The sequence below is a fragment of the Triticum urartu genome, chromosome 3 (genome assembly GCF_003073215.2).
Source record: "Triticum urartu cultivar G1812 chromosome 3, Tu2.1, whole genome shotgun sequence".
In the NCBI taxonomy this organism is placed as follows: domain Eukaryota; kingdom Viridiplantae; phylum Streptophyta; class Magnoliopsida; order Poales; family Poaceae; genus Triticum; species Triticum urartu.
The window spans coordinates 733,553,186-733,697,364 of record NC_053024.1 but is presented as its reverse complement, the minus strand read 5'-3'; the positions used below and the strand labels follow the sequence as shown (position 1 = coordinate 733,697,364).

The following is a 144,179-nucleotide window of genomic DNA, read 5'->3' as shown; positions in this document are numbered from 1 at the left end:
TGGCGCATCACCACCAGGTGCGCCATTAGTATGCCAAAGGATACTAATGGCGCATCAACAGAGAATGCGCCATTAGTATGACAAAGCCATGCTTACGTATGGCCCCCCGGGAGGCACACTAATGCCGCATGCTGTTACATACTAATGGCGCACTAGTTGGTGCGCCATTAGTATACCAGATACTAATGGCGCACCTGTGGTGCACCATTAGTAAGATATACTAGTGGCGTGCTACTAATGGCGCACTGGTAATGCGCCATTAGTAGGAAAAACCAGTGCGTCATTAGTAGGCCTTTTCCTAGTAGTGCATTACTGTGTAATCTAGATTATTGACTCTAGTGCAAGTGGGAGACTGAAGGAAATCTGCCCTAGAGGCAATAATAATGTTATTATTTTATTTCCTTATATCATAATAAATGTTTATTATTCATGCTAGAATTGTATTATTCGGAAACATAATACTTGTGTGAATACATAGACAAACCAAACGTCACTAGTATGCCTCTACTTGACTAGCTCATTAATCAAAGATGGTTATGTTTTCTAACCATAGACATGTGTTGTCATTTGATTAACGGGATCACATTATTAGGAGAATGATGTGATTGACATGACCCATTACATTAGCTTAGCACCTGATCGTTTAGTATGTTGCTATTGCTTTCTTCATGACTTATACATGTTCTTATGACTATGAGATTATGCAACTCCCGTTTGCGGGAGTAACACTTTGTGTGCTACCAAACGTCACAACGTAACTGGGTGATTATAAAGGAGCTCTACAGGTGTCTCCAAAGGTGAATGTTGGGTTGGCGTATTTCGAGATTAGGATTTGTCACTCCGATTGTCAGAGAGGTATCTCTAGGCCCTCTCGGTAATGCACATCACATAAGCCTTGCAAGCATTGCAAGTAATGAGTTAGTTGCGAGATGATGTATTACGAAACGAGTAACGAGACTTGCCGGTAACGAGATTGAACTAGGTATTGAGATACCGACGATCGAATCTCGGGCAAGTAACATACCGATGACAAAGGTTACAACGTATGTTGTTATGCGGTCTGACCGATAAATATCTTCGTAGAATATGTAGGAGCCAATATGAGCATCCAGGTTCTGCTATTGGTTATTGACCGGAGACATGTCTCGGTCATGTCTACATTGTTCTCGAACCCATAGGGTCCGCACGCTTAAGGTTTCGATGACAGTTATATTATGAGTTTATGAGTTTTGATGTATTGAAGTCAGTTCGGAGTCCCAGATGTGATCACGGACATAACGAGGAGTCTCGAAATGGTCAATACATAAAGATTGATATATTGGACGACTATATTCGGACACCGGAAGTGTTCCGGGTGATTTCGGAGAAAATCGGAGTACCGAAGGGTTACCGGAACCCCCCCGGGAGAAGTAATCGGCCATATGGGCCTTAGTGGAGAAAGACAAGGGCAGCCAGGGTGGGCCGCGCGCCTCCTCCCCCCTGGTCCGAATTGGACTAGGAGAGGGGGGGCGGCGCCCCCTTTCCTTCTCCTTCCCCACTTCCTTCCCCCTCCTAGTAGGAGTCCTACTCCTACTAGGAGGAGGACTCCTCCTTGGCGCGCCTATAGGGCCGGCCGGCCTCCTCCCCTTGCTCCTTTATATACGGGGGCAGGGGGCACCCCTAGACACACAAGTTGATCCACATGATCATTTTCTTAGCCGTGTGCGGTGCCCCCTTCCACCATAATCCTCGATAATATTGTAGCGGTGCTTAGGCGAAGCCCTGCGACGGTAGAACATCAAGATCGTCACCATGCCGTCATGCTGACGGAACTCTTCCCCGACGCTTTGCTGGATCGGAGTCTGAGGATCGTCATCGAGCTGAACGTGTGCTAAAACACGGAGGTGTCGTAGTTTCGGTGCTTGATCGGTCGGGCCGTGAAGACGTACGACTACATCAACCGCGTTGTGCTAACGCTTCCGCTGTCGGTCTACAAGGGTATGTAGATCACACTCTCCCCTCTCGTTGCAATGCATCACCATGATCTTGCGTGTGCGTAGGATTTTTTTTTGAAATTACTACGTTCCCCAACATTAGCTGCAGTCCAGTACTCGCCTAAGTATTTGAAAATCCTACCGAGTGGTGAGCGACCGTCCCACTCGGGGGCTTAGCTGCAGTCCAGTACTCGCCTAAGTATTTGAAAATCCTACCGAATGGTGAGCGACCCTCCCACTCAGGGGCTTAGCTGCAGTCCAGTACTCGCCTAAGTATTTGAAAATCCTACCAAGTGGTGAGCGACCCTCCCACTCGGGGGCTTAGCTGCAGTCCGGTACTCGCCTAAGTTTGAAAAATCCTACCGAGTGGAGAGCGACCCTCCCACTCGGGGGCTTAGCTGCAGTCTAGTACTCGCCTAAGTATTTGAAAATCCTATCGAGTGGTGAGCCAGCCTCCCACTCGGGGGCTTAGCTACAGTCCGGTACTCGCCTAAGTTTGAAAAATCCTACCGAGTGGAGAGCGACCCTCCCACTCGGGGCTTAGCTGCAGTCCAGTACTCGCCTAAGTATTTGAAAATCCTACCGAGTGGTGAGCCAGCCTCCCACTCGGGGGCTTAGCTGCGGTCCAGTACTCGCCTAAGTTTGAAAAATCCTACCGAGTGGAGAGCGACCCTCCCACTCGGGGGCTTAGCTGCAGTCCAGTACTCGCCTAAGTATTTGAAAATCCTACCGAGTGGTGAGCCAGCCTCCCACTCGGGGGCTTAGCTGCGGTCCAGTACTCCCCTAAGTTTGAAAAATCCTACCGAGTGGAGAGCGACCCTCCCACTCGGGGGCTTAGCTGCAGTCCAGTACTCGCCTAAGTATGAAACACATCCCAATCCGCAAGGACGACAAGGTGCAGGTCGAGTGCCACCTTCTCCTTGGGAGCTTCGCCACAAATACAACGTGCGCTCCATCTCAATCCGCAAGGACGACGAGGTGCAGGTCGATTGCCACCTTCTCCTTGGGAGCTTCGCCACAAATACAACGTGCGCTCCATCTCAATCCGCAAGGACGACGAGGTGCAGGTCAACTGCCACCTTCTCCTTGGGAGCTTCGCCACAAATATAACATGCGCTCCATCCCACTCCGCAAGGACGACGAGGTGCAGGTCGACTGCCACCTTCTTCTTCGGAGCTCCGCCACAAACACAACGTGCGCTCCATCACCGACCCGCAAGGACGACGAGGTGCAGGTCGACTGCTACCTTCTCCTTCGGAGCTGCGCCACAAATACAAAAGTTGTCTCGAGTGAAGAACGAGTTCCACTCGACGGAGGATTCATGAAGATATTCAACGATAAACCAAGTTCAGATAAATCCTAAAGGTTCCAGACCACAGATCGAAGTGCTCGGGCATTCAGCCCGAAAGAGTTTAACGGTTACAAAAACCACTCGGCATTCCGAGGCAAATTTAAGGTGGGGCATAAGAGTTTGTTCACTCCGCAGGAGAAGGACTAGCAGGCTCGACGAACTCGTCCAGGTCGACGCCGTCGGTGATCCGAGTGGCTGCAGCAATAAAAGTCTCCATAAAAGATCGGAAGTCATGCCTCTGGGTGTTGGCGACCTTGATTGCTGCCAGCTTATCTTGTCGCACCTCCTTGCAGTGGACACGAACCAAAGACAGAGCCACATCAGCACCACACCGGGCAGAAGATTTCTTCCACTCCTGCACTCGATCAGGGATCTCGTTAAGTCGAGTCATCAGGGACTCAAGATCATTCTGGAACGTGGCCTCTGGCCAAAGTGCCGTGTCGATCCGTGACGTGGCGACCTTCAGTCGAGCCAAGTAGTCCACAACACCGTCGATGCGGGATTCCAGTCGGAGCAGATTCATGACAGTTTCATCTTTCACGGGAGAATTGATTGGGTCCAAACCTGGCTCAATCCGCCCAGTCTCCTCCTCGAAGTTCTGGCAAAACTCTGCATTCACGATCCAAGGATAAGTCAATTTTCATATGCTGAGTCGACAAAAAAACATCAGCCGGAACAAAATGTGTACCTTCAAGCTTGATGAACAACTTCTTGGCAAGGCTCCTCAGATAGCTCTCTAGATCGTCCCTCCTGCGAGCGATGCCTTCCATCTTCTCATACAGGTTGAGATTGTCCTTCTTCAAGCACGTGCACTCCTTGTTGGTTTCGTTCAGAGCAGATTTCATCTTGGTGTTCTCTTCTTCCAATTGGCCGACTGAAGCCAATTTCTGTTCAGCCAGAGCGGTTCTGTCGTCAGCTTCCTTTTGAGCAGCAGCCAAATCCTGATCCTTCTTCGCCAGAGCTTCTCTCAGTTTTTATGCAAAGAAATGGTGCTTGATTCAGAAAGAGCAGAAGGGTACTCAAGCCTAAGACAAACCAGTCGACAAGCTCGTCTTACCATTGGCGTCGTCCTTGGCCTTTTGTAGCTCTGTCTTGGCCAATTCCAAGTCAAGGTTTAGTTGGATCTGCTGTTTCTCCAAGTCAGCAAAGCGAGCTCCAAGATCACAAGATTTCTGCAATCAGGAAGGAGAAGTTATTTTACAGCGAAAAACGACAAAGACAATAAATACTAAGACTACGGTCGACTACCCGCAGTCCATCATAGTCTCGGGGACTACACCCAGTGGGTGCACTTTGCGTGCCCCCACCGGTTCTGATCCCACTCGACCGGCCGCCGGAGTCGAGTGCAGGGAGTAAAAAAAGAGAGAGAGAAAGAAGAACTCAGAGCATAGAACTCAGACCACAGTCGACTGCCAGCAGTCGACCGCGGTCTCGGGGACTACACCTAATGGGTGCACTTGGCATGCCCCCACCGGTTCTGATCCCACTCGCCCAGACCGAGTAGAAGAGACAAACTACCGGTTCGGTTTACACTCGACGCGGCCAGACCAGATCGAGCGAAAGAATCAAAATACAAAGACTACAGTCGACTGCCAGCAGTCCACCGTAGTCTCGGGGACTACACCCAGTGGGTGCACTCAGCGTGCCCCCACTAGTTCAAAAATTCAATCGACGCACCCACTAGGTGTACAGATGCAAAGATTTTCGGAAAGAGAGTCTTCAGATAGCATATCCTAACAGAACAAGCGGTGACCAACTAACCTGAACGTTGCTTTGGAGAGCCGAGCTGGTGTCATAGGCGGCCTGACTGGCGTCCCGCACCGTCTTCATCTTCTCCATCATAATGCCCGCCTGGCGTATGGCTTCCTTGGCAGCATTCACTTCATCCTCTGGGACATGATGGGTCGCAAAAACTGAAGGTGGGTCGGCAGGGGCCTGAGCAGTCGACGAAGAAGGCAAGGCACTCGACAATGGTACGGCGAAGGTAACAGAACCCCGATTGGCATCACCAGCGTCCTGAACGACTGGTTCCGCCCTCAGTGTCGACTGTGGCACCTTGCTTGCAGGAGCTTGCCTATTTTTCCTCGTCAAAGGCATCTCAGGCTCTTCATCATCATCATCGGGGAGGTCAATAATGTTAGGAGCTGTTCAAAGATCAATCGCCAAAATCACATCACCCAATGGTACACATTGAAGTTGAGTCGACCAAATAAAGACAGAATGTCAGAAATCATACCCAGATTGGAAGTGACTGCATCCTCCATTACCTCATCCTCGTCCCGATAAGCTGAGGTCCCGGAAGTAGCAGCGCTGCCAGTTCCAAAGTTCATCTGGTTAAATCAACAAAAAACAAACAGCACGGGGCTTCGAGTGAATAAAAAGGGAGACACTCACGCAGAAGCGACTGGGATGTCAATCTTAATCTTCGGCAACGCCTTCCGAGGCTTCGGCTCTGCAAATTTGGGATGCTTTGATGCTTTTTCAGTAGAGGTTGTTGAAGAGGTCCGAGGACACTTGGAAGACTGACCAGCCTGAGCGATCGCCTTTTCACGGGCGCTCGGTCGTTCTTGGTCAAGCTTGGATCGCCTCTCCCTACGAGGAGGCGACTCGACTTCTTCTTCATCACTTGGGTCGTCGCTTTCTTCGTCCCCTTCACCGTCAGAATACCATTCGCCACTGTCGCCGCCGCTCGCCTCTCCTTCCAGGTCTTGCTCTTGCTCTCCGTTGGGCATTGAATACATTTTGATAAGGGCCTAAAAGAAAGCATGAAGAATAAAGTCAGTCGACGCAGTATAGACAGCTGCGCGAGTGAATTCAGATTACAATCAAAAGCTCAGAATCGGACCTTTTCTAGTTCATGGGACCGGTCGAATGGAGGAACTCTCCTGGCTCCCCTGGGGTTGTCCTTGTTTCCGGTGATGCCCGACAGCCACTTCTCCAGTATGTCGTCATCGCCCTCCTCCGGGTGAATCCGAGTGGTGTCGTCAAGACCCGAATACATCCACATCGGATGGTCTCGGGCTTGAAGAGGCTGGATGCGCCGCCGAAGGAAAACCTCCAAGAGATCCATACCGGTGACCCCGTCACGGATAAGCTGGACCACTCGTTCGACCAGCACCCTAACCTGCGCCTTCTCCTCCGGGAGCACCTTCAAAGAGGAGGGTTTCCTCACTCGGTCCATGGTAAAAGGAGGGAGGCCAGTCGACTGCCCTGGCGTCGGCTGGTCTTTGCAGTAAAACCAGGTCGACTGCCATCCGCAAACCGAGTCGGGAAGAATCATGGCTGGAAAGGAACTTTTCCCTCTCATCTGAACACCAAGACCCCCGCACATCTGAATCACTTGTGTTCTCTCGTCACTCGGATTGGCCTTTTTCACCGTCTGAGAACGACAGGTGAAAATGTGCTTGGAAAGACCCCAGTGAGGCCGACAACCCAAGAAATTCTCGCACAGAGACACGAAAGCAGCGAGATACACGATTGTGTTGGGAGTGAAGTGGTGGAGTTGTGCCCCAAAGAAATTTAGAAATCCCCGAAAGAAAGGGTGAGGAGGCAAGGAAAATCCACGGTCAACGTGGGTGGCAAGGAGAACGCGCTCACCCTCCCGAGGTTGCGGCTCGGATTCCTTCCCCGGAAGCCGCGCCGATCCATGGGGGATCAGCCCTCCGTCGGCTAGGTTGTCGAGGTCTTCTTGGCGGATCGCCGAGCGGATCCAGTCGCCCTGGATCCAACCCTTCGGCAGGCCGGCTCGCGAGGAAGATCCACCCCGACTGGTCGCCTTCCCCTTCGCCTTTGCCGTCGCCTTCTTCGCCCGCTCCAGAGCCGCCGTCTTCTCCTTCCCCATCGTCGCCGGCGAGACGCGTACGGAGCGGCGGCGCTGGGACGAGAGCAAGCGCGACGAAGAAGCCTGAAGAAGAGAAGAGGAAATGAGAATGCACTGTTCAAGAAACCCCGGTCCGACGCCTTATATGAGGTCGCTTCCGAGTGGCTGACTGGTAGGCCCGGACGGTCCTGTCAAATCCCGTAACAATCGCGCGCGCGATACGTGGCGAAAAGGTGACGTAGAGATCGAGGCGGCTCCGCCCTATCCCATCCGATTATTGCGGCCTCCCCCGTCCCGCGCGCTTCCCAAAATTCGAATCCCGCAAAATCTGCGGGCAGCAGAACAACTTGTCAGATGGAAGATCTCCTCCACACCTTCACTCGGAGCTTTTCAAGTAAAGAAACTCACTTGACAAAAAACTAAGAATGGATCAAGGCGGCTGAAAAGGAAGTTGGTGTCATCACTCAGGTTCATTGATCCGAAACAAGATATGCTCATGGCATGAAAAATGAGTCGGAGAAGTTCTCAACTCCTTCCCCACTCAAACCTCGATCCATTCGGGGGCTAATGATGAAGCTATGTACCTAGGGTAGGGTCATGGACCTGTCCCAACTGCCCTACCCAAGGACATCTCTAGAAGAAATCACCTTTCAATCGACTTGGAGGTGTTCGACTCGACAGACTCGAAGACACTCGACCAAGAAGCAATCGCTCGACCAAGATCCAACCACTCGACGGCCAGGAGACCTAAGGTCACTCCGCACGCTAACTGTCGGTCATTAAGTAGCTTTTATGGTCATCATAGCACTTTATTAGGGGCGTTACCAGTAACGCCCGACCTTAATGTATTTAAAACCCTGCATAACTGAGGGCCGGAGGGGTCCGGCGAACTCTATATAAGCCACCCCCCTCCTCAGTGTAAAGGGTTCGCACCCCTGTAATTCGTACACACATAATCCAGTCGACCGCCTCCGGGCTTCGAGACGTAGGGCTATTACTTCCTCCGAGAAGGGCCTGAACTCGTAAACCTCGTGTGCTTACAACTACTCCATAGCTAAGATCTTGTCTCTCCATACCTACCTCCCTACATTACTGTCAAACCTAGAACCACGACAGGTGGCCTCTCTGGGAGGCAAGCAACCCTCTCGCCTGGCAGCTGCACAGAACGCCACTGGACAGATCCTGGTGCTGCCCGAGGTTGTATGGGGTGAGACCGAACAACTTCATGTGAGGTATGGCTCTGAACGTCATGAAAGCATAGAGATCGTGCTCAAGATTGCGCCGATGGTTGGCCCTCCCGCATGAACAGCACCTAGCCCTCGTCCTCTCTGAGTAGTCCATCGCCTGTACGCCGTGCGCGCAGGTGCATGCACCATGCTTTCGCTCGGCAACTCGACGAAGCAAAACTCCGGCCGGTCGCCGAACAGGTCGACAGAGGTGGCGCCCAAGGTCAGGTTGACCTACCACAACCGGCCGCTGAAATCAATTGTTTGTTTGTGCAAGCACGTGCGTGAGGTGATGTTCGTCCAAGGAGGGCTCCCTTGTCCTTGATGAAGTGCCCGTGAGATCGGGATCAGTGTATTTATTGGAAGGTTTTAGGGAAGGCGTGGAAGGTGAAGAGGAAGGAGACCGTGTCTGCTGCGGCAGCGGATCGACCTCCTGTGTTTTTTTATGGAGGTGGGCCTGCTTATAATAGAGAGGAAGTAGGATCGATGAAAGAAGAGGAGGGAGACCGAGTCTCGTCTCTCGTGAGGCAACTCGCATCATGCTCCTGTTTCTTTTAGGGAAAGAAGGCCCGACCCAATTAAGTACAAGAACGTACAAAAGGCTAAAAATATGATAGATTAGTACAACTTTGGATTTTGGAAAAATTATGCATGTGTTGAAAAAAATAAAAGCGTAAATTTACGAAAAGAAACGCATTGTGACGGTGAACCCATTGTGTTGAAAAAAATAAAAGAGGAAAAAGAAGAGCAGCAGCTTGATCAAAACGCTGCAAGTTTCAAGCGGCACAAACTCTCTCGCGTTTGCGTGCGTGCGTGTGACCCTCGCCGGAATTCGGAGCTCGCTGGAGCTGCCGAACTACTGGCATCAGAGTGGGTTCCTCCAGGGACCATGGCCGGTCCACTGGACTCCGTCCCGCGCCCATGGCGGACGTGCGGATGACCGCTCCCTCACTCCTCCAGCGTCGTGGAGCGGCAGGAGTCTGACGCGGTGCAGCAGGCGCAAGATCATCGTGCATGAGCGGGTCATCCAAGAGCGTTTCGTGCGCAAGCCCGACAGCACAGGGCCAGCTCCCATGCTTAAAACCATTAGTTATGGACAGTCGGTGCCGGTCATGCAGGCGCAGATGCTGGCAGCGACGCTCTAGGACGTCGTCGAGGGGAAGGACACGGTCACCTTGCGTGATGATAATTAAGTACACCATGGCAGTGATCCTCATGGGCTTGCCGCCGGACATGATTGACGCGATCATCGTCAAGAAGACGGCGAAGGAAGCCCGAGAGCTCATCCGCACCATGCGGGTGGGCGCAGCATGCGCGAGTCCACGGCTCAGAGGCTCCGGAAAGGGTTCGAGGACCTCTCTTTCAAAGACGGTGGGTCCATCGACGCGTTTGGCATGTGTTTCACCGGACTCGTCAACAACTTGCGTACCCTTGGCGACACAATCGACGACAAGAGGATTGACAAGAAAGTCTTGCGCCTTGTCCCAAAGAGGTACTCTGAGGTGGCCATCGACATAGAAACCCTCCTCGAACTCAACACTTTTTCTCTCGAGGAGCTCACCTGCCATCTTCTCATCGTCCAGGATCGTCTCGTTGAACTTGAAAACGCTGGTGGCACATGGTTCCTCCTCACCGAGGAGTAGTGGTGTTCCCACCAGAAACAATGGCAGCACGTCGAGGGTTCAACCATTCAAGCTTCGGCACTCTCCAGCAACCCCGTAAACCCCAGGGAAAACGATGATGGAGGAATCGATGGTTGTGGCGGCGCAGGTGCCAGAAGGGCAGGGCGGCGGTGCACCCTGCAAAGGCGTGTTCGCTGCTTCTTGTAACGACAAGTGGCATTACTGCTATAAGAACGGGCACTGGGCACGGGACTGCCGTATGAGGATTCACGATGAGGCAAACATGGTGTGCATGGATGAGGAGGAGTAACCGGGCCTCCTGATGGCACACATTGTCTCTTCTAGTGTTGATCATAGCCACGAGAAGGTGATGCCCAAAGCGCGCGGCGCGATGACCCGTGGTACATTGACACATGTGCGTCAAACCACATGACCGACGACCATGAGGCCTTCTCTAAGCTGTACCCAGGGAGCATGAGCCATGTATGGTTCGGCGATGGCTCCACCGTCTGGATCCAAGGGCGCCACACCGTGCTCTTTGTCGCTCGGGAGGGGCATTACCGCATCCTCACATTCGTCTACTTCATCCCGAGGCTGCGGATGAACTCATCTCTGTAGGTCAGCTAGACGAGGTTGGGTGCGAGCTTTCGATCCATGGTGGCCTCCTTCGTGTACGGGACAAACGCATCAAGCTCATCGCGCATGTGGCTCGGAGTGGAAACCAGCTGTACAAGCTGCGGGTGAAGCTCGCCAAGATGGTATGCATGCCCTTGTGACAAAGGTTATGAAAAAGCCCACTTTGAATACGTTTTGACAGATTTGTAAAACTTTATCAAGCTTAAATACTAAAACTTGAAGGAACAAATATTAAATTCAGCAAGTTCCAAGAACTAAAACTTAAACCCTAAACCCTAAGCCCCTAAATCCTATGCCCTGACCTCAAAGCCCTAAGCCCTAAACCATGAACCCTAAAAGTAAAGAGATGAGACATTTTAATATTTGAATTTACAACTATCACGTTTTAATATTTGAATTTTGGTAAAATTTTAAGAAATTGTCAAAATGTATTCAAAATTGGCCTTTTATTTGAGATTACACGCTGCGACAAACATGAATAGGCAAAAGAAACATAATTTAGAATTTGGGTTCAAAAGATACAAAATTTGAAGATGAAATAGGCGTGAGAGGTGGGAGGATGATACATGCAACTTTGCCAAAAGCTGACATGCATGGACCCGAGTACATTAATTAAAGGCTAATGGCATAAACGAATGCACAAATCTTGAAGTAACTTGGTGGCCACATGCGTGGGCGCCCCCCGCCCGTGCATGCCCCAAAAAAATTTAAAAGCCTCTCATAATGAACAACAATTTGCATGTTAGTGTCACCACCTAGACATCTATTGCAGCCCCGACTCCACAATGATTGGAAAAACAAAAAGACCCATGGTACCAGTGGCATAGCCATGATTTTAAGTCTTGGGTCATCCAAGTAAAAATCATATCCCATAAACATAGCATGCCACTAAAAAAGTATTACATTAAAATTCAGTGGTATGATATGTCGTGAAGTACGAGGCGCCTGCGACAACTTCATCAATCATAAGATTTGCCGGTTCAGCCTCTCGAAAGTGCTTATAGGGATAGATGTGCATGCGTATATTCGTAAGGGTGAGTATGCATGCGTGTATATGAACATTTGCATTTGTACTATGTTTCAATAAAATATAAACAGTCAAGTCTGGAAATTTTGCATACAAAACAGCGCCCTTTATTTCTCTGGATAATGCCTTCTCATGACCGCGGAAGTATCAATTATGGATCCCGCTACAAATCAAACGTCGGATTTCTTTAGCGTGGCAAAACCAACGTCCAAGATAGCAAAGCATGTTGTCGTGAGGTTGACAATATCAGTTAACAAGTATGGCAATTCCTGGTCAAAAGTCTGGCATCCTCAGGACAACATAATTTTCCACAAAAAAAATTCGATTTGCCATGCTCCCCATCAATTATATTTTCTGTCGCAGGCCCTGAGCATAGGGAAAGGAGATGAAAAATGGCACATCAACTTTCTTTCATTCATCTTTTAGAAAAGGAGATGCAAAATGACCGATCTTCTAACCTCTCCACGTTACAACAATCGTAGAATAAAAAAAAATCAGTTCTCAGTTGGGCGAGCCCACAATAAAAGATCAGCATGACTACCACTTACAAGCATTGGGAAAATGGAACTAACTTACCGCGGCTTTGATTGACGGAGCCTGCCGCATGTCTCTACCTCCATGGTTCTGGTTCCTTAAAAAAGACTGGGCACGCCTGTTGCATGTTGCAATCCGCCCGTGTCATTCAGTTGATGAGCTCTTGTTTGATCACTCGGGAATGGCAAAAGGATCCCACGAGGAAGGCCGATCGACCGCTGTGTGGTAATCGGGAACGATTGCTAGTGACCACTTCGATCGGTCAAAGGATAGGGAACGACTTGGGATGGGGTCATAAGGCTGACCCGTGGGTTTACCTGGAGCAGTTTGAACCTCAAATGGACATCGACTACAACATCGTTTGGAAATTTGAAGCGGATTGAGGGTACTCGTCGTCCTCAGCTTATAAGGTTCAATTCTTAGGTCCCACATCGACCACCATGAATAAGACCATCTGAAAGGTTTGGACACCATCCAAAGTCAAATTCTTCTCTTAGCTTGCAATACGAAACAAGATGTGGAGACGACGGGTAAGCTGCACTCAATTGATATGTAGGTTGTGGGCTGCAAAATCCCAGGGTGGTCCAACGACGATGCTGGTTAATACATGCCGGCAAAAGCAACTATCGAAACTCTTTTGTTGTGACCCTAATGAACTCAGCACCATACTTGCCCCCAAACAAGTTGCCATGCAAAATAAAAAAATTGATCCAATGCCACTATGGCATCACCACCACGGACCCTAACTGTTGAGCCAGCTCCAAGAAAATGCATTCAAGGAGGTTTAACTATGAGAGAAGATCTCTCAGGACGTAATTCTAGTAAAATTTGTTTCGAATCAATCGTGAACACGAAATAAATGATGAAAGTATATCATAACTAGAGCGACTGTTTGAGCTGTAAAATATTTGTCTATGAGATTTCGATATGCAATAAATATATAATTCACGTGATTACGCACACAATAATGTATAATAATAGCTCTAATTAACGAACTAACTAAATATCATCATCTACAAAAAAAACCTAAACAGCATCCATCACGCCGTCGGGCCGCTCGTCGAGGCAGCCGGACCGCCAGCAGCAGCAGCAGAAGCGGAGCGCGAGGCAGGCCCAGATGGCGAACCCGATGACCAGGAACGACCCAAGCTCCACGGCGACAACCCATGGGAACCCTTCACACCGACAGCTATTATGCCGCTGGTGGGTGCAGCAGGCGAGCAGCGCGCCCCCGACGGCGACAACCACAGACGTGGCGCCGGTGAAGGCCATTAGCCAGCCCACGCTGCGGCTGAATGTATTGCCGCGGTCTGGCTCCGTCGCCACGCCGCGGCCGTCCTCCAGCTCCATGCTTGATCGATAGCAGGGCGGTGATGACGTGCTTGCGTTACGTAGCTTTACCCCTACCTAATAAGCTAGTGCTTCACGGCCTATCTATTCAACTTACAACGGAAAATCTGTAATTACAACTTAATTTTGAAGTGATTCCGTGGGTCGTATCTAACCTGACCTCCTATCACCTTGCATCATGTAGTAATTTATGAAACCAACTAGTTAATGAGCGCTCCTTCGGGAGCCTCGCAACGATCAGCGCCACTTGTCGCGCTCTCAGCCGTTTGCCACGTGTCGCGCTCTGGGTGCTTCCTTCGGATTTTGTTTTTTTTATTTTTCCACACGCGTTTTCGGCCTTGTATTTTCCTGTTTTTTTTGACGTTTTGGTTTTCCACCGGTCTTCCTTAGCTTTTCGATAAAAAAATTTTAAAAAAAATTTGCGTGAAAAAATGTGTTTTTTTTCCTTTCGCGAGAGTCACGGTTTTGCTTCCGCGAGAGGCATGATTGTGCTTTAGCGAGAGTCACGGCCGTGCCTCTCGGAAATGAAAAAACGTGTTTTTTTTGCGAGTCACGGTTTTGCTTTGGCGAGAGGCACGGTTGTGCTTTCGTGAGAGTCATGGCCGTACCTTTCGAAAAGGGAAAAATATGCGTTTTCGGTTTTTTTTCTTTCGCGAGAGTCACGGTTTTGCTCCCGCAACAGGCACGGTTGTGCTTTTACAAGAGTCACGACCGTGCCTCCTTGGAAACAGAAAAAAATGCATTTTTTTCCTTCCGCGAGAGTTACGATTTTGCTTCCACGAGAGGCACGGTTGAGATTTCATGAGAGGCACGGGCGTGCCTCTTTCGAAAAGGGAAAAAACCCGTGCTCCTGGTGCAGTTTTTCCGTCCGGTTTTTTACATGAAAAAAAGTTCGTCAAAACCTATCAACGTGGATCTAGTTTTGAAGATCTCGAAGCGAGGAATCCAATGGTGAAAGCAGTTCGAGATTTGGACGCACGGTTTGAGAGATAAAATGTTTTGAATAACGGATCTAGGAAAAAAGGGAAAACTCTCAGGTTACGACAAGGGGCGCGCTGCATGTGCGCCACTTGTCGCAACCAGGAAAGTTGGAGTGATCTTTACGACGAGTACTCTTCAACTAGTGGTTTTGGTAATTTAGATAGGATCTTGCTATGTACTAGCATACATGTTCAACCAATCCTCCTATCCAGCGACTTAAGCGAAGGGTTGTCGTTTATCCATAAACATATGAAAGGCCTTATATGGGCCAGCCACTAGCACCGTCCAATAAACTTTTTTTTTTATCTTTTACAGAACTTACGAAATACTTTTTATCTTTTCTTAACACAGTACAGACGCAAATGCTCATACACATGCACATACACTTAACCGTATAAACTATCATAATGATTTATTTTTTTGGAAAGTTGTTTGATTCAGTAGATTGCTGTACCTCCTTGGGGCCCACACGCCGCTTTTTCTTCCCTACCGTTATCCTCTCACCGCAAAATATCTCGATTGAAGTTGTTTTCTCAGTTAATCTTTCCTTATGCTCTCATGTCTCTTACACATTGTCCGTCCTTGGACATAAATCTTTCGCGAGCCTCCTCATGTTCTCTGGCTTCTCTTCAATCATAGGTCCTCAAAGCTCGCCACCCCACTGCTGCGAGGATGAAGGTGGCTCATGCAAGTCAGCCAGCGTTGTAGGCCGGCCTGCCATGCCATCCATGTGTTGTTCCTTGCCGCATACCTCGCCGAAACTGCTACGTGTTGTGTGCTCCTTTCTCTTTGCTGCTATCAATTGCTCGGTGCTGCTACCAGTTGCTCGGTGCTGCAAGGCTGGGTGGGCTATTGAGAATGGTGTGTGACGTTGCTGTATCACCGCTGGAACCAATGTTTTGGTTTGGACAAATTTTATATTTTTGCTATCACTGTTTTTAGGTTTGTTGTAACCAACATAAATTTTTGCTATCACCGCCGTTTGGGTTTTGCTGGAACCAATGCCATTTTTTTTGCAATTTTGCTACCACCAGCGATTTGGTTTGCTGGAACCAGCTGCATTTTATGCTACAACGGGCATTTTTGTTTTTGCCTTACTAACGCCCAATTTTTGTAGTTTATGCTACCAATGACGTTTTTGTTTGCTGGAACAAAATTCAATTTTTGCTACCACCGCTGTTTTCAGTTTGCTGGAATATCGCCGAATTTTACAATTTTGCTTCCATCGTTTTTGGTTTTGCTGGAACCAAAGCAGAATTTTGTTACCATGGTTGTTGGCTTCGAACCAATTATCGTCTCCATTATCTCTGAAGGGGCAAGGGAGGGAGGGAGGGTAGCACCGGCGAGGGGCGAGTGTCGGCTGTGACGGTCGACAGCGAGGATGCGCGCTGTCCAACATGGACGAGGGGCAGCCCCCATGTCTCCAGAGTTTTCTTCTCAGATTTTTACGCAGGGGGCGAGAGAGATGATGCGGAAGAAAGCCCATCTGACGGCTATGTGGGGACCAATCTGAGGGCTAGCGCGCGACTGGGCGAAAGATATGGCCGGCCGGCGCCTAGTACTGGCCTAATATTTAATGGTAAGAGAAAAGTGAGATTTAGTATTGAATCAATCGTCAACACGAAGGCAATTGTGAGAACATATCATACCTAGAGTAACGGTTTGAACTGCAAAATATTCCCAACAAGAAATTGAAGTGCGATAGAATTATACAGGTCACGTGATCACATACACAATGATGTAACTAACGAATACGTGCATGGATGCGACACAAGCTAGCTCTAATGAATGGACCAACTAAGCATGGACTGGAGCACACCGTCATGGCGCCTCTCGAGGCAGCCGGACCGCCATCAACCGCAGCACAAGCGGAGGGCGAGGATGGCCCAGATCCAGGGCCGGTCCTGGGGCATGGGCAGAGGGGCGACGGCCCAGGGCCCAGGCCGAAGGGGGGCCCATGATGTAGTACACATATAGTATCGTTTTCCCCTCAAATCTTGTCTGATGGACCGATTTCCCCCCAAAGTTTAAAACCGGATCAATCAGCCCCTAAACTCTCCAAAACCGGATCAATTCTCCCCCATGGTGGTTTTGCACCAGATTTAGGTGGTTTTGACTAGTCTCCTTGCTGACTGGACAGTGCTGACTTGGCAGATACAACTTTCCCCAATTTTTAATTGCAATCCGCTCCCTCACCGTGAAGCACTCTGTCGCCGTCCCCTTTGTCGCCACCTCGCCGCCCCATCGCCGTCCCCTCGCCGCCCCATCGCCGTCCCCTCGCCGTCCCCTCGCCGTCCCCATCGCCGTCCCCTCGCCGTCCCCTCGCGGCCCCCTCGCCGCCCCAACGCCATCCCCTCGCCGTCCCCTCGCTCGCCGCAGTCCATGGCGTCTGCTAGCTCGTCAAGCAGTCATCGGTCGCCGCGGTCCATGGCCTTCTCAGGGCAGTCGCCGGTGCCATATCGGGAGCCACCGATGGCGTACTCGCCTGAGAAGGTGTGCCACTGCAAAGTCAAGGCTCCGAGGTGGATTTCGTGGAGCATTGCCAACCCCGGTCGTCGATACTACAACTGCAGCCAATCTCTGGTAACTAGATCTGTGCCCGCCATTTCTGTTTATTGTTTCGTTGAGCAGCAAAGTTATAGTCTTTGCGTGATTCTTTTGACAAAATTGCACAATTTTTTGAATAGGGATATGACTGTGGGTACTTCAAGTGGCATGATGATCCCCTGGATAAGTTTGTCAGTACGCTACTAGGTGACCTGCGAGATGTTGTGAATCGGCTGAAGACAGAGGTTAGGAAGCTCAAGACCGAGAAATCACAGCTGGAGCATGCTCTCATGGATGCCAAGTGCAGCATTGGTGATGCTGATGTTTATGTGCTGGATTTGAAAGCGCAGCATGCTCAACAAATGGATGTTCTTGCCAAGGAATTTCAGAGAAGCAAAAAGATGTACAAATTTGCCACCTTTTTCTGCATTGTGTCTGCTGTTATCATGGCTTTGAAGATGTGATGTAGTATCTTAGTGAACCACCTATGTAAGCTCGAGTGAACAAATGTATTTGAGTTTAAAATTTCAAAAGTCTGAACTTGTGTCTGAAGTTAACTGAACTTTTGGTTGTCTGAATTTTTCTGAAGCGTTGTCTGAAGTTAACTGAACTAGACAGCCACCCATTTAAGGCCAGCGCTCGCCCAGACAGCACTAGCCCACCCACTCTCATCCACTCGCCGTTCCCCATTCTCATCCACTCCCTTCGCCTCTCGCCCACCCACTCCCATCGCTTCTCGACGCCGGCGATGGCGCCCAAGAAGAAGACTGCAAGAGATGTTCGCCGTGCTCAAGATCGGTGGGAGGAAACTGTGAGCAGGTTCTGCAAGGGGGATTCAGAGAAAAGGGCCGATGTGGAGGAGATCTGCAACAGATTTCCGAGCTTGCAGATGTGCGTGGACCACGCTAGGGGCCTCATCGTTGTGGCAACTGATGATGAGAAGAAGACAATGTTCCCCGACGGCCGTCCCATTCCAGCTATCTCTATTTTCCTTTGGGCTATGAATGAGGCGGAGAAGTCACCAGATCCGCGTCAGCGTGCCAGGTGGTACGAGTACCGCTCCCGCCGTCGCCCCCCTCCACCTCCAGTTGAAGGTCTCGTCGGCGTCGTGGTCGCTGTACCAGCTGCAGTGAAGCAGGTTATTGTGCACTCTGACAGTGACCGAGAGTGCAGTGAAGATGTGCTGGAGGACAGCGAGCAGGAGCAGGATGTGGAGGACAGCGAGCAGGAGCAGGTGGTGGTGGATGTGGAGGACGGCAGCGAGGGGGAGGTGGCGCCTGCCGACGACGACGTGTACGTGGTGGCGCCGGTGATCCCACAGCTCGGCGACAGGAGCATGCCAATCGAGGCGGAGACTTACATCCGCGTCGGCATCCGCCACTCCGACCGCATCAAGAAGATGAAGGACATGCAGAAGTGAAGACAGAGAAGTTAAGTTTCTAGTTCAGTGTCTAGTTCATTATGCACTGAGAAATGCAGTTAAGTTTGTAGTCAGGACTGGAGAAATGCAGTTAAGTTTGTAGTCAGGACTGGAGAAATGCAGTTAAGTTTCTATGTTAAGTTTGTATGTTAGGTACTGGACAAATGCAGTTATGTATGCACTGTCAGAGTTTCTAGTTAAGTACTGAACAAATGCAGTGATCAAATGTACTGAAGATGTTCAAGCATAAATGTTTTCAACTCTGTTGTCCTCTTTGTTTTAATTCAAAAAATTATAGTAGCAGAAATTGTGCCTCAAATTAACAGAAGCAGAAATTTAGGACAAGTGTGGCACAAATTTAGCACAGTATCACAAATTTTGTAATCAAATGGATGGCCCTTTCTTAGCATTTAGTGCCTCCTTGTATGCAGCAAGGTTGAATACACAATGTTGTGGAACTCTAGGTTGAGAGCTTGGTTGTGAGCTCTGTTGAGAGCTTGGCTGTGAGCTTTGTTGAGATGTAGGTTCATTGATCCACAACAGCCCAAGCAATAGGATACATCTGGTTATTTGCATCTCTTCCTATAGCACACAACATCTGTCCATAGCAAGCACCTTTGAAAAAACAACCATCAAGGCCAATAACTTTTCTACAACCTGCCAAGAAACCTTTCTTCAAGGCATCAAAACATATGTAAAACCTTTGAAATACATATGACCCATCCTTTTCATTATGGTCCAACTTCACTGCAACTGTGCTTCCAGGATTAGTTCTCAGCAGCTCTAACTCATAATTAAATAATTTTGAGTACTCTCCTTCAGTGGAATGCAATAGTTTCTGCATGACCATTCTCTTTGCCTTCTTGCACTGTGCAACTGTCACATCAGCAAATAAGTCCTCAAGTACAGTTTTCCTCAAATCTTCTAACTTCCAATTTGGATTTGCTCTTATAAGCCTGCCATATTTTGTAGCAATAACAGTTGATGTGACCAGTTTGTTATCTCTTCTTGGAATGCAATGGTGATCATCTACAAAGGTAGACACCTGTAGCCACTTATTTCTAGTAGTTTTAGAAGCATAGATCATCCAGTTGCAGCCAGGCCAAGTACACTTTGCACCTACTTTATGATTTTCATCCTTTGTGAAAGCAATATGCACATGTTTCTTAATGCCATATTTTATTAGAGCTTTCTTCATCTGATGTCTTCCTCTAAAAACCATTCCTATCTCAAATGTAGGAATTTCTGATTTGCTGTCATATTTTCTCCATTCACTTTTCCTTCTCACTAGCTGTGTGGCCCCCTCACCATCACTTTCCTCATCAAAAGAGCAGTCATCATCTGATGACACAACATCATCTTCTACGCCATCCAGCTTCTCATCACCAGACAATCCTTCAATCACATTATTATCTTTGATGACAGGCCCCACAACATCCCCTAATTTCTTTGCTCTCTTCTGCCTCATAATTTCCCTTGCTAATTTCCTTAATTTCTCTGCCTCTGATTCTTCAGCAGAACTGTGCTCTGACAAAGGCTGGTAGTCAATGTCACTTTCATCATCACCTTCTTCTCCTTCTTTTACATTTTCATGTAATACTTCATTAGCACTTGTTCCATTTTCAACATGATCTGTAGATGTATACTCAAATTCAGAAGTAGCTGCTGGGTTCTGTCCTTGAGTAAATTGTGGCATTGTTCCTCTTTGTGGTGTACCTGCTACTGCTTTGGTCTTTGCAGATTTTGCTTTATTTCCTACTGGAGCTGAAGAAGATGCACCTGGACATGAAGAAGATGCACCTGGACATGAAGAAGATGCACCTTGGGCTGCACCTGGAGTTGGAGGAGGAGCACATGCACCTTGAGCTGCACCTGAAGATGTAGTTGCTGAAACTGGAGCTGCAAGAGGTACTTTTCTTCTTTTAGCTGCAACTCTACTTGCTCTACTTTTCTTAATCTTCACTGGACTCTCAAATGTAGTAAGAAAGTCATTAGCCTCACTTATTATCCTCAAGTTTTCTTCGTCAGCAGCTGTCCTTTTCGCACCTACAACAACTTCTGGCTCTGCTCTTTGTTCTGCTAAAGCTGCTACATTTGATAAAAACATCTCATCGACCATGTTTGTCTCCACAGCATCCACATTTACCAATGCAAATCTGCTACCTTTATGCTTGGAATATGTTTCTGAAACTACCACAGGCACATCATCTACTCTGTTTTGCAACTGCTTTACTGCTTCTTCACACAACTGCACTTCCTCCACATAGATCTCTGCACATGACCCAATAGGTGTTGCATTCCCCATCTTCTCCACACTTGAATCATCAAAAATAAATTGCAAACCCTCACTCAGTTTTTTCCCTGGAACAAGCCAGTGCATCTTGTAACTATAATCCCCCCTACAATGTCCTCTTTGTACATGATACATGTCCTGAGCATAAGACAACAAAAGCTCAAACTTTAGGCTTTTCCTATCGAACGGAAAAGTAATCATCAGACCTCCGTTGTATACAAGCAATCCATCAACTGTCTCAAATTTGCCAAAATAATGTAGTGACACATAACTTATTTCTTCTTCATCTGCTGCCTCATCGACAAGACCTGCCCAAAAAAACAATCTTTACCTCATTACATAGCTCAGGACCTACCCATAAAAACAATCTTCCTATGATCTACCCTACACCTCCACCATCTGCCTGCCATGGCAGCAAAATTGGGTGCAGTAGATGACTTCTAAGCGCAGTTCTGATTTCTCCTAAACTAAGATCATGCAGTAGATGACTTCGACGGGAAAGAAAGGGGGGCGGTTGACTCACCATCGGGCGGCATGGAGGCCGGCGGCAGGGCGGACGCCATGGCGGCGTCGGCGGACGCCGCCGGCGTGCTTGACGCCGTCGCGGCAAGGTTGGGCGTCGTCGTCCAGGCACAGGGAGGTTGGTCGATGCACATGGACCGAAATCACCTGAATTGGGGGCTGATTGGTCGACCGACTCCCCCAATCGATGAAAACACCTGAAATCTGCCAAGTCAGCACTGTCCAGTCAGCAAGGAGACTAGTCAAAACCACCTAAATCTGGTGCAAAACCACCATGGGGGAGAATTGATCCGGTTTTGGAGAGTTTAGGGGCTGATTGATCCGGTTTTAGACTTTGGGGGGAAATCGGTCCATCAGACAGGATTTGAGGGGGAAAACGATACTTTCCTCAAAAATTATGAGAGGAAGAAAACAAGATGGGCTCGGCCCATCGGATCGCCTGGTAATGCATAGCAAGGCGTCGCACACGCAAGTCACAGCCGCTCGATGCACGCGTACGTGTGAAACAAATCAATCAGAATGTCTGGCTTTCCCTTTCTTCTCAAAAATAAAAAAATCTGACTTTTCCCATTGGTCGCTCGTCGGTTCTTCTTCGTCGTCTCATCTGCCCGTCGCTCTGTCGTTCCTCGCTCGGTGCCTCAGCCGCTCGTTGTCTCCACTGCACGCAGCAATCCGAGAACTCGGCCTTCCAGCAATACGGCAATACATATGTATGCGAACGCAGGTCCGTACCCAATATCCATGTTCGGATGTTCCTGATCCATTCGTCCATCCCTAATTTTAGTAGTTTCTTTAGTACGTATATTAAACTATTCATCCCATGAAGTATCTATTTTTTGATGTATAATTTTCTAATTCAATCTTTCATAGTATGTATTCAACCATCCTATTTTTTTGTCATTCTGTGTACATGTCTAGGGTTCTGATCATCCGATCTATAAATTTTAATTCGTTGTCTACTCTTTGCTTCGTAATATTAGGACATTAGCATGCCATGTTGCCTAAGAAGCATTTGTCTGGTGCTGAAAAAAGAAAAAAAAAATAAAGAAATACATCTGAAAATTCAACCACTAAAGGGTTCTTTGACAAAGTATTTTACATCTTCAAGTATTGTTGATGTCAGTAAAGAACATAGGCAAGGAACTAATCCCGAGCATGAAAATTGAGATGTTAAGGTCAATGAAGATTGTGAAAGTACACAGAGAAGCAAATAAATTTGTTTCCTATTTGAGGCAATCATGTCATGTTTGTTTTATTTTGCATTGTCCAACAACTATTGTAGTCAAATTTTAAACTAAAGATGTGTGGTCGAAAGTTCACTTTTAGTATTATGCAAATGAAGTTATATATATGTATCACACAAACACATACGTATAAATATGGTCTTAGGATTTAAAGGGCCCATGTCGTTGAGTTCGCCTAGGGCCTTCTGAAACACAGGGCCGGCCCTGCCCAGATGCCGCACCTGGTGGCCACGACCGCGCCCAACACTACGAGGACGAACCACGGGACCCCTTGGCACCAGCAGCTACTGCTGCAGCAGAAAGCCAGCCCATACATCACGCCCATGACCACACAGACGGCGCCAGTGAAGGCGGCCAGCCAGACAACGCCGCGGCTGATGGTACCGCCGTGGTCTGGCTCCCTCGCCACGTCGCTGCCGTCCTCCATCTCCATGCGCGCTGCGTCCGTGTGTAATCTCTACCCAGGATAGGAGATGAACTCAGGCAGGCACACACACAGCACACAAGAACACACAAAGCTTGCATGCCTGCAGGTCGACTCTAGAGGATCCCCGGGTACCGAGCTCGAATTCGCCCTATAGTGAGTCGTATTACAACTCCTTTTAAAGGGGAGCAAACGTACCGACCAAGCCACACACCGGCTTGCTCCGATTTCTACTCACCACTACCCACACGCACACACGTTGAGTCACTGCCACGAAGGAGCTAGTCCACAACGGCACCGCGATCCGCTTCTCTAGCTCCACGTCCATCTGATCACGACTTGGCTACTGGGACTCCATACTACACGGGTGCATGCAGCTTCACACTAACAGAACGACCACTAAGCTAGTTCTTGACTAAATCTAACTAGTACTTGCATGTACTCACAACTCCTGGTTCACTTGACTGACGATTAGGTCTCACCTCTGCTAATCCATCAGTCCACTTCACCATGATGGCATGCATCGCTATACTAGACTCAGACTCAACAAACTCAAACAGAAATAAAACATAATAAACTCCTAAACAACAAGATTAACACCAACAATCACCCCCTTAATCTTGTTGTCTTTTATTGGGAACTCCCATGCCGTAGCATCACAGCAGCCCCGGCTCGTCGTCGGCCGTCGCGGCAGCAAGAAGCGCCCGCTGCTTCCTTGGCTCGGTGCAGTCCTTGGAGTAATGCCCGTACTCTTGACAGTTGTAGCAACGCACCTTGCGTATGTCGAAGTTGCCCTTCTTCTTGCCGGTGCCGCTGCGGTGGCGAGCAAGCCACTCCTCCTCCGTGAGGAGCAGGCGACTCCCACCACCCTGGTCGTAGTTGCTGGCGCCCTCGTCCAAGTCGCTCCGGTCCTCCGCCGTTTTGAGCCTTCCCACAAGCTCTTCCATGGACATGGTTTTAAGATCAAGAAGCTGTTCAATGGCAATGGCTACCTGGGTATACTTGGACGGCACGATGCGGAGAAGCTTCTTCACGACCTTCACCTCGTCGAGGTTCTCACCGAGCGTGCGCAGCTTGTTGGCGATCCCGTTCATGCGCATGGCGAGCTCATCGAGGGTCTCCCCGCTCCTCATGCGGACGGCATCAAACTCCTTGAGAAGAGTCTGCGCCTTGGCCTCACGGACGCGGGCATCGCCGACCCGCATGATCTTGATGGCATCCCATGCCTCCTTTGCCGTCGCCTTCACGGCAAGCGTGGAGTGCATCTCCTCCGGCACGGCTTGCAGAATTGCCGCAAGCGCTGCCCTGTCCTGGCTGAATGTCCCGCCTCCCTCGATGGCGTCCCACACCCGTTGGGCCTCCATGTTCACCTTCATGATCAGCGACCACTCGAAGTAGTTCGTCGCCGTCAGCGGCTGGTAGACGACGGTGCTGCTGGCCTGGTGGACGACCTCCTGCTGCACCACCACCTCGCGGCAGCCACGCCGCGTTGGGCTCCGGCCTCGGCGCACCACCGGCGAGGCCGAGACACGGCGGTGACCCGGCGACGGAGTGCGCGAACCTTCAGTCACCATGGCTCTGAATACCAAATGTAATCTCTACCCAGGATAGGAGATGAACTCAGGCAGGCACACACACAGCACACAAGAACACACAGAGCTTTTGGTAGCAACGCACTTCTGCCGCTTTTCTTTTGTTCTTTTTTTTTTGCTTAATCAAACAAACTGATTACAACTCCTTTTAAAGGGGAGCAAACGCACTGATCAAGCCACACACCGGCTTGCTCCGATTTCTACTCACCACTACCCACACGCACACACGTTGAGTCACTGCCACGAAGGAGCTAGTCCACAACGGCACCGCGATCCGCTTCTCTAGCTCCACGTCCATCTGATCACGACTTGGCTACTGGGACTCCACACTACACGGGTGCATGCAGCTTCACACTAACAGAACGGCCACTAAGCTAGTTCTTGACTAAATCTAACTAGTACTTGCATGTACTCACAACTCCTGGTTCACTTGACTGACGATCAGGTCTCACCTATGCTAATCCATCAATCCACTTCACCATGATGACATGCATCGCTATACTAGACTCAGACTCAACAAACTCAAACAGAAATAAAACATATTTAACTCCTAGACAACAAGATTAACACCAACACCGTGCTCGATCGGTTGGCCGCGGGGTCGGTGATGAGGTGCTTGCGTAGGTACGTAGCGTATATATTTTTTAATGGCCTATTGTCGGCAAACGTCTCAAAGGGCTCTTTTTTCTCTGTTGCAAGATGTCGTGCCAGTGTTGGAACCAATCGCTCAGTGCTGGGTGGTTGCCGACAGATGGTGTCACATGTTGCAAATGCCCGACTCAGCCGCGCGTGGGGCTGGGCGGATGTCAGCCACGGTGCCAAGCTTGGAGCACGCGTGATGGTGGTCGCTCTGTCCTAGTGCTTGCGCTCGGGTGGCGTAGGTTTGGGCCCTAGGCGGGTAGGTGCGGATGTGCCAGGTAGGTGAGATCGGGCTTGGCCCCGGTGGTGCCCGTGGGCTGAGGTCCCTCTCCTCGCGGGGGCCTGGTCGGGTCTCCGCTATCCTATCGGGCGGATCAATGCCGGTGACCACGGTTGAGGCGTCCCGCGAGCGGGCTCGGTGGCGGCCGTCTATAGTCACGGGGTTGTGTCCCCCCTATCCACCAGGACTAGCTGGGACGCAGGTGTGTATTGCTGCGGTCTGGCTCCGTCGCCACGCCGCGGCCGTCCTCCAGCTCCATGCTTGATCGATAGCAGGGTCGGTGATGACGTGCTTGCATACGTCTCTTACCCCTATACCTAGCTAGTGCTTCACGGCCTATCTATATCTTAGAACGGAGAATCTGTAATAACAACTTAATTTTGAAGTGATTCCATGGGTCGTATCTATCCTGACCTCCTATCACCTTGCATCATGTAGTAATTTAGATAGGATCTTGCTATGTACTAGCATACATGTTCAACCAGTCCTCCTATCCAGCGACTTAAGCGAAGGGTTGTCGTTTGTCCATAAACATATGAAAGGCCTTATATGGGCCGGCCACTGGCACCGTCCAATAAACTTTTTTTTATCTTTTACATAACTTACAAAATATATTTTTTTTCTTTTGTTAACATAGTATAAATGCAAGCGCTCATACATGTGCACATACACTCATCCGTATGAACTGTCGTCATAGTGAAATTTTTTTGGAAAGTTGTTTGATTCAGTAGATTGTTGTGCCCCCTTGGGGCCCACACGCCGCTTTTTCTTCCCTACCGTTATCCTCTCACCTCAAAATATCTTGATTGAAGTTGTTTTCTCTGTTAATCTGTCCTTATGCTCTCATGTCTCTTACAGATTGTCCGTCCTTTGACATACATCTTTCGGGAGCCTCCTCATGTTCTCTCGCTTCTCTCCAATCATAGGTCCACAAAGCTCGCCCCCCCACTGCTGCGAGGATGAAGGTCGCTCATGCAAGTCAGCCAGTGTTGTAGGCCGGCCTGCCATCCATTTGTTGTTCCTTGCCGCATACCTCGTCGACAGTACTACGTGTTGTGTGCTCTTTTCTCTTTGTTGCAAGATGTTGTGCTGGTGCTCCTACCAGTTGCTCGGTGCTGCAAGGCCGGGTGGGCTATTGAGAATGGTGTGAAGGTGCTGTATCACCGCTGGAACCAATGTTTTGGTTTGGCCAAATTATATATTTTTGCTATCACCATTTTTAGGTTTGTTGTAACCAACACAAATTTTTGCTATCACCGCCATTTGGGTTTTGCTGGAACCAATGCCAAATTTTTGCAATTTTGCTACTACCAGCGTTTTGGTTTGCTGGAACCAGCTGCATTTTATGCTACAACGGGCGTTTTGGTTTTTGCCTTACTAACACCCAATTTTTGTAGTTTATGCTACCAATGACGTTTTTGTTTGCTGGAACGAACTTCAATTTTTGCTACCACCGTTGTTTTCAGTTTGCTGGAACATCGCCGAATTTTGCAATTTTGCTTCCATCGTTTTTGGTTTTGCTAGAACCAAAGCAGAATTTTGCTACACCACGGTTGTTGGCTTCGAACCAATTATCGTCTCCATTAACTCTGCAGGGGCAAGGGAGGGAGCGAGGGTAGCACCGGCGAGGGGCGAGCGTCGGCTGCGACGGTTGACAGCAAGGATGCGCGCTGTCCAACATGGACAAGGGGCGGCCCCCATGTTTCCAGAGTTTTCTTCTCAGATTTTTACGAGGGGGGCGAGAGAGATGATGCGGAAGAAAGCCCATCTGATGGCTATGCGGGGACCAATCTGAGGGCTAGCGCGGCCGGACGGTACCTAGTACTGGACTAATATTCAACGGTAAGAGAAAAGTGAGATTTAGTATTGAATCAATCGTCAACACGAAGTCAATTGTGAGAACATATCATACCTAGAGTAACGGTTTGAGCTGCAAAATATTCCCAACAAGAAATTGAAGTGCGATAGATTTATACAGGTCACGTGATCACGTACACAATGGTGTAACTAACGAATACGCGCATGGATGCAACACAAGCTCTAATTAACGAACCAACTAAGCATGGAGTGGAGCACCCCGTCATGGCGCCTCTCGAGGCAGCCCGACCGCCATCAACCGCAGCACAAGCGGAGGGCGAGGATGGCCCAGATGCCGCATCCGGCGGCCACGACCACGCCGCACACCATAATGACGAACCACGGGACCCCTTGGCACCGGCAGCTACTGCTGCAGCAGGCAACCAGCCCATACATCACGCCCATGACCACACACACGGCGCCGGTGAAGGCGGCCAGCCAGACAACGCCGCGGCTGATGGTACCGCCGTGGTCTGGCTCCCTCGCCACGTCGCTGCCGTCCTCCATCTCCATGCGCGCCCGTGCTTGCTCGATCGGCCAGCCGCGGGGTCGGTGATGAGGTGCTTGCGTAGGTAGCTAGATGGAGCGCTTCCCTGCTCTATCTATCTTCCAACGAAAAATCTTGTGATAAACAACAACTCAATTTTGAAGTGATCGACTCGACGGATCCTATCTAAACAGACTTTGTCGTCCGGTTTGATCTTGCTATGATGCTATCTGTAGCATACATGTTCGAACGAGTCCTCCTATCAAGCGCCTTAAGCCAAGGATTGTCGGCAAACGTATGAAAGGGCCCTATATGAGCCCGGCCAATGGCACCGTCCAGTAAACTTCATTTTTTTTACTAGTATGAAAAAATATTTTTTTTATCTTCAAACCATCTACTACCTCTATCCATATATATAGGGCCCTATTTGGAAGTGTGATAAACATTTTCCCTTGGGGCCCCACGCCCTTTTTCTCTCCTAGTCCTAGTCTTATACTCTCACATCGAAATATCTCGACTGAAGTTGCCTTCTCCCTTAATTCATGTCTATGCTCTCGTCTCTCACATTGGCACACTGCCCGTCCTCCAGCAAGCTGCATCATTCGAGAGCCTACTCATATTCTCTCGCTTATCTCCAGTCATTAGTTTGTGCAGCTCGCCGCCCCACTATTGTGCGGATGACGATCGCTGCATACCACCCACCACGGCCCGCGCTGGTGGTACAGGCTCACCGGCCATTCATGTGATGTTCGCCGCCACAGACGTTGACGTTGCAAGGCTGGAGGGAGTCGTCGACGTGCTCTTTTTTCTCTGTTGTAAGATGTCGTGCCAGTGCTGGAACCAGTCGCTCCGTGTTGCAATGTTGGGTGGTTGCCGACTCTTTTCTGTTGCTACAGATGACATGACATGTTGCAAATGCCAATGGACCCACCTTAGGATAGGACAAATAGGGTGGAGGAGCGGGTAGCTGCACGCATGATGGCGGTGACTCTGTCCTAGGGCTCGCGCTCGGGCGGCGTAGGTTCGCGCCCTAGGCGGGTCTGTGCGGTTGCACCGGGTAGGTGAGATCGGGCTTGGCCCCTGTGGTGCCCACGAGCTGAGATCCCTCTCCTCGCGGGTGCGGTGGTCGGGTCTCCGCTATCCTATCGGGCGGATCAGTGCTGGTGACCACGATTGAGGCGTCACGCGAGCGGGGTCAGTGGCGGCCGTCTGTAGTCACGGGGTTGTGTCATCCCCCTATCCACCGGGACTAGATGGGGACACAGGTGTGGAATCAAAGGAGACCCCTTTCTTTCCTCCTTCCGAGGTTGTTACTCCTTGATGTGGATGGATGGTGCTAGCTTGGATGTGGATGCCGGAGCAGCGGCTTCAGATGGCGGTCCGCGTGGTTGGCTATTCGGAGTTGTCGGTGGTGGCGGCTCTCTGTCGGTGTCAAAACCGGCGGATCTCGGGTAGGGGGTCCCGAACTGTGCGTCATGGCCGGATGGTAACAGGAGACAAGGGACACGATGTTTTTACCCAGGTTCGGGCCCTCTCGATGGAGGTATACCCTACTCTTGCTTGATTAATATTGATGATATGGGTAGTACAAGAGTAGATCTACCAGAGATCAAGGAGGACAAACCCTAGAAGCTAGCCTATGGTATGATTGTTGTGTATGGAGTTGATTGCCAACGGACTACAACCCTCTGGTTTATATAGATACCGGATAGGGTTAGGGTTACACAAAGTTGGTTGCAATGGTAGGAGATCTTGAATATCCGCATCGCCAAGCTTGCCTTCCACGCCAAGGAAAGTCCCATCCAGACACGGGACAAAGTCTTCAATCTTGTATCTTCATAGTCCAGGAGTCCGGCTGAAGGTATAGTCCGGCTACCCGAACACCCCCTAATCCAGGACTCCCTCAGTAGCCCCCGAACCAGGCTTCAATGACGACGAGTCCGGTGCGCAAATTGTTCGGCATTGCAAGGCGGGTTCTTCTCCAAATCTTGTGTACCTGTAGGAATAATGTCCGATTCTTGTAATGTAGTGCTCCTCGGCTTCCATGCCCAATAATGGCCGTCTTCCACGTGTAAAACAAATGCGAAAAGCCGGGGCGTTTTACATTTACACCCCTAGTCGTATAAACGAGCCGCCTATTTAACGGGATGGGGATTTAGGTCCAAACCACATCTTCTCCTTTCCGCGAGTTATCATCAGAGCGCTTCCAGCAAAGGTCCATTCCAACATGACCAGCCGTCGCAGCTCTTCCCCTCGCCCCTCCGGTCCTAAACCCGGGGACTGGGAGAGTTGCACCATCCCGCATAGCGAGTTAGCGTCGCTTCAGGCCAAGGGATTTCTCCCTCAGGCATACATGTTCCCGGTCCGAGCCGGTCTCGCCACCTACAATGGTGGAAAACAAGCGGAGAGCACCCCCAGTCCTTCTAAAGGAGAGCGGGTGTGCCTCGTCCCCTATCTAATAAGGGGACTGGGATTTCCAATTCATCCATTTCTCCGCAGGCTTCTGGAGTTCTACGGCCTTCAGCTGCACAATCTCACGCCCGCGTCCGTACTGCATATTGCGGGTTTCGTCGCCCTTTGCGAGCTATTTTTAGGCGTTGAGGCTCATTTCGCGCTGTGGAAGAGGTTATTCTGCCTGGTGCCCCGTTCTCAAGAGGGGTCTATATACCAAGTGGGCGGAGCCGAAGTATGGCGCATCGCCGGGACCGGATACATATCCGGAACCCCAAAGAAGGCGTCCGAGGACTGGCCTTCGGAATGGTTTTACATAGATGACGTCCCGCTGCCGGACCCTATCCGGGTCGGTCTCCCTGAGTTCAACAGCGCTCCATTGAAGAAACGCTTGAGTTGGCGTGCGCGGAGCTCCCGGAGAGAAAGCGACAGAGACGTCCTTTACCTGATGGGCCGGATAAGACTGTTGGCTCATTCCGGACTAACCATGATTGGAGTCATGGCCGCATGCATTATGCGGGGGGTGCAGCCGCTTCAATATAGAGGCCACCCAATGTGGGATTTCAACGGGGAGGATGACGCCGCCCATTACGATCGTAAGGGGCCGGCCTCAGCTGCCACTCTAGAAAAGATCTTATCCTCTTTGTACAAGGGAGAAAAGGAGGAATTCCTCCGCGTCAACCCGCAGGCCGGATTTACTATGTACGATCCTCCAAGTTGGGTAAGTGAACAATTGTGCTTGCCCGTTTGTTTTATATTCCCACGGTTAGATATGTAGTCTAACGACTTCAGTGCAGGAACTGCGACAGGAGGTAAAGGATATAAACAGCCGCCCTCCACAGCCCGAGGACCCAGAACGGTCCCTCGATCCGGACTCCGAAGAGGATCCGGACATATCGGTGGAGCTTATCGACGGGGTGTTCTATCAGCTAAGCAAGGACAATACCTTGGTAGCCATCACGGCTGATTACCCAGGGTTAATCCCGGCCTCCCAGGTGACAGAAACCGGAGTCTCATTCCCTTGAGAGAGATTCCACTCTCACGTATTCCGGTGTTTCTGACGACAACCGTGTTTTGCAGGGGAGATTTCCGAGGCAGGAGGCTGAACCTACGGCGGCTAGCCAACGAGGGGCCGCAGGGCCCCATGGGACAAAACGGAATGCAGTCCGGACTGAGATGCCGGTGCAAAGGTATAGCGCACCCTCTGTTTCCCTGGTGTTATTCTGTCAGGGCATATTAACGTTCGTGCTATCTTCAGAACGAAGAGATCTCGCCGGACTACATCCGGAGAGGTTGCCAATTGCGCCTCCACCAGCCAGGCGCCAACGTCTGGCCAGGAAGCGGAGGCGAGCACAAGGCGCGCACCGGACGCTCCTCCGACAGAGGATGAGGACAGGCTGTCTGCCACAAATTCTGAAGTGCAGAGTGCCATGAACCACAGGCGTCGCCGGACAATTCTACGCGACGCTTGTTTCTCCCAAGAGGCTTTAGATGCCTTTAATTCGGGAGATGCGTACCTCCGTGCCGCTCAAAATGGTTTAGCCAGAGCCACGGAGCAGTATGTGAAAGACATACGGGTAAGAAAATTTTGGTTAAATATATATATATATATGCCAGTAGCCCCCGAGACTTGAAATAGTTAGAGCAACTGATTTAAGGATCGTTTAATATGCAGGTTCTTACAAAGAAGAATACTGTACTGTCCCAGGAGCTGGAAAAGTGCAGGGCCCAACTAGAGGCCGCACTAGCCGCAGCAGGGGAGCCCAAAGAGACCCCCTCAGGTAAGATACACTTCGAAAGATTAGTATTGTGCGGTGTGGGTACAAATTTGACAAATCATATTGCAGATGGCGCCGGACTCGATCCGGACAAGCAACAACTCTTACGCCGGCTAAAGGCCGGTGAGAGTATGTTGACAAAGGTGAGGCGAGAGAGGAATGATCTTTAGGATGCCAACACCAAGCTGGACGTCGAACTTAAAGATGTTCGTGGCCAGCTGTCGGACTCCACGAAGGAGAATCAGCGGCTTCGACGCGGCATTTTTAGTAAGTGCTTGAATGAACTTTTGAAAAAAAGAGTTCGACGAGGAAGTCGACTAACAGAGTAATGTCTGTAGGTATGCTCACAGGTCGTCCTGCAGAGGAGATGCCCGGTTCTACAGGTGACCTTCTTCCCGAACTCATGCAACTGCACGAGCGAATTCGGCAGGCGATGTGAGGTGTTGCCCAAGCCTTATGGCCTGCCCACTCCATGCCCGAGGGCCTTGGAGAGCTTGCGGAGAAGCTGAAGGGAGCTCGGCGGCGCTTCCGGTTGTGGAAGATATCGGCCTGCCGACAAGGCGCTAGGGAAGCCTGGGCCATGGTGAAGACCCGTTTTACGAAGTCTGACCCGAACCACATGGCCGAGGTCGGACCAGTGGGGCCTGACGGGAAGGAGATCCCTGTGAGCTTAGTATACGGCCAAGTAGAGTTGGCCGTGAAGTATTCCCAGCAGGACTGTAAATTAGACAGCCTGTTAGATGGTATAGAAGAGGAATACAATCAGTCAGAATGACTATGTAATTTTGAATTGACATGTGTAATGCCTTCTAGCCGGATTGTAGATCGTTTGTCATTACCGACCTTTTCGCTTCAACCTCGGGACCTGACGGTCCGGAGTGTGTCCGAATACCGTAGCGGTTATATAAGAACCATGGTATGCGTGGAGACCAGGCGTAGGGGTCATTAGTGCTTTATCAGACAAGTGCCCAACTAGTTATGTTATATTACATGGTTAGTAAGAAACATCTTCCAGAGAGAATAGTTCTGTTAGGGGTTCCTTTCGCTGGGAGGCATGCCCTAAAGTGCATGTCCGGACTGGGTAAAAAGACGCAGAAAAAAGCATATGGGGGCGCATAAAATGGGTAAAAAGATCATCTTTTATCTCACCGACCGAATATTCCCTTAAGAACGCTAGCTTTCGGCTTCACCCAGTCTGAGGTACACATCCGGCTGACCCGGCAGTAACAATCGCAGAGGTGCTCCCTTTACCGCCTAGCTGAACAATCGGGAACGTAGGGTTAAGCACAGGAGCTAGGCAACCCAGCTTGGCCAAAACTTAAGTCATATCGATGCATATAATGGTGAAGAAAAAGGTACATGCGAAAGTTTGACGCATGTGTTGGGCATGAAGCCCATATAAATAAGCTTCTGTTAAAGAAGCCCCCAGGTTTAATGAGCGCGAGTGGCGCGTCACTAGATGAGCCTTTAAGGGCTATAAAAGAAAAGAGGGGAAGGAAAGAAATGTAAGACAGAAAAATGCAAAAAATGGACAGAGGAAGGAGACGGACACAGAGTCCAGCGCTAGGCATAGAATCTTCGGAGGCGGGTGGCGTTCCACGGGTTCGGCTCGAGTCGGTTATTCGACGCATCTCGCAGGCGGTACGCCCCGCCAGTCAGGACTTGGTCGATTATGAATGGACCTTCCCATTTGGGCTTGAGTTTGTCCTTTTTCTTATCCGGCAAGCGTAGAACTAGTTCGCCAACATTGTAATTTTTGGCCCGTACTTCTCTGCTTTGATATCTTCGGGCCTGCTGTTGATAAAATGCGGAACGGGCTTTTGCCACGTCACACTCCTCCTCCAGGGCGTCCAAGTTGTCCTGCCGATCGAGCTCGGCTTCTCTTTCTTCGTACATGCGCACTCTAGGTGAGTCATGAATTATGTCGCAGGGCAGAACTGCCTCTGCGCCATACACCATGAAAAATGGTGTGTATCCGGTGGTGCGATTTGGCGTGGTCCGCAGCCCCCATAGCACGGAGTCGAGCTCCTCTACCCAGTGCGTGTTAGATTCCTTGAGGGATCGCACCAGTCTGGGTTTAATGCCGCTCATGATAAGACCATTTGCGCGTTCGACCTGGCCGTTGGTTTGTGGGTGATAGACAGAAGCATAATCGAGCTTGATGCCCATGTTTTTGCACCAGAGTTTTACCTCATCGGCGGTAAAGTTTGTACCGTTATCGGTTATGATGCTGTGGGGGACGCCATAACGGTGTACAACCCTAGATATGAAGTCTATCACAGGTCCGGATTCGGCCTTTTTAACAGGCTTGGCTTCTATCCATTTGGTGAACTTATCCACCATGACCAGTAAGTATTTTTTCCTATCGGTCCCACCTTTAAGGGGTCCGACCATGTCAAGCCCCCAGACCGCAAAAGGCCAGGTGATGGGTATAGTTTGGAGTGTGGTAGGTGGCATATGTCTTTGGTTTGCAAAAAGTTGGCAACCAGCGCATCGTTGGACTAGGTCCTGAGCGTCTGCCCGGGCCGTCGGCCAATAAAAGCCTGTACGGAAAGCCTTGCTAACAAGGGACCGAGCAGCGGCGTGGTGACCACCAAGTCCGGCATGAATTTCAGCCAGAAGGTTCCACCCTTCCTCTTCGGAGATGCACCTTTGAAGGACTCCGGTAGTGCTTTTCTTATAAAGCTCTCCCTCGTGGACTCTATAGGCTTTAGATCGCCGCACTATGCAGCGGGCCTCGTTTTGGTCCTCCGGGAGTTCCTGCCTAGTAAGGTAGGCTAGGAGTGGTTGTGTCCACGGGGCGATAACCGCCATTATTACGTGGGCTGAAGGTGTAATTTCATTGGCAGAGCCTCCAATTGTGTCAGATTGTTCGGCGTCGAGTGGTGCGGCTGGGTCCGGGCTGTTATTTGCTGGTTCCCCCTCCCATGCTACGGATGGCTTGAACAATCTTTCCAAAAAGATGTTGGGGGGGACTGCATCGCGTTTTGCTCCAATGCGTGCCAGGACGTCCGCTGCTTGATTGTTTTCTCGGGCTATATGGTGAAACTCCAGCCCTTCGAACCAAGCTGGCATTTTTAGGACGGCGTTGCGGTTAGCTGCCATTTTTGGGTCCTTGGCGTCAAAGTCTCCATTTATTTGGGATATCGCGAGTTTTGAATCCCCGCGTACCTCTAGGCACTGGATACCCATGGATACTGCTATCCGGAGACCATGTAGGAGGGCCTCATATTCGGCTGCATTGTTGGAATCCGTGTACATGATCAGGAGCACATATTGGACTGTGTCTCCTATGGGGGACGTCAAGACGACGCCAGCCCCCAGTCCGGCCAACATTTTGGAGCCGTCGAAATGCATAATCCAGTTTGAATATGTGCCGTACTTTTTAGGGAGCTCGCCCTCCGTCCATTGTGTGACGAAGTCGGCCAAAACTTGCGATTTAATAGCTCGCCGTGGCTTATAGGTTATATCGAACGGGAGAAGCTCGATGGCCCATTTTGCAATCCGGCCTGTTGCATCGCGGTTGTTGATAATATCGTTGAGTGGTACTTCCGAGGCTACTATTATGGAACACTCTTGAAAGTAGTGTCGTAGCTTCCGGGGTGCCATGAATACCGCGTATGCAATCTTTTGATAATGCGGGTACCGTGATTTTCATGGAGTGAGGACAGTGGACACGTAGTAGACCGGCCTTTGAAGGGGGAATTTGTGTCCATCCATTTCCCGCTCGACAACGAGTACTGCACTGGCAACTTGATGTGTTGCTGCAATGTACAATAACATTGGTTCGCCGGTGTTCGGCGCGGCCAGGACTGGGTTTGCTGCCAATATGGCTTTTATTTCGTCAAGTCCGGCCGTGGCGGCATCCGTCCACTCGAAGTGTTCGGTGCGCCGAAGGAGGCGATAGAGGGGTAGTGCCTTTTCTCCCAAGCGGGAGATGAAGCGTCTTAAAGCCGCCACGCATCCAGTTAATTTTTGTATTTGTTTGAGGTCCTTTGGGACATCCAATTGTGACAAAGCTCAGATCTTGGCTGGGTTTGCTTCGATTCCTCTATCGGATACAATGAAGCCCAAGAGATTTCCGGCTGGAACGCCGAAGACGCATTTTTCTGGGTTGAGCTTGATGTCATATTGCCGGAGGTTATCGAATGTAAGCCTCAGGTCGTTTACTAGGGATTCGACATGTCTTGATTTGACGATCACATCATCCACATACGCCTCCACTGTTTTGCCGATCTGGTTTGCCAGACATGTCTGGATCATGCGCTGATATGTTGCGCCGGCGTTTTTCAGCCCAAAGGGCATTGTGTTGAAGCAGAATGGGCCGTATGGTGTGATGAATGCTGTTGCAGCTTGGTCTGATTCTGCCATTTTGATTTGATGGTAACCGGAGTATGCGTCGAGGAAACACAACGAATCGTGCCCTGCGGTGGCATCAATAATTTGATCGATATGGGGGAGGGGGAAGGGATCCTTTGGGCAAGCCTTGTTAAGGTCTTTAAAATTGACACACATGCGCCAGGATTTGTCCTTCTTTGGTACCATCACCAGGTTTGCTAGCCAGTCCGGATGTTTTATGTCTCTAATGAATCCGGCCTCCAATAGCTTGGCTAGCTCCTCTCCCATAGCCTATCTCTTGGGTTCGGAAAAACGCCGAAGGGCTTTTTTGACAGGTTTGAATCCTTTTAGGATATTTAAGCTGTGTTCGGCCAGCCTGCGTGGGATTCCTGGCATGTCTGAAGGGTGCCAGGCGAAAATATCCCAGTTCTCTCGTAGGAACTCTCACAGTGCGGCGTCTGTATCAGGGTTCAGTCGTGCCCCGATGGAAGCTGTTTTATTGGGGTCCGTTGGATGGACCTGGAATTTGACTATTTCGTCAGCTGGCTTGAAGGATGTGGATTTGGATCTCTTGTCGAGTATCACTCCCTGTTAACCGTGGAGCGCAGCGCAGTCAGTTCCTCGGCCACTAGGGCTTCGGATAGTGCCTCAAGGGCTAATGCGGCCATCTTGTTTTCGGCGCGGAGTGCTATGTCCGGATCACTAGCTAGAGTGATAATTCCGTTCGGCCCGGGCATCTTAAGTTTCATGTACCCGTAATGGGATATTGCTTGGAAGATTGTGAATGCTTCCCGTCCTAGTAAAGCGTGATATCCGCTTTTGAACGGGGCCACCTGAAACGTGACTTCTTCGGACCTGTAATTATTCCTCTAAAGGTTGTGCTGCTTCGCTCGACGCGGTTCCAGTCTATTTCCATTTTTTGAAGGGTTTCCTCATAAATGAGGTTCAGTCCACTGCCTCCATCCATGAGCACCTTGGTGAGTCGAAAGCCGTCCACTATGGGACCGAGGACCAATATGGCTGGTGCTCGGGCTGTTCGGAATCTAGGTTCATCACTTGCGTTGAAGGTAATAGTAGTGTCGCTCCATGGATTTATTGTTGCAACTTGATAGACTTCGGCAAGGCTGCGGAGTGTTCTTTTTCGCACATTGTTTGATGTGAAAGTTTCGACCACTGTTAGAATGGTACTGGTGTCCTTGGGCTGGTTTTCTGCGGCCTCCGGAATTAAAAGGTCCTCGCCGATTTTGGCCACCTGCCGGAGTATCCAACATGCTCTAAGGCTGTCGGTTGGTGTGGCGTCCTCTGTACTATGAATTCTACAGGGCTCATCAAGCCATATTTCCAGTACGGTTCCATGCTCTGTAGAGGGTTTTGGCTTTTTGGTGTTTATCCCGGGTGTCCTGTGATGATGCACCCTCTTAGTTCGGACGGGATTACTATTCAAGGCCGGATTATCCCAAAAATTTATTTCGGTTTTCCAGGCGCTTTCCATCGCACAGTATTTTTGTACTATGGACGCCAAGTCAGCGAAGCGTGTGATATCGCGATGACTTACGGCGTTAAGGATTCCCTTGTCCGTGCAATTACTGCAAAAAATTGAGATTGCGTCTCCCCCGCGGCAATCCTTTATCCTGTTCATAACCAGGAGGAATCTGGCCCAGTAATGATGTACTGTTTCTTCGGGCCTCTGCCTGATTTGGGAGAGATCGCTTATGTTCGGGTGGGCGGGTGTCGTTGAATCTGAAACCTCACCCAATCCGAGATTCAGAGGCCGAAGAGTTTCCGAACTCTGAAGTTCGGATTCTTGGATGTTGTCCAACGAATCTAGCCCGTTGCCTGATCCTAAGATCAGGTCTTGAGTTACATCCTCCTCTCCGTGGGTATCCGGTTTGGAGGGGTTGGGAATTCGGACGTAGCTAGTCCTTAAAATAGATGAAGGGTCGCCGCACTGCGCCTCTACCACGGCAACGTGGTGGGTGACTTGGGGAGAGTTAATTTCTCTTAGATCGGGTTTAGGCCCAACCTGGTCGTAATCCGTAGCGACCCCCAGGGCGGCGATGCGATCCAAGAGCTCGTTTACGGAAGAGAGCTCCATTGGATCTAGCTGCTCGACGAGCTCCGAGCTGACGTGTAAGTTGCTTTTGATGACCCGAGAGGTCACCGTCGGCGCAACTGCCGAACTGGCGGTCATGAGGAAACCACCTAGCCGGAGAGTTTGGCCGACAGCCAAGGCTCCCTTAGCAACGACGCGTCTTTAAAGACGGGAGGAGGCATCCTTCCTGATTGTGACGACACAGAGGAACTCTCAATGAAAGCACCAATGTCGGTGTCAAAACCGGCGGATCTCGGGTAGGGGGTCCCGAACTGTGCGTCAAGGCCGGATGGTAACAGGAGACAAGGGACACGGTGTTTTTACCCAGGTTCGGGCCCTCTCGATGGAGGTAATACCCTACTCCTGCTTGATTAATATTGATGATATGGGTAGTACAAGAGTAGATCTACCACGAGATCAAGGAGGCTAAACCCTAGAAGCTAGCCTATGGTATGATTGTTGTGTATGGAGTTGATTTCCTACGGACTACAACCCTCCGATTTATATAGACACCGGATAGGGTTAGGGTTACACAAAGTCGGTTACAATGGTAGGAGATCTTGAATATCCGCATCGCCAAGCTTGCCTTCCACGCCAAGGAAAGTCCCATCCGGACACGGGACGAAGTCTTCAATATTGTATCTTCATAGTCCAGGAGTCCGGCTGAAGGTATAGTCCGGCTACCCGAACACCCCCTAATCCAGGACTCCCTCACTCTCCCTCTTTTGTTTTTTTGAAAAGGAGGAGAACGCCCCGACTTCTGCATCAAAATGATGCATGCAGCCACCCTCTTGGTCGTGTGGGCGGTAGGAGGGTAGCGGTGGGTGGCTCGGGCATTCTCCCTGTCTTTGGCAGTGGCGTCGCCCCGATCCGGACCTGGGGAGCTAAACTCGTTGTGCATGTCCTGAAGACCTTGCGGGCGATGCTATCTTCCTGAAGACGTCGTTGTGGTGCTCCACTTCGTGCCAGGGTTCCAGGTGAAGACCCTTGTCCCTTCTGGACTCGGCAGCAGCAACGCTTTGCATCGTTTTCCCTCCTGGAGGCATTGTCGTGGAGCTTAGGTGTTTAGGGCATTGTGTGGCGATGTACTTGGTTTTCACAATACTTTCTTATAGCGTAGTTCTACGTGATCAGGTTATCTTGGCATCGACTTTGAATTGAGGGTTACCTCACCATCTTGTGTCGTTCAGCCGTGTACTTGGTCCCGGCCGAAAACCTATTTCGAGAATTAACTAAGAAAAAGTATCACTACGGTCTCCAATGATTAAAGCCATCTCAGGTACACACGCCTACTCTCCCGTTGCTCTTATCATGAGATTTGGGCTTGTGATGTTAAGCCCTAAAGTTTATTCCAACATTCACAACCATCAATGTCACGAAACAAGTAGGCACACAAAAAGAGATCCAAGACCGTTAATGAATCCCCGCCACCGGCCCCAACTGTTGAGCCGGCTCCAAGGCAATGCATCCAGGAAGGTTGTTTAACGGTGTGGGAAAAGATTATCAGAATGTATCCATGTGAGATTAAGTTCTGAATCGATCGTCAACACAAAGTAAATAGTGAAAACATGTCATGACAGAAGTGAAGGCTTGAGCTGCGGTATGAATACGTAGGTCACATGATAGCGTACGCAATAATGTCAAAACAACAACAACTAAATAGTCTCCCATGAAAAATCTAAATAGCATCGAGCACGCCGTCGGGGCGCCCGTCGAGGAAGCCGAAAGGCCAGCAGCAGCAGCAGCAGAAGCGGAGCGCGAGGAAGGCCCAGATGGCGAACCCGACGGCCATGAACGAGCCCAACTCCGCGGCGTCAACCCACCGGACCCCTTCGCACCGGCAGCTATGGCGGGTGCAGCAGGCGAGCAGCGCGCACCCGACGCCGCTGACCACCAAAGCGGCGCCGATACAGATCACGGATCCAATCCGCATCATTGCTACTAACATCTTTCAACACAATTTTCTCCAGGAACATGTCAAAATAAACACAGGGAAGCAACAATGCGAGCTATTGATCTACAACATAATTTGCAAAATACTACCAGGACTAGGTTCATGATAAATGTAAGTTCAATTAATCATATTACTTAAGAACTCCCACTTAGATAGACATCCCTCTAATCATCTAAGTGATCACGTGATCCAAATCAACTAAACCATGTCCGGTCATCACGTGAGATGGAGCAGTTTCATTGGTGAACATCACTATGTTGATCATATCTACTATATGATTCACGCTCGACCTTTCGGTCTCCGTGTTCCGAGGCCATATCTGTATATGCTTGGCTCGTCAAGTATAACCTGAGTATTCCGCGTGTGCAACTGTTTTGCACCCGTTGTATTTGAACATAGAGCCTATCACACCCGATTATCACGTGGTGTCTCAGCACGAAAAACTTTCGTAACGGTGCATACTCAGGGAGAACACTTCTTGATAATTAGTGAGAGATCATCTTAAAATGCTACCGTCAAACTAAGCAAAATAAGATGTATAAAAGATAAACATCATATGCAATCAAAATATGTGACATGATATGGCCATCATCATCTTGCGCCTTTGATTTCCATCTCCAAAGTACTGTCATGATCTCTATCGTCACCGACATGACACCATGATCTCCATCATCTTGATCTATATCAATGTGTCGTCACGTGGTCGTCTCACCAACAATTGCTCTTGCAACTATTGCTATCGCATAGCGATAAAGTAAAGCAATTATTAGACGCTTGCATCTTATGCAATAGAGAGACAACCATAAGGATTTTGCCAGTTGCCGATAACTTCAACAAAACATGATCATCTCCTACAACAACTTATATCTCATCACGTCTTGACCATATCACATCACAACATGCCCTGCAAAACAAGTTAGACGTCTTCTACTTTGTTGTTGCAAGTTTACGTGGCTGCTACAGGCTTAGCAAGAACCGTTCTTACCTACGCATCAAAAACCACAACGATAGTTTGTCAAGTTGGTGTTGTTTTAACCTTTGCAAGGACCGGGCGTAGCCACACTCGGTTCAACTAAAGTTGGAGAAACTGACACCCGCCAGCCACCTGTGTGCAAAGCACGTCGGTAGAACCAGTCTCGCGTAAGCGTGCGCGTAATGTCGGTCCGGGCCGCTTCATCCAACAATACCGCCGAACCAAAGTATGACATGCTGGTAAGTAGTATGACTTATATCGCCCACAACTCACTTGTGTTCTACTCGTGCATATAACATCAACATATAAAACCTAGGCTCGTATGCCACTGTTGGGGAATGTAGTAATTTCAAAAATTTCCTACGCACACGCAAGATCATGGTGATGCATAGCAACAAGAGGGGAGAGTGTTGTCTACGTACCCTCGTAGACCGGAAGCAGAAGCGTTATGACAACGCGGTTGATGTAGTCGTATGTCTTCACGGCCCGACCGATCAAGCACCGAAACTATGGCACCTCCGAGTTCTAGCACATGTTCAGCTTGATGACGATCCCCGGACTCCGATCCAGCAAAGTGTCGGGGAAGAGTTCCGTCAGCACGACGGCGTGGTGACGATCTTGATGTTCTACGGTTGCAGGGCTTCGCCTAAGCACCGCTACAATATTATCGAGGAGTATGGTGGAGGGGGGCACCGCACACGGCTAAGAAAATGATCACGAGGATCAACTTGTGTGTCTATGGGGTGCCCCCTGCCCCCGTATATAAAGGAGTGGAGGAGGGGAGGGCCGGCCCTCTCTATGGTTTTTTTTTTAATGATACGGCGACCACCGAGAGTAGGATTCCCCTTTCCTAGTCGAACTAGGAGTCCTTCCATGTAGTAGGAGTAGGAGACAAGGAAGGGGAAGAGGAAAGAGAAGGAAGGAGGGGGCGCAGCCCCTCCCCCTAGTCCAATTCGGACTAGGCCTTGGGGGGCGCGCGGCCTGCCTCTTCCTCTCCCCTAAAGCCCAATAAGGCCCATATACTTCTTCTCCCGTATTCCCGTAACTCCCCGGTACTCCGAAAAATACCCGAACCACTCGGAACCTTTCCGATGTCCGAATATAGTCGTCCAATATATCGATCTTTACGTCTCGACCATTTCGAGACTCCTCGTCATATCCCTGATCTCATCCGGGACTCCGAACTCCTTCGGTACATCAAAACTCATTAACTCATAATATAACTGTCATCGAAACCTTAAGCGTGCGGACCCTACGGGTTCTAGAACAATGTAGACATGACCGAGACACGTCTCCGGTCAATAACCAATAGCGGAACCTGGATGCTCATATTGGCTCCTACATATTCTACGAAGATCTTTATCGGTCAGACCGCATAACAACATACGTTGTTCCCTTTGTCATCAGTATGTTACTTGCCCGAGATTCGATCGTCGGTATCTCAATACCTAGTTCAATCTCGTTACCGGCAAGTCTCTTTACTCGTTTCGTAACACATCATCTCGCAACTAACTCATTAGTTGCAATGCTTGCAAGGCTTATGTGATGTGCACTACCGAGAGGGCCCAGAGATACCTCTCCGACAATCGGAGTGACAAATCCTAATCTCGAAATACGCCAACCCAACATTTACCTTTGGAGACACCCGTAGAGCTCCTTTATAATCACCCAGTTACGTTGTGACGTTTGGTAGCACACAAAGTGTTCCTCCGGCAAACGGGAGTTTCATAATCTCATAGTCATAGGAACATGTATAAGTCATGAAGAAAGCAATAGCAACATACTAAATGATCGGGTGCTAAGCTAATGGAATGGGTCATGTCAATCACATCATTCTCCTAATGATGTGATCCCGTTAATCAAATGACAACACATGTCTATGGTTAGGAAACATAACCATCTTTGATTAACGAGCTAGTCAAGTAGAGGCATACTAGTGACACTTTGTTTGTCTATGTATTAACACATGTATTATGTTTCCGGTTAATACAATTCTAGTATGAATAATAAACATTTATCATGAAATAAGGAAATAAATAATAACTTTATTATTGCCTCTAGGGCATATTTCCTTCAATGTTTCCTAACCATAGACATGTGTTGTCATTTGATTAACAGGATCACATCATTAGGAGAATGATGTGATTGACATGACCCATTCCATTAGCTTAGCACCCGATCATTTAGTATGTTGTTATTGCTTTCTTCATGACTTATACATGTTCCTATGACTATGAGATTATGCAACTCCCATTTGCCGGAGGAACACTTTGTGTGCTACCAAAAGTCAACGTAAATGGGTGATTATAAAGGAGCTCTATAGGTGTCTCCAAAGGTACATGTTGGGTTGGCGTATTTCGAGAATAGGATTTGTCACTCCGATTGTCGGAGAGGTATCTCTGGGCCCTCTCGGTAATGCACATCACATAAGCCTTGCAAGCATTACAACTAATGAGTTAGTTGCGAGATGATGTATTACGAAACGAGTAAAGAGACTTGCCGGTAACGAGATTGCACTAGGTATTGAGATACCGACGATCGAATCTCGGGCAAGTAACATAGCGATGACAAAGGGAACAAAGTATGTTGTTATGCGGTCTGACCGATAAAAGATCTTCGTAGAATATGTGGGAGCCAATATGAGCATCCAGGTTCCGCTATTGGTTATTGACCGGAGACATGTCTCGGTCATGTCTACATTGTTCTCGAACCCGTAGGGTCTGCATGCTTAACGTTACGATGATAGTTTTATTATGAGTTTATATATTTTGATGTACCGAAGTTTGTTTAGAGTCCCGGATGTGATCACGGACATGACGAGGAGTCTCGAAATGATCGAGACATAAAGATTGATATATTGGACGGCTATATTCGGACACCGAAAGTGTTCCGGGTGATTTCGGAGAAAACCGGAGTGCCGGAGGGTTACCGGAAACCCCCGGGAGAAGTAATGGGCCTTATGGGCCCTAGTAGACCGACTCCTGCCTGCATCTACTAATATTACTCCACTCATCGACCGCTATCCAGCATGCATCTAGAGTATTAAGTTAAAAACAGAGTAACGCCTTAAGCAAGATGACATGATGTAGAGGGACAAATTCATGAAATATGATATAAGCCCCATCTTGTTATCCTCGATGGCAACGATACAATACGTGCCTTGCTGCCTCTTCTGTCACTGGGAAAGGACACCGCAAGATCGAAACCAAAGCTAAGCACTTCTCCCATTGCAAGAACTACCAATCTCGTTGGCCAAAGAAAACAGATAATTCGAAGAGACTTGCAAAGATAACCAATCATACATAAAAGAATTCAGAGAAGATTCAAATATTATTCATAGATAGACTTGATCATAAACCCACAATTCATAGATCTCAACAAACACACCGCAAAAAGAAGATTACATCGAATAGATCTCCACAAGAGAGGGGGAGAACATTGTATTGAGATCCAAAAATAGAGAAGAAGCCATCTAGCTAATAACTATGGACCCGAAGGTCTGAGGTAAACTACTCACACTTCATCGAAGAGGCTATGATGATGTAGAAGCCCTCCGTGATGACGGCCTCCTTCCGGCGGATCTCCGGAACAGGCCCCAAGATGGGATCTTGTGGATACAGAAAGTTGCGGCGGTGGAATTAGGTTTTTGGCTCCTGTTCTGATAGTTTGGGGGTACGTAGGTATATGTAGGAGGAAGAAGTACGTCGGTGGAGCTTCGAGGGGCTTCGTAGGCATCCCCAAGCTTAATTCCTGCTCGTCCTCGAGTAGGTAAATGATAAAAAAGATAATTTTTTATGCGGAATGCTACTTGGCATAATTTCAATGTAAATATTCTTAATTGTGGTATGAATATTCAGAGTAGAAAGATTCAAGACAAAAGCTCATATTGACATAAAAACAATAATACTTCAAGCATACTAACAAAGCAATTATGTCTTCTCAAAATAACATGGCAAAGAAAGTTATCCCTACAAAGTCATATAGTCTGGCTATGCTCTATCTTCACCACACAAAGTATTTAATCATGCACAACCCCGATGACAAGCCAAGCAATTGTTTCATACTTTAACATTTTCAAAACTTTTTCGATCCTCACATAATACATGAGCGTGAGCCATGGATATAGCACTATATGTGGAATAGAATGGTGGTTGTGGAGAAGACAAAAAGAGGGGAAGATAGTCTCACATCAACTAGGCGTATCAACGGGATATGGAGATGCCCATCAATAGATATCAATGTGAGTGAGTAGGGATTGCCATGCAACGGATGCACTAGAGCTATAAGTATATGAAAGCTCAACAAAAGAAACTAAGTGGATGTGCGTCCAACTTGCTTGCTCACTAATACCTAGGGCAATTTGAGGAAGCCCATCATTGGAATATACAAGCCAAGTTCTATAATGAAAAATTCCCACTAGTATATGAAAGTGACAAAATGAGAGACTCTCTATCATGAAGATCATGGTGCTACTTTGAAGCACAAGTGTGGTAAAAGGATAGTAACATTGTCCCTTCTCTCTTTTTCTCTCATTTTTTATTTGGGCCTTTTTTATGGCCTCTTTTTTTTCGTCCGGAGTCTCATCCCGACTTGTGGGGGAATCATAGTCTCCATCATCCTTTCCTCACTTGGGACAATGCTCTAAAAATGATGATCATCACACTTCTATTTACTTTACAACTCAACAACTACAACTCAATACTTAGAACAATTATGACTCTATGTGTATGCTTCCGACGGTGTACCGGGATATGCAATGATTCATGAGCGACATGTATGAAAGAATTATGAATGGTGGCTTTGCCACAAATACGATGTCAACTACATGATCATGCTAGCAATATGACAATGATGGAGCGTGTCATAGTAAATGGAACGGTGGAAAGTTGCATGGCAATATATCTCGGAATGGCTATGGAAATGCCATGATAGGTATGTATGGTGGCTGTTTTGAGGGAGGTTTATGGTGGGTGTAAGATACCGGTGAAAAGGTGCGCGGTATTAGAGAGGCTAACAATGGTGGAAGGAAGAAAAAGTGCGTATAATCCATGGACTCAACATTAGTCATAAAGAACTCATATACTTGTTGCAAAAATCTAGAAGTTATCAAAGCAAAGTATTACGCGCATGCTCCTAGGGGGATAGATTGGCAGGAAAAGACCATCGCTCGTCCCCGACCACCACTCATAAGGAAGACAATCAATAAATAAATCATGCTCCGACTTCATCACATAACGGTTCACCATACGTGCATGCTACGGGAATCACAAACTTTAACGCAAGTATTTCTCAAATTCACAACTACTCAACTAGCATGACTATCATCATCTTCATATCTCAAAACAATTATCAAGCATCAAACTTTTCTTAGTATTCAACGCACTCAAAAGAAAGTTTCACAAATCTTGAATACCAAGCATATTATTATTAAGCAAATTACCATGCTATTAGGAACTCTCAAAATAATCTAAGTGAAGCATGAGAGATCAATAGTTTCTTTAAAACAAATCCACCACCGTTCTATAAAAGATCTAAGTGAAGCACTAGAGCAAAAACTACAACGCTCAAAAGATATAAGTGAAGCACATAGAGCAAAACTACATAGCTCAAAAGATATAAGTGAAGCACATAATGTATTCTAACAAATTTTAATTCAGATATGGCTCTCTCAAAAGGTGTGTACAGCAAGGATGATTGTGGCACACTAACAAACAAAGACACAAATAATACAAGACACTCCAGGCAAAACACATATCATGTGGTGAATAAAAATATAGCTCCAAGTAAAATTACCGATGGAAGTAGACGAAAGAGGGGATGCCTTCCGGGGCATCCCCAAGCTTTGACTTTTTGGTGTCCTTGGATTATCTTGGGGGTGCCATGGGCATCCCCAAGCTTAAGCTCTTGCCACTCCTTGTTCCATAATCCATCAAAAGATTTCACCCAAAACTTGAAAACTTCACAACACAAAACTCAATAGAAATCTCATAAACTCCGTTAGCGAAAGAAAACAAAACACCACTTCAAGGTACTGTAATGAACTCATTATTTATTTATATTGGTGTTAAACATACTGTATTCCAACTTCTCTATGGATTATAAACTATTTTACTAACCATAGATTCATCAAAATAAGCAAAGAACACACGAAAAACAGAATCTATCAAAAACAGAACAGTCTGTAGTAATCTGTAACTAACGCCAATTTCTGGAACGTGAAAAATTCAGCCAAAATAGGAAGTTCTAGATAATTTGTTTATTGATCTACAGCAAAAAGAATCAACTAAAAATCACGTTCCTGTGTGTCGGTGTCAAAACCGGCGGATCTCGGGTAGGGGGTCCCGAACTGTGCGTCAAGGTCGGATGGTAACAGGAGACGAGGGACACGAAGTTTACCCAGGTTCGGGCCCTCTCGATGGAGGTAAAACCCTACTCCTGCTTGATTAATATTGATGATATGGGTAGTACAAGAGTAGATCTACCACGAGATCAAGGAGGCTAAACCCTAGAAGCTAGCCTATGGTATGATTGTGTATGATGGTTCTGTCCAACGGACTACAACCCTCCGGTTTATATAGACACCGGATAGGGTTAGGGTTACATAGAGTCGGTTACAATGGTAGGAGATCTTGAGTATCCGCATCGCCTAGCTTGCCTTCCACGCCAAGGAAAGTTCCTTCCGGACACGGGACGAAGTCTTCAATCTTGTATCTTCATGGTCCTGGAGTCCGGCGAAGGTATAGTCCGGCTTCCCGAACACCCCCTAGTCCAGGACTCCCTCGGTAGCCCCTGAACCAGGCTTCAATCACGACGAGTCCGGGGCGCGGATTGTCTTCGGCATTGCAAGGCGGGTTCCTCCTCCAGGTCCTTCATAGAAGATTATAAACACCAAAAATAGTGTCCGTCTCTGCAAAACAAGTTTCCACATATTGCCATAGAGAGAATAACATTAACACAAATCAAATCTGCTGAGCAGTGCGTCATAACACTGCGGCCAAGCTCTTTATACAAATTGTTTTCACTTTTCCACCTCAGCGCGTTTAGCGAGGCGGTTTCCTTGGCACGTCTTGTCAAAGCAGAGATCGTGTGCCCCTTTTAACGGGATTCTCATCAATACGGACGTGGGTAACCCAACCGCGCCATTTACCATAGCTCTTGGGAGGCAAGCGAGTTTTATTAGGTAGGTGGGGACGCATAACCGCATCCGCCCATATAAGGGGATAAGGATCCACCTTTTCACCTACGCCTTCTTCCTCCTTTGCCAATCCATCTCTCGCGCACTCAAGCTCCAGCGCCCAAGCCCGCTCTTCCCACCTCAACCTTCTCCAGCAATGTCCGGAGCGGGAGGCAAGTGGATGGTCTCCTCCGTTACGGAGGTTCAAGTAAAAAAGCTAAGGAAAGCCGGATACCTGTCCAAGGACATCCCGCACCGGCTTCCTGAGAAGGGGCAGCTTCTCCCCACCCCAAGGCCCCATGAGAGGGTAGTTTTCCTTCCCCACTTCCTCCGCGGACTGGGTTTTCCACTTCATCCATTCGTCCGGGGACTCATGTTCTACTATGGCCTAGATTTCCACGATCTGGCCCCAAACTTCATCCTCAACATCTCGGCGTTTATCGTCGTGTGTGAGGCCTTCCTCCGCGTCCGCCCCCATTTCAGCCTTTGGCTCAAGACTTTCAACGTCAAGCCCAAGGTGGTGCGCGGCAGCCAAGCGGAGTGCGGAGGTGCTATGGTTGGCAAGATAGCCAACGTCCTCTGGTTCGAGGGCTCCTTTGTGGAGACCCTAAAGGGGTGGCAAGCTGGGTGGTTTTACATCACCGAGCCACGCGATCCGGAATGGGTCGCAGCCCCCGAGTTCAGATCCGGACCCCCCACACGGCTTATGTCCTGGAAAGAGACGGGCATGTCATAGGGCAACGAGGAAGAGGTGACCGGACTGAAGACCTGCATCCAGTCCTTGGTAGACAAGCCAATCCGGCTGGTCAATATAGTCCAGGTCATGCTTGTTCGTCTGATCCTCCCGTGCCAACAACGGGATTTCAATTTGTGGGAGTTCGACCCGGCGCAGCACCGAACCCTTAACAGGCTCTTCGACACGTCGTATGAAGACGTCTGGAAGGTGCTAATCAAAGGCATCGGGGCTCCCGCATCCGCTTCTGAGGACCGCGAATACAGCACGCAGCGTCACGCTAGCGAGGTAAGCTATCTATGCCTTTGACAGGATTATTAAGCTCTTTTTCATAGATTAACTCTATGCGGGATCTAAACTCCCTTACCTTTGACAGGCTTGGCAGGCGATATCCGGACCAATTAACTGTCCGGCTCCCCTGCCCGAAGACCCAGCCCCAGCTCTCCTAGTAAAGCTGCTGACTCCGGTACCTTACGTGGTGCCGGAGAAGAAGGTCAAGAAGAAGAAGACCACCGGGACTCGAAAGAGTGCCCGTAACTTGGTGGTGTCGGACTCGTCGTCTGACGAGTCCGAGGCACCCTCCTCTCGTGAAAACGAGGAGGAGGAAGAAGAAAGCTCTCCCCCCCCAGTGGGGGGAGAAAAGAAGAAGAAGGTCGCCCCATCGGGGGAGGCCGAGGGGTCTAGGAAAAGGAAGACCCCTCCGCCGGACTGCTCCCACGACGCCGAAGAGAGCGGAGAGGAGTGGCCGGACAAGGCCAAGCGTCTGATGAAATCGTAAGTATTCGTATACCAGAGTGACTCATGATATTCCTTTAATGCGCAGCTTTCACTAATGTCGAATGTGATTTATGCAGCCCGCCCCGGTCCAAACTCGACGATTCGTCGAGCGGCTCCTTGGATTCGTCGGACGTGAACTCAGTTCCGCCCGTTGTCTCCCCCTGCACTGCGGACGACGCCGAAGTGGCGTCGCAACAAGCTCCAGGGCAGGAGGAGGTGGTCCTGGAGGAGCCGAAAGGCGACCTCCCGGACCCCAGGAATAAAGGGGACAAGACCCCCCAGGGCTCCGAGTCCGGCTTTGTGCCGGACGCCGCGCCGGACTCTTCAACAGTCCCGGTCCGTGGTAGGAGAACTCCTTCCAAGAGGAGCAAGCCTTCTGAGCCGGCGGCCTCCGTCCAACCGGAGGTGCCAGACAATCTGCTGGAGGTGCTTGACAGCGCCTCCATCGACGAGGAACACCGTACTATTATGAGTACGGTGATCCGAAGGGTTCAGTCCGCCAAGAGAGGACTGACTGAAGCTTGCGCTAGCCTTCTGACAGGCTTCGAGGTAAGTAAAAATATGTCAAAATATTACCGAATAGACAGTAGCCCCTGATGCTCTGTTCGGTGTTCGGAAAGAAAAGCCGAATAGAGGATCTATTAATTTTCGCAGGAGTCTAACAATAAAGAGTCAATATGCGTATGCAGGCTTCGCTGCTATCCACCGCCGCACTGACTGCACAGGTGGATGTCCTAAAAAAGGACCTCGGGCGGACCGAGCAAGAGCTTGGCCTTGCCAAACGGCAGCTCGAGGAGAAAGAATGTAAGAATACCCTACAAAGAAAAAAGGTGCCTATAGAGGGGCGTGATTGCAAAGAATAACAGGATCATACTGGTTATTGTAGGGGCCACAACTGAGGTGGCGACCCTCAAGCAGGCGCTATCTGAGGCCGGAAAGAAAACGGCCGAGGAGCGCGCCGAGCGAGAAAGACTTGGGGCTCAGGTTGGCGAGGTGCAGCAAGAGCTGCAGGCTCTCATGAAAAAACATGAGAGCTTGGAGCTTGAGTCAAAGGCGCAAGCATCCGAGCTCGCATCGGCCCTTGAGACCGCCAAGGGTGCCAAGGCCGAAGCCCAAAAGGCCCTCCAAGAGTTGGAGGAGATGAAAAAGATAGCAACGGGTAAGGCATTCTTAATGCAAAGTAGGAATATAAAAGTAAACTACTTGTCACTTACCCGAATCCGGAGTTCTCCAGGGGCGTTCGCAGATCTTCCCCGCAGCGTATCCGACGCCGCCGCATTCTACCGAGCTGAAGAGGGCAGCTCGACGGAGAGTGTGTTCTGGTCTCAGTATTCTGAGGCCGGACACCCTGTGCCTTTGAGCGATCAGCTGAAACAGCTGGTCGAGCTCCACAAGGCGGCCGAACAAGCCATGAAGGGCTTCCTAGTTCGGCTGTGGCCCGGAGAGGCCCTGCCTGGGAGATACTTCGGGCTGGTGCGGCGGCTGGTGGAGGCCTGTCCACGGCTTGAGGTCATCAAGCGTTCCGCCTGCATCGAAGGTGCCCGGAGGGCCCTTGCCCGTGCAAAGGTGCACTGGGGTAAGCTTGACGGAGAGAAGCTGGTGAAGGACGGGCCACCACAGGGGAAGGAGCATCGCAAGCCCGAGAACTACTACAAGGATGTTCTTGCCGGTGCCCGCCTTATTGCGGATGAATGTACTAAGGATGTAATATTTGAATGAACTCGCTCGTGTTTATCCTGTGCGCTGAAAACTTGTTCATATGTGCTAAGCAATGCTTATGGAATTTAAAATATTATTTTCTGTGCGGCCGTTTATCAAAAATTGAGAGATGGCCAGTCGTCGGCTTCTGCCCCCATGCTGCTAGTGCTGGGGTGTTCGGGATAAACCTGAGCGCTCTTTTTCCCATGTTTGGGTCCTTCGAGGGAGGCGCTCAGCACAACGAACCAGGCAATCGGACTATAATGCTTGAACACTCTCACTTAGCCATAGAACTTTATAATTTTAAATTTCGGCGAAGCCCCTAGTTCGGAAGACCGAATTCGGGGCGCTATCCACGCCTTTGGCCGGACAGAGCCAGCTCCTCGCTCGAAGCGGCATAAGTCTTTAGGGACTCGAAAAACCTCTCGAACAGCGAACGGTCTCTCGCCTTATCATGACAGTCAGTTTTAGCTTTCTCCACTGAGGTGCTTAACCCAGCTGAACCGGGGCACAATCGCAGTGGTTCTCCTAGTGCTACCTTAGCCGATATAGAGGAACGTAAGGCACCAAAACATAGAAGCCGGGCAAACCCAACTATTGACCCAAATCATGATTCGGAGCCGATGGATATAGTGCTATAAGTTCGGGGTGCCGCACTTGTGAAAGTGTACGGACTTCTCACACCAGATCGAAGGGTAATGAAGCCCCTGGCGTGTTTGCCGTACCATGGTGTACGAGTGCGATCATGTTATTTAATAAACATATATATTAAAAGAGAATAATGCAAAAAATAGATAAAAAGCTATGCATTGTTTATAAAGAGGCTATTTATCAAAGCCGAACGATACAAGTAGTGCGATAAGCAAAAATATATTAGACTATTTAAATGTCTTGACCAGGGGCAGGCCGCGGAATTGTGTTCGAAACAGATATACCGCTCGAAATAGAGACCACCTGAGAGTTCCATAATGCGGCGTAGCTTTGTCTGCTTCCCTGGATCTTGCATCGTTTGTGCGGCAGCCGAATTGCCGAACAGGTCGTCCAAAGTGTGGAGTCCTGAAAGTAATAAAAAGAATCCGGCAGCCCCTAGTACGTTTTAAGCCGTATTGTGAGCATGCCGTTACTGTGCCCCTTCCCCTGAGCCCATGGAATTTCAAGGGCATAATTATGTACGCGAGGTACTAGCTCCGCTATGTCGCGATGGCTGGGGTTGGGGCCGCATTGCTACGCCTGCTCAGAACGTGCCAGGCGGTCCTGTTGTAGGTTACTCCAGGCGCGCTTGGCATTGTCTGGCTTTTTAACGGCCGGACTGGAGAGTTGCCTAAAAAGGCTGCTTTGTACTTCCGCTGCGAGAGCCGCCGTGTGCTCCTCCGTACGGAGGGAGCGTTCGGTGTTTCCGTTGACCGTGATTACTCCTCGAGGGCCTGGCATCTTGAGCTTGAGGTATGCGTAGTGCGGCACCGCATTGAATTTGGCAAATGCGGTTCGTCCGAGCAGGGCGTGATAGCCACTGCGGAATGGGACTATGTCGAAGATTAACTCTTCGCTTCGGAAGTTATCCGGAGATCCGAAGACCACATCAAGTGTTATGGAGCCTGTACGGTTGGCTTCTACACCTGGTATAACGCCTTTAAAGGTCGTCCTTGTGGGCTTAATCCTTGATGGATTATGCCCATTTTCCGCACTGTATCCTGATAAAGCAGGTTCAGGCTACTGCCGCCGTCCATGAGGACTCTTGTGAGATGAAATCCGTCGATGATTGGGTCGAGAACCAATGCGGCAAAGCCGCCATGACGGATGCTAGTGGGGTGGTCCCTTCGATCAAAAGTGATCGGGCAAGAGGACCATGGGTCGAACTTTGGGGCGACTGGCTCCATCGCGTATACGTCCCGTAGCGCACGCTTCCGCTCCTTCTTGGGAATGTGGGTTGCGTATATCATGTTCACCGTCCGCACTTGTGGGGAAAACCCCTTCTGTCCATTGTTGTTCGGTGGCCTGGGCTCCTCCTCGTCATCGCTATGCAGCCCCTTGTCTTTGTTTTCGGCTCTTAACTTGCCTGCCTGCTTGAACACCCAACAATCCCTGTTGGTGTGATTGGCTGGCCTTTCGGGGGTGCCATGGATCTGGCACAAGCGGTCGAGTATTCGGTCCAAACTGGACGGGCCCTGAGTATTCTTTTTAAATGGCTTTTTCCGCTGACCGGATTTATAGCCTCTGAATCCGGCGTTTACTGCCGTATCTTCATTGCTGTCGCTGCTAACGCGGCGCTTTTGCTTATTTCGACGTGTCCTGCCACTTTTCTCCTTGGTATCCGAATTACCAGGGTTCTTTGATAAGTTGTTGCTGCGGGCTAGCCAGCTATCTTCGCCCGCGCAAAAGCGGGTCATGAGTGTCGTGAGGGCTGCCATAGATTTCGGCTTTTCCTGTCCCAGGTGCTGGGCAAGCCACTCGTCGCGGATGTTATGCTTGAAGGTTGCTAGGGCCTCTGCGTCCGGACAGTCGACTATCTGGTTTTTCTTTGTTAGGAACCGTGTCCAGAATTTCCTGGCCGATTCCTCTGGCTGCCGAATTATGTGGCTTAGGTCGTCGGCGTCCGATGGTCGCACATAAGTGCCCTGGAAGTTGTCGAGGAATGCGGCTTCCAGGTCCTCCCAAGAACCGATTGAGTCCGCTGGCAGGCTGTTAAGCCAGTGCCGGGCTGGTCCTTTGAGTTTGAGAGGGAGGTATTTGATGGCGTGTAGATCATCGCCACGTGCCATGTGGATGTGAAGGAGATAATCCTCGATCCATACCGCCGGATCTGTCGTGCCATCGTATGATTCGATGTTTATGGGTTTGAAACCCTCTGGGATTTTATGATCCATTACTTCATCTGTGAAGCATAGTGGGTGTGCGGCGCCCCTGTACTGGGCTATGTCACGACGCAGCTCGGAAGAGCTATGTCTGTTGTGTTCGGCCCGGCCGGATTTATTGTGTCCGGAGTGAAGATCATCGCCACGTGTCGTCGGGCGCCTGCGCGATCCGTAGATCGATCTTGTTTGCCTTTCTTTATCCTCCAGTACATCTCGCAGGTCTGGCGCATTTTCCCGTTCCTTGGTTGAGCGGTGTCGGTGCATGGCTTGGGTGGAGGTTCGACAGGCCTCTCTGTCGAGGCCGCGAGGTGGCCGGTCTGCCATGTCGTGCGCTGGTGATGTAGGCGCTTCCTCCTCTGATCGGGGTAGCGGCCTGCGTTTAGGATAATTCTTGGAGGGGCGCTCGAGTTCATACTCTTCAGCCGCAAGGACTCCAGTCCATCTGTCAGCTAGCAAATCTTGATCAGCTCTAAGCTGTTGCTGCTTTTTCTTTAGGCTGTTCGCCATGGCTAAAAGCTTGCGTTTGAAACGCTCTTGTTCGGCGGGGTCTGATGGTACGACGAATTCATCGTCATCGAGGCTTGCCTCGTCTTCGGAGGGAGGCATATAGTTATCATCCTCAACCTCTCGTTCTGCTGCTCTCTCATGAGGGCTGGCTTCTCCATCTTCCTGCGCTGAATCTTGCTGGGTTGGGTGTTCTTCGGCGCTATCAGGGGTAGTATTATCTCCCGTGCCGGAATCACCATTTTTGCTTTGGCGGGACTTAGAGCGGCGCCGCTGACGCCGGCGCTTTGGCTGTTTCTTGGAGGTGTCATCCCCCGCTGTTCCATCGCCATCTCCATCCTTTGGAGTATCCACCATATATACGTCATATGACGAGGTGGCCGTCCAGTGCCCTACAGGTGCTGGTTCCTGTTCGTCTCCTACCTCGTCGTCCATACCGTCGAAGTCTTCGGAGCCGAAGTCAAGCATGTCGGTTAAATCGTCGACAGTGGCTACCAAGTGGGTGGTGGGAGGGCTTTGAATTTCTTCATCGTCCGTATCCCATCCTCGCAGACCGTAATCCGGCCAGGGCTCTCCTGATAAAGAGAGAGACTTGAGAGAATTCAGGATATCGCCAAAAGGTGAGTGCTGAAAGATGTCCGCGGCGGTGAACTCCATTATCGGCGCCTAATCGGCTTCGACTGGCAGGGGCGCGGGGGGTTTGGAGTTCGGGGAGGAGTCCTGACCCTCGGGGTCACAGGTCATGCGGAGTGCGGGGCTAGCGTTCAGCTCGATCTCCTTTGAGATCGCAGCCCCCGAGGTGACGTCCAACCGTTCATCCTCAATTAGCGCAGTAGGCTCCGAGTCAAGGGTCGGAACCGGTGCGTGTGCGGCCTCCAGGACACTGTTCGGAGGCAGAGCTAGATCGTGCCCCTCGAGATAGTGCGGCGCGCTTGGCTGTGGCTCGAACCCGTCGAAGATCAAGTCTCCATGGATATCCGCCGTGTAGTTTAAGCTTCCAAACCTGACTTGATGGCCAGGGGCATAGCTTTCGATCTGCTCCAGATGACCAAGTGAATTGGCCCGCAGAGCGAAGCGGCCGAAGACGAAGATCTGTCCGGGGAGAAAAGTCTCACCCTGGACCTCATCGTTGTTGATGATCAGAGGAGCCATCGGGCCTAAAGACGACGACACAGAGGAACTCTCAATGAAAGCACCAATGTCGGTGTCAAAACCGGCGGATCTCGGGTAGGGGGTCCCGAACTATGCGTCAAGGTCGGATGGTAACAGGAGACGAGGGACACGAAGTTTACCCAGGTTCGGGCCCTCTCGATGGAGGTAAAACCCTACTCCTGCTTGATTAATATTGATGATATGGGTAGTACAAGAGTAGATCTACCACGAGATCAAGGAGGCTAAACCCTAGAAGCTAGCCTATGGTATGATTGTGTATGATGGTTCTGTCCTACGGACTACAACCCTCCGGTTTATATAGACACCGGATAGGGTTAGGGTTACACAGAGTCGGTTACAATGGTAGGAGATCTTGAGTATCCGCATCGCCTAGCTTGCCTTCCACGCCAAGGAAAGTTCCTTCCGGACACGGGACGAATCTTCAATCTTGTATCTTCATGGTCCTGGAGTCCGGCGAAGGTATAGTCCGGCTACCCGAACACCCCCTAATCCAGGACTCCCTCACTGTGATTTACTAAAATTATTTTCGTGCACGCAAAGTTTCTGTTTTCTGCAGCAGAATCAAATTACTATTACCGTAGGTTATCCTAGCGGTCTTACTTGGCACATACACTAATTCAAACACAAAAACAAATCTAACCAGAGGCTAGAACAAATACTTATTCCTAAACAGAAGCAAAAAACAAAAAACAAAAATAAAATTGGGTTGCCTCCCAACAAGCACTATCGTTTAACGCCCCTAGCTAGGCATAAAAGCAAGGATAGATCTAGGTATTGCCATCTTTGGTAGGCAAACCATAGGTGGCTCACATGGTAGATTCATATGGTAATTTTATTTTCTTTCTAAGGAAGTGCTCCATGCCCTTTTTAATGGGAATTGGAATCTAATGTTCCCTTCCTTCATATCAATAATCGCACCAATCGTTCTAAGGAAAGGTCTACCAAGAATAATAGGACAAGAAGGATTGCAATCAATATCAAGAACGATAAAACCTACGGGCACATAATTCCTATTTGCAACAATAAGTACATCATTAATTCTTCCCATAGGTTTTTTAATAGTGGAATCCGCAAGATGCAAGTTTAGAGAGCAATCATCAAAATCACGGAAATCTAACAAATCACACAAAGTTTTGGGAATAGTGGAGACACTAGCACCCAAATCACACAAAGCATAAAACTCATTATCTTTAATTTTAATTTTAATAGTCGGTTCCCACTCATCATAGAGTTTTCTAGGAATAGAAACTTTCAACTCAAGTTTTTCTTCATAAGATGGCATCAGGGCATCAACAATATGTTCGGTAAAGGCTTTGTTTTACTATAAGCTTGAGGAGAGTTTAGCACGGATTGCAACAAGGAAATACAATCAATTAAAGAGAAATTTTCATAATTAAATTCCTTGAAATCCAATATAGTGGGTTTAGAAACATCTAGGGTTTTATTTCTTTCAATCCCACTTTCATCAATTTCATCATCAAGATCTAAATACTCCGAATTTTTGGAACGCCTTCTAGGTAAAGGAAGATCATATTCAGTTTCATCAAGATTCATATTGCAAAACAAAGATTTAATAGGGGACACATCAATAACTTTTAGATCTTCATCTTGATTTTCATAGGAATTCGGTTTAGCGGCCATCTTATTGACTAAGGTAGCTTGCATATCTGAAATTTCAGCAGTCATCTTTTCAACATGATCAATTTGGGCTCTTATACCATCAAATTCTTTGGACATATCATCGAGCTCTTTATTCATATAACTCATAAAACCTTTTTGTTCCTTGAGCTCGTTTCTAAAGAAATTATTATGCTCAAATTGTAAAACCATAAACTTCCTAACATTATTTTCGATTTCCTCTAACCTTTTAAGGTGGAGATCACCAAATTTTGGTAGAGCCATCACGACAAACAAGCAACACATGAGCAACCAAAAGGCAAGCGAGAAAAAGGCAAACGGAAAAGAGAGGGCGAATAAAACGGCAAGGGTGAAGTGGAGGAGAGAAAAACGAGAGGCAAATGGCAAATAATGTAATGCGAGAGATAGGGATTATGATAGGTACTTGGTATGTTGACTTTGGCGAAGACCTCCCCGGCAACGGCGCAAGAAATTCTTCTTGCTACCTCTTGAGCTTGCGTTGGATTTCCCCAAAGAGGAGAGGATGATGCAGCAGAGTAGCGTAAGTATTTCCCTCATTTTTGAGAACCAAGGTATCAATCCAGTAGGAGGCAACGCACAAGTCCCTCGCACCTGCACAAAACAATATCTCAACGCAACCAACGCGATTAGGGGTTGTCAATCCCTTCTCGACAAGTGAGATGTGATAGATAGGATAGATAATATTTTTAGTATTTTTTATATAAAGATGCAAAGTAAAAAATAAAAACAAAGCAATAATAAAGTGATGGAGATTGATATGATGAGAATAGACCCGGGGGCCATAGGTTTCACTAGTGGCTTCTCTCGAGAGCATAAGTGTTTCTACGGTGGGTAAACAAATTACTGTTGAGCAATTGATAGAACTGAGCATAGTTATGAGAATATCTAGGTATGATCATGTATATAGGCATCATGTCCGAGACAAGTAGACCGACTCCTGCCTGCATCTACTACTATTACTCCACTCATCGACCGCTATCTAGCATGCATCTAGAGTATTAAGTTAAAAACAGAGTAACGCCTTAAGCAAGATGACATGATGTAGAGGGACAAATTCATGCAATATGATATAAACCCCATCTTGTTATCCTCGATGGCAACGATACAATACGTGCCTTGCTGCCCCTTCTGTCACTGGGAAAGGACACTGCAAGATCGAACCCAAAGCTAAGCACTTCTCCCAATGCTGGAACCGGCAACAAAAAATGTTGGAACCATGGTGTTCATTTGCTGGAACCGGCGAGGTGATTTGCTACAACCGAAGACGCTAATGTTCATGACTTGCACGGCGACTACAACTAGCGGCGACGGCCATGATGTTCTTTTGCTACAACCGTGACCATGTTTTGCTACGACCATCATTAAAATCGTTGCCACGATGGCGGCCGTGTGTTTGCGACCTGCACGGTGAGCTACAAGCGGTAGCAGACAGCCATAATTTTTTTTGGCTACAACTATGTCTGTTTTGCTTCATCCAGTGATGAAAATGTTGCCACGACGGCCGCCATGATTTTTCCATCAAAGAGGTGTGTTCGTTGATGGCGACAGTAGACGACGAGCACGACGAACAGGGGGGCGAGCGGTGGCGACGCCGGGGTGGCCACGGATGAGCGCGAGGTGGCGGCGCGGGTGTGAAGGCGGAGGCGGCACGGGCTGGATCCTGTGCGGGAGGAAGGAGAGATGCAGATCGAACGGATCTGGTCGCTCCAATCAGGCGGCTGCTAGGCGACCGGCCCAAATCTGAGCCGGTGCGCCGGCGCAGATCAGCGCCCAAACGTGATTTCTGCTCTAGCCAGGCTGTATGCTTGGAAACAGTTCTGAAACTGAAATTGAAAACCATGGTCCAGGCCCTGATCAGTGATCACAAATGATGTCACACACAGTAACTTTGTAAATGATCATGTAGCATCAAAGTTGACACTGTAAAAGATGGAGCAGAGAATTTAGGTAAAAGGAATATTTACTTCCAATTATGGGTAATGGGTTGTAGTCCTAGTCATGCTGTTTGCCGTTATGTTTGATTCTTCAGTGTGCTGTTAGTATTATCTAACTACTTGATTAAATACAATCTCTAGTTGAATAGTGGTAACTATTAAGTGTACATGATGTGTTACACATGTTTGCTGTTACACCAAAAAAAAAGGAAATCAAGACCCTCTTAGTTTAATTACGTACTATCTAGCTAGCTAGAGCAACCGATCCAGCTCAAGTAGTAGAGCATATCTGGAAGGATGTCTAAATTTGCTGCTTAAAATGTGATAAATTAATAGAGGAGGACATGGATGCGTGCGTACCTACCTTGCAAGGAGTCCAAGATGCATGACCAATAGTGTTTCAGCAGGCTCTATAAATGCTTTGCTCTGAGTCTCTGACTGAATCACTGAAACGGTGAAACCACACCGAAGGAATAAAGGTCAAAGCTACAAGAGACATCTATATATCTGAGTCACACTCAAGTGTTCCAACTCACTAGAGACAACAATACTTGCTACCATCGGAATGTAGTGATCGTAGATCCCGTCCCTATAATCGAATCAAATCTCCAGCTGCTACTGCTGCCGCTGCTTGGTCGTAGTACTTCCCATGGTGTCGGTGTTGCATCTTGACAGCTCGCTAATCTCTACGGAACGCATTTCTCCATGTATCGGGCTTCAGAAGAGAAGACTAGGCCATCTGTACACAAATGATGCCGCAGAAAACTTGCACGAAGTACCAATGTAGCATCAAAGTTTACACTGTACAAACACGCACCGAAGGAACAGACAGTTGGCAGTGAAAGGAATATTTCCTCCCAGCTTTCTGGGTTGTAGACTTGTAGCACTAGTCATGCAGTTAACATTATCCAACTACTTGATTAAATGTACTCTAGCGTAGTACTACTAGTAACTGGTACCGTGATTATTATTACATCGAAAGAAAGAAAATCAAAGACGCTCTAGAGCAATCGATCCAGCTCAAGCGGTGGCCTATCTGAATTCTGAAAGGACGGTTGGATATTCTGCCGAAATCAGACAGTAATAGAGAAGCAAACCGACGAATGGTAGGCAGAGAATTCCTTGATGAGCCCATCGCCGCCAAGATTATTTGGATGTCTTGACGGTTGTGCAGTTTTCAGATTAGTCAGTGGTTTCAGAGGTGGACTGACGTTTTCCTGCGTACGGATTTTGGTATCTCTCATCTTCATCGGCAGAGGAGAGCAAAGCCCTTGGGTTTTCCGTTGGATGTGGCACCTTGGCTCGGCCAAGTCAGTCATACATATAGCTAAGCTACCAACAAGAACGTACATGTCTTCCTTCCACACTTCCTCCCGGTGTCTAGTCATGTCCTGCTGATGCTATCTGCTGACAGTCTTCTCGGCAGCCTGCCAAGCTTCGAAAAAATGGTAGATGATAGCCTATATGGCCCGACCCAGGGGCATGCGTGGCGCTCCTAAGAGCATCTTCAACCGTTGGCCCCCCCAGAACGCATAAAAATCGCCCCCTAAAAACGAGCCGGCGATACAATCAGCGATAAGGGCGTTTTCCCCCTAGTCACCGACCCCCGCGGCGATTTTTCATTTTTTAACCCCCAACCGCCGCGCACTTCCCCTCCCCGGTCCCGCCAGTCATTGCCCCTAGCGCGCCTCCTTCCTCGCCAACTCCGCCGGCAAGTTGAAAATGATACATACATAGTTCACCATAGTATACATCATGAAAATGATACATAGATAGTTCACCATAGCAAAGCCTGTTAAAAGAAAAAATCAACTACTCGTCGTTTTCCGGCTCCGACTCGGTAATGTCCTCCTCCGACGTCTGCAAGTAGGCGTCAGCATACCGCTCGTCCTCGGAGTCCCAGGACGAGGCTTCTCCTAGCTTCATGTTCAGTTGAGCGGCCTGCTTCTGCGCACACTTGCCCTCCCGATAAGCGGCTCGCTCATTCCTCCTCGCCTCCCTCTCCGTCCTCCGTTGCTTGTAAAACTTGTGCTTGTTGACGATGTCCTGCGGGAAGCGTTCGCGCCACTCCGCCATGGCTTCCACGTCCATCTCCGCGATCGCTAGGCGACGCTGCCGCCTCCGGTTGTCACGACGATCCTCGTCGGTGAAAAGCCGGGGGATATGCGCGAGATCCTGCGCGCGCTGGCTCGTCGACACGTCGGGGGAATTCATATGCCAACGAGGCCGCCGGAGGCGCCACGCCGCCGCGTCGTACGCACGGGCCGCCTCCTCTGCGGTGTCGATGGTGCCGAGATTGAGCCGTTTTTCGCCGAACGAGATTTCGGAGGAGAAGACGCCGGAGCAGCGCTCGCGGACTCCGTGGAAATCAGCAGCGCCCAGGCGGCGCATCGACATGGTGGCGCAGAGGCGAGAAAGAGAGGAGGCACGTAGGAGAGCCGATGAGGAGAGGAGAGGAGAGGGGAAGTGTGCGTCCACCGGCGGGGGGTAGGCTTTGGCATTGATTCCCCCTGCGGGAACCGAGGCGATGAGGACGACGAAGCGACGAGAAGCACCGTGTCGCTGACTCGGGGGCCCGCATTTAGTTCGCGCCAAAACCGTTTCACCCGGCGCCCCCGAGCGCCCCCAGCGCGCCGGGTTCGGATTGGGTCCACCGGCGCCAAATTCGGCCCGAGCCGGCGAAAAATGGGCTTCTGGGGACGTGGCTGGGCTGATTTTTGTGCGCCGGCGCGAAAATATCGCCTTGGAAGGGCGTGTTGGGGCGCGGCTGGAGATGCTCTAACCAATGCAACCGACGACAAATAGGATTCACCAATCAACATTGGGTTAGTCTCGAGACATAATGATTTCCTACTTCAAGAAATTGTCATGCACGTTTTTTGTTGGAGGAATTTGTATCTCATATTATGAGATTTGAAAATTTTCGTGGAGGATATAAAATGTCCTTGTAATATTAGAAAACATTGTGGGGCATTTGAAGACAATTTGTATTGTTGTTTTAGATGGTCTTGACAACATTTTCTTATATGCCTAGGTGGTCCTACAACTGCTACCGCAGAGCTATTAGGGCATGTACAATGCATAGCCTCGAGATGATGCCTCGTATGCCATGTAGGATCGGATATGACGTAAAGTAGGTTCGGATAGGGAAGCGGGATCCTCTTCAGGAGGCGGGTGCTTGAAGAGAAAAGGTGTGGTCCGATGACAAAAGCTGAAAAGGTTGGAGTGAAAAATAGAGATGCATGTGTACTAGATTCTTTATTTTTTATTTCTTAATGAGGCACATTAGTGATAGCTTGCATTGGGGAGAAAAAAATAAATGTAGATGCCTCAAATTACTTTTTATCATGGGGCATATGTATCCATATGCCACCATTATACATGCCCTTATTAGTTTATATGAAGGGAGAGCAGAGGTCCCCAAATTTTCATGTCTAGAGGGTGGACGGATAGGCTTCGGCTCACCCAAGGATTCTATGTCGGCCCACCCAGAGATTCTATGTCAGGTATCTTTACTCCTAATAATGAAGCAGTTGATAGTCTTCGCCGGTTAATTTTCGTCCCATCTATCATGATTTTTTTCGTCCCACCTTCGCTGGTTTTTTTTTTAGATTTTTTTTCATCCCCCCCCCCACCCACGCACGCAGCCAAAAAAACACCCGGCAAAAAAAACCCACTCTCCCATCGATCCCCTCGAGACACAGCGCTCCTCCCCCGAACGAGGTCCCGATCCGTTCCTCCCCCTCTCCTGTGGATACGCCGCCGCCGCCGATCTGCCGATCCGGGCAGCGCAGCCGCCGCCGCCGCCGAACTGCCTATCCGGGCAGACGCTGCCGTCATGGATCACGAGAACGCCGGCGCCGTCGGCGCCTCGGATACGTTGCCCGTCACCACCACGATGGCACCTCGCTGCCGCCGCTCGGCATGGATGGCCGCCCCAAGACATGGATAAGCTCTCGTGATCCCCACCCCATCCCTCTCATCCCCTGAATCCGTATCCTCCTTCCCATCTTGATCCCACCCACGATCTGATCCGGAAGCTGCCCACGATCCGATCCCCTGGTTTCTTATTCGATGAAGGTCAGTTCTTCCCATGAAGGTCACATGCCTTGATGTGTTAAATTAAAGTACATCAACAATGAATTGGCCTAGCCTCGCAAATGAATTGGTATGTCCAGTTCTTCCCATGAAGGTCACATGCCTAACTTCGTGCTAGACATTGCTAACTCAGCCACTTGATGTTAAACTCTGTACGTGTAACTAGACCTAGCTAACTCAATGATTCGATGTGTTAAATTAAAGTACCAATCAGGGATGTTCACCCCTTTGTACGTGTGTGCTCTTGCATTGCTTACTAGATCTTGTTTTATATGATGGTCCATTGTCAGCTATACAACTTTTGAATTCTGTCAAGTTCAGTTCAGATTTGATTTTTTTCACCTCTTTTTGCATGGACAATGTGTCTGGTGTTTAAATGATGGCTACTTGAAATTCATAGGCATTGTGAGGTCAGAAAGGATTCCATTTTGACTCTTTTATTCAGTTTGGTTCAAAGATGTTAGCTGCTACACTTACATGTGGAAAACTTACACTTGGCATTCTAAAATTAGGCAGCAACCTTTATTGCCGGTCATTTAAAAGTTCAGTGACAAGACAACTGCTGACACATAGTTCTACCTCTCTGACTGAAACAGGAACTTTCGCGCAAAGAAAACACACACAGGGCAGGAACATGACTACGCTCGCCCTTCCAGGTTTCTGATCGATCGAACTCTTCGGTGACCAGAAAATGAGAAAAGGGCTGGCCGTCGATGTACAGACCACAGGTGCTCGGACGCACGGCCGGCATCATGGTCGTCATAACTCATAACCCATGAGGGGGTGACGAAGCAAGAAAGGAAGGTTAGTTGACGCTTGCCGAGAATGGTGCTAATATCTCCGTTTTGATGATATAAGGGATTTACAGCATCCACATGACCATGGTCAACAATGGCCTGAAGCCAAATTTTGTTTTTGTTCAGACAAATGGTCGTGCGCTGAACTGGTAAATAATAAACCTATTTTATCTTTCATGGTGTTTCTTTGCTATCATGAGTTTGAACTAAAAGTTCGCATGGGTACTCTCTTTTTCCCCAGCCATGATTGTGAAGTGGCAAGATAGTTTCAAAATTCAGAATCTTCATTGCAAGTATACGAACTAATGTATTTTGCCCATATGTTGTTGAGTGATAATTTATATGTGTTTGCATCTCAATTGCAGACCAGCAGACCTTTCCGTCCTCATATTCCCCGGATTCGTTTTCTGCGATCGAGCGCCCGAGCGGTTGCATCTCAACGGCAGGTGCGCGCTCCATTTCAGTAGTTATACTTCAGTCCAGAAGTTTTTTTGGGCTCTCTATCTTTTTTGAGTGGTACTTCCAGTTCCCTTTACAACCGAGTTAGCTTTATACTATGAGCAGTGAGCAAGTCATGTATAAAGCAAAAACAAAATATTGGTTTGCTATCAAATGGTACATTTATTTGAACTCTAAGGGCAGGTTCAGGGTCTCATGAAGAGGGCATGTGTTTGTATTAGGTGAGATCTGAACTGATTCTGACCAATGTGAAATTAATTTTGTTGTTGATGGATCTGCAATTATTTTTATGTGCACAGAAGTTCCGTAGTTGAGAAGCCTGAGAACAATATATCACTTAGGTACAGATTCGAGCTAGGGTTTTTCATTTTCTCCTTCCAATCCATTTATCATGCGATAATTTGCCCATAAAAGACATACATGATGGTCGTCGTTGGACAGACCATATTTGTTTACTTCTACCCATAAATTTAAAGTCCTGAACATGTATATTACACATCTCTTGCAGGATATATTAATATTAAACTATGTGTGCGTTCCACTGCATTCATCTATTTAAGGCATGATATTTGTAAGCTTGGTTCAGGCTGCGCCGCATCTATCTATATAATGCACAATATTTCTATGCTTGGTTCAGGTTGTTTCTGACAACCATTGGTAATCTGTCCCTATGCCATTCCTCTTATATATACATAAGAACTGTGCACACAGATCAGAGTGTGTGTATGAGGGTCGTTTCCATTTGTGTTCTGTTTCCTTTATTGTTTTATCGATGTAAAACCCTTGACAAATTATCCATTCCTTTTTCGCAGATCAGAAGGTTTTGCAGTTGACAAGCTTACAGGTTTGAGCACCCCGAACAACGGGGTGGGCCCTTTGACCTGTGGGTTCTGCTGGTACCAAGAGAAGGAGGTTCCTTTTAACCTGCAGGAGCTCTGCCAATGGCAGCATGCTTTCCTTGACAATGACGTGGTACTGCACGTACGCAAGATGCAGCGAGTGAAATCGGCACAAGAGGGCATCTTGCAAGCAGCACCAAATCCTATATTCTGGGAACGAGTGAGTATCTCAAAGAAGAAATAATTTTTTTGATGTAGGAATATCTATAGGCTGATTATGCTTTGATGATCGTAGTAGCACTTAGGTAAAATATAAGTTCTTAGCCAGTTCAATAGTACTTTTGTTGAACAATGCTCAATTGACATTACGCTAAAACCTCGAGAATACCTGAGGGGACAAGGCAAGTGTTGTTTGTCATGACTTGTGTTATGATATTGTAAAATAGATTAGACGGAAAAGTACATAGCATTGCCATGGAATATTTAATACTTTTAGATCTGCCTGTTCATATGATGGCATCCACAAAATCCTTTCTACCATGTGGGTGTGTTTGTGTTAGAATTGTTTCACACAAATAGTCAAATTATTTTCTATGTGTATGTTTCTCCTTTTACCAACTTATGAGAAATTATATTAATGGGGCATGCTTTATTTGCAAGATATAGATGTCTTAACTTGATAAAAGGACTTTATATCGAATGTGTTTGTGTGACTGAAGATGAGGCATGCTTTATTTGAAAAATTATATTGAGTGTGTTTGTGCGACTGGAGATGGAGGATGGCTTGTGCTCTCGCTTGTGCGGTTACCATGGTGCTCCAGCCATTATGAAGAGGTGCTGTGTGCAACTACATTTATCTTGTACCAAATTACTATTCCTTTTGGTCATTTAAGAAAGCATATGAAAGTGAAACGACACACTGTCCCACATATATCTTAACTCTTCTAAAATCATGTTTCACTGCTTGGTTTGTGCTACAAATAATGTCGGTACATTGAACTTACTAAATCAGGTCAAATGTGGCTCGGTGATAGAATTAAGCATGGAGGAAGATACCAGCACCAGCCCCAGCAATAAAGACTACGGCAATGGCAACAGCAATGTGTCCCGGCGAGCGTGAGCAATGGCAGCATCATCTCTCACTCCGTGTACCTGACCAAGATGCTGCCCAGGTCACATGTCAAGGACTTCCTCTTGGACGATGCCGCCTCCTTGGCTGTTGTTGTCGTCTCCTCAAATAAGTCGTATCAGGTTAGTTCCATTGCACTGCAAATACTACCACTTCTATTGGGCAAGCAAATACAACTTGAAAGTATAAGTTGTATCAGGTTAGTTCCATTGTACGCCAGTGTCGTCTGGCACGCGAAGTCAATTTCTTGCATCGCCCATTGTTGTTCATCTGCTACTCTAACCAGTAACCATCCCTTGCTCCCAATAATTTTGAGCTCGCAAATATGACATTGGTTGCTTGATTAGCATTATTTCTTTCAAGGACAAAACTAATTGTCGATTCTTTTTGGATACAGCAGAAGGATTTTGGATGCAGACCAATGTGGTTTCTTCATAGTACTAGGGAGCCGACAATAAAAAACATGAGAATTCATCACCTATCTTTGCCACCGCAACCTGAACAAGATTTGCCAACATCTAGCTTAATCCTTCTGAATGGTTGGTAGCAGATCTGTCCTACAAGCAGAAATCCTCTACTTTGTGTTTGAATTTTCTAAATTACAGTAAAACATGTGCATACTTCAGTTTGCACAAAGAGCAAACATAGACAATCTGCTGTAGGGTCTGAGCTACTGAATATACATGTAGTAAAAAATACTTTTCCTTTGGTCCTCTTTCATGTTCAAGCTCCTAACGAAGCTGCCATACAGCGCATTTAGGCTCTGGTCAACAAGTCGGCGGACAAGTTGCAAATTCAATCATCAATGAAGGAACATAGAAAACTGAACCCACTGTTCATGATCTTTAAGGAAGAAAACACACAAGATTCGTTATTCAATCTTATCAATGACCATGTGTAATCTTAGGCTATTTCGTTATCAATAGCTAAAAGTTGTTCACAAGCCTTAGTGTGTTTTGATGTTTCTTCCATGTGGAGCTGCAGGTAGAGCTGAGGATTAAGGATTAAGTATAAACACAATGGAGCCCGTTGTATAACAACGCAGAGCCGAAGGAGATGCTATTTTATTGTTGCCTTATCTTTGTCGATGCAATCGAATATGGGTCTATTCTGGTGCCCTGTCTTCATCGTAGCGTGTGTATGTAACATGGGGGCGGCCGTGAGAATAGATCGTCTAGACTACTTTTTCTGGGCTACTAGAATATACGAAGAGACATCAAGGTCAGAAAACAATTAGGGAGGCACTAACATTATGCCTTGATTCAGATGTTGTCAAAAAAAATGCCTTGATTCAGATGGTTCCGTCGATTTTTTGCATTTATTATGGATAATTTGTATTAGTTTCTTTTTGGAGTAAAAAATGGGTTGAAATTGATATAATACAATTTTGGTTAAACTTCATTGTAGTTTTATCAACAGTTATGAGAGTTTGCTACCTCATGTTTTTTTATTTAAAATGAAGATGTTGGTATTATATGCATTGTCGACCTCATGTTTTTTTTATTTAAAATGAAGATGTCGGTATTATATGCATTGTCGACTTTGTTGGATTTACTAAAGAAAATTTATATGAAACATGTACATCTAATGTGGTTGATGTCTGCAAACTAGAATTAAGAACCCTTTGGTTACTGATCAATATCTACATCTTTGTTGTGCCGTGGCAACGCACGGGCATTCACCTAGGATAGCAAGAAATCTATTCTTTTATTCTGCTACAATTGAGTAACCAGCTTTAAAATTCGTAACTGTAATCAAATTACATATATGTTCCTATTAAAAAGAGAGAGCAATGCATGTCAGCATGTGTGTCTCGGCGTGGCGTGCCGCAGCGGATCACAATATCCTTCTAGGTACGTATGTGTTGTGTGCCTGTGTGTATAAGTTGCGCAAGCATCTCTATACCGCTCGTCGCTTATGTCTCCGTTTTCTTCTACCGTAATGTCGCCGGTAATTGGTTGCTCTATTTCTTTCCTCTCTCTAGCACACTTCTCTTTGGGTTCCATGCTTCAATCAAATCAAATCGACAACATTACGGGATTGCGTGCTGATTTTTTGTTTTTCTTTCACGGCAGTAATTAGAGGATTGTGATACAATCTTGCCCAATCTCAGAACTAAGACTCCCAGTCGACACTATATCCGTGAGATCTACCATTAAGATCCATGCAAAAAAAACAGTTTTCTCTCTCTCTCCTGTATGTTAGGTCACTTAACTAATACTTGGTTAAATTTCAGTGGACTGAGACCTAGACATACTCATTGTGCTAAGTTAGGATTGGCTCCCAAAAGTTGTTGGCTTTCTCCTCCCCGTCTATTTCTGGTGGCGCAGGGTGCGGCGGGTCCAACGGGGGTGCGGCGCTGTGTGCAGGGCGTGGCAGCGGGGTTGTAGGTTGTGACGCTGGTAGCATGGGCACTCGTCGGTGCCACAGTGGCTGTGCGGTGGAGGCGGGGCTTCTTCCTTCGGGCGAATCGTGCAGGGCAGTCCCGGTCCGATCTAGCACCGGCGGCCCGTCCGACGGCGAGGGCCGAGGCTAGCAGGGGCCGTGGGCGGCCGGCATTGTCGTGGATCCGCAGGCAGTGCTGATGGCGTGGCTGAGGTGGTGGGGGTGCGTGCGCGTCCTGGAGTCCGGTCGGGCCTTCCTCCCCGGCTTCTGGACGACGGCGTGCGGCGCTGGTGGGCTTCTCTTGGGCCCATCCTTAGCGGTGGATCTAGCCTCCTCTTCGAAGACATGCGGTTGTTGTGGCCTCTCAACAGTCTGCACCAGTAGCCGTGGTGGGGAGAAGTAGGGGTGCTTCGACAGGGCCGGTGTCGGGGATATACCCCGCGGCGTAAACCGGCCGGACTTGGCGGTTTATTTGAGATCCCGCTGAGACTTGGCGATTCACTGGTGACCCGCCCTGACCTGGCGGTTTACAAGCAACCCGCCTGGACATTGTAACTCACTGGTGACCCGACGGACGGGTTAGAGGAGCAACAAGACCCGGTGGCCCAACTGGCGGTTCATGAAGGCCGGTTCATACTATGGTGGGCCGGTTTAAGAGGAAAGGCATGACGAATATTTACCTACAAGGAATTAAGACCAAGACTTGTATCCGGTTTGTATTAGAGATAGACTAGTCCTAATCCTAATAGGACTCCACATGTAACCCGCTCCTTCAACATATATAAGGAGAGGCAGGGCTCCCCAAAGGGGGAAGCGACAAGTAAGAAGAAACAATCTTAGGGCTAGACACAAAGAGGAGAGCCGGTTTACAGCGACTCCCTCGTGATGATAATGAGATCTAGCCTCAAACAGCATGTAGGGTTGTTACCGGATGATATTTCCCGAGGCCCGAAGCTGTCTAAATCCCTGTCTTGTGTTGCGTCTGTCGATTCCGCTCAACCCCTCTCAAGCTACCACATAGATGCGCTGGCCTCACGACTAAGTCCTCACCCTAGGACATCTGCCATGATAATTCCATGACAGTTAGCGCCCACCGTGAGGTCTGCGCACAGTGGTGATGAGTTCTTGAAGGGATCACTCCCAGGGTCGAGAAGTTCGCAATTTTTCGGCTGAACAAGAGCCGGACTGGAAGGATCGATGTCGACGCCTGGTTGATCAGTCAAGAGTGAAGAAAAGTTTCAGCAGCAGTATCAATGAGAGGATCGAGACCAGAGGATTAAAATTGCCGGTCCTTGCGCCGCCGCCGGTCGCTTACAAACGACTGGATTTTTCGCTGCAGTGATCGTCCTGTAACAGAACGCCGAGACTGACGGGAATTCAGTGCACGCGTAAGTCGTCTGAAGCTGCGATCTAATCCGCCGAGTTCTACGGCTTCTCCACGCTGTCAGGTTTCAAGTCCCGAGAAGATTCGTGTCCACGAGTTACTCATCGATCCACTAGCTGCTGCCTTCGCGTGCGAACGCACGCCAGGAGCTAATCCACGTCATCACAAGAACCGAAGCTGATCATGTTCAAGCGTATCAACTCAAGGTCTCAAGTGATCCTGGTTTGAAAAAAAGAAGAAGAAGAAGAGACAGTCGACGAAACAGTCAACGAGACGGAATCAGATTTGGCCACGACTCGGAAGCGGGATGGACATTGGACACGGGCTCCGCCGCGGCAGCCTCACCTCACGGGTGTCTCTCCACGGCCACGCCAGCCCGCCAGGCCTCAGCCTCGACACCGAGCCGTCCTCTCTGCCATGGTGTGAGCTGCCTCGCCGGTCTGCCTCTGCCGTGGACCATTTTCCTCTGCAACCGAGCAGCCGTTTTGCCTCCGTCAAGAGCTTCGAGTCGCCCGTCTCGCGCTGAACCGCCCCGCGCTGAGTCGCAGGACTTCGTCGCCTCGAATCGCCCGCCGCTATGGCCTTGAGCCACCCTCGCTCGCCTCGGCAACAAGCCGCCTCTGCCGCAGCTGGGCTCTGCCGGCGCGCCCTGTACCGCAGCTCGTCTGCGCCCTCGCCCCTGAGTCGCCTCCGCTGTGGCTGTGCCTCGCCTCCACCTCTCCCTCCACTGGCCGTGCGGTGATTCGCCGCGACCCCGGTTGAGCCGCCGGCCGCCCCCGTGGCCTTCGCCGCTTCGAGCGCCGTCTCCGCGACCTGTTCAAGCCGCCCCTGCGCCTAAATCACCTCCAACGCTGAGCTGCCCGCCTCGGCTGCTAGCCACTGCCGACGGCCGGCCGCCCCCGAGTTGGCTCCGTCCTGAGTCGCAAGCCACTACATCCGAGCAGGCGCTGCTGCTCTGGGTGCTCCACATGCCCCGTGAGCTTGCCTCCTTCCGTGTAGCTATGTCTCCGCTGCCTCTTGTTTTACCAAGGCACCAAGAGTTCCCGTCAGGGGAAGATACATCCCGTTTTATTGTCACTGCTTCAGAAGCTGGCTAGCTTTGCAAGTACGTGGAGCTCCTGGAGGATTTAATTTAAGGTTCAAAACTAAAAGACGCTTCTAGCCAACAAAACACCCAATCTGAACCGCCAAGACGCCTCGTCTGTTTTTTCTCGTCGGCTGCTACTGCGAGTTGCCTATTATCGGGACGCCTCTGAGCCGCTTACTGCTCGTCTTCACCATGAATCACCTGCTGATGGTTTTCCAATTGAGGAGAGGAACCTGCCACGAGCAGGCAAATCTAATGAAGGAGGCAATGGACCGGCCGACCGGTGATACTTATCAATAATTGCTTCTCGGCCGGTTCACTATACTCGCCAACTCATCTTTCTGGTTGCCTTGTTATGACGACTGGCTCGACATCACATAAAAATACCAGGTGATATCTATCTAAGTCAGCTTCTTTGATTAACACCTATTGTTTTTATCAAAAAACAATTACTTTGGTCTATGATATTTTTTCGCAGGACCATTATTCCTTACGAAAAGGTGTTGCAAAACGGGCGTGACCAAATATTATTTTGCACTGGCGCTCATCCTGCGCAGGTTGCCACCCCACTACATCAACACACGTGATTGATTTATTGTCTGCTGTCGCGGCCGATTCTCCTGCCCGCGCCGGTTTACAACGCCGCGGTCGATTCATCTATCTGTGCCGTCTCCGATGCTGCGCTCATCTTTTTCGTCCGTCTCTCGCGGCCTGGTCTACATCAACATACCGGGTCGCACCTGTCTGCATGAGCTGTTTATTGAGCATGAGCAAGTCACAGCTTAGGTAGCCCGGTTTTTCTTTCAACAAAATGGAGGCAAATTATCATATACTATCAACCGTCGTCTGCACTGGATGGCACAATGGGCAGGCGCACAAGTCGCTGCCACTACAGTTTGGTTAACTTCAAATCGCCAGTTGGAAGGAACCATTGACCGAGTTGCTGACATGGCTCATACGGGATCATTTATAACCCGCCGCAGTCACCACAACCTTCTGTGGATTCACATCGTGCTATCAACATCAATGATATACAAGTTATGCCGATTTATATCACGATCAAATATGGAGAGTCTCAAGCCAACTCCTCGAGTCACCTTTGAGACTCGGGGGCTACGATAAACATGACTCAGCAAATCTTGCCAGTTTTAGCAAATTTAAGAACCCCAGGACGATGGAGGGAAGGATAACCCGGTCCCGGAGGCTACTGTTATATTCATGAAAATTTAAAGGCCGTCAAAAAAATTTCGGCTTAGAAAGTATATGACAGTTACAAAATCCCGGCTCAATGAAGAAGTTCCAAGAAAGGATTCCGGTTTAAGAATCCGGTTCAAAGGAAGTCAGTCTCACTGAAGCTCTCCAAATATCCGGTTTACAATCCGGTTCAAGGGAAATTTATCTGTCACGAAGCTTTGAAGCTCTCAAATCCGATTCAAAATCCGGTTCAGGGGGAAGTCTGTTCTCCCACAAAACTCTGAAGCTCTCAAATCCGGTTTAAGAATTTCCGGTTCAAATCTCTCGCAAAGTTCGAGTTTAAAGGCCGTCAGAAAATTTTCGGCTAAAAAAGGACTCCTGTTTAATATCTGGTTTAAGGGAAAGTTATCTCCCATAAAGCTTTGAAAGCTCTCAATATCCGGTTCAAAATCCCGGTTCAAGAAGAATTTATCTCTTGCAAAAAGTTAAAGGTTGCCCAAGTGGACCTGCTGCCCTGACGCGCGGTTCAAACATGGGTATCCCGCCTTATTGGCTTATCATATTATTGGTTACATGGGGGCTTCAGCTCACCAAGCGGAGTTCTGTCCATTAATCCGGCTATCACGCCACAACAAAGCTTGGGAGCTTCACACCCAAGGGGCCAAAGAGAGTTTTGTTACTACGCACAACTCAAACATAGGCACCCATTGAGCACAGCTCACAAAGTTACTTGGGGGCTCTTTGTGCAAAGCAACAAAGAGTTTGAAAGGACCCTTGTAATTGGGTATCGACCCATGGCTTGGAAGCCTGGTGTATTCACCTAAAACCCCGGGTTTACCTGCCTTCATCAAGTAAGCCACTCCTATCCAGGTAATCCTGGCATGACCCGCCGAACGTTTGACAGTTACTCTCACTGAGACCCTGAACTTGTCAAAGTTAAAACGACGATTGGTTAGTTGGAGGCCCATCTTAAAAGGCTTTGTCAAATGGTTTAACTCAGCGGCCTGGCAGCCCATGAAAAGCCTCGAATTTGGGCCTGGCAACCCTTGAAAAGCCTCGACTACACTGTTTTATTTGCCATTGTCAACATTTTTCTCTTTTGATAAATTTTATGTTGAACCGGTGTCTATTGACCCGGCATGACTATTAGTCATCAAATTAACCCGGTGTTCATTAACCCGACTCGATTTTCAACTACAAGTTGTCAGTACATAATCACTTATAAACCGGTGTTTATTGACCCGGCCTGGCTTTGGACTATAAGTCGCAAGTATATATTTGGATTGCGCCATTGGAATTATGCGCTTATAAATCATTGGGTATATTATTCAAATAGCCAACATGGTTGGATTTTTATTATGGTTATCAATAACCAGTATTATGATTAAGGTTTTCAAAGTCGCTTTAGCGCAATGGCTATCATATTGTCAATAGGATATGATTTATTCTACAATTGAAGGAATAGTCCCGAGTTGCTGTAGGCTTACAACCCGACACTTGGGAGCTACATTATTTAAGTTGAGATTACATCAAATATGCAAGTCTCATGTCGCTGCAAGCATGCACCATGACACTTGAGGGCTAATGCAAAGTCATTTTTTGCTCATATTATTGAGGACCCGACTCATCATATTATAATGAACCGGACCTTGGGGGCTACCAATTGCTCCTGTCCACAAATTCAAGGTACACAAAATTTCATCTATTATTGAAGGATCCACTGCTCAGTTGGTAAAGCACAAAGCTCTCAACCTTGTGGACGTGGGTTCAAGCCCCATGATGGGAGTTACATCATATAATGTTATTCTCAATGAAGCATATATAAAGTCCCAGCTCAATATTATTTTACTGACCCGTCCCTTGGGGGCTACAACATTGTTGCTCAAGTTTACATGATCATATTTACAAAGTCCCTACTCATTATTGCATAACGAATCGGCCCTTGGGGGCTACTCTGGTTGAAGTTTTTATGAGCATAAGCCAATTTCAAGTACCAGGTTGCTGCAAGCATGACAACCCGGCACATGGGGGCTACATATATGGAGTATTCAGTTTTTACTAGTGACTCAGATGAACAATATGGATCTTTTCAAAGTGGCAGCAATTATATGGAAACAAGTCTCAAATCATCACTTTGTTCTATTTAAGACTTGGGGGCTACAGGTAATATGGATATAAGGGAGAAATATCTTCCAATTTTCAATTTTGAGCTAACCAGATTGACCCGGTGTCTGCAACAATTATGACCCGGCGTCACCAACAATTATTAACCCGGTGTCACCAATCATTATGATCCGGTGCCATCAATATTCGTAAACCGGCAAGTTTTACATTCTTAAACCGGCTGAAGAACAGATGCGTATTTCAAAGACCAATATTTTCGTTAAGCATTGGGAGCTGAGTCAAAGGAGTTATTTCTTACAATATTTGTCTACAAGAGACCAATGCCAGCAAATTGACTCTGAAGCTGGCCTATTGACCCAGATTTCTCAAAAGAAGTATCTGAATTTTTCTAGGAGGAATGACAAGGACTCAAGGATGATCAGGTGTCGGTTTACAAGAATTCTTAACCCGGAGCACAACCTGTCAAATTTGTTCTTGTGTTTATTTTTCAGCATAAGTTTACCATGAATAAATCCAAACTAAACTTGGGGGCTAATGTCGGGGACATACCCCGCGGCGTAAACCGGCCGGACTTGGCGGTTTATTTGAGATCCCGCTGAGACTTGGCGATTCACTGGTACCCGCCCCGACCTGGCGGTTTACAAGCAACCCGCCTGGACATTGTAACTCACTGGTGACCCGGTGGACGGGTCAGAGGAGCAACAAGACCCGGTGGCCCAACTGGCGGTTCATGAAGGCCGATTCATACTATGGTGGGCCGGTTTAAGAGGAAAGGCATGACGAATATTTACCTTACAAGGAATTAAGACCAGGACTTGTATCCGGTTTGTATTAGAGATAGACTAGTCCTAATCCTAATAGGACTCCACATGTAACCCGCTCCTTCAACATATATAAGGAGGGGCAGGGCTCCCCAAAGGGGGAAGTGACAAGTAAGAAGAAACAATCTTAGGGGTAGACACAAAGAGGAGAGCCGGTTTACAGCGACTCCCTCGTGATGATAATGAGATCTAGCCTCAAACAACATGTAGGGTTGTTACCGGATGATATTTCCCGGGGCCCGAAGCTGTCTAAATCCCTGTCTTGTGTTGCATCTCTCGATTCCGCTCAACCCCTCTCAAGCTACCACATAGATGCGCTGGCCTCACGACTAAGTCCTCACCCTAGGACATCTGCCGTGACAATTCCACGACAGCCGGGGAGGGGGGGGGGGGGGGAGGTCGTAGGAGGGACGGGGGCTCCGCCGTTGTTGAGTCCCATGTCATCGGCATAGGGGGTGCCAGTTGTGGCCATGTGTCACTCCTCCCCCTTCCTCTTTTCCCAGCCTGGTGCTTTCTGGCAATGCTTCAGGTGGGACGGGCATTGTCGGTTCCGGCAGTGGTTGGAGTTGGCGGAGCTATTTGAGGCCACCCCCATTGATGTACTCAGGGTGGTCTGGGTGCAGAGCCACGGCCCTGTCGATGGGAGGCACGTTGATTGGGCGCATTTGCGCGGCTTGGGTGCGGCCGAGCAAACATGGCCTCTTGGGCGAGTGGTTGGCGGAGCGGGGGTGCGACGAAGGGGCTCAGAGCACCAAGGTACATATCACTTGCCCAATCTTTGTACTAGCCATCGGCGGCAGCGTTCGTAGACGTTGTTTCCTTCTTGCAGGCTCCGCCGCGGTACTCTCATTCCCTTCATGTTGCTCTGGGTGAAAACTTGATCCATGGGATCAGACGGTGGCGGCTATCCTGGTCCTGCCCTTCTTGGAGGCGCCGGTTTGGAGTCACCGCTCCGGCATTGGCCATCTCACCTCTCCTTAGTGGATCACCCATGTGGTGTTCCATCGGCTAGAAGCGGTTCTTCTGTGCTCATTCGTAGTATGCTTGGTAGTCGTTGGGATGGTTTGTCGGCACCTTTGTATCTTGCTTTGGGTGTGTGTATCGGTCTTCTCAGATGTATGAGGTGATGGTTGCTTTATAATATAAAGCGAGGGAGGGCTTTTTTGTCATTAGGGGATTTTGTCGTGGAGAGATAGAGAGGGCTAGAAAAAAAGAGAGAGCAAGGGTGGGGAAGAGATGGAGGGTGGTAGACAAAGTGAGGAACGAGAGACAAATATACAATGTATTCATAGGTGCAATTGGATTAGAACAAACTAAAAAGCCCGTGGCAACGCATGGGCATTCTACTATATGTATTTAATTTACAAGATGAACTGCACACCTGAACGCAGCACTCGTGCAAAGATGTAACATCTTGGTTGGCTGCTCGCGCCGGAGCATGTGGTTGGTGCATGCGACAGTGGCAGAGCAGCGTCGACGAGCGTGGCGCAAGCAGTGGCCAGAGCTGCATGGGCTGCTGCAAGCATGCCATCCAGCGCAGCACTTCAAGTATGACAATGTCCACTCTACACCAAGGTACGTGGGTACTTGTGCAAATATCTAGCATCTTCATCGACTAGGACCAAGTTATGTGTTTTCTTCTGCCTATGTCATGCGGTGATAATTTGTTCTGCCTATTGTTTGCAGATATTAGTCAGTTGGGAGATGAGGTGGTTTGCCAGATAAGAAACAGAATAAGGACAATAAGGAGCGTTAATTGGACCATGTCATGGTGAACTTGGAGCACAGAATTTTACAGGAGATGGGCGTCGTAAAACTGGGTGCTTAAGATCTAGGGAAGTATAACATTTTTTTTGAAAGCTAAGTAAAACAAGTTTACTTTGTGGGTCTAATTTAATTTTTCTATGTTCATAATTTCTCGCGTGAATAGATAGACCAAGCCGAGTAGGGCATCAACTACCTACTCATGCTTTAGTTCATTTTCTTAGTATTTGTGTTCTTAATCTTGGTTTTCACTGGTTTGTGCTCTATCCTCTCAAGCTAGATTTGAATTTGTTGTCATAGAAACAAAAAATTTATCGCCTTTAATAGTATATAGAGATAATCCAGTTATGTATGCAAAATTATGCAAGATCCTCAGTGAGGATAATTTTTTCTGAATCCCTCATCTTCCTCTGCATCCTTCTGCCTTAGCCTGATCAATTTTGATGCCGATTTCTTTTACGGGTAAGGCAAGAGCTCCACCTGCTGCTACTACGATCGGCCGCTGCCCTACCCTGGCCGAGGCTGCACATCATCGCCTACTCCACCATGCTACACCTTGGGACTGCTGGCTGCCGAAGTCGACACCATCCGTCGCCCCTCAACACTTTTTAAAAATCATGGAAAATCTCTTGGTCTCGTTACCGTGTTGTAATTTGTTTCTATGCTTTACGTTTTATTGCGTCATGCCTCCAAGACTTTGTTTTCTAACTACAGTTGCACTAGCATGAGGCTCTTCTATAATATGCAAGACTACTTCCAAACAACATACAAATTGGTCTAGATGTCCCCACACTTTCTATTTCCGATGCATAGAACCCAAACATATGCTTTTCGGATGTCTCGGATATGGAATTAGTCACTACTGCAAGCTTTGTCAACACTTCATAAGTTATATCGAGCAAGTTGATCTTTAGCAGAATAACATGTGAAATTCAACTTTTGGATTTGTTGAATTAATATAAATGTAGCATTCTTCCTTCTTGACCAATAGGTGCTCGAGTTCTTTGTCTAATGTGGGTACTGAATATATGCGAGTCCTGTTGTAGCATATGAAAGGAGCCTTGATTGTTGAGGATTTCATAACTTTATTAGATCTTTTATCATGATATATTAAATAACTTGCTCGTATGATCTGGAAGCAGATTGTTGCTTTCGCTGGTGAGCCAATCAAGCAATGGAATAACTATAAATGTTCGTTAATTGCACTACAGGTGATCTGCTATCAGATTGTTCATACAACGTGCCACAGCCACTTCTGCAGATAATATGCTAGCATGTCTTCTGATTAGTTTAGCACATGGATTGTCAAAGCTTTTTCTGCTATGTTGCTTGATAGTTCCAGCCCATTGGATTTTCACATGCTCGCCTGTGAGATGTGATATATTTGTGCATTTTGTGGTTCCTGCTATTTTGCAGACCTCTTCTTTTGTTTATAGGCTCCATGGAATAACATGTGAAATTACAATGAAGATCAGTATGTGTTTTGATGATATTTCTTCTCACTTGTTTTTAAGCTGAATCTCGACAAAAGCATCCATACATCTATTACTCTCTCCGCTAATTCTCATCTGTTACTCTCTGCTCCAGGTTCTCTTATACAACCCTCAGCTAGAACATTATGGTTATCTCCTTTATGTTTTGAAAGGCATGTAACCTTTTTTTGCTTACGATATATTCATGTATAGACAACGACATTAGAAGTGGGCTGCTACAACATTAGTGGTGCTTGCTGCAATTGTTGGTAATGCACAATATTCAACTATATTTTACAACGTGGCAATGGCTCTTGGCAATGGCTCAGGAGACATCATATCTGCTTTTTTAGCCTTTTTTTGGGGGGGGGGGGGGTGGTCATGGGCGGCACACGCTTTGTCCCCTCTGGCTGCGGGGTTGCGGTGGCGTATCGACATGAACACGTGCGGAGGGGATCGAGGCGGGCGATTGGTGAGGGACTCCTCCAATGTTTTGTGGGAAAGTACGGTGTGAAGGAGGGAGGGAGCCAGGGTGAATGTGAGGTGGACATTATCCAGTTCTAAAGGAGAGGCTTCTAGCGAGAAATGTTCCGCTACGACGGGAAATCGAGCAGGAAGGGGAGGGTCCGACAGGAAAAATGAAGGTTACGTCGGGGGGGGGGGGATTTTTATGTTCGGCCCACATGTTGAAGATGACAATGTAGATAGTCTTTGGACAACTATATTTGTCCTCCACATATGGTCTAGATTTAGGGGAGCATGGACTATCTAGACAGTTGAATTTTGGGAGCCTGCTAGGCGCCCTTTTGATATCCAAACATGCCCGGACGTATGATGAAGAGATGAGTTTTGACCTTCAAGATGATCTTAATAAAATTTTAATTTATTTATAGGCATTGTAGCGCGTAGCAACGCACGGGCGTTCTACTAGTGTACTATAGAAGACCAGCTTTTGACCTCTAGTCGCCATGGGTTTTCCTATTCGCCCCTCTTAGCGCTACTTTGGCAAACTACCCGTACCCATCGAACATCTTTGGCTTGGCACATATAATGTTTTATCACAGGATATTCAGACGCTGACCAAAACATATAAGTGTTGAACGATGTTTTCACTAGCGTTCGCTCAAGTTTCATTTTCTGAGCAGGGTTCATTGTTTTTTACGTGATTTTTTGAAATTTTGGTGAAATCAAAATATATCCCACGATATAAAAAAATGTTCATGAATTTGAAGAAAAAGAAGGGTTTGAAAAATGTTCACAATTTATTAAAATTTTCATTAATTTGGGAAATATTAATTAATTTAGAAAGTGTTAACAGATTTAAAAATATGTTCATAAATTTGAAAAGCAATTGTGAATATGTCAAACATTCAGGAATTTTAAATATTTGTATATTTGAAAAAGGGTGTTCATGAATTTTAAAAAGCTTCACAAAATTTGTACAATGAAAAAGATAAAAGAACAAAAAAAGCAAATACGAAAATACAAGAAGAGAAAATCAGGTAACCATAAAGAAACCGTCTGAAAGGTTCTACAAGCTCCCAAAAACTGGTAGACGATAGCCATATGGCCAGGCCCATCTAAAGAAACTAAATCTGTAGGGGGTAACGCGGTGTGTTCCTAACCGACGCAGCAGGCGTGAAATAGGATTTACCCTTCAACACTGTTCCTAACCGACGCAATAGTTTTGCTGCTTAAAAAAACTAGTAAGCGTGCACGTGCAACGCACGTCTCTACCATGGCATGTTTGGGCGACGACCCTAGAAGCGGTACCAGTTGAGTGCAAGGTGTTTTGGAGTAGTGGACGTCAGGGCAGCGGCCCCGAGAGCTTTGCAACTTCGACCTCGTGTCGTGTGGGTTGCAACTACTACATGCATATGGAATGCTTGTCTCTTCATCGTCGCAGGTTCTCCGGACTTCTTTCCGGTAGGTGATGGCAGAGCGGCTTGTTCGGCGGAGCGAGTCCCCTAGCTAGTGTGTGTTTGTGTGGTCGGCGTTGTGGCATTCACCACGTTTTTTGGCAGAGGGATTTGTATCTCGTTTTCCTAGCTTTGACCAATTTCGTGGAGGAGAAAAACTATTGTTTTAGATGGGAATATTAATAATATTTTGACGAGAAAGCTAAAATCCAATCGGCAGGAATTCTGCGACGGATCCGTACGACTCGGATTGCGTCCATTTCGGATCGGATGGCGCTTATTAATCTCACGATAGTTGTTAGTTTCCTTCCGTTTTCTCCACGATCCCGCAATTAATGGTGATTGGATTATGCTTTAACTGCGATCATAATTCTAGGCAACTTATTATCCTGTAATTAATGTGTTCCCGCAATTATCTTGGCATGATTATCCCGTAATAAATGGGTTGCCTCAATTTTGTCGGCTTGATTTAATTGTGCCTCCTAATTTGAACGGCTTGATTGTAATTGTGTCTCCTAATTTGAAATGTAATTAGTGGGTCACCTCCTAATTTGCATGATTTTATCAATCCTCTTCTCATCCTTCTTTCCCAGGTAAAGAATAGTGTACAAAGTAGGATTCAAACTCTCACTCTCAGAGAGCTGAGACCTCTAAACTGACCACGCTAACCAACTAGCCAAGCAATACTTGTGTATGTTGCATTTCTTTTTTATAATATATGTATAGTTTGCTTTGAATCTTTCTTGTATGTTATAATTTGAGACACCCTCTTTAGTTATCATGTCAGTTTGAGATACCCTCTGTAGTTATCATGTCTTCATGATATAGTTGTCATGTTTTCTCTTGTTAAAATTATTATGCGAAAAAGGCATTCAAATACACCCCAGAAAAATCTGTGTAAATAGCATGATAAGATACGTACTATGGACCTGATAACTTAGCTATAAACACGTGATAACTTTGACCCATAAGGATAAAAGTTGTTGAAAACTTATCGCCGATAACTCCTATGTCAATAGCATGGTAATATTTCACACCACATACCTGATAACTCACGCACAAACCCCCGTGATAATGTTTTTTACCCATGGGAAAAAGTTTTTTGAAAACATACCTCGTAACTTATATGTCAATGGCATGATACCGAACGGTCGGAAGGTAGAATTGTCCATAACTTTTTGTGTAAATAACATGATAATATAGGCTCCCGGACCTGATAGCTTAGATATAAACACCACTATAACTTTGACCCATGGAAAAAAGTTGTTGAAAACATACCACCGATAACTTTTGTGTAAAAGCATGATAAGATATGCTCATGGACATGATAACTTGGGTACAAACACCACGATAACTTTTGACCCGTGGGAAAGTGTTATTGAAAACATACTCTGTAAATAACATGGTAATACAGGCTCCCGGGCCTGATAACTTATGTACAAACACCATGATAAATTTGACCCATGAAAAAGGTTGCTGAAAATATACTTCGGTAAGATCTGTGTAAATTACTTGGTAATATACGCACAACAGAGCTGATGCCTTACTTAGCTCAGGCATGATAACTTTTGATCTAGAAGAAAAAGTCGTCGGAACATGCTAACATGGGATCTTGTTTCGAAGGTCTCGTCGAGACGGTTCTTTTATGTGAAAACCTTTTTTCAATCGGACCGACGGTTTGGACTATAAAACATTTTGAATTTTTTTAGAATCTTTGCTGATGTCATCTTTTCCGTTTTATATGCATGCATGCATGCAAACTTGAAAAGGAATTAGAAATTGGCTCGCACACCACCTCTATTACTTTTGGAAATCGTGCGGATGTGTTGCAATCCTCTGAAAGTGTGGAAGTTAGTCAAGTCCATATTTTTATACTTCCTCCGTTCCGAATTACTTGTCGCGGAAACGGATGTATCTAAAACTAAAAAATGTCTAGATACATCCATTTCTACGACAAGTAATTCCAAACGGAGGGAGTAGTTGTTTCAGATGGTCCACATATTCTTACCTGCCTAGGTGGTCTGACTGCTGCTACCGCAGAGCTATTCCGGTGATAAACAGGCCCGGAGAATATGAGAAAGTAGCTGTGAATAAGAAAGAAGGTACCCACGAGATAAGAAGAAAAAAAGCCTACAGTAATAACAGCAATTTAACCAGAAGACAGCATTCCGAAACTTCAGATTGTTTAGATTGAGTTTGGTACATCTTCAGCACAGTATCCAGTCAACTAGTGTACAAAACGACCGAGTATAGGATGTTGTCAAGGCGTTGTAACAAAACTGCACATCGACAGAAAAAGAAAGGCTCAGACCTTCAGATGATGACAAGCAACAGTGTACACTGGGCGAAGACAATCATGGCTAATATATCTCTGCGGTAGGCATTTCTCCAGAACAGAAGACTAGGCCATCTTCTCTTCAGAAATGATGTCGCAGAAAATGTGTAGGTACGTACTAATGTAGCATCAAAGTTTACACTGGGAAAGCAAAGCATGCAGTCAAGGAACGGACAGTCAGTAATACACTAATACGTGAAAGTAATAGACCGACGAATGGCAGGCAGTCGCAGAGCTTTCTTGGACCCAGCTGCCACCGTGATGTCAAAAAGACTATGATCAGCCGCTGCCGCGGAGGTTGTTTGGGTGCCTTGACGATTGAGCAGTTTCAGGTTAGTCAGTGGTTTCAGAGGTAGAGTGACGTACGTGTTTCATCGGCAGAGCAGAGCCCTTCCCAGGGCTGCGTTGGATAGATGTGGCACTTTTACTTTGGGTCAGTCAAGTCATACTCATACATACATGTAGCTACCTAGCTAGCTACCGACAGGGACATGTCTTCCTTCCTTCCTTGCTGTGATTCTGCTGCCGTCTTCTCGCGGCCTGCCTATGTGGTACATACAACTTGTCAAGCTGAGCAAACAGCACCTCAATGCTGGCCGTGCCAACCTGAAAGCATATATATATAGTGGACATACACATAATTCATCTCCAGTATTTATTATAGCGATAAGCGATGGGAGACAGTTTGTCATCACCTCCTCTGTTTTCTAATACTGTAATACAGTACATCTTTCTTACTATTGGCTCAACTGCGCTCACACCAACAGAAATAGGGATCAAAGGGTCGTGACAGATTGGATGAACAAACTGACGAATGCCATCTGCTACCGTACCACCGTGCAAACACGCGCACACACACCCAAAGCGAGTAGCAGCTTACATCATCAACTCAATCCATGGCAACACCACTTACAACACAAAGGGAGGGACCTACTAATATACATACATGAAGATTATATAAGATAGACGAAAAGGGAGTTGAATACAGATAGCTACTACCAACTCTTCAGAACGGGCTTGTTTTCATTCTTTGCGAGCTGGCCTCGCAAGTCCTCGACAAACTCGGTCTTCGTCCAGTGCCTACTATGCAGCATAAATTCCTTGAGGCTTGGGAGATATGCTAACCCACAGAACAACCCAGCAGTGGTGGAACTGTACCTACCCCAATACTGCAGCAACTCAAGCTTAGGAGCTGCTCCTTCTTCAAATCCCACCGACTCGAGGTTTAATATCATATTCAGCTGCAGCACCTTCAGACTCGAGAATGCCTCCCGACAGAAACTGAAACGGGCCTCTCCACCAACGAACGAGTCGTCCAATAGACGTAGGGTGGCCAGGTTTGGTAGACTCCCAAGGACTTGTATGGCCGCATCATGCACCGATATCCTCGACTCCTCTAGCTTCAGCTTCACGAGATATTTGAGCCCCTGGAACAACTCCGGCAGTTTAACCAGCTTGCCTATCAACTTTAGGCTCTGCAGCTTTTCTGGAGGTGAGGAAAGGCCAGCCAAGCAGCTTGATAAGCCTGTCTCTTGGTGTGAGCGCAATGACAGTGACTCCAGGCTGCTGAGATGAGTAATTGCTGAACACAACCCTCGACCGTTTCTCTTGTTGATGCCTGTCACTCCTAACTTGCGCAACCGGGTGAGCCTTTTTATATCTTCTAGAACAGGCTTTCCCACTGAGACATCGATGGTATGCAGTGTGTGCAGGGCCTTCAGTTTCCAAATCCCTCTTGGCACTACAACACCACCTGGATCCCGTCCTCCTGCCGCAAAATAAGGTAATATGCTGCAACAGAACGCGGTGCATACATCACGCCTGTTAAGTTGTGCACCATCATGAAGCTCAAGCTCCTCTGCCAGCAAATTAGGTGCACAACATGACACACAACAGCACACTGATTGTGCAGGCAAACTACTCATAAATTTCACATACTGATTATCAAATATATTGTCATTTCTCTTTCCTATATCGCTAGCAAGAATGTGTTGCATCTTCACAAGCTTGATGATGATCCTTGGTAGCTTTATTATGCTTGTACCTGAAATATCTAGTGTATGGAGTTGTCTCAGGTTCCCCAACGAATTTGGCAGGTGAAATATATTTGCATGTCCCCTTAGAGAAAGATATCTAAGATGTACAAGCTTCCCAATGTGCTCAAGATGATGATCAACTAGATCCCACTTGCCTTCCAAATCCAGCACTCGTAACAACATCATCTTATCAGAAATGTAAAACGGCCTCCAGTTTCCAAACACTGTCAACGATCGTACACGGGACAAGTCTACTATATTCTCAAACTCACACTGATCTCCCTCCCAATCACTGCTTACAGCAAGATGACGCACTGTGCCTTGGTTATTTAAGTTGCACCCTTCCTCCAATGTGAAAACAAGATTCTCCTCCATAGCCTTTGAGATGGCAATTTCACGAATGAGATCATGGACATGGCAGGAGTCAATTCCTTTCCTACTACAAATTGACTTTCGAGATGGCAGGATCATGCTCCTGCCTATGAGTTCCATGAAGTAAGAGTCCAATACTTCCTCCACAGACTTGCCACGCACCTCACTTGAGTAACCCTCTGCAATCCACCGCCGCACTAAGCGTCTCCGTGTAATCTGCTGGTCTTCAGGAAAGATGGCCAGATACAAGAAACAAGCCTTGAGGTGATAGGGTAAACCATCATAGCTTTTCATAAGGACTGTTTTTATGAGCTCAAGTTCTGGATTCATCTCCAACTCAGCACTGATATGCTCATTCAATTTTCTCCATTCAAAAGCAGTTTTTGGTTGGCTTGCCAAGAAGCCACCTATGGTGACTAGTGCAAGGGGAAGTCCTCTACACTTCTTCAATATCAATTTTGCTTGTTCAACCAACTCTGGATATTGCTCATCCAAATTTACGGTCTCCTTAAATACCTGAAATCCGTATCAATCAAGTCACTCAGTACTACATGAAAGAAATCGTATGTACACTAAGTCTAACACTTTTTTTTATGTGGGAGTACGTAATACAAAGATGTAGTACATGAAAGATTCACTTTTTTAGCTAATAAGTTTCTCCATCATCCATCTTTTATATTATCATTTTTATTCCTAAAAATAATTTCCTTCCCCCTAGCAAGGCACCCATAGTGCAATGGGCCCATCAGTCTCACCCATTCCTACCTGCATTGCATGCCAACAAAGCCAAGCAAAACAATGCCCTTTTCCATCATGCTTCTACTTCTACAGTTACAACTTGCCTCCTCTGAAATGGTTACTGCTAATCATATTATTGCTACAAATTTCATTGGACATCAGTTACCCTACTCATGTTACTTATATGAGATTATGTCCGATCAACACTCTTGTAGGAAACTATGAATATATGTTGTCCGATAGGAGTTAATAGCAGTGTTGCCATGCTACAAGCAAATGTTGTTACATTACAAATAATCATATTGAGGGACATCTCTTTCTCTGTTCAGTTAAAGATTCTTTGAGTTCACGTATTGTTGCATGAAAGGAGATAAGGAAATATGCTGCATTAAAAAAACAAATGCTCCAACTTATCCTTTAATCTAAATAGTACATCAAGGTAAGAAAAGGCTCTAGGCGGTAGCAAAACATCTAGCGTTTAACTGCGCTTAATATGCGCATAAACATGCGCTTTGGTCAGAAAAGCGCAAGGCGGTGGCAAAACACACAACTAACGCCTATTGCTTTTTTAACCTTGAAATATATGAAATCAATATAGTTTCTTAATAACTATACTATTTATAGATTTTGTAGAAACTACCATACGAACGCGAGAAAAAGAAAAATCACAAACCATCTAAGTCCAGGTTGATTTATCATATACAAATGAGGAAGAAATCGATGATTTGATTTCAAGAGGACTGGGCCAACAACAAAGCCGATGAGACAGTGAGTAATGATTCTTACAAGCAGATCAAATATTCTTCCATGATTACTGAAGCATGTGTTTTGTTCTTAGTAGATCTTGGCTGGATGAAAATGCGGAGACAATATATCCACAAGAAATAAGATTGACCTTGTAAAAGGATGAACTTTTATTTGTGCTTCTACTGACTTTGTTGTTTCATAGTGAAACAGGGATATCCTACTGTTTGGTTGGACCTAACTATAACTATACTGATTATCATGTGTCTACCTTATTGTAATCAGAGTTTAGGTATTCTGATGCCTTTTGTGTTTATATGTATTATGTTAGCTATTGCATAAGAGTTCTAAGAAATGGCAATTTCAATTTCTAGTGGACAAAGGCCTAGCAAGTTGATTGTACAATTGAAATTTCTGTTATACAAATTGATTCTATAATTATGTTCTACAACTTCACTTTTCTAGTGGACAAAGGCCTAGCAAGTTGATTCTACAAAGTCATAAAGATATTACTTGTGAAGTTTTTGACAACATAAACATATACACCATAACTGTAATAGAAATAAGGAGATGGATTAACAGAACTAATTGAGCATGACACAACTTTATTTGTACCTTTTTGGTGAAGAGGGTACATGCATCATCAAGACCCAGATGGTTGAGCTTGTATATGTTTCTTTCATCCTTTGAGCAGTGCTTGGAAATATTCTCTTCCCTTGTGGTGACTATTACACGATTGCTGCCAATTCTGGCAAATATTGTTTTATAGCATCCCACTCTACTCTGGACCAAAGATCATCAAGAACAAGCAAATATCTCCTTCCTTCTAAACATCTCCTTAGATCTGTCTCATTCTTATCTCCGAATTGCATAGTTAAGCTCTCTAGGAGTGTTACCGGATTGAAAGGACGCATTACTGTGACACAAGCACGCTTATCAAACATGCTACTAATCTCTTGGCTTTGATAGATATCTCTCACTAGTGTTGTTTTTCCAATACCACCCATGCCCCACAAGGAGATCACACGAAATCGCTGGAGATCTTTATTTGAGATTAGTTTGATGATTTCCTCTTTTTCATTCCCTCTTCCAATGAGACGAGATTCCTCTAGAGTAGCCATTGTCTCCGTTCGAGTGAGGATGTTCTTGTGTCTAGAGCTGTTAACACCAGTAGAGACTACAAATGGGATGGAGCCTTTTTCCATTGAATTTCTTCCCTCATGAGAAACCTAAACACAAGGACACAATTAATGCTTATAAAAGGAGTGTATAACAGAAAGGAGTATATTATGCTTAAATTTTAGAATGATTAGCGGAGTATATAAAAAATGGTATAACAAGATTATCCGGTTAGTATAGTAAGTGTGGGAGTACATCCTCTGAGCAGTAACAAAAATGTGTCCTTAATAGTTAATACTAGATAAGTAGATAGTCATAGTAACACGTACTCACACGCCTCATACTCCTAACAGAACTGCATGAAAAACATTCACTACCATATGATCGTTTTTGCAACATACCCTTTTATGCGAGTATATTGCGATGAATTTGTTTTGCGTAGTTCACATTGGAGTATCTCATGATAATTACTAGAGTACATCCAAAGTGATAAAATAGTATTAGGAAGTCATTGAACTAGTATAATATGTAGTGGGAGTACCTACTTGGCTACTCCCAGTCCCATGAGTACAAATATTGTTGCTAGATAACTTTGCAGTTTTCTTCGACTGCATTATAGGGATGTGAATCCCCTGTTGTAGCTATGTTTGGTTCGATGCAAAGGGCATGGTATTAATGTTGAGTTGGACTGGGTTGCGGAAGATTAAGTTAGCCTAGTGAAAGCCTTTAACCAAGCCCATCAGAATGGTGGATAAGCTAACTCACTAGAGTTAGCTCCGTAATTCAATTTTTTTCTGCTACTCTTCGCAAACCAACCCCATCACCGAATTTATCTACAGCCTGTGCAGCCTACCCAAGGCCACAAGAGCTTCAAGCCGTAGGCACTACGGGCAGGCAGGGAAGAAGCAAAAAATGCCTCTCTCGCCCGGCCCGCAACTGCCAACCAACATCAGCACTGCATCTAGCCACCACCACCATGGTTGTTTCCGCATGGGCAAAGGCCAAATCTGTTGCCCGAGCAGCCACACCTCCTCGGAGCATACCATAGGCCACCAGAGCGAGAGGGGGGGGGGGGGGCACAACCACCTAACAGAAAGCTCAAGGGCCACTATGGCCAGTAAGAGAAGTTTGCCACCTTTGGTGTCCAAACAACTCGCTGCCGGCAACAAGGTACGGACAAGGCCATGGCTTTAGGAGAGTATGATTTTCCACCACCCCCCGGCACCACCCACGCGGGATGCCGCTCGGGAGAGCAATACAGGAGGCCTTGCATACTAACTCAAAAAGACATGTAATCTAGTTAAATAGTTATTTAGGCTAATCTTTGCTAATCTGTTAGCTGCCAAACATAAAATTTAGGGGTAAGCTAACATGGTGAGGTTAAGGTCAATTGGCCATCCTAAAGACCATGTTCATGGCAACCCTGTGGTAAGTGTTTTGTTATGCAACTCAAAGACACCATGGCAAGGTTGCTCATTATGTGCTATGACCTACATCATCTCTCTAGTGGCAGTTTCCACGGCTCTAATCCACTTTGGGATTTTCCCCATGGTTTGCTTGCATTCATTCGTGTCGAAGAGGATGGAGAGAATATAATCAAAGGAAGAAGTATGTGGTTCTGTTCGGTGGCCCCTAGATAAGTATAGAAAGCCAAATAACTCCATGTCAGAGTTCGGGACTTGAGCTAGAATATGAATGGAGTATGAGGTGTAGTTGTAACCATTGAAGGTATTTGCATGGTCAAGATTGGATCTAAGACTAAGGCAGAGGACATGTAACAGGGTGATGGGTAAGGAGGAGGGAGGTGTAGCAACATCAAATGGAATCAATTATGCACATCGGCCTTGATACATTAAGGTTACTCTATATCTCAGTTGGAGCATAAGTGAAATGTAATAAATCCTATAATTTTTCCTCAGGAAAAAGATGAAAACATATAAACATTTTAAAGTAAACCATGTAGAATGGCTATTTAACATAAAACTTTCATGACAACACAAGTACAAGTCTAGTATTCTCTCTATAAAGAAATATAAACTCGTTTAGATCACTACTAAACGGTCTGATATTTCTTTAGAGAGGGAGTATTAGTTAATTACGTTAACTATTAGTTGAGACACTGAACAGAAATAACAACAAGATGAGTCTTTTTCAGGACTTCAAAAAATACCTTACTATAGAAAGCATAAAGAGACTGATCAGCAAATAACTTCTTATGCACTAGAGCTTCATCCTCTGCTCCTATGCATAAGCATGCAACTTCAACTTGCTTAGTGCATACTATGATTCGGCTTCCTTTGTTGTTGTTTGGGAAACATGTTTTAATGCAATCCCACTGTTCAATGCTGTGTATGTCATTGAGTACAATTAGGTAACTCTTGTCATTCAAATATCTTTCGAAATCACAAGCCAAACCATCTTCTTTCGTCGTCGCCATCATCTTCAAAACTTGGGCCCCAATAGTTGTTTTCCCTTCTTCTCCTGTCTCTTGAAGAGAGTTAACACAGATTTGCCTAGCAATGCTTCGAATGAAGTCTGTCTGACTGAAAGGACCCATCAATGTGATCCAAGCACAGCAATCAAAATTCTTGTGTATCATGGGATCTTCATAAGCAGTTTTGATGATGGATATCTCCCCCAGATCAGTGCTAGTTGTGCCCCATAACGCTATCACTTGAAGTGCACTATCCTCGCAATTGATCAACTCGACAAGATCTATTTTTGCTTTCTGCCGCCGCAGCCTTGCATCATCGGCGGCAGACATCGTCACGCTGGACATGATAGGCTGCCCAACAGCAGAGGTAGGCTTGGAGCTAGAGCCCTTGATGAGGTGGTACCGTTGGCTCCTTTGGCTGACCTCCTCCACCTTGGCTCTGAGCTCCTTCATCTGCATCGCCACACATCGGCGGGCCAGCACCTTGCGAGAGAGACACCACCAGGATTGCTTCTCGAGACGGACAGCAAAATCCAGGAGGCAGTCCTCGACGGTGTAGGACACGTCACGGACTTGTTTCACCCAAGTCCTGACCACCCTATTGTCGTCTCTCTCGTCGTGTGCAGCCATCAGGAATGACTGCATCATCTCGAGCTCGTCCGAGATGAAGGAGTGGTCATGCTGGACACCGAGCTGCAGAGCCACCTCCTCGGCCACGGCCGACTGGGCGTAGTTGAGCGCCCCGCTCAACACAGACTTGCCGATGCTGATGGCCGTCGCCTCCATTTTACTGGATGTTTCTGTGGATCAATTCAACTGGTTTTTACGGGTAGAAGTTGTACTGCAAACAAGATCAATTGCATCGATCGGCGTTAATGGCTGCGCTTGAGCTAAATCTGAAGAGTAAAGTAATGACAGAGGAAACAGAGCATATACTTGGTGTTGTGGACGGCGGTGCCAGCAGCCTCGTGAGGGATCAAAACGGCCGCGAAATCCAAGACCGTGAACGCAGCCTCAGCACCAAGCGACCAAACTTGAGAGATCTGCCGGGCGAAGCAGAAAGATAATTTACAAACTAACTAGCAAATGGCCAAATTATCCACTAGAGCAAAGTAAGGACGATAATGTACGATTCACAAACTAGAATTAGCAGATGGGCATAAAGATGGGCGGGGACACGTGATTCAGAGGGTGTGGTAGATCCAGCACCAGAGCAGACTAATAATAATAAGAAGGAGAAAAGAAATTACCAGGAAGAAGGCTGCCGTCGCATTCGCCTCCGCCCGTCCGCCGTGGTCTCAGATGGGGAAGGAAGCGCGCTGGAGAAAGAGGTGGACAGAAAGAAAGAGAGATAAAGCCGGGCCATGGAGTGAGATCCTTTTCTTCTTGCGGCCGCCTCCGTCCTCCAGGGAAGACGGGGAGGGGGAAAGAGCAAAGAAGCTTCTTTTCTTGTTGCCGCCGCAGCAGCATACGCATCTTCATGGTGGATTGCTCCCTTGGTAAAGAGGGATTCGATACTTCCGGTCTGGTTGATGGCCTGGGGCCTGGGGGAGAGGATTGATTGGATTGGATTGGATTTGAATGGACTTGCAGGGGGCAGCTCGTCAATGGCGGAGGAGGCGTGGAGCAGCAGCAAGAATCAGAATCGCCGGCGGCGGAGAGGAGCGGAGGCTTGTCCGGGGAAGGAAAGGCAGGGTGGTAGTCTTGTCATATGGTAGCGGTCTTAGGATACAGCGGGGATTGGTTTTACTAATCTTTCGCGTGGTTTTAGTAAGGTTTTGCATGTTTTTCTTCTTCTTCTTCTTTTTTTTCTGTGCTATAGAATATTCTTTTAAATGACACCAACTATTTTTATATGTTACAAACATTTCTCTAACTGCGTGAATTTTTTTAAAATTTCATGACCATTCTTTTTTTTTTGCATCGCATGACCATTCTTCTAAAATGTCAACTACTCAAAGCTAAAGTTTACAATATGATGTGCTAAGCCATTTGCCCGACGAGGGCAATGATGAAACTCTACCTTCCCGGTCGCCGTTACCAAGTCAGACGCAGTTAGCAAAAGTTGTCGCCGCGCCATTCATCCATGCTCTTCCTCGTGACAAGTTCTTATTTTTAAAATTACAACAATTCATGATTCTTCTTCTTTTTTGCGAATAGAGAAAGGGAGATCTCATTCCATCAAATAGGGTATGCACATGAGTTGCACAACTTGATAGATCAAAAGGGTTCTACCCTATGCCGAAAAAGGGTTTCCCTTCGTTTTGTATACAAAGCAACCAACCGAACCATACAGGAATAGGTGCTGGGGCAGAAGCAGCACAGTCACACCTAAAAGAAACGAGAGAGAAGAACAAAGAAACAAATGCCAACAATAGCGGATCAACAAAAACAAAGAAGTCTCACGACCACTGCGCCCACCAGGATCTTCCACTAGGCTCCAAGACTCCGGAGCGCCGGCACCTATCAACACCTTCAAGAAGGATCGCGACGATGACGACGCTGCTGCCAAGGGTTTTCCCCGGTACACGACGAGGCGAGAGGAAGGGTAGCCCCCAACGCCCTCTCGGAAGGTCAGCTGGCGCCCACAGGCGTCACCGCGCCGGTGTCGGACACGCCGACAGGGGTTTCCCCCGATCCCAACCCGCGCCTCGGGAGCTCCGGATCCAGCCACCAGACCAACCACTACCCTGCGCCAACGCGGACATGAGGCCCCCACACCGTCTCACCACGGCACCGCGAAGTGAGGACAGCGCGGCGAAGAATCAGAGCCGGGGCTAGGGCATCAGCATCGTCGACACGCAGGAGGGCCCCACCTTCACCTTCCGCGACGGTAGCCGTCCGGACACAATAGCAGGAGCACACCAGGCCCGGCTGAGCCCTTGTGGGCCCGTAAAGCTCCTGCCGTCGGCGCCGATGCCCCACATCCGAGCCGCTCCTCCTCTTCACCGCGCCGCAGACAACGAGGCCACGCCGGGGAGCCGGCCCGCTAGGACCCAGATGGGGCTCGCCGGACCCAGATCTAGGCCGGGGTCGCGACGACGGCCATCCAGCACCACCATGCTGCACCCCCGCCAAGGAGCGGTGCTGACACCATGCCTGCCGCCGGCCGCCACCGCAGGGTAGCCGAACCGCAGCCACGCCGAGCTGCACCGCCGCCGCCTCCCTGCCCCGGGAAGGGAGCACGCAGGCGCGGGAAAGGGAAGGCCCGCCGCCGCCGGAACCACCCGGGCTAGTGCCGGGGGCGACTTCCGGCGGCTGCGAGGGAAATGGGGGAGGTGGGGGCCCGCGGAAGAGGGGCACGAGCTCCGCCCCGGCCACCTCCCGGGGAGGCGGCGCGAGGCGGGTCTGGACGGGGGAGAGGGAAGGGAGTAAGGGGGCGGAGGTGGGGCGCGGGGCCGGCGGCCGGCGGCGGCAGGAGGACCGGCGGTGGCGGGAGGTGGGGAGGGGGAACCCTAGTCGCCTAGTCGCGGGAGCCAAAAGGGGTTCTACCCTATGCGCTGGTTAAATGTAGCAGCAAATTTTGCAGAGGACTGGCTCACCTCATCCTATTTCGGGATGTATGAATCTTCAGAGGCTGCTTAAACTCTCTTCTGAAGCAATATGCCCGCTTCAGTTATCGAACAAGGCTCGAGTATTAGCTTGAGCCACATCCTTTCCTGATGCTTACAACACTGACAAAGGTTTGTGGTACAGAAGGACTCAAGGATCGCCGGTAACTCTGTCCACTGGAGAGCTAGAGCCAGTGCGTCCATGCACGCCTGTAGCTCTGTCCAAGATACAGCCGCACATATATACTGTCTGAGAATACAACCATGAGTACGTGTTTCAGGTCCTGTACATGCTTGCTCTGACAGGAAAAATACTGACGGAAGTATTTAGAGGTCACAGCTAGAGCCATCTGAGTCAGACACAATTGTTCCAAATCACAGATGGATCACACAGAGTCAATGCTGGACAAGAAATACAGTGACATGCCTAAGTCAAGTGTCACAGAGTTTTGGCATATAAATGCGGGTTACGGAAAGCAGGACAGTACACTTTATCCAATCATGCCTCGATATTGCGGAAACAGTTCTGACGCTGCTTGGTTTTGGTTCTACTTGTAGCTTCCATGGTGATGGTGCTGTTACATACTCACACCTCGCCAACCTCTGAAAGCATGACAGAATTTTTTGCCGAAATGTTACGTGACACACTAACAGAGAAGGAAACTGACATATGGTACGTAATCTTGGAGGACTTTGCAGGCAAAGGCAAAAAAGGCTTGATGCTGGAGATCCAGTTGTTGCGGCCGCCCTGTCTTGATGGTTCTGTAGTTTCAGATTGGTCGATGAAACCCACAGGAACATCTCCTCCTCACCTCCATCAGTGTCTCACTGATACAACTCCTCAAGCTGAGTAAACAGTAAATAATGCTGGAAATGCTGACCTGAAAGCAGAGTGGACACTACAGTTTGGTAGCACTTGCTCTGTTTCCTAAAATAAAACATGAAATTTTACTCCTGAATAAACAGTGCTCAAAGAGTCGCTACGGATGAACAAAACGAAGAACACCATTTGCTCTTACAAACGGAGTAGCAGTTGGTGATACATTGATTGAAACCACACTGAAGGAGATACATAAAAGATCATCATCTACCTGGGTTACAGCTAGTGTGCTCCAAATCAAAGCCAGAGATCGCACATAACTTGGTGCTAACATGGAACAGGAAAATAAAGTGACGTACCTAAATTAAGTGTCACAGAATTGTTGGCTCACAAACGAAAGCACGGCAACACATACTCTAGCCAAATATGCATGATTTCTGCTCACAAACGAAACAGTTCTGTGAAGGAGGAGCGTTGCACAATCAACACCGGAAAAACAACTCTGAATACTCCTTCTGACAGCATTGTTCAAGCATAGAATTTTCCCTTTTGGAATTATTACTGGTTGCAAAGTGGTTTCGCTGAACACATCCGTGCATTGTATACTGACATAGCAGTATAGCACACAAACATGCATGAGTACATAAGTGTCATGAAAAATCCTTGGAATAATGAACGAACGTAGGTAAATGAAAGCGTGGCAATACACCTACATTATCAAACACTGATTTCTACTCCACCTAGGTTGTACGCACGTGCGGAAGAAAGCAGTTCTGTGAAGGAGCCCCGCACAATCGACACCAGTGTAAGATGTATTTTGGTGGAAGCGTTCCTACTCCTCCATAGAGGAGCCGCGGGGTTTTATTGATCGAGGGCAGGAATCACCCTTGCCGTGGTTTACAAGACTTCTACCGATCGCTAGGATTCGGTAGGATAAGAGATAGGAGGTTACAAGGGAGAGGAAGAGATAAGTAGTTAAGATTACAACAGAATATATCTCTAAGTCTAACACCCTCCCTTAATCTGAACTACCTATCCTAGATTGAGATTGTTCTTGAATGCTTCAAATGGCTTGTACGGTAGAGCTTTGGTGAAACCATCAGCCACTTGATCTTTAGAAGGAATAAAACGTATCTCCAACTTCTTCTCTGCAACTCTTTCCCGTACAAAGTGAAAGTCTATTTCGATGTGCTTGGTTCTGGCATGAAAAACTGGATTGGCACTTAAGTAAGTAGCACCCAAATTATCACACCATAGACATGAGACACGATGTTGCTTAACACCCAATTCCTCAAGCAAAGACTCAACCCAAATAATCTCTGCAGTAGCATTTGCTAATGACTTGTACTCAGCTTCAGTACTCGACCTTGACACTGTTGCTTGTTTCCTGGCACTCCATGAAATAAGGTTAGACCCAAAGAAAACAGCAAAACCTCCTGTAAATTTTCTATCATCACTACAGCCTGCCCAATCTGCATCAGAGAAGGCACTAACCAGTGTAGAATTGGAACATTTAAAATATAGCCCCAAACCTACTGTGTGCTTGACATACCGTATGATCCTTTTGACAGCTGTCCAATGAGCAGAAGTAGGAGCATGCAGGTATTGACATACTTTGTTAACTGAAAATGAGATATCTGGCCGTGTCAAGGTTAAGTATTGCAAGGCTCCAACATCACTTCTATATCTGGTGCTTTCCTTTTCATTAAGTGGTTCCCCTTCATAAGCTGACAGTTGTCCTGATGAGGATAATGGTGTGGGAGAAGGCTTGCAATCCTTCATTCCCATCCGAGCCAAGAGTTCAGCTGCATATTTTTCCTGTTTCAACACTATACCATCCTGAACCTTCTTAACTTCAATGCCTAGAAAGAAACTCAAATCACCAAGATCCTTTAAGGCAAATTCTGAGCTTAGATCATGTAAGAGAGCATCAGTAGCATTCTGAGAAGAGCTTGCAACTATAATATCATCAACATATATGAGCACAAAAATGATAGTATTTGCCTTATTGTATATGAAGAGAGATGTGTCAGCTTTTGATGCAACAAAGCCAAGGTGTTTCAACTGCATACTCAACCTGGAGTACCATGCTCTAGGTGCTTGTTTCAAGCCATAGAGAGCCTTGTCAAGCTTGCATATGTAATGTGGTTTTTGCTTGTGTTCATAACCTGGTGGTTGCCTCATGTAGACCTCCTCTTTCAGAACACCATGCAAAAACGCGTTCTTTACGTCTAGCTGTCTCAAGCTCCATCCCCTAGACACAGCAATTGCTAGCACAAGTCTTATGGTTGCAGCTTTTATCACAGGACTAAATGTATCCTCATAATCAATACCATAGCGCTGCTTAAAACCTTTAGCAACAAGACATGCTTTATACCTGTCAATGGAGCCGTCTGCCTTTTTCTTGATCCTATACACCCACTTACAATCAATGATGTTTTTACCTTTTAGATTTGGTACCAAATGCTATGTCTTGCTTTTCATCAGGGCTATATACTCCTCATCCATGGCCTTTTTCCACTTTGGATCTCCAAGTGCATCATCTAGTTTTGTTGGCTCTCCTGAAATACATAGCATACCATACGATATTGTGCCATCAGTTCTTATTTTTGGGTTCTTGATACCTTTTTGTAGCCGAGTTGTGACTCTGGATGTAGCTGGTTGCTGCTGTACACGCGGGCGCACGGATCGACTTTTCGTAGAAGATCTTGGAGAAGAGACGGGCGTTGCCACGTCAGATCCTGTGGTCGCGGGTGTGGCCTGTTCTTCCACAGCCGCACCATCTGTGGCCGCAGACGATCCCGTGCCAGCCGCGCCAGGTGGGCCTGTCGGCTGCATGTGCCCGCCGCGCCCCGCAGCGATTGGCTGCATGCGCGGGCCGCTCGAGGGAGATCCTCCGCGTGAGGACGTGGCGGCTTCGGAGCGGCTCGCCCACGCCTGGCTCTCCTGGCCGACCAGATCGCGATCCGAGGAGGATATCCGTGCGCGATCCGAGGGAGATTGACGCGCAGGGGTGGCAAGCGCCGCCAAATCATCCTCGAACGCTGCGCCATCTTCGTCTTCTTCTTCTACATGAAATATAGCCTCATTTTGGACGGGATTTTGATCATTCTGACCGTTTTCTTCTTTGTTTTCTTCAGGCACCTGCACACACGGAAGACAAGAACTGGTTCCAGCAGGGATATTATCATCATGTTGGTTTGTGCAATTGTTTCCCCCGTGATCAAAAGCTCTTCTATCATCACTACAGCCTGCCCAATCTGCATCAGAGAAGGCACTAACCAGTGTAGAATTGGAACGTTTAAAATATAGCCCCAAACCTACTGTGTGCTTGACATACCGTATGATCCTTTTGACAGCTGTCCAATGAGCAGAAGTAGGAGCATGCAGGTATTGACATACTTTGTTAACTGAAAATGAGATATCTGGCCGTGTCAAGGTTAAGTATTGTAAGGCTCCAACAACACTTCTATATCTGGTGCTTTCCTTTTCATTAAGTGGTTCCCCTTCATAAGCTGACAGTTGTCCTGATGAGGATAATGGTGTGGGAGAAGGCTTGCAATCCTTCATTCCCATCCGAGCCAAGAGTTCAGCTGCATATTTTTCCTGTTTCAACACTATACCATCCTGAACCTTCTTAACTTCAATGCCTAGAAAGAAACTCAAATCACCAAGATCCTTTAAGGCAAATTCTGAGCTTAGATCATGTAAGAGAGCATCAGTAGCATTCTGAGAAGAGCTTGCAACTATAATATCATCAACATATATGAGCACAAAAATGACAGTATTTGCCTTATTGTATATGAAGAGAGATGTGTCAGCTTTTGATGCAACAAAGCCAAGGTGTTTCAACTGCATACTCAACCTGGAGTACCATGCTCTAGGTGCTTGTTTCAAGCCATAGAGAGCCTTGTCAAGCTTGCATATGTAATGTGGTTTTTGCTTGTGTTCATAACCTGGTGGTTGCCTCATGTAGACCTCCTCTTTCAGAACACCATGCAAAAACGCGTTCTTTACGTCTAGCTGTCTCAAGCTCCATCCCCTAGACACAGCAATTGCTAGCACAAGTCTTATGGTTGCAGCTTTTATCACAGGACTAAATGTATCCTCATAATCAATACCATAGCGCTGCTTAAAACCTTTAGCAACAAGACATGCTTTATACCTGTCAATGGAGCCGTCTGCCTTTTTCTTGATCCTATACACCCACTTACAATCAATGATGTTTTTACCTTTTAGATTTGGTACCAAATGCCATGTCTTGCTTTTCATCAGGGCTATATACTCCTCATCCATGGCCTTTTTCCACTTTGGATCTCCAAGTGCATCATCTAGTTTTGTTGGCTCTCCTGAAATACATAGCATACCATACGATATTGTGCCATCAGTTCTTATTTTTGGGTTCTTGATACCTTTTTGTAGCCGAGTTGTGACTCTGGATGTAGCTGGTTGCTGCTGTACACGCGGGCGCACGGATCGACTTGTCGCAGAAGATCTTGGAGAAGAGACGGGCGTTGCCATGTCAGATCCTGTGGTCGCGGGTGTGGCCTGTTCTTCCACAGCCGCACCATCTGTGGCCGCAGACGATCCCGTGCCAGCCGCGCCAGGTGGGCCTGTCTGCTGCATGTGCCCGCCGCGCCCCGCAGCGATTGGCTGCATGCGCGGGCCGCTCGAGGGAGATCCTCCGCGTGAGGACGTGGCGGCTGCGGAGCGGCTCGCCCACGCCTGGCTCTCCTGGCCGACCAGATCGCGATCCGAGGAGGATATCCGTGCGCGATCCGAGGGTGATTGACGCGCAGGGGTGGCAGGCGCCGCCAAATCATCCTCGAACGCTGCGCCTTCTTCGTCTTCTTCTTCTACATGAAATATAGCCTCATTTTGGACGGGATTTTGATCATTCTGACCGTTTTCTTCTCTATTTTCTTCAGGTACCTGCACACACGGAAGACAAGAACTGGTTCCAGCAGGGATATTATCATCATGTTGGTTTGTGCAATTGTTTCCCCCGTGATCAAAAGCTCGAAGTGTAGATGGAAGAAGAAGAATCTCTTGACGAAGGAGAGCGCCGGCATTGGGATGGAGAGATTCAAAAGGGAAAACTGATTCATCAAACACAACGTCTCGAGATATATAAACTCGGCCTGTGGGAACATCTAAGCACTTGACTCCTTTGTGCATAGGGATATACCCCAAAAGCACACATTTTTTTTGAACGAAACGCAAGTTTGCGTGTGTTGTAGGGTCTTAGGTTCGGCCAACATGCACAACCAAAGACTCGTAGAGATTTGAAATCTGGTTTTGTTCCAAACAAACGTGTGATTGGGCTTTCAAATTTGATGACTTTACTGGGTCGAATATTTATGAGATATGTGGCAGTGAGAAAAGCTTCATCCCAGAATTTCAGAGGCATGGAAGCATTGGCCAAGAGTGCTAATCCTACTTCAACAACATGACGATGTTTATGTTCAGCCAACCCATTTTGCTGATGAGTATGGGTGTAACACCCTCGAAGCGACTATAGCTCCCACGTGTCGAGGCACGACTTAGAGACATAATCGCATTGAAGGCATATGTCGCAAGTAAGGTAATCTTTACACATCCCATGTAATATAATAATAAAGGGAAGATAACATAGTTGGCTTACACTCGCCACATCAATCAAGGTACATAAATAACATTACATCATCCAAACACTCATGGCCCGACTACGGCGCCAAAATAAAAGATAACCCAACATGCGACACGGTCCCGATCACCCCCAACTGGGCACCACTACTGATCATCAGGAAAAGAAACATAATAGCGTTGAGAGTCCTCGTCGAACTCCCACTTGAGCTCGAGCGCGTCACCTGAAGCGGAATCATCAGGCCCTGCATCTGGTGTAATAGTAATCTGTGAGCCACAGGGACTCAGCAATCTCGCACCCTCGTGATCAAGACTATTTAAGCTTATAGGTAAGGCAAGGTAAATATAAGTGGAGCTGCAACAAGCGACTAGCATATATGGTGGCTATCCTGTTCGCAAAAGAGAGCGAGAAGAGGAGGCAAAGCGCGAGCGAGAAACTAGAGAACAACCTGCGCAAGCATTACTCCAACACCGTGTCCACTTCCCGGACTCCGCTGAGAAGAGGCCATCATGGTAACACACTCAGGTGATTCATTTTAATTAAGTTAAGGTTCAAGTTATCTACAACCGGACATTAACAAATTCCCATCTGCCCATAACCATGGGCACGGCTTTCGAAAGTTCAAATCCCTGCAGGGGAGTCCCAACTTAGCCCATGACAAGCTCTCACGGTCAACAAAGGAATAGACCTCCTCCCGAGACGTTCCGATCAGACTCGGTACCTCGGTTCTTCAAGACACTTCGACAGGTTAAAACAAGACCAGCAACACCGCCCGAATGTGCCGACAAATCCCGATAGACTCAATGACATACACAGCATTGAACAGTGGGATTGCATTAAAACATGTTTCCCAAACAACAACAAAGGAAGCCGAATCATAGTATGCACTAAGCAAGTTGAAGTTGCATGCTTATGCATAGGAGCAGAGGACGGAGATCTAGTGCATAAGAAGTTATTTGCTGATCAGTCTCTTTATGCTTTCTACAGTAAGGTATTTTTTGAAGTCATGAAAAGACTCCTCTTGTTGTTATTTCTGTTCAGTGTCTCAACTAAAAGTTAACATAATTAACTAATACTCCCTCTCTAAAGAAATATAAGACCGTTTAGTAGTGATCTAAACGAACTTATATTTCTTTACATAGAGAGTACTAGACATGTAATTGTGTTGTCATGAAAGTTTTAGCTTAAATAGCCATTCTATATAGTTTACTTTAAAATATTTATATGTTTTCATCTTTTTCCTGAGGAAAAATTATAGGATTTATTACATTTCACTTATGCTCCAACTGAGATATAGAGTAACCTTAATGTATCAAGGCCGATGTGCATAATTGATTCCATTTGATGTTGCTACACCTCCCTCCTCCTTACCGATCACCCTGTTGCATGTCTTTTGCCTTGGCCTTATATCCAATCTTGACCATGCAAATAATTTACGTAGTTACAACTATACCTCATACTCCATTCATTTTCTAGCTCAAGTCTCGAACTCTGAAATGGAATTATTTGGCTTCCTTTACTTATCTAGGGGCCATTAGTCAACGACCACATACTTCTTCCATTAATTATATTCTCTCCATCCTGTTCGACACGAATGAAAGCAAGCAAACTATGGGGAAAAGCCCAAAGTAGAACCGCCATAAGTGGGGACCACTCGTGCCACTGCTAGGGGGCTAGAGCCGTGGAGACTGCCAGTAGAGAGATGATGTAGGTCTTAGCACATAATGAGAAACCTTGCCATTGGGTCTTTGAGTTGCATAACAAAACACTTACCTCAAGGTTGCCATGAACACGGCCTTTAGATTGGCCAATTGACCCTCACCTTGCCATGTTAGCTTACCCCTACATTTTGTGTTTGGCAACTAACATATTAGCCCAAATTACATGTCAACAGCTAAAGTTTAGCCTAAATAACGGTTTAACTAGATTACATGTTTTTTTGAGTTGGCACGCACCTGTACTGCTCTCCCAAGTGGCACCCCACGGGGTAGGGGTCACTAGTAGAAAAAGGGTCAAACGTGAAGCACATTAGTGCCGGTTTGTATTTGAGCCGGCACTAATGTATACATTAGTGCCGGTTCCAACGGCTAGCCAGACCGCTTTCATTAGTACCGGTTCGTGGCGAACCTTTAGCACCGGTTCGTGCCACGAACCGGTACTAATGATAGTGGTGGCAGGATGTTGTCAGACTGGGGCCCCTCCAGCCCCTTTAGTACCGGTTCTTGGCATAAACCGGTACTAAAGGTCGTCCTACATAAACCCTTCGTCCACCCGAGCTCGCTCTGTTCTTCCCCTTTCCCCTCTCCTCTCTGTTCTTCCTCTTCCTCTCGAGCTCATCACACATTTTGCCCAAAATTTGTCAAGATTTGAAGGCCCCCATCCATTGAAATGATCACAAAGGTTAGCAACTTTGTCCTTTCATCTCTCATTGCTAGATTAGCTCTTGCAATGCTTTATATAGTGATTAATTTGTGAGTTTAGTAATTTGGGAGGAAATATATATATGTGCTAGTATTTGATTTATATGCAATTTGAGGTCAGAAATAACACTTAGTTTGCATATGTAGGTGTGGTTTACTTAGTGCCTTCTAAATCTCCGTTGTAACCACCGTCGATCGCCCGCACCATCCCGTCGCCGGCACCACCTTGTGGTGAGCCTCTTTGTTCATGAAATTTTATATAAAAATTGATGTTTGTGTGATTTGGATATATAGTTACTCGTATAATTATCTTACCCGTACGTTGTTTGTTATACATATAGTGCCATGGTTTTGATATCCGTCCCCGTCGGCCCTCGTCCTTGTTATGATTCAGATGTGGTATATATATTCTCTTTTAAAACTAGTTGCATTTCGTGTTTATGACAAATTATGCCCATCAAGTTGACATAGAAATTTTTTCTAGGAGGTATGTGAACCGGAAATTCCAACCGACCCTATTGTCGAGAGGTTAAATTTAGTTGAAAGAGAAAACGAGTACTTGAAAGAAAAATTGAAAAGAATTGAGGGGGAGAAGATGGAATTGGAGTTGCATGTTGCCGATGTCGTCGATGATCACAAGATCAAGATGGAGAAAATGCGCTTGAAGATTAGAAAGATTAGAAAATATGCCATCGATAGTGAGGCTTGGTATCATTATGCTGTTGGATCCATTGTTACCTTAGTTGCGATCTTGATCGCATTTGTTGTTGCATTTAAATGCTTTAGCTAGAGAGTTATTTGTTTGTTGCATTTAAGTGTTGTATGAACTTTATGTATGAACTTGTATTAATTTGGTCTATTCGGTGTTGTGTAATGAAGATGAGCCGGCAATGGATGTACGATGACCGATGCTCTCCCCAGTTCGTTGAGGGCGTGCATACTTTTCTGATTGCGGCTGAGGCAAACAAGCGGGCGGATGGTTTTATGCCTTGTCCATGTGCTGGCTATAAGAATGGTCACAATTACTCTACGTCAAGAACCATTCACGTCCACCTGTTTGAGTCCGGTTTCATGCCCCACTATAATGTTTGGACCAAGCACGGAGAAAGAGGGGTTATGATGGAAGACAATGAAGAAGAAGAGGACGACGACAGCTATCCTGGCCATGGGTTCCCTGAATACGATGACACAACAATGGGGGAAGAAGCTGAGCCGGTAATGCAGGAAGAAGCTGAGCCGGCAATGCGGGAAGAAGCTGAAGAAGAGGCATCAGATGAGCCCGTTGATGATCTAGGTCGGGCCATTGCCGATGCAAAGAGAAACTGCGCAAGTGATTTGGAGAAGAAGAAGTTGCAGCGCATGTTAGAGGATCACAAAAAATTGTTGTACCCGAATTGCGTAGTTGACAAGAAAAAGCTGGGCACCACACTGGAATTGCTGCAATGGAAGGCAGAGAATGGTGTATCTGACAAGGGATTTGGAAAGTTGCTGGTAATGATAAAGGATATGCTTCCAAAGGACAACGAATTGCCCGAGAGTACGTACGAAGCAAAGAAGGCTGTCTGCCCTCTAGGGTTAGAGGTGCAGAAGATACATGCATGCCCTAATGATTGCATCCTCTACCGCGGTGAGTACGAGGATTTGAACGCTTGCCCGGTATGTGGTGCATTGCGCTATAAGATCAGCCGCGATGACCCTGGTGATGTCGAGGGCGAGCGCCCCAGGAAGAAGATTCCTGCCAAGGTGATGTGGTATGCTCCTATAATACCACGGTTGAAACGTTTGTTCCAAAACAAAGAGCATGCCAAGGCGATGCGATGGCACAGAGAAGACCGTAAGAAAGACGGAAAGTTGAGAGTACCCGCTGACGGGTCGCAGTGGAGAAAAATCGAAAGAAAGTACGGGAAGGAGTTTGCAGATGACGCAAGGAGCATATGGTTTGGTCTAAACGCAGATGGCATTAATCCTTTTGGGGAGCAGAGCAGCAACCATAGCACCTGGCCTGTGACTCTATATTTGTATATCCTTCCTCCTTGGTTGTGCATGAAGCGGAAGTTCATTATGATGCCAGTGCTCATCCAAGGCCCTAAGCAACCCGGCAACGACATTGATGTGTACCTAAGGCCATTAGTTGAAGAACTCTTACAACTGTGGAATGGAATAGGTGTACATGCGTGGGATGAGCACATGGGGGAAGAATTTGACCTAAAGGCGTTGCTGTTCGTGACCATCAATGATTGGCCTGCTCTCAGTAACCTTTCAGGACAGACAAACAAGGGATACCGCGCATGCACGCACTGTTTGGACGATACCGACAGTATATATTTGACTAATTGTAAGAAGAATGTGTACCTGGGACATCGTCGATTTCTTCCGAGCAGGCATCCCGTAAGAAAGAAAGGCAAGCATTTCAAAGGTGAGGCGGATCACCGGACGAAGTCTGGCCACCGTACTGGTGCTGATGTACATGATATGGTCAAGGATTTGAAGGTGGTCTTTGGAAAGGGTCCTGGTGGACAACCTGTTCCGAATGACGCTGACGGACGCGCACCCATGTGGAAGAAGAAATCTATATTTTGGGACCTGCCCTATTGGAAACACCTAGAGGTCCGCTCCGCAATCGATGTGATGCACGTGACGAAGAATCTTTGTGTGACCCTGCTTGGCTTCTTGGGCGTGTATGGGAAGACAAAAGATACACCTGAGGCACGGGAGGACCAGCAACGTATGCACGGAAAAGACAACATACATCAGGGTCATGCAAGCTACGCTCTTACCAAAGAAGAGAAGGAAATCTTCTTTGAATGCCTGCTCAGTATTAAGGTACCGTCTGGCTTCTCGTCGAATATAAAGGGAATAATAAACATGGCAGAGAAAAAGTTTCAGAACCTAAAGTCTCATGACTGCCATGTGATTATGACGCAACTGCTTCCGGTTGCATTGAGGGGGCTTCTACCGAAAAACATTCGATTAGCCATTGTGAAGCTATGTGCATTTCTCAATGCAATCTCTCAGAAGGTAATCGATCCAGAAATCATACCAAGGTTACAGAATGATTTGGTGCAATGTCTTGTCAGTTTCGAGTTGGTGTTCCCACCATCCTTCTTCAACATCATGACGCACGTCCTAGTTCACCTATGCGAAGAGATTAACGTTTTGGGTCCTGTATTTCTACACAATATGTTCCCCTTTGAGAGGTTCATGGGAGTTTTAAGGAAATATGTTCATAACCGTGCTAGGCCAGAAGGAAGCATCTCCAAGGGCCGTCAAAATGAGGAGGTCATTGAGTTTTGTATTGACTTTATTCCTGACCTTAAGCCGATTGGTGTTCCTGAATCGCGGCATAAGGGCAGACTGGATGGAAAAGGCATGCTAGGAGGGGAACAAATAATATGTATGGACGGACATTCTCTCACTGAAGCACACTACACAGTTCTACAGAATTCCGCCTTGGTGGCTCCGTATATGGATGAACACAAGAATTTGCTACGCTCCAAACACCCGGAGCGGTCTGACGACTGGATTACACGTGAACAAACCAGGAGTTTCGCCAGCTGGTTGCAAGCACGTACCATGCATGACACCTCTATTGAAGATGACCTGTACTTGTTGTCCCAGTTACCATCTTCGAATATAATGACTTTCAAAGGGTACGAGATAAATGGTAATACATTTTACACGATCGCCCAAGATAAGAAGAGCACCAACCAAAACAGTGGTGTCCGCTTTGATGCAGAAACCAAGACGGGAAAGGAAACATATTATGGTTATATACAGGACATATGGGAACTTGACTATCGACGTGGTTTGAAGGTCCCTTTGTTTCGATGCAAATGGGTCAATATGACACGAGGCGGGGTAACGGAAGACCCGCAGTACGGAATGACAACAGTGGATCTCAACAATCTTGCGTATGCAGACGAACCATTCGTCCTGGCCAATGATGTGGCACAGGTTTTCTATGTGAAGGACATGTCTACCAAGCCAAGAAAAAGAAAAGATAAGGAAGCGAATGCATCGTACGATGAGCCAAAGCGGCACATAGTTCTTTCTGGGAAGAGAAACATCGTGGGAGTGGATGACAAGACAGACAAGTCAGAAGATTATGAAAAGTTTGATGAAATTGCTCCATTCACAGTGAATATTGACCCGAGCATCCCGTTAAATGATGAAGATTTTCCATGGTTACGGTGCAAAGGGACACACGCGAAGAAAAAGTTTCACACCCAAAGATCTGGGATGTGATCGGCTTCACTAGCTATCATCACTTTCTTCTATGTTTCACACCCAGAAGGGAATCTCTGTAATAATTAGGGTAGTTAATTATGTGTTTTGGCATTTGAAACACGAAGAAATTTTATGTGCAAACAAATTCTTTCATGCCTTTACTGATTTTTAAAGTTAAGTTATTCACAAACTAGTGATTCACACTAATTTCAAATAATTCAAAATTTAAACTATTCAAATTTGAAAACTACGGGCACTAACAGAAAGTTTGTAATATTTTGTACCTAAAGCAAAAATATTCACAAAGAAACTCTAAATACACACAAAAACAACTCAAAAATAAATAAAGCAAAAAAAAATAAAAAAAGCCCGCCTACTAGGCTAGAGCGGCCTGCATACGACTAGAAACCCAAACCGTTGTTGGGCCAGGATGCAGGCCCGCAAAGGCCCAGTAGGCCCACGAGGCAGCACAGCACAGGTAGGCCCAGAAGGCCTGCATTTGAGAGGAGCTCGAAGGAGCAGCCGCGGCTGGGTTTATAAACCAGTGCGGCTGCCCTTCGCTAGGCGAGGTGGGACTAAACTTTGCGCCCCTCGCCTGGCAGCGCATCCCCCTTTAGTACCGATTCGTGGCACCAACCGGTACTAAAGGTCCCTCCTATATAAACAACACTTCAAAATTTCGTCAGTTTTCATCTCTCCCTCTGCTTCTTCTCCTCTCTGCACACCGTCGCCCGCCGCCCCCGCCGTCTCCATATCCCTCGTCGCCGCCCCCGTCGCCAGCCCCGTCGCCGCCCCGTCCTCGTCGTCGCCGCCCCGTCGTCCCGTCCCCGTCGTCCCCGTCGTCACCGCCGCCCCGTCCCGGCCGCGTCGTCACCGTCCCCGTCGTCGTCGCCGCCCCGGCCCGTACGTCCCTGTCCCCGTCGTCGCCGCGCTCATCGCCGTCCCCGTCGCCGCGCGCCCCCCGTCGCCTCTCGCCTCGCCGGCCGGTGAGCGCACACACACACATACATTTTTAGTTATAGATTTTTTCTATTTTTTAGAAATTGTTAGACATTTTTCTGTTTTTTAGAAATAGTTAGAAATGTTAGAATTGTTAGAATAGTTAGAAATGTTAGAATTGTTAGAAATGTTAGAATTGTTAGAAATTTTTCTGTTTTTTAGTTATAGAAATAGTTATAAAAAAGTTAGAATTGTTAGGAATTTTTCTGTTTTTTAGTTATAGAAATAGTTATAAAAAGTTAGAATTGTTAGAATTTTTTTTGTTTTTTAGTTATAGAAATAGTTAGAAATTTTTCTTTTTTTAGTTATAGAAATATTAGAAATGTTATAGAAATGTTAGTTATATATAGCATTGTTAGAAATGTTATAGAAATGTTAGAAATTTTAGTTATAAAAATCCAATCATTAAAAAGATGTTACTTTTTGCAGGCATATAGCTAGTATTTGTTGTCGACGATCCCGGCCCGCATCCTCGCCGTCGACACGTCCGCGACGACGTGCAACTGACCCATGTCCGGGACTGGGCTCCGCCGGGCTGGCACTGGGAGGTGCTGCCTGGAGGGGCGCGCCGCTTGATGAGGAACCCGGCCCCGGGTCCCGTCGTCGACCCTGATCTCGTTTGGTGGCGTTCGCGTGGGCCAGTTTCGGTGCGGAGGGAGCCGGCCCCGCCGGAGGTGGTACGTCGTCGTGTCAGGGAGGAGGACGAGCACGTCCATCGCTACATGGTTGCGTTAGAGGGCGGCAGGTTCTCTAATACCTGGCAGTTTCTTCAGGGATCTCACTTCGGCTATGATCCTGTGAGGGTTCCTTCTCTTTGGGTGTCCACCGCCCGCGCCGCAGGAACCGCGAGTGTCCTAGATTCTTCTGTAGTATTCGATCTTTAATTAGCTACCTAGCCAGTGATGTACTATTCAATATTATATATTATTCGAGTCGATGTATTCGAGATTAAATCTATTATTCAAGACGATGTATTCGAGATTATATCTATTATCCGAGACGATGTATTCAAGATTATATCTATTATTCGAGATTATACTAAATTGTTTTATATTTCTTTTGGCATAGTTAAATAAAAGCTATGGCGGACAATACCGATAGAGATAGAGAACAGACCATGTTCGATATGATACGCGGGCCAGATGATAATCAGAATGAAGAAGATTATGACGGCTCCGAATTTCTAAACAACACCGGAGAGGGTGATATGATATTCGATCGCGACGACCGAATTGATGAAGTCATGAACTACGATTATGACGATGACGAAGAACATGTTGATCCTGAAACAACAAACACCGGCGAGGTATATATATTTATATAAGCAGGAATCTGGTGATCATCACATGTTTTAAATGAGTTGAAGATATATTAACGAATCGATCTTTCTTCTCTCAGCCATCCGGATCAAGCAAATCTTCAGGCAAAAGGATGAAACGAGGCCCGAACAAAAAGTTGAAGGAGGGCGTAAAGTACAATATCGAGGCATTCAGACCTAATGGCGAACCATTAGCGCCTAAGAAGATTGCGGAGAAGTTCGTTCGTCAGTGCGGAGTTCTTGTGAAGGACCAACTCCCGATCTCCCTTCAAGAATGGAGAGAGCCAGCAAAGCCACGTCCAAATGTTACTTTTGTCGATGACAGACAGAAAAAATCTGCTTTCGGATACTCTCATGGAACATTTCACCCTACCAGATCATTTCACAGAAGCAGATGTGCAGAAAGTCAAGGACGCTGCTCTTAGGAAGATGGCGGTTGCATTCAAGAACCACAAGAGATGTGAATGGGAGAAGTACGTCAAGGGAGGAAGGAAGACTCCAGTATTCGAGGGGACACTAGAGAATCAAAGTGCTCATTGGGACGATTTCGTGAAATTCAAGGATTCAGAATTAGCTAAGGAACGGTCGAGAATAAATAAGAAGAATGCCGAAAAAAAGGATAAGTTCCATAAGCTGGGGCCAGGTGGCTACACGGTGGCAATGCCTAAGTGGGATAAGTCTGAGAAAGAGATGGAGGATGCAGGTGTCACTCCGGTTATTAAGAGCTGGCCCCCCAGGTGCAGGAGTTGGTTCTATGCGCATGGGGGGGAGTTGGACCCGAAGACAGGCAAAGTTTCGACGAAGGCATGTCTGAACGGAGCCGACGATAACATACTTGTTGCAATAGAAGAGGCTCGAACGGGGGTGTTCCAGCCGAACAGAGAGAACAACGAGCTTACGCGTGCCCTGGGAAATCCAGAACACCCGGGAAGAACACGAGGCAAGGGCGCTATTCTGTGGTATGAGGGGTTTTCGGACTGGAACGCCGACTACAGAACCCGTGCGAGAAGGAAGATTGCAGAGGAGAAGCAGAGGAAGATGGAGGAGGAGAAGAGGAAGCTGGACTATGAACGCCTTCAAGGCCTAGAATCAGCGCACGCGGACTTGGCAAACAAATTCCAGCGGCAGCAGGAGCAGATCGACTCACTTAGCCAGCAAAGGGGGTCTCAGCAGCTGCAACAGCTAGCGGATGATCCAGCATTGGATACCACCGCCCCATCCATGCCGAGAAGCAGCGTGGGTTCCGCCCCGTTTGATGCAATGCTGGATAGATACCCCGTGGATGACATCATGGAGAACACTAACTGCGAGCTACACTTCAAAATGAAGAACATATCCATGAAGGTGGCGGACGCCGTTGCTTATACAAATCCCCCCGAGGCAACCTTCCATTACAACCCGATTCCAGCAGGCTATGCTCGTGTCGTGGTTGATGAGGTGGTGGACCAATATTCGGGGCTAGAGCTTGACATTCCTGGAGGTGACGAGGAGCACACACTCGGAGAGGCCAAACATCGTATCATCCTATGGAGAAAGGATTGCATCATCTTTCGAAGGCCACCGACACCGCGTCACCCGACTCCTCATCGAAGTCCGCCACCGAGTCAGCAGACTCCCGCTCCTCCAAGTCCACCAACGCGTGAGGCCACTCCTCCTCCTCCAAGTCCGGCAAAGTGTCAGGCCACTCCTCCTCCAAGTCCGACACAGTGTCAGACGTCCACTCCTCCTCCAAGTCCGGCACAACCTCAGGCCACTCCTCCTCCAAGTCCGGCACAGCTTCAGGCCACTCCTCCTCGTCCAACTCAGCCCCGTCAGCCGTCTCCGCCGCCTCAGCAACCGCAGAAGAGACACCCCGCAGCTATGGTGCGTAGCGGTACCAGTCGAGGTCATAGTACAGGAAGTACAGGCAGAGGCAAGCGATATAAATATGGTCCAAACCTCACTACTCCTCTTCCTGACAGGGCTTACGACAGGACCGAGGAGCAAACCAATGCCATAGTGCGGGCAGAAGTCGACGCCCATTTTGGATCGAAACCGCCACCGCCGCCAAGGGAGAAAGTGCCTGTGGAAGTTATTGACCACTTCATTCGTATGGCTGAACCACCAGCTCCTAAGCCTGTTGACACAGACTATGAGGGCCACATCAGGAAGTTACATCGACAACGTCTACAGAAGGAGGCGAGCTCGAGATCGAGCAAACAACAAGCAGCTGTCAAAAAATGCGGGAGAACCATTGCCCAGCTGGGAGAACAGTGGGCGCAACCGATCCCCCGCTTGTTGTGCCGCCAACAACACGTGACAGTACGCGCGGCCAATATTATTATGGGCAAACAGTTTACGTTCCCCAGGTGGACGATGTGGTAATAAACCAGCAGCATATAACGCAGGCTGAAGAACTCAAGATCATTGTTGGACAACTCCTCGAGATCGAGGACATGCCTGTGCTTACAGAGGAGGAAATAAAATGGAAATATGTCCGGGGCCAACCTTTGGTCAAGCCAAAAGATGTCAAGAAGCTCCCAACGAGAATGTATGAATTGCATCAATGATACATGGACATTACCAAGAGATCCGATCGACAGTCCCTCATGGTGCAAGTCAACAAGGATCATTACTACCATGGGAAACCTGTGACCGTTGAGTATTCTGAACTGTTTCAGTTATACAATCAAGACGCACTCGACAAATCTATCGTCAATTGCTATTGTCTGTAAGTGATTTCTATCTGTAATTTAAGTCACAAGCTAGTTGTATTGATCCTTTTGATCAATCATTACCTGCAATTATCCTCATTATATTCTTTTCTGTGGTATTGTGCAGGATGAAGATGTATGAAATGAACAAAGGTGGACGCTATGGCATTGGGTTCATTGACCCAAACATCGTTAATGAATACACATGGAAAATAAACAAGCGTTATGAAAAGCAGGTAGAGGACAGCATGTTCGAGTTCTTGAAGCGACTCAAATACAATGAAGATATACTACTTCCTTACAACTTCCAGTGAGTCACACTTTCTTGTACTACAAATTCTCTGTTTTTGCCTACTACCTAGCTAGCTACATGTTTTTGCTTACATATGCCCGCTTAATTAAGACATGCAAACGTGTGTGCATGCAGATATCACTGGATCTTGTGTATCATTAAAGTTGACGAAGGAAAAGTTGAAATACTGGACTCACTACTCAAAGAAAACCGTGACTATAACATCTTGTTTGGGATAGTCAACAGGTAATTTCAATCATTATTAACTATATATCTCGGTCTATTTAGTTCGTCATTTCATGATAAGAACTATTTAATAACCCCTTTATTCATTTTCTTTGTCGGCGGGCAAGGCTTGGGCAAGGTTCATCAGCGTCACAGAAGGCGAATGGAAACAAAAGCTGAAATGGTTTCGACCCAAGGTAAGTAATTAAGTAGTACTAGCTAGCTAGCTAGCTGCCATCTCTTTAATATTATCATGCTTGATTAATTATTATCTGATCAAATTAAATTCCATTCTCGTAAAGGCCCTGAAGCAGGCGCAGGGGACTGATCTGTGTGCATTCTGCGTTTGCGAGAATATTCGCATGATGGCGTCCGAAAGGAGCAGATCTCAAAGACAGGAATGGGTACGTTTGTGAAAACACTATTCACAATTTTTACACAATTATCGATATCTAGTCACACAACTAATACACATGCATATTGATCTCCTTCTTAACAGTTCACAGAGGTGCGTGACAAGCTCCTAGAAACGGAGCGCGTACAAGCACTTCAAGAGGAAATAGCGGGATTTTTGCTCGACGAGGTCATAAATCCGAAGGGAGAATACTATTACCCGCTACCGCCCCCATCGACCAGGTCATGAACCACTTCCAATTGTCATCGTGCTCCGAAGGCACCAATTAGGCTAATGCCACTGGCTCCGAAGGCAACATACATATGTAGGAGAAACTGTATATAGCTATACATGTGTGTATGTGTGAATTAATATGGTGATCTGTGAGACATTGATGATCTATATATATGATTGGTTCTACTAGAAATTCTATTTATATATATATGCATAACGTGTACAATGTGTAGTATCGTAAAATACCAGCAAACGAAAAAGAATTAAAATGGAAAACACAAAATTAAATGAAAAAGAAATCATAAAACCAAAAACCCCCCAAACATTTTAGTACCGGTTGGTGTTACCAACCGGTACTAAAGGGCTCCCGGCCCCCGGAGCTGGCTCGTGCCACGTGGTTGCCCTTTAGCACCGGTTCATGTTGAACCGGTACTAAGGGGGGGGGGGGGCCTTTAGTGCCCACACTTTAGTGCCGGTTATGGAACCGGCACTAAAGGGCCTTACGAACCGGTGCTATTGCCCGGTTCTGCACTAGTGGGTGCTGTTACTTTCCTAAAGCCACCACCTTCTCCTTACCTCGCTGGGTGGCGAGCTTCTCTTGCTGGCTGTAGCCGAGCTGGACCGGGCCAAACTCGGCTTGGCTCGGTCGCATTCCGGGCCTACTTTTCAAACTCGGCTCGCTACAAATACTTCACGGGCCGAGCTGAAACGAGCTTCGAGCCGAGCTGAAAAGTCGTTCATACGTCCAGCCCTAGGCTGTAGTGCCTCTTGAGATTTTCTCGTAGGTGGTTGTGCCCCCCCCCCCCCCCCCCCCCCCCCCCCCCCCCCCCCCCCGCCCCCCCTCATGCGCGCGCTCTGGTGGCCTGTGGATATACCCTTTGGGCGTGCGGAAATAGCCTTGGTGGTGGTGGGTGTTGGGGGCGGTGGCCAGATACAGTGCTGATATTGATTGGCAGTTGCTTGTCCGGCGAGGGAGGCATTTTTGCTTCTTCCCTGCCTGTTCGTAGTGCCTATGGCTTGAAGCTCTTTCGGCCTTGGGTAGGCCGCGCAGGCTGCATGGACATTGACCAAGTCATTGGCACATACCAGGCGGGGCGGCTGATCTGGCCTGGTCCATTGGCAGCGAGCTTCCTGCCTGATAGTGCAGCTGCGTGCATAAGGTCGTAGGTTTCGGCGAGTTGTGGATAGTTTCGTGATGAGGTTGGCTTGCGAAGAGTAACAATTTTTTTTAATTACGAAGAGTTAATTCTATTGAGTTAGCTTATCCACCATTCTGATGATTTCACATATGCCTGGTTTATGTTGGTTAAAGGCTTTCACTAGGCTAACTTAATCCACTGCCATCCAATCAAACTAACATTAATAATGTGCCCTTTGCACCGAATCAAACATAGCTACAACAGGGGATTCACATCCCTACAAATGTAGTCGAAGAAAACTGCAAAGTTATGTAGCAAAAATATTTGTACTCATGGGACTCGGAGTAGCCAAGTAGGTACTTCCACCACTAAACCTGGGAATGGTTTGGATTGGAACCGCAGTTTCATTTTGGTTTCTCTACCGAACCGTCTTTGGATGGGTTTATATGGGCTGAGCCCCTAATGTAATCTTGTGTGGTTTGGGCTTTAGGTATTATGGATTAGTCATTTGGATGCGTATAAATTGGTCTCGAACAGTTTCAACTCGTAGATGGAAACCGGTCTCTCGACCAAAACTGTACGAGACCAACGCCTCCAGCCTGGACGACCATTGCCATGTGGTTAGGGGCCACCGGGCCGTCTGCCGTCGCCGCAGCTCCGACTGCCAGATAGTCTCCCCTCCAGCTTTCCGACCCTTGAAGCTGCCCGATTTAAGTTGCCTCCAACGTCCCAAGACTCCAGTCTGTCTCCGCCACCATCGAGCTCGAGTCTGTCTCTGCCGCCGTCGTTGGTTTCGACTTTGAGTCATCCCCGTTGCTGCGGGTTTCCGTCTCCTCATCCATGTCCAGACCTCCGCCTACAGGTTCTACCTCCCCGGTGTTGCCCTGATCGCTTCCTGTAGAAACATTCCTAAATGCAATTCAGGCACTCCGCACTTGTCCACGGTTTCAATCTGTGGATTCAGTCCAAAAATGGAACCGGTTTTGGATTGGGTTGGGTGAAAAACAAGTACAGATTGGTTTGGTTTGGATTCTAGCAGAATTTTGTTGGATCGGGTTGGTTTGGAGGTTTCCCGTGTAGTCACCTGGTTTGGGCTAGCTTTAGTCTCGATGATAAACTATTCACAGGCTTATCCACCACATATTATACTAGTTCAATGACTTCCTGATACTATTTTATCACTTTGGATATACTCTCATAATTATCATGAGATACGCCAACGTGAACTTCACATTACAAATTCATCGCAATATAGTAGCATAAAAGGATATGCTGTAAAAAAGAGTATATGGTAGTGAATATTTTTCATGCAGTTCTGTTAGGAGTGAGGCATGGGAGTACATGTTACCATGACTATATAGTACTCCCTCCATCCGGAAATACTTGTCGGAGAAATGGATGTATCTAGACTTATCCATTTCTCTGACAAGTATTTCCGGACTGGGGGAGTATTTCTTACTGCTCAATGGATGTACTCCCACACTTACTATACTAACTGGATAATCTTGTTGTACATTTTGTATATACTCCGCTAATCATATAACATATATGAAAGTGGATCTAAAATTTAAGCATAATACACTCTTTTTATAAGCATTAATTGTGTCCTTGTGTTTAGGTTTCTCGGGAAGGAAGGAATTCAACGGAAGAAAGGTCCATCCCATTTGAAGTCTCTGCTGGTGTTAAGAGCTCTACACACAAGAAAATCGTCACTCGAACGGAGACAATGGCTACACTAGCTAGAGGAATCTGGTCTCATCGGAAGAGGGACTGAAAAAGAGGGAATCATCAAACTAATCTCAAGTAAAGATCTCCAGCGATTTCGTGTGATCTCCTTGTGGGGCATGGGTGGCATTGGGAAAACAACACTAGTGAGAGATATCTATCAAAGCCAAGAGATTAGTAGCATGTTTGATAAGCGTGCTTGTGTCACAGTCATGCGCCCTTTCAACTCAGCAGCACTCCTTGAGGGCTTAATTATGCAGTTCAGAGATAAGAATGAAGATAAAAATGAGACAGATTTAAGGAGATGTTTAGAAGGAAAGAGATATTTGCTTGATCTTGATGATTTGTGGTCCATACTAGAGTGGAATGTTGTAAAAGACTATTTGCCAGAAACTGCTGCAAGCTGCATAATATTCACCACAAGGCAAGAGAATATTGCCAAGCACTGCTCAAAGGATGAAAGAAAAATATACAAGCTCAACCATCTTGGCCCTGATGATGCATGTGCCCTCTTCACCAAAAAGGTACAAATAAAGCAGTGTCATACTCAATGCCTCTACCTCTTATTTCTATTACGGTTATGGAATACATATTTTCAATTTGTTTGTTTCTTTTTTTAAAGGGCCAATTTGTTTTTTTCAGTGAATGCTATAAACTGCTTTAATCTTCACAAACAATATCTTCATATCCACTAGAAAATTGGAATTGCCATTCGTCAGAAATATTATGCAATAGCTAGAATAATACATATAAATATAAAAAGGCTTTGGAATACATGAACTATGATTACAATAAGTTGGAGACTTGATAATTTGTATGGTTATAGTTAGGTCCAACCACATTATTTGGTGATTTTGTAGCTGTCAAAGTAAACTAGGATATACCTGTTCTGCTAGTGTATAACAAAGGAGTCAGACAGTAGAGGCACAAATAAAGGTTCATCCTTTTTCTTGTGGATACCGTCTCAACATTTTCATCCACTCAGATCTACCACAATAAAAATACATTCTTAGTAATCATGGAAGAATAGTTAATATGCTTATAAGAATCTTTAGTCTTTTTTTTGCGGGTGAAGAATCTTTAGTCAGTGTCTCATTGGCTGTATTTGGCTCAGTCCTCTTTAAATCATGTCACTCTCTTATCCAGGTTAGATTTTTTTTTTGTCTCGCATTGATATGGAAATTTATAGAAAATCTGTAAATCATGTTCTAATAAACTATATTGCATTTATATATTTACACAAAAGGAAACCATACATCTTTAAAGTACAAATTGGTAATTTGGAGCATCCTGATATTTTCTTTTCTTTAGATCGAGCATATTTCCATATCTCCTGCCATGCTAACAATACATGAATTGAAAGAATCTTTAACCGAACTACTCTTTTACTCAACAGAGAAACAGAGGTCCCGCAGTACTATTATTTATAATGTAACAACATTCTGCTTGTAGGATAGTGAGGGAGTCCTGAATTAGGGGGTGCTCGGGTAGCCGGACTATACCTTCAGCCGGACTCCAGGACTATGAAGATACAAGATTGAAGACTTCGTCCCGTGTCCGGATGGGACTTTCCTTGGCGTGGAAGGCAAGCTTGGCGATGCGGACATTCAAGATCTCCTACCATTGTAACCGACTCTGTGTAACCCTAACCCTATCCGGTGTCTATATAAACCGGAGGGTTCTAGTCCGTAGGACAACATCATCATACAACAATCATACCATAGGCTAGCTTCTAGGGTTTAGCCTCCTTGATCTCGTGGTAGATCTACTCTTGTACTACCCATATCATCAATATTAATCAAGCAGGTGTAGGGTTTTACCTCCATCGAGAGGGCCCGAACCTGGGTAAAAACATCGTGTCCCTTGTCTCCTGTTACCATCCGGCCTAGACGCACGGTTCGGGACCCCCTACCCGAGATCCGCCGGTTTTGACACCGACATTGGTGCTTTCATTGAGAGTTCCTCTGTGTCGTCACTTTTGGGCTCGATGGCTCCTTTGATCATCTATAACGATGAAGTCCAGGGCGAGACTTTTCGCCCCGGACAGATCTTCGTCTTCGGCGGCTTCACACCGCGGGCCAATTCGCTTGGCCACCTGGAGCAGATCGAAAGCTACGCCCCTGGCCATCAGGTCAGGTTTGGAAGCTTAAACTACACGGCTGACATCCGCGGGGATTTGATCTTCGATGGATTTGGGCCACAGCTGAGCGCGCCGCACTGTTTCGAGAGGCACGATGTAGCTCTGCCACCGAACTGTGCCCTGGAGGCCGCACAAGCATCGGTTTCGACCCTTTATTCGGAGCCTATTGCGCCAATCGAGGATGAGCGGTTGGACGTCACCTCGGGGGCTACGACCTCAAAGGCGATCGAGCCGAACGTCAGCCCCGCGTTCCGCACGGCCCGTGACTCCGAGGAGCCGGATTCCTCTCCGAACTCCGAACCCCCCGCGCCCCTGCCGATCGAATCCGATTGGGCGCCGAAAATGGAGTTCACCGCCGTGGACATCTTTCAGCACTCGCCTTTCGGCGACATCCTGAATTCTCTAAAGTCTCTCTCTTTATCAGGAGAGCCCTGGCCGGACTACGGTCAGCAAGGATGGGATACGGACGATGAAGAAATTCAAAGCCCACCCACCACCCACTTGGTAGCCACTGTCGACAATTTAAACGACGTGCTCAACTTCGACTCCGCAGACATCGACAGCATGGACGACGATGCAGGAGATACAGATGAGCCAACGCCCATAGGGCATTGGACAGCCACCCCATCTCACGATGTGTACATGGTGGATACCCCTAAAGGAAACGAAAACGAGGAAAAAGGGGATGGAACAGGGGACCAATCCCTCGAAAATCAATCAAAGCGTCGACGTAAACGCCGACCCAAGCCCCGCCTCGATAAAGACCCAGCCATAGAGCAGGATGAGCCTGTAGACGACGAACAAGCCTTAGAGCAACCGTCCGAACAGGGAAACAAGGATAGAGAAACCGAACATCCCTCCCCCGGTGAAAATGGCACTCTGGACGACCTTACGCTGGATAAACCCACGAAGCAGAAGAATCTCCACAAGAGGCTCGTTGCAACAGCACGCAGCCTGAAAAAGCAGAAGCGAAAGCTAAAAACGGCGGAAGATGCACTCAGGATCAGATGGAGCAAAGTAATCAAAACCGCAGATAAATACGGCGACAGTCGCCGCACTAAAAGCTATCCGAAGAGAAAGCTACTGCCCGAATTCGACGAAGAGGCCCTAGAGCCCTCGCATTCAAAAAATAAGAAAGCCACACGGTCGGATAGACGACCCCATGGCCAGCATAAAGCGGCAAGCGGCACCGCACTTAAGTTGGCATGCGACCCACTTAAGGATTCGCATCATGGCCCAATCAGGTCCATTTACGGGCCAAGAAAGCAAGCTCTCGTAAGCAATGCAATAAAGCCACCATTAGAATCCGGCACACCGAAATACAGGGGCACCGCACACCCCCTATGTTTCACCAATGAGGTCCTGGATTATGAATTTCCAGAGGGATTCAAACCCGTAAACATAGAGGCATATGATGGAACAACAGACTCTGGAGTCTGGATCGAGGATTATATCCTCCACATACATATGGCTACAGGAGATGACCTCCACGCCATAAAATACTTACCCCTTAAGCTTAAAGGGCCATCCCGGCATTGGATTAAAAGCCTTCCTGAAAACACAATCGGAAGTTGGGAAGAGCTCGAGGACGCTTTCCGAGCAAATTTTCAAGGGACCTATGTCCGCCCTCCGGATGCAGACAATCTTAGTCACATAACTCAACAGCCCGGAGAATCAGCTCGGCAATTCTAGAATAGATTCCTCACTAAAAAGAATCAGATAGTCGACTGTCCGGACGCCGAAGCCTTAGCAGCTTTCAGGCATAACGTCCGAGACGAATGGCTCGCCAGACACCTCGGTCAAGAAAAGCCAAGAACAATGGCCGCACTGACAAGCCTCATGACCCGCTTTTGTGCAGGAGAGGACAGCTGGTTGGCAAGATGCAGCAACAGCGACCCAAGTACATCTAAAACTAGGGATGGAAACGGAAAACCGCGACGCAACAAGGACCGTCGCCGGACTAAGGAAAAAGTCCGAAGAGCACAGCACTCAACGCCGGATTCAAAACCTCACGACAGAATCAGACAAAGCCGCCCCTCCAGGATAACAGGGATGATCCATCCAACTTAAACAAAATCCTGGACAGGATATGTCAAATACACAGTACTCCCGGGAAGCCTGCTAACCATACCCACAGAGATTGTTGGGTTTTCAAACAATCCGGCAGACTCACCGCCGAACACAAGGGGCTCGACACACCAAGCGAAGACAAGGACGAACCCCAAAAGTAGAGCACCAGCAAACAAAAGAACTTCCCACAAGAAGTAAAAATAGTAAACTTACTTCACATAACAAAACGTGCGGCGCCCATAAAGGTACGCACCACACGACCTATCCCAAAGGGGTCCCGCCACTGGTTGTCAAAACCAATCATCTTCGATCAGCTGGATTATTCTAGAAGTATCAGGAACGCAGGCTGGACTGCCTTGGTACTCGATCCAATAATTGGCGGACTCCAGTTTTCAAATGTCCTTATGGACGGCGGTAGTGGACTAAACCCGATATATCAGGACACAATCCGTCACATGGGGATAGACGCAGCAAGAATCCGCCGCAGCAAAACCGCCTTTCAAGGGGTAACGCCTGGTCCGGACACCCATTGCATGGGTTTTCTCTGGCTCGAACTTATATTCGGCTCTATCGATAACTTCGCAGCGAAAAGCTGACTTTCCACATCGTCCCATTCTCAAGTCGCTACCAAGCTCTACTGGGACGCGAAGCTTTCGCCCGCTTTAACGCAATACCGCATAATGCATCTCTAATGCTTAGGATGCCCGGTCCACGAGGCATCATCTCTTTGAAGGGGAAGCATTGAAGTGCGCCTCCCCCAAGCGGAGGACTGTGCGGCCGCTTTGACAGCCCCACAGTAAAATGGCTTCACCGGCCAAAAACTTCGGAATAGGTCATTAAAGACCACGAACGCGGATAGACGAGTTCGGTACAAAATTATCATTGATGCAGGCTTAGTGGCCATATACCCCCGCACTAGGGGCTCCGTACATATACAATAAGAGACAATAAAGCTCAATTTTATATATTTTACTTTATACTATGTTTATTTTAAACTTTTGTTCGGCACGACCCATTTTCAACCCAGTTCCTCTCTTTTACAGATGAACGTCGTGCGGCGCCTGTCCAGGATACGGCACAACGGAGACACAGGCGCAGACGTGCAGTAGGGACCCGTCCTAAGGATTCTTTTTAGATTAAGACCCTGCGTAAACCGTTTTTACTGTCTCTTGTTGCTACATATCCCCTGGTTTCCTCTGATATAACCAAGGAGGAGGCTGGCGTCTTGGCATGTGGCCACGTCAGAATTTTTGCGCATACTTGGACACTAGGGGCTTTTTAATAAAGAGTGTTGTTTCGTCCGCACTCATAAAGACCGAACACCTTAGGGAGTGTTCGGCGTCGCGAGTTTTGGCATTATATGCATCAGCTCCGAATCATGTCTTTGGTCAAATGTTGGGTTGCCCGGCTCCTGAGTTCGGCTACCTTACGTTCCGCTCTATCGGCTAAGGTAGCACCAGGAGAACTACTGCGATTGTGCCCCGGTTAGGCCGGGCGAGCACCTCAGTAGAGAAAGCCGAAAACTGACTGTCATGATGTAGCGTGAGACTGGTCAGCCACTCGATGACCTATCGGAATCTATAGGATTCCTCCGCTTTAATGAAGGGCCGTTTCCCGGCCAGGCACATACGCGCCCCGAATTCGGGCGAAGTGCAGTCGCCACCAAGGGGCTACCTAAATAGTCCCACTGTCAAGCTCCTATGGCTAAGTGAAAGTGTTAAAGCATTATAGTCCGGTTGCCTAGCCCGCTGCGCTATCACCTCCTTTGTAGGACCAAGACGTTGGAGTAAGTGTGAAAATGCGTCTTCTGCGAGCACCCCCGCACTATGTGCGTGGGGGCTGAAGCCAACGACTGCCATCTTTCAGATTTTGTATATATATATATATATATATCTTAAAACGGCCGCACAGGAGGTGTTCCCAATACTTGAAGGCACAAGTATAAAAGGCCACTACAATTTATCAAAATATTGCTTTATAATTACATATGCTATCATAAAATAGCATCCTTCGAGCACTGCGTCTCTATTACACGAGCGCCTTCAAGGACTTCCTGAAAATAGTGCTCGGAGGGTACTCGGCTTTTGTCCGAATCTCGGGACGCAACAACGGTGGTCTCCATCTCTGCCCAGTATGTCTTGACACAGGCAAGAGCCATCCGTGCGCCCTCTATGCATGCTGACCTCTTCATCGCATTGATACGTGGCACCACGTCAAGAAATTGCCGCACCAAGCTGAAATAACTCTTCGGCTCCAATCTTCCCGGCCACAGATGACCCATGACGTACTTCATGGCGAGTCCGGACAACCTATTCAGTTCGGCCCATTGAGCCAGGCGATCGTCCACTGCCAGTGGACGCTCTGGATTGTGGAACTGCGACCAGAAAAGCTTTTCCACTTCGTGATCTTTTTTATCTCGAAAGTGTTCGGTCGCATCAGCAGCACTCGCTGCCAAATCCAGATAGGTGTCCTCCACACTCCACATCCGGTCCAACGGAGCAAACTTCGGATCGCAAAAATTCCTCCGCAGCATAAAGGGCTTTCCAGCCGCAATCTGTCCGGCTTGACGCAGCTTCTCCTTCGCAGCTCTCATCGCAGAGCGAGCGTCCTTGGCATCAGCAACGACCTTCTCTAAGCCCGTCTGCCTCGCCCGGTCTTCTTCCTCAAGAAGCTTGCAACGGTCAGCAGCGCCCTTTAACTTCACGGCCATCTCGGCCATCTCCTCCTTGCTTCGGCAGTGGGCAGCCTGTTCGGCTCTCAGCTCTTCAAGGGCTTTCTCGGCAGCCGCATCGCTTTTTCTGGCTTGTTGCTTAGCTCGAGCAAGTTCGGCCCTAAGACTCTCCATGGCGGCCGCACCATCTGCATCAAGCACACACATTGTAAGATACTGGCATAAAGCTCCCCTTACCAGCTGCCGCCCGATGAATTACATACCTTGAGCCTCATCAAGCCGCTTGTTGACAAGCGCGATGTCGGCATCTGCCACGTCAAGTTGCCGCTTTAGTTCGGCAAAATCATCAATCCGGCTCGACTCCGGACAATTCGCCACCTATATACAAAGGCGACATTTAAGACCTGGGATTATGATCCTCTGCACGCCGTCAATTTTGACAACGCACAGAGTCTCAGGGGCTACTATCTACATAGGGCGCATCTTACTTATGCGCAACTGCCAAAGTGTACATTATCTAACGTACCTCAAAACCCGTCAGTAAACTTTTGACGGCCTCATGCAATCCACTTTCTGTGGATGAAATCCTTTCAATCACCGTGCCCATCAATACACGGTGCTCCCTGAGATAGAAGCTCGCCCCAGCAGAATCTTTAGCTCCTCAGGCCGAGCACCAGACGGTGCCGGACTTGTCCTATGGCCTCTTTCGAAGGCCGGACGCGGAGAACCTTGGGGGGCCACATAGCTATCTTCCGCCCCTGCCGGATTCGGAGAAACCCTTCGCGACGACACCTCAGGGTCGCCCGCCTCGCTAGGCGGTACGACAGGGGGAGGCGTCCCGCTCTCCATCATCTCCGGAAGAAGATCCCCCGAAGACGAGCTCTGCTGAGAAGGGCTGAGGTCCGAGCTACAAGGTAAAATTTAGGTTAATCTTCTCAGATATAAATCCAGGATTTCTCTCATCCCTCAAAAGGAAAATCTTTCTCTACTTACGGCTCGCTGGAGGGCTGATCCCTTTGAGGGCGTAGTTCGGCCGTGGAACTCCCCGGCGTCGGACCCTCTGACGAGGATTTTTTCCCCCGCTTCGAGGCCATGGTCTCCGGGTCGTCAGAGGCGGCTCTCTTCTTCCCCTTAGGAGAGGAATTGTCGGTTCATCCCTTCGGAGCAGCCTCCTTCGAGGAGGCCATAGTTTCCTTGTCCTCCCCCTTACTTCCCTCCAAAGGCATTATCTTCAACATCCTGAAAAGCACGGGGTCCGGCCTGGTTTCGGGAAGGGGAGCCGGACACCTGATCAGCTTTGCCTTCGCTATCCACTCCTGTTTAAAAGGACAGCTCTTTTAGGGGCAAGTTTATGACAATTATACGGATAGCAGGTCCGGGCACAAGGTTACTTACTTGAGTATCCGGGCGATTGCAGCTTAGGCCTGCGTCCTCGGTCAAACCCGGACACATCGCTTGTGATCCGAAGAACAGTTTATACATCTCCGCGGGCGTTGCGCCCATGAAATGCTGGAGAGCCCGCGGTCCCTCTGGATTAAACTCCCACAGGCGAAGGGAGCGACGTTTGCCGGGCAATATTCGGCGAATCGGCATGACCTGCGTCACCTTGACCAGGCTGAGGTCTCCTTCTAAGAGATCCCTAATGCGGCCCTGCAACAAGGGCACGTCTTTGGGTAACCCCCAATCTAACCCTTTGCTGACCCATGACGCTAGCCGTGGTGGGGGACCCGAGCGAAAGGCAGGAGGCGCCACCCACTTGGTGCCCCTGAGAGCGGTGATATAGAACCACTCTCGTTGCCACAAGCCAAGCTCCTCTTGAAAAGAGCCCTCGGGCCATGGAGCATCAACATTCTTTCTTATAACAGCGCCTCCGCACTCTGCGTGCCGTCCCTCGATCATCTTCGGCTCCACTTTAAAAGTCTTGAGCCATAATCCAAAGTGAGGGGTAACACGGAGGAACGCTTCACACACGACAATGAATGAGGAGATATGGAGGATGGACTCTGGAGCTAAGTCGTGGAATTCCAGCCCGTAATAAAATAGCAGCCCCCTCACAAAGGGGTCCATTGGGAAGCCTAACCCCCGAAGGAAGTGGGGTATGAACACCACGCTCTCACCAGGCTGGGGACTGGGAATGGCCTGCCCTTGAGCAGGCAACCTATGCGAAATTTCGTCGGTCAAGAACTTAGCCTCTCTTAGCTTTAGCACGTCCTCCTCCGTGACGGAGGAGGGCATCCATCGGCCTTGAAGGTCGGAACCGAACATTGTCGAAGGTCCGAAGTGCCTGGAATCTGGAGCCTAGGGTGTTGGAGCTCGAGGCGACGGGCGAACTCGTTTGAGATTGGAAAAAGGAGTAAGGCCTTGGTCTCTTTATAAGAGGTTGAATACCTAGAGCCCTCCCCGTAACCGTTTGGAACTCGCCTTTAATCGAGGAAACGTGCTAACGGGCACGATTGGGTTACCCACGTCCGTATTGATGAGAATCCCGTAAAAGGGGGACACGATCTCTGCTTTGACAAGACGTGCCAAGGAAACCGCCTCGCAAAACGTGCTGAGGTGGAAAAGTAAAAACGATTCGAGCAAAGGACTTGGCCGTAGTGTGATGCCACGCTGCGGAATACGTCAGCAGATTAGATTTGTGTTAATATTATTCTCTCTATGGCAATATGTCGAAACTTATTTTGCAGAGCCGGACACTATCCTTGGTGTTTAAAATCTTCTTGAAGAACTTGGAGGAGGAACCCGCCTTGCAATGCCGAAGACAATCTACGCGCCGGACTCGTCGTCATTGAAGCCTGGTTCAGGGGCTACTGAGGGAGTCCTGGATTAGGGGGTGTTCGGGTAGCCGGACTATACCTTCAGCCGGACTCCAGGACTATGAAGATACAAGATTGAAGACTTCGTCCCGTGTCCGGATGGGACTTTCCTTGGCGTGGAAGGCAAGCTTGGCGATGCGGATATTCAAGATCTCCTACCATTGTAACCGACTCTGTGTAACCCTAACCCTATCCGGTGTCTATATAAACCGGAGGGTTCTAGTCCGTAGGACAACATCATCATACAACAATCATACCATAGGCTAGCTTCTAGGGTTTAGCCTCCTTGATCTCGTGGTAGATCTACTCTTGTACTACCCATATCATCAATATTAATCAAGCAGGAGTAGGGTTTTACCTCCATCGAGAGGGCCCGAACCTGGGTAAAAACATCATGTCCCTTGTCTCCTGTTACCATCCGGCCTAGACGCACAGTTCGGGACCCCCTACCCGAGATCCGCCGGTTTTGACACCGACAGATAGCAACTGCTATTAACTTGTATCGAACAACATACATTCCTAGTTTACTACAAGAGTGCTGATGGGACAGAATATCATATGAATATATAATGAGATAATTCATTTGATCGAACCTAAGAATTATAGTAACCGGGCAATACTTCTGATTAGATTGAAAAAAAAATCTTGTCTTTGAAACTCATGAATGGCTGACAAACTCAAATTTATCATCCAAAACATTGGCATGCTTTGGCATGCGTACATATGTGAGATACTTTTCCTCGTACTTTGTAGAAATGAAAATGTTTTACACAAAGCTCCTTTGAAATTCAAGCGCTGCACACGTACCTCTAAGAAAGCTAAGGCAGGTTTTGAATCTTGCAAATGCAGTTGACAAATATAGAGAGAAGACAGTAGGCCATATTAGTTGCTACATTTAGTTTCTCTCAAATATATTACATTTATTTTAACATTCAGAATTTTGATTTTATAGGAGTTTTTGGTTTGTTCAAAGAAAAAAAATTCGTTACTTTTTTTTAAGATAGTAGGCATGTTGGCTGGCTTTATATTGACGAAAGCCCCAATGACAGAGTAGGATTGCACAGAGTAAATCACCATTGAACCATGGTACGTTGCTAGGTGGGAGGGAAATATTTTTAGGAAGAAAAATGATGATATACTACGTGAAAAAGATGGGCGACAAAGAAACCTAATATATTAACTAACAAAAAGTAGCAGTGTCTCACTTCTACATCTATATACTACATGCCCATATATTCAACACTGTAGGGTAAATATGTTCGTAGACAATCACATTAGTGCGTATATGATTTCTTGTAGTGCTAAATGACTCGATTGATACGGATTTCAGGTATTTAAGGAGACCGTAAATTTGGATGAGCAATATCCAGAGTTAGTTGAAGAAGGAAAACTGATATTGAAGAAGTGCAGAGGACTTCCCCTTGCAATAGTCACCTTAGGTGGCTTCTTGGCAAGCCAACCAAAAACTGCTTTTGAATGGAGAAAATTGAATGAGCACATCAGTGCTGAGTTGGAGATGAATCCAGAACTTGAGACCATAAAAGCAGTCCTTATGAAAAGCTATGATGGTTTACCCTATTATCTCAAGGCTTGTTTCTTGTATCTGGCCATCTTTCCTGAAGACCAGCAGATTGCACGAAGACGCTTAGTGCGTCGTTGGATTGCAGAGAGTTACTCAAGTGAGGTACGTGGCAAGTCTGTGGAGGAAGTATTGGAGTGTTACTTCATGGAACTCATAAGCAGGAGCATGATCCTGCCATCTCAACAGTCAATTCATAGTAGGAAGGGAATTGACTCCTGCCATGTCCATGATCTCATTCGTGAAATTGCCATCTCAAAGTCTATGGAGGAAAGTCTTGTCTTCACATTGGAGGAAGGGTGCAGCTTAAACAACCAAGGCACGGTACGTCATCTTGCTATAAGCAGCAATTGGAAGGGTGATCAGTGTGAGTTTGAGAATATAGTAGACTTGTCCTGTGTACGATCATTGACAGTGTTTGGTAATTGGAGGCCGTTTTATATTTCTGATAAAATGAGGTTCCTGCGAGTGCTGGATTTGGAGGGCAAGTGGGATCTAGTTGATCATCACCTTCAGCACATTGGGAAGCTTGTACATCTTAGATATCTTTCTCTAAGGGGACATGCTGATATATTTCACCTGCCAAATTCATTGGGGAGCTTGAGAGAACTCCAGACACTAGATATTTCAGGTACAAGCATAATAAAGCTACCAAGGACCATCATCAAACTTGTGAAGATGCAACACATTCTTGCTAGCAACATAGGAAAGAGACATTTTGATATATATGTAAATGCAGATGAGCAGTCGCTAATGTGTTTGCCCTTACGGTCAGCGATTTGTTGTCTGGCATGTTGTGCACCTAATTGTCTGGCACAGAATCTTATACTTCAGGATGAAGCACAACTTAGCAGACGTGATGTATGCACTGCATTCTGTTGCAGCATATTACCTTATTACCTTATTATGCGGCAGGAGGACGAAATCCAGGTGGTATTGAAGTGCCAAGAGGGATTTGGAAGATGAAGACCCTGCACACACTTCGTACTGTGGACGTTTCAGTGGGGAAGTCTGTTCTAAAAGATATAAAAAAGCTCACCCGGCTGCGCAAGCTAGGATTGACAGGCATCAACAAGAGAAACCGTCAAAAGTTGTGTTCAGCAATTGCTCGTCTCAGAAGCCTGGTGTCATTGTTGCTGCAATCACACGGAGAGACACATTTATCAGGCTGCTTGGATGGCCTGTCCTCACCTTCAGAAAACCTGCAGAGCCTCAAGTTGATAGGCAAGCTGGTTAAACTGCCGAAGTGGATCCAGTGCCTCAAAAATCTCGTGAAGCTGAAGCTAGAGAGGTCGCGTATATCGGAGCATGATGCGGCCATACAAGTCCTTGGGAACCTACCAAACCTGGGCACCCTATGTTTATTGGATTACTCGTTCGTTGGTGAAGAGGTTTGTTTCAGTTTCTGTCGGGAGGCATTCCCAAGGCTGAAGGTGCTGCAGCTGAAATCGATAGGAAACCTCAGGTCGGTGGGATTTGAAGATGGAGCAGCCCCTAAGCTTGAGTTGGTGCAGTTTTATAATGGCATATGGAGTCCTAGTATTGGTTTGTTCTGTGGGCTACCATACCTCCCAAGCCTCAAGGAATTTATGCTGGAGGAGTCAGACTGGCAGTCCGGGGTTGTGGAAAACCTGCTAGGCCAGCTGGCAGAGAATCAAAACGGGCCTGTGCTGAAGAGCTGGAATCCTTGGAAGTAGCGATGTATCAACCTCCCCTTCTCTCTTGTGTATATTAATTAATATTCATGTATTATCACCTCTGTCCCTTGTAGTATTTCTTTTGATTGAGTTGATGAATCAAGACCGTCTAGGAAGGCTCATTTCATATTACTACTCCCTCCGTCCTTAAAAGAGTGTACTTCTAAGAAAGTCAAATTTTTTTATGTTTGACCGTATTTATACAATAATAGACCAACAATTATGCCATCAAATTAGTAGCATTAGATTCATGATAAAATATATTTCCGTCATATACCTATTTGGTTTCACAAACATTGATATATTTTTGCACAAACTCGGTCAAACTTTGAGATAGTTTGACCCTCAAACAAAGTTGGAAGTACACTCTTTTAAGGACGAAGGGAGTACTATGCACGTGAGAGATGCTACTTCCTTTGCGTAGGCACCGTGACAACAAATGACATGTCGTCCCGACTCTTGGATTTGCGTGCGCACTGTTTTAGCCAAGTAGTGGTAGTAATTTTTCATGAAATGTTTTAGGAAACAAAGAAAGTGCTGCATAACTGCCTCCCACTATATTGATCGTCTAGAGCACAACAGGACTGGATTACACTCCTAGAGTGGAGAAGTGGAGAGGGTCACGTGTCCACTCTGCTTTCAGGTTGGCACCCTGTTCCCCAACTGAAAAAACCTTGAGAGATGGGGATTGAATCCAAGGATCGCAATGACGAGAGAAAATGCTTCGTCAGTTGAGGAATGCACAGGGAGCTTGGACACCTCTCAGCAGAACTGGCGTTACGTTAATTCTTGGTTTCTCCGGTGCATCCTTTTCAGTGTCAACTTTGATGCTGCATCAGCATACTACAGATTTCCTGTGTCGTCATTTGTGAACAGAGCCTAGTCCGTTGAAGCCCAGACCATGGGAGGCTATGTATGAAGCAGCAGCAGCAGCAGCAGGAGATGCGATTATTTGGACGGGCTATCAATCACTTGAGCTTTCTTCCTTATGTGTTGATTGTGCATGGCAAGAGTAGAAATAATGGTGCTGAAGGACGTGGAGTTATTGGACCCGAGCTCAAATGAGCTCGTTATCCTGGGCGTTCAGTACTAGATATAGATCTGGGCGATTTCTTTATACAATTGCTCGTGGGCTGCTGGAAAAGGGACACTGTTGAGAAATACGTATGCGGTGGGCTGACGGCCGTTCGACTGAGACGAGGCGAGCCGTGGACCAGAATCGCCGTGCACGTCTGATCCGTGGATTAGGTTGTTGCCTTTTCCGGTTGGTGGGGTCAGGGGGAAATGGATGCACCGTCTAGTGTCTTCTCGGCCTATTGCAGGTTGGGGACTGGAGTCGTCGAGAGAAGGCGAGCCGGCGACAGACCATGGAGTTCTTGATGCAGTCCATACGCGGGTATGTAAATCCTTCTTTTTCCCGTGGTTTAGTCCCTGGATTAGTGATCTGTATTTAGTGCTTGAGATGGATTTGGTTCCTCATCGAACAGATCCTCTTTCCTGGAGGAGGCAGGCGAGAGTATGGTGCCACCTCCTGTGCCGGAGCAGCAACTGCCGGATCAGGGTGTGGTGGAGCAGGCACCGGCGATGAGAGATGGACTGGTGGCGGAGCAGGGTGCGGGGGAGCTGGCACCGGCGGATGGCAGCGCGGACGCCCAGATCTTGGCGGTCGCTGACGCGGCGGTGGAAAGGAGGGAGAGATCTCCCCCGGCTTTGGAACTGTCAACCGGAAAGATGAATCCCTGAGCCCCTAGGTGGAACAAAAGGTTAGTGATGTATTTGATCATGCATTCAATTTGGAGCAGGATAAAATGAGTCATAGTTTTGCTCAGTTAGTGTATGGATTATGACAGAATAGGAAGGAAAATCATATTTTTGCAGGATTTAAAAAATTCAAGGTGAGTTTAGAAAAATTGACTGCTGGATTAGAAGAACTAGGGCATAAGATGCACTTAGTTAATATGATATGATGGTTGAAACCTTGGAAACTAATTTCATAGTTGCCTGCTTTCGCAAGGTTGACGATTGGAGCTGCAGCACCTTGCCCAAACCCGCGCCAATGCATTTGAGAAGGCTGTCAGGAGCTTTGTTGGGAACCCAGCTGATAATATGATTACATTAGTTATTGGCACTAGATTTGACTCGGTGGGTGAGGCGTATGACTTCTAGAATTTGTACTCATGGGACAAGGGCTTTGGCATTTGATACAATAAGATCCAGCTGAACGTGGAGAGGACAAAATGGATGCAGGAAATAGTTTGTGGGTGTGCGGTGAGTACGAATTTTTGCTTCTAGGTACTACTTCAATGAATCAATTGAGTTGTTGTCAAGAATTACTAACTGACGAAATTTGGTAAACGTTTTGCAGGTGACAGCTGGTGTCGAGAACACAGGGTCCAAGCTTACAGTGAAGGTAGAATCAAGAATCTGATGTGGGCAAGTGGGCGCAGCAGGCTGTAGTACTCGTTTGGGGATGTCATAACATTCGACGCAACATACAGTACCAACCTATATGACATGCCTTTCGGCCTATTTGTTGGGGTTAACAAACACTTCCAGAGTGTGATTATGGCTGGTGTTCTTGTTTGCGACGAGACCTAAGAGAGTTTCAAGTGGGTTTTCTCAGAATTCGTAAGAATGATGGGTGGTTCTCCACTCGTGACCATACTTGCAGGTATTATCTATATTTGGAAAAATGATGAATCCTCCTTCTGTACTGTCGGCTAGCTGATGTATATTTTTCGTGCTACAGAGAGATGGTTGTTTATGATTTGTTCCCTTGTTTTGTAGACCAAAACCGTGCTATGGAATTGGCTATCGATAACATTATGTCGGGGGTGACACACCGATGGTGCAAATGGCACATTTTGAAGTAAGCAAAGGAGTCGTTGGGTGCTCTGTACACAAAGAAAGTGATTTCAGGGCTGGATTTTATAAAGTGATAAACCATATGCTGACAGAAGATGAATTTGATTAAGGGTGGGAATTACTGTTGGACAAATACAAACTAAGGGCACACCCATAAATGATTCGGCTGTTCGAGATTCAGAAGAAATGGGCTAAACCTTATTTCAAGGGTTTTTTGTACAAAGATGACCAGCTCACAGAGGAGTGAGAGTGCGAACCATATGCTGAAGAATCACGTGCCTCCTGGGTGCCCAATGCACATGTTTGTGCACAAATACTTGAGGCTACAATTCGACCGGGAATCAGAGGAGAACTATGAAGAGAAAAGAATGCAAATTGTAAGTGTTATCTTGAAAATATATTTCGTACGACATTTGTGCCACTCGTTGCATATAAAAGTTTACTTTAGAACGATGCTGACTGATGAGAAATACAGAGAAGGCCACTCATGAGAGCAAACCTGGCAGTGGAGAGGCATGCTAGCAAGATATATACAAGGGCCATGTTTGAGCAGTTTGGTCATATATTGTACGAATGTGAAGCTTATCATGTGGAAGAGATCGAGACACACAAGACATATGTTGCAATCCATAGCGAAGCAGAAAAGAGTAAGTGGTGTAGAGTGTCATACAAGGTAACTATGCTTGACGGAGGCAATGAATTCGACTGTGAGTGCGGACAATTTGCACACATGGGCCTACTTTGCAGTCATGTGTTGAAAGTTTGTGCTTAATGATTGCCGGTTCATTTTGATTCATTTCTGGTTGAATGATGGATTTCCCGATCCGGTATTGAGTTGTGGCTTTTCTGTCACAGCTGCTAGATTTCATTTGGGCCAAAGAAATACAAGCGAAGCATCGTGAAGAGGTGGACGAAGGATGCTCGGGACATACTGCTGCACACTTAGCACAATATCAGAAAGACAGTATGCAGAACATCCCGTACGCATAAAGGCACTTCACCATGTAATGCATGCGATGGAGCTGGTCAGGCTCGGTGACACCAGTGTGGAAGTGTACAATCGGTTGATGGACCTCTTCAAGTCGAACTTGTCAGTAATGTTACCGTACGCAGAAATTAGAGATGGTCTTGGTCTAGAGGATAGGCTTGCAGACAAGGGAGATGTGGTGAACCAATCAAACCCAATGATAGTAGTAAGAGAACAGAACCATAGTGGGCAGCAAGCTATGGCTGATTTTGGAGAGACTGACTCGATGTCAAGGACAAGCAACTGCTTGTCCTCTGTTTCATACTTGCATGTTGCCTTCCATGAGCTTTTGACTGTTTTCTGTTCAGCCCTGCATGCTGTCGCTACTTGTATATATCGTCGCATTAAAATTTCTTGATTGATCAGAAGAGCTTCTTTGTGGTGGTGGTGCCATTATTGCTTATAATTTTTTTATGTAGGTAAAAATGCTTTGGTATTGACGTCATGTAATTAGATGTAGCAGTGGCAACTCGTACGCCCAAGGAGAGAGATGGAGCTAGCTTCAGCCTTATTTTGAACTAATCTCAGGGGTAAGGTTTGAGCACACAGATCTCAGGTGTATTAGGAGATGGAGCGATCCATTGGTGATGCGTACGACTCTGTTTTGACAGGGGTCACACTGGGTGCAAGCATCGGCTGCGGCGCTGAGGTACGTGGCTCTAGTTTTTGAATTGTTTCTCCCTCTGATCTTTCTTCCTCTTGTCCCTTTCTGTAAGAATGGAAGCATGGTTTCAGTTTTCAGAAGGGGGGGTTGGTTCAGAGGCAAATGTGAACCAGGCTGCGTCTGCACGATCAGATGGGAGTGTTGTTTCCCGCATGTTGAATGGATCATTTCAGGTATGCCAATAATTTTGATGGGATGTTTCCAGAATGCAGTTCTTGTTTTGCATCAACTGTTCTTCCTTGAAGAAAACTGGGAGCTGGAACAATTTCCTGTCTTTTTGTTTTTCAACAGAGCTCGCCAGTTCACGGCCATGCGCTGGTGGCTACTGTCTACATCGATGATAAGCTTCATGTTGATCCGGAGGCTGCTATGGAACCAGAAGCAGGTGGAGTGGAGGGGACTGGCGAGCACGATCCAACTGCTATCGTATCTGCTGACTCATGGCCATGACAGCGAGCAATGGCAGCAGAGGAATCTTGCAGTGGAAGGATGCGGGAGGAGCTGAATTAATGGGTGCCGTGGGGGGACGTCCGTTTGGTGGCTGACGACTGAGCCGTGGCTCATGATGCAACTCTTCATCTGAGCCGTGGTTGTGACAATGACGGCCGTTGCATTTAATGCGGTGGTTGAGTGGGCCACAACCTGCGAAAAAGCCCGGCATACTCCTCCAAATACAGAGTAAAATACTGACAGTGGTCCGAATCTTAGCGCTACACAACGGCTGAGATAAAGGGAACATCTGAGCTCGAGCTCAGAATATGACTTTCGCGCTGAAGAAACGAAGCCTCGGACACTCAGAAGCTTTCTGTTTTGCTTCCTGTAGCGTGTTCCTTTTTTTAGGGGAGCCTGTAGTAGTGATCTCTGTTATCATCGTACTCCCTCCGTTTTTATTTACTCTGCATATTAGGTTTCACTGAAGTCAAACTTTGTAAAGTTTGACCAAGTTTATAGAAAAAAATATAAACATTTAACATAACAAATCTATATGATGTGAAAGTACATTCAATAATGAATTTAATGGTACTGATTTGTTATTGTATATATTAATATTTTTGTTTCTAAATTTTGTCAAAATTTACAAAGCTTGACTTTGACCAAAGCTAATACGCGAACTAAATAAAAACGGAGGGAGTACGTTTCGGGAGCTCCTACATGCCACTTTGCCACGCGTTGTGCACAGTGAAAAAAAAAATCAAGAAGAAGAGCTTGGGTGCCAGTGCAAGGGATCAAACCCTGCACCTCCCACTTGTGAGTGTTTGTCGTTTGCGAGACCAACTAACGAGCTTCCTTCAAAATTAGGAAAACGTGTATAATAAGAACCAGCAGCCACGACCACGTCTAAAACATTGTTTTGAATTTTGAAAATGCGATTTTCCTGTTTTTCTTCTCTTTATTAGCTTTTGGTTTCTATTTTTCTTTCCTAATTCCTTTTTCTGAAATGAAATTCTCAACAATTATTAGAATTTTTTATCAGACTGTCTGCAAATGTCCAAAAAAATTGCATTTCCAAAAAAAACGAGATTCAGAATTTTAAGAACATGTTCCCATTTTATCAAAATGTTTTCAATTTCTAAAATTATAAAAATATGAAAAATGATTTCAATTTTAGAAACAAGATCCCATTTTTTAAAATATGCGTGCATTTTCAAAAAACATTCGCAGATTCAAAAATTGTTTGATTTGAGTTTCTGAGGAAATTTAAATTGGGAATATTTTCTGACATTTTGAATAACTCTTGAAAAACACGAACATGTATTGAAAAACTGAATCAGTTTTTGAAAATTCAAATAGTATAGGAATTTATGAACCAAAATTTTAAAACCCAAACAATTGTTTAATTTGAATACCCGAACAATTCTTGAAAATCATGAACATTTTTTGAAGAAATCGATCTTCTTTGACAATTTGACCATTTTGCTGATTTTATGAGTGAAATTTGAAGACACGAACATTGTCACAAATAACAAACAATTTTTTAAATCAATAAAATCTTTTCAAATCTGCCAGTGCTTGGGCCGGCCAATAAGCGCCCGATGGGAGCGATGTTGACGCCTATTTGGGCCAAGGCCTAAGCATTTTTCTTTCTTTTCTATTTCGTCATCTTATTTGTTTATTTTTGTCCATTCAGTTTTCTTATTTTTGAATTTTATTATTATCTTTGAAACTTGTTCAAAATTTTGAAATATTCAAATTATGATTTTAAATTCTTTCTAAAAAAGGCCGATAAATGTCATATGACTTGGAATGGTGCCTTTAATTGGTCATACAAGGTCATGGAAAACCCAAACAACTTGGCATGGTGCAACCTGCATACCAAGTTTGACACAATATGTCAGACATGTCGCAACTTGCATACGGTGTCTGAAATCGTTCAAACCTGGCATGGTTGCTACTATGGGCATGCCCACCTTCTTGCAAAAGTTGAGGTCATTTTAACAATGTCAAAAAATAGATCATATTGAATGGAGGGTTTTCGGGTAGGCCAGAAGGCTCCGTCTGAGTGCATGTTGTTTCTTGGTATCCTTGAAATTGCCCCTTTTCTCCATGGCCTTGTATGAACAATTAAAATCACCATGCCAAGTCATTTGCCTTTTCGACAAGTTTTGCATTTTCTAGAGTTTTCCTGGTTAAAAAAGATCGATAAATGACCGGATGTGTCGCAACTTGCATATGGTGTCAAAAGTCGTTTCAAACCTAGCATGTATGCCTACCATGGGCTTGCTCGTCTGCTTGCAAATTTTGGGGTCATTTTAATAGTGCCTAAAAATAGATCATGTTCAACGGAGACTATTCGGGTAGGCCAGCACGTTGTCTTTTGACATTCGTAAAATGACCCCAAAATTATTCCACCAGCTTATATGACCAATTCCAGGCTGCATGCCAAGTTGTTTGGATTTTTGACAAGTTTTGCATTTTCTGGAGTTTTCTTGATTAAAAAGGGCCGATAAACGACCGGACGTGTTGCAACGAGCAAAAGGTGTTGGTGGTCGTTGAAATCTGGCATGGATGTCTCATATGTCCGTGCTAGGTTGCAGCAATAAGTTGGAGTCATTTATCCATAGTAAGAAAACTCACCATTCGAAAGGAGTGTGCGACACTAGACTAGACTAGTAGATCATTGAGCATGTAGTTTTTCCTAATTTGAATGCTTCAGTTATTTGCAATTTCCATCAGTATCAATCAATATGGACATTTTCTTATGTTCTAACCATTTCTTGAAATTTCTCAATGATTTTGGAATTTCAAATTGTGTATGAAGACTTTACAAGCTTCAAAACGTTTTCCAAAAATAGTTAACAAATTCCCAATAATCGATGAAAAATTTGAATACAAATTGCAAACTACCTATTTTTTAAAAAAAATATCAATTTTTTAAATGCAAACTTTTCTTAAATTTGTGAAAAAAATGTGAACATTTTTAAAAAATTCTAGAACATGTTTTTTAAATTGTAAGCAATACTTGAAAATAATAACATTTTTTTGGTATTCCAAACAAAATTTCAAAATTTTGAACAAGTTTAAAAAATAATAATAAATTTTAAAAAGCAAAAATGAATTAACAAAAAATAGAGAAAAGCCGCTTAGGCCTTGACTCAACTAGGCAACGACATCGCTCCCTCAGGGTGGGGTTAAAACCCGACGCACCGAAGCCGAAAACAAAGAAATGGAAATTTCGGTTTTCCTCACTATTGTATGGACGGGCTATCCATCACTTGAGCTTTCTTCCTCATGTTGATTGTGCATGGCAAGAGTAGAAATAATGGCGCTGAAGAAACCAAGACTTGCTCTGAAGCCTTTGGGACACTCGGAAGCTTTCTGTTTTGCTTCCTGTAGTGATCTCTGTTATGCCACGCGTTGTGCACAGTGAAAAAAAATCACGAAAAAGAGCCTTTTTAGGGTGCCACTTGTGAGTGTTGGTCGTTTGCGAGACCAACTAACGAGCTTCCTTGGAAATTAGGAAAACGTGTATAATAAGAAGCAGCAGCCACGACCAAGTCTAAAATATTGTTTTAAATTTTGAAAATGCGATTTTTCCTGTTTGATTTCTTTATTAGCTTTTGGTTTCTATTTTTCTTTCCTATTTCCTTTTTATAAAATGAAAGTCTCAACAATTATTAGAATTTTTTATCAGACTGTTTGCAAATGTCAAAAAACATTTGCATTTTAAAAGAAATGGGAGATTCAAAAATTGTTCCCATTTTACCAAAATATTTGCAATTTAAAAAATTATAAATGTATGAGAAATGATTTTAATTGAAGAAACAATATCTCTTTTCCAAAATATGAATATGCGTGCATTTAAAAAAATATATTTGTAGGTTCAAAATTGTTTGATTTTGAGTGTCTGAGAAAGTTTAAATCAGGAATAATTTTTGACATTTTGAAAAAATCTTGAAAAACACGAACATGTTTTGAAAAACTGAAACGGCTTTTGAAAAAGTCTAACATTTTAGGAAGTTATGAACAAAAATTTCAAACCCCAAACAATTGTTAAAAAGTTATTTTTATTTGAAAAAAACCCAAACAATTTGTAAATGCAACATTTTGAATTTATGAAAAAAATTGAATACCCAAAGAATTCTTGAAAACCATGAACATTTTTTGAGAAAATCGAATTACTTTTTTGAAAATTTGACCACTCATGATTTTATGAGTGACATTTGAAGACACGAACATTATTATAAACACAAAAAAAAAATCGATGAAATCTTTTCAAATCTGCGAGAGCTTGGGCCGGCCAACAAGCACCCGATCGGAGCGATGTCGTCGCCTAGTTGGGCCAAGGCCTAAGCATTTTTTTTCTTCTCTATTTCGTCATTTTTCTTCTTTTTTAGTCCATTCATTTTACTTATTTTTGAATTTTATTACTATTTATCTAAAAAAGTTGTTTGCATATTGGAAATGTGTTTATGTAGTATTTATTATTCACTACATACGACAAACGGTTAATATATTTGGAAAACAAGTCATCATTTCAGAATATTTAATCATGTGTGTTACATTACTGGTTTATGTGTATTAAAAGGATGCTCATGCATTTGTCAAAATGTGCTTATATAACTCCCTCCCTCCCCCCCCCCCCCCCCCCCCCCCCCAACCCACAAATAAAGAAAGTGAAAACAAGGAAGCATATAACAATAAAAAATAAAATACAGAGAAAAAGGAAAAAAAAAAGGAAAACATAAAAGACCAAGAAAGAGAAAAAGGAAAAGGAAAAACGGAAACCATAAAATCCCCAAAACCACGAAAAAAGGGAAAACCAAAACGGCCATATTGGGCCCGACCCATCCGCATGGTGTCGCGGGTGTCATGTCCTTACATGTTGCAATGAGCATAGGAATATTAAATAATAAATTTAATTAGCAAGATAATTTTATTTTTTATGATGATTTATTCTGAATTGGGATATGTGGGGGAAGACCCAAGGAGTTATGATGAAAAATACATGTATCAATGCCTGCGGAGACATGATATGTTTATCTGCTGGCCTCTATTTTTTGCGATGGTGCTCGCCACGCAGTATTTAAATATCAAAACATAACTAGGTGGTCCATTTTGTAGGGGAGACGAAACCCTCGGCCAAAAGATGGTATGGGAGATGTCTCGTGGGCTTGGTTCTCCTTTTGTGCAACCCATGAGGGGGACCCACCAAGTCACGCATGGGCATGGTGAGTGTCCTCCAACGGTCTTCTCTCATGGTTTTATGATCCTTCCAAAAGTAAACTTGAATTTTCCTGGATTTTCATCTTTACGAAAAATACCTAAATGTAGCCACATCACACAAATATATTGCTTTCCAAAATGTACTTATATGATAGTCCTAAAAATAATTAATTTTATAAAAAATGAAAACAAATTTCAAAATGATTAAGTACAGTTTCCAACATATCATCAAGGGCAAACTCCTCTTCGTCACAAGTCTACTCATTTAACATTGTTATCGTAAGAGAAAAGATATACCCTATACAATGTAATACTTTATTGAATTAGCCGCAAATAGGGAGGATTTTGATGTTTTTGGGGGGCGGATGATTCATCGGTACCTAACTTCATCTTTTTCAGAAATGCTTTTGGCGAACCGATAGGTTTCGAGTGGCTAGTGAGTGTTCATTATGCTATGTTCCAATGCTTGCACGTAAAGGATATCTGGATGAATCTTGGGATTGATGATATAATTCAAAGTGCTTGTGCTATCGGTGATGACGAATTGTCGATCTTAGAGAGACTTCTTTTGGACAAATCTGCTATAGCACCTCTCTTGACGGAGGTATTTCACAATGATATAATTGCTACAATCATTCAGTATATTTGTGGAAATGCCGCCAGGTAACTCACGGTCAAACAATCCAATCTCTGGCTAGAACTGCCCATACTATTGTGGCTTTGGTCACAAATTACATAAGAGTGTAGACAAAGCTATCTTCGGGGGCTTGTCCGGCATGGATGGCAATGTCCTAAGAAAGACTACACCAACTTAACGTTGACGCATCCTTCTATGATGACTGGTGCCAGAGGAACGTGTGCAATTATCATAGATGATCGTAGTCGTTTTGTCACAACGGGAAGTAGCGACATTCCATTTATCGATGATGCCACGACGGCTGAGGCTTGTGCTCTCCTTAATGGCTTAATTCTTAAACAAAATTGATTGCACGGAGGTCGTTGAGATCATGCAACAAGATTGTAACTCCATTGGACCGGCTGCGGCAATTTACAAAGAGTGCTCTTTTTATGTCACAATTTTGATCAGATAATCGTTATTCATTGTTAGAGCAGCTAATGTTCTAGCAAGTCCATGTAATTGCGGGTCAGGGTGGATGCCCAAGACTTGCCTGGAATATGGATCCATCAATGTTTTCTTGTTCATGTAATTGCAGGTCAGGGCAGATGCAATAGGGTGTAGGGTGGGGACCATGGTGGGACCGGGGTGGGCCCCACCCTAAGATTTTTTCCAAGCGCATATCGTTATGAAGAAAATAGATCTATCTATATCAATATAAAAAGATCTAAAGGGGCAGATCCAACAAATCCCGGCCGTCAAATCAGGTCAATCCAATGACTCAGGCTGCTTCAATGATGCGCTCAACACGTTTAGTGTGCAGTAAATATCATATCAAATATTAATTCCAATATTAATTACATAATTAATACGCAAATAATATTATATCTAATATTTACGTGTAATTAATATATTACCTAATATCAACGTGCATTGCACGTACACATTACTAGTAAGTAGAAAAAAGCCCAGCCAAACTCAATATTGGCCCACCCTAATAAATTGGGCTAGATCCACCACTGTTGCGGGTGATGTAGCTCTATTTACACACATAATATAATCTGCCATTAAAGCTTTTCATAAGAAAAAAAGCATACATGTATATGTCTCAGACATCTAGGCTTCAAGCGGCGTCGGCCTCCACGATTCGCTTGATCTGCAAGCGCGCACCGCGCTTGAGCCGGTCCGGGAATATGACATCAAACCTAATTCTGAGGCTTCCCCGACGGCCGGGCTCGCGGGCGATGGGCATGCCCTCCATCGGTACCACGAGCTCATACCCGGGGCGAACCATGGGGGCTTCCTCCTCCTGGCCGCCGCCCACGTCCACCGCTAGTTCTCGGCCGTCGAGGGTGGGGAGCACGATCACCGTGCCCAGGGCCTCCGCGAGGGTGAGACGGACATCCGTGACCAGGTCCTTCCCGTCGCGGCGGTACATGTGGTGTGGCCTTTCGTCGATGGCAAACACCAGGTCAGCAGGGAGTTGGTTCCACTGCTGGTTGCCCTTGCCAGGGAACGTGATCTTGGTACCCTTCTTCCACCCCGGCTTCACCTCGATCGATAGAACCTCGGACTCCGTCTTCATCCTCCTATGAGACACGTGCCATAATATTTTGGTAACATTAAAAATATGATGTCAGATTTTTAAGCATGTCAAATCGACTGTTTTTGTGACAATTTATGTTGTCGAGCATGGCAATTTCTTTTAGCAAACATGGCATTTTTTGCACAGCAAATCCTTGTTTGCCAGAAATTTCCATGTGTCCCTGAAGAATTTGCCACCCTCCCACCAGGTAATTTGCACAAAAACGTTCGATTCGCAATGGTAAAAAATCTGATGTTTCATTTGAGCGAAATGCAAAAAATTAGACAAAACTAATTTGATCAGCATCCAAACTGTATTTACCCGCTGGAGTCGACGACATTCCTGGAGATCTTCATATTTTTGGTGACGCCCGTGTAGAGCTCCTCCAGCGTGCACGCCAGTTTGGTCTCCACCGGCGGTGGTGGCGCCCCGCCGCCCTGGTCTCCGGCGCCGTGAGGCCGTCCCAAGCCGCCGCCGTCCCGCGCCGTCCGCTGTCTGCCTCGCACGTTATTGCAGTACGTGAAGGGCGTGCTCCCGAAGAACTCGGCGAAGATGTCGTCGGCGGGCTGCTGTGGCGGGCCCTTGAGCCCCTCCTCCCCATACTGGTCGTACACTGCCCTCTTACTGGCGTCACTGAGAACCTGATCACGCAAAGCAAAACGATGAAGCATTACACGCAGATTCCATTCATCATTGAGAATGGATGGATGAACGTGCATGAGCGTACGTTGTAAGCTTGGGTGATGTCCTTGAACTTGGCCTCGGAATCCTTGTCGCCGGTGGGGTTCTTGTCGGGGTGCCACCGCATGGCCAGCCGCCGGTAGGCCCTGCGGAGGTCGTCGTCGGTCGCGCTCCGGTTGACATTCAGGATCTCGTAGTAGTCCACCGATCCCATCGTGAACCGTAATGAAGATGCATGACAAGAACGAGTAGTTCTCCGGGTCCCCGATCGATAGCAAAGAAAATTCTTGTGTATGTATGTATTTATTTATTGGGGATTTTGGGTGTATGGCGATTGACAGTTGTTTGTTTGCATGGATTACCAGATGAAATGGGAGATGAACGAGACCAGTGCTATCATGAAAGATCGCCAAAGGAAGACGAGGCTCCGGAGCTTCAAGGTACACAACATTTGATCGATCTGACCAGAGAACTCAACCAAACATTCTAACAAAAAATGCTCGCACGAGAGATCAATCAAGGAAGAGGAGGCTCACATTTGATTGCTCTGATGAAAAACACAACCAAACGAGATTGAATTGAAGAAGGTGGTGTTGTTTAATTGCTTACAATTAGAGATCTTTTGGAGGCCAGAGGAGAATGCGAATCAAGAGCATTTCCGTCCATATGTTTCTCCCTGCTCTATTTGGAGGGTGTCAAAGAATAGGAGAAGAAAAGCTCGTACGAGAAAACATCACGCCTGCTAGTCCTTCACGTGCTTGTCATAACCCTAGATCGGAGGCATAACGAAAAGAAAGGGGATCAGGAGTATAGGTGAAATCTTGGGGAAGAGGGAGATGGCAGTGACGTATGAAAAAAAGGAATATTCATGTCAATCTGTTTTTTTTTTGCAATCATGTCAATCTGTTGACGACTTCAACGATCGGCTCTAGTTAATATATCTATTGGGATTATGTGTCTCTGCAACTATATTCAAATTGTTTGTTATTATTAATATTCAAAATATCTCATTATGGAATTATACATGTGTCTGTGCATGGAAATGCTTACTTGTTTGGCAGGGAATTATGAGTAATGCTATATCTACGGGCAGATTTTTACCGATATTACAGGGAGAAAGATCTGGAGGCTTATGATTGGTTAGTGAGCCCCGCCCTGGAATTTGTTTTTTTGGGGGGGGGGGGGGAGGGGATGCTACATCCACGACAGTTATGGGCTTGTTATGAAGTATGTTTTGACTTGATTAAGGTGTGAGGGACCCCACCGCTGAAAATCA

At 46.9% G+C, this 144,179-nt stretch overlaps 2 protein-coding genes, 2 long non-coding RNA genes and 1 pseudogene across 7 annotated transcripts; 3 read left to right on the top strand and 2 right to left on the bottom strand.

The window, feature by feature from the left end:
* Positions 1–65,373: 65,373 nt before the first annotated feature.
* Positions 65,374–68,607, top strand: LOC125549517. The gene is made up of 4 exons (XR_007301367.1): positions 65,374–65,490; positions 66,082–66,328; positions 67,121–67,359; positions 68,222–68,607. It is a non-coding gene; the product is annotated as an uncharacterized LOC125549517 (long non-coding RNA).
* A 15,928-nt stretch (positions 68,608–84,535) lies between these two features.
* Positions 84,536–92,563, bottom strand: LOC125546296 (putative disease resistance RPP13-like protein 3). Its single transcript, XM_048710519.1, is given in 6 exon segments — positions 84,536–86,646; positions 88,228–88,358; positions 88,361–88,841; positions 90,902–92,006; positions 92,102–92,208; positions 92,416–92,563. Coding segments are annotated over 4 exon segments (3,591 nt in total). The 5' UTR covers positions 91,952–92,006; positions 92,102–92,208; positions 92,416–92,563; the 3' UTR covers positions 84,536–84,717.
* Positions 92,564–99,830: 7,267 nt separating this feature from the next.
* On the top strand, positions 99,831–129,801 carry LOC125547362 (annotated as a pseudogene).
* A 1,204-nt stretch (positions 129,802–131,005) lies between these two features.
* Positions 131,006–135,341, top strand: LOC125546295. Of its 4 annotated transcripts, none has more exons than XR_007300543.1 (10): positions 131,009–131,197; positions 131,289–131,564; positions 131,816–132,069; positions 132,167–132,472; positions 132,589–133,043; positions 133,142–133,339; positions 133,522–134,223; positions 134,305–134,342; positions 134,429–134,530; positions 134,649–135,341. It is a non-coding gene; the product is annotated as an uncharacterized LOC125546295 (long non-coding RNA). The 4 variants fall into 4 exon arrangements; XR_007300542.1 differs by having other exon boundaries at positions 131,011–131,197; positions 133,142–133,313; XR_007300544.1 differs by having other exon boundaries at positions 131,006–131,197; positions 133,147–134,223.
* A 6,419-nt stretch (positions 135,342–141,760) lies between these two features.
* Positions 141,761–143,117, bottom strand: LOC125549516 (dnaJ homolog subfamily B member 1-like). The gene is made up of 3 exons (XM_048712919.1): positions 142,950–143,117; positions 142,544–142,863; positions 141,761–142,226 (listed from the first exon to the last, which is right to left on the bottom strand). The coding sequence occupies exons 1-3, from the start codon at positions 143,115–143,117 to the stop codon at positions 141,761–141,763; spliced, it is 954 nt and encodes a 317-aa protein (XP_048568876.1).
* Between the last annotated feature and the right edge of the window lie 1,062 nt (positions 143,118–144,179).

What these genes read in the sequence shown, in the direction of transcription:
- LOC125549516 (XM_048712919.1), bottom strand. Translation starts at nt 143,117, where the DNA reads ATGGGATCGGTGGACTACTACGAGATCCTGAATGTCAACCGGAGCGCG. An exon ending in ACATCACCCAAGCTTACAAC is followed by an intron (nt 142,864 to 142,949) that starts GTACGCTCATGC and finishes TTGCGTGATCAG; the next exon opens with GTTCTCAGTGACGCCAGTAA. An exon ending in AATGTCGTCGACTCCAGCGG is followed by an intron (nt 142,227 to 142,543) that starts GTAAATACAGTT and finishes CGTGTCTCATAG; the next exon opens with GAGGATGAAGACGGAGTCCG.